The sequence below is a fragment of the Lagopus muta genome, chromosome 1, assembly GCF_023343835.1.
Source record: "Lagopus muta isolate bLagMut1 chromosome 1, bLagMut1 primary, whole genome shotgun sequence".
Lineage (NCBI taxonomy): Eukaryota > Metazoa > Chordata > Aves > Galliformes > Phasianidae > Lagopus > Lagopus muta.
The window spans coordinates 170,587,731-170,701,534 of NC_064433.1; the positions used below are offsets into that span (position 1 = coordinate 170,587,731).

The 113,804-nt window shown below is 42.1% G+C and overlaps 3 protein-coding genes across 10 annotated transcripts; 1 reads left to right on the plus strand and 2 right to left on the minus strand.

Moving 5' to 3' along the window:
* The first annotated feature begins 942 nt into the window (after positions 1-942).
* SMAD9 (SMAD family member 9) lies at positions 943-46,394 on the plus strand. 4 transcript variants are annotated; one of them, XM_048948638.1, is made up of 8 exons: positions 943-1,027; positions 10,645-10,740; positions 15,533-16,155; positions 22,326-22,583; positions 25,300-25,437; positions 26,785-27,006; positions 31,650-31,906; positions 36,418-46,394. In XM_048948638.1, exons 3-8 carry the CDS (start codon positions 15,744-15,746, stop codon positions 36,559-36,561), a joined length of 1,431 nt encoding a protein of 476 aa, XP_048804595.1. In that variant the 5' UTR covers positions 943-1,027; positions 10,645-10,740; positions 15,533-15,743; the 3' UTR covers positions 36,562-46,394. The 4 variants fall into 4 exon arrangements, with proteins under 4 accessions (XP_048804595.1, XP_048804622.1, XP_048804613.1 ...); XM_048948665.1 differs by having other exon boundaries at positions 25,300-25,410; XM_048948647.1 differs by lacking the exon at positions 943-1,027 and adding an exon at positions 9,433-9,487.
* Positions 46,395-46,514: 120 nt separating this feature from the next.
* LOC125694886 (regulatory factor X associated protein) lies at positions 46,515-52,494 on the minus strand. Its single transcript, XM_048948716.1, is given in 4 exon segments — positions 46,515-47,930; positions 49,566-49,673; positions 51,860-52,458; positions 52,461-52,494. Coding segments are annotated over 4 exon segments (852 nt in total). The 3' UTR covers positions 46,515-47,819.
* A 44,400-nt stretch (positions 52,495-96,894) lies between these two features.
* Positions 96,895-111,514, minus strand: SERTM1 (serine rich and transmembrane domain containing 1). 5 transcript variants are annotated; one of them, XM_048948798.1, is made up of 3 exons: positions 111,415-111,514; positions 105,299-105,399; positions 96,895-97,998 (listed from the first exon to the last, which is right to left on the minus strand). In XM_048948798.1, exon 3 carries the CDS (start codon positions 97,816-97,818, stop codon positions 97,495-97,497), a length of 324 nt encoding a protein of 107 aa, XP_048804755.1. In that variant the 5' UTR covers positions 97,819-97,998; positions 105,299-105,399; positions 111,415-111,514; the 3' UTR covers positions 96,895-97,494. The 5 variants fall into 5 exon arrangements, with proteins under 5 accessions (XP_048804755.1, XP_048804746.1, XP_048804763.1 ...); XM_048948789.1 differs by having other exon boundaries at positions 111,337-111,498; XM_048948806.1 differs by having other exon boundaries at positions 111,365-111,494.
* Between the last annotated feature and the right edge of the window lie 2,290 nt (positions 111,515-113,804).

Sequence of the window (113,804 nt, forward strand, 5' to 3'; positions counted from 1 at the left end):
GTTAGAAATGGTTTCTCATACGTAATTCGAGGGTTTAATAGGTAATATCTAAGGCAGAACACCTAACAACAGTTTGCTGTTCTCTGGGCAGTCCCACGAACCAATGGGACCATTCACAACCCTATGCCAGTATTACAACCCAGTTTATAACATAATTTATGTTACTGTTAGGAGGTAAATGGAAGTTCTACGAGACAGGCTCACAAAACCATCGGGCAGCAAATTCCAGGCACTGCCTGCTTGGCTGGTGAGACCCTAGCATCTGAATCCCACGACCACAAGCACTGGTGAGACAGTGGGACGAAGAGGACTGCTGTAGGACACCGTCCCTGGTGTGGTGTTCAGTCAGAGGAGCCTGAGAGAGCTGGTGGCCCCGTGCAGCACGGCCCGGGGAGGTGCAGCTGGACCCCAGCCCGCCGCTGGTGCCCAGCTCTCTCACAGGGCACTGTCCCAGCGTCCCCCCACAGCCACACTGCGATGCTCCGAGCCATTTGTGCGGGGCCTCTGGCTGCGGAGGCACAGCCCGGAGGGACAGGCGGGAAGGGAGGGCTCTGCGGTTCCCCTCGCCCTCTCGGGGAGCCCGGGCCCGGCCTCTGCCCCCAGAGCGGCGGGGCGGGAAATGGCGGCGCCCGGGGACCGGGATGGGTGCGAGCGGCGCGGGGCGACGGAGAGCGAGCGCGGGGCGAGCCGTGAGGAGCGGGGGTGCGGAGGGTGAACTCTGCGAGCGTGTCACTGTGTGTGCGAGCGCGTAACTGCGTGCGGTGTGTGTGTGTGTGTGTGTGTGTGTGAGTGTGCGCGGGGCGGGCGGCGGGGGGAGCGCAGGGGCGGGCCGGCGGCAGCGGCGCTGCTGGCCGCGCTCCAGCCCGGCGCACTAATACAGGCTGGCGGCTCCCGCCTGACTGACGCCGGCCGGGGCTGCTGCTGCCGCTGCCGCGCTGCGCCCTGGCCCCACCGCCGCCGCCGCCGCGCAGCTGCAGCCCCGCTCTCGCCCGCGGCGCGCCGAGACCCCAGCCCGTGCCGGTGGCAGGTAAGAGCCGGGCTCCCGGCCGCGTCCCGGGACGGAGCGCCGTGCGGCGGGGGGCGCGAGGAGGACGGTTCCGAAAGTTCGCGCCGGGGGCGGGCGGCGCACCTGGGGCAGGCGGTGCGGGCGGCATCCCGCGGGCGGGCGGCATCCCCCGGGACGGTGCCCCTCGGCGGGAGGGGGCCGAGGCGCGGGAGACGCGGCGACGCCAGGGCTGCGAGCGAAAAGGAGGAGCGCGGGGAAAAAGAGCGTTGTTGTGGATGGCTGGAGGCTGACATGCATTCCCGCTGAGAGGGCTGCTTTCCTTAAGGAAAACAAAACCCACATGACACGTTCGGAGATGGTTTTTCACTTGCAGAGGTTATTTTCTGTTCGAGAAATCCCGCCGCCGGACGCGCTCCCGAATAGAACGGAGCAGAAATTCGGGGATTTGGGTTTGTGCTCCAGCTGCAGCCGCGGGATCCTTCAGAACCAAACCCCGTAACGGCACAGCCCGAGCCGCGGGGGTCCACGGTTGGGCCCGTTTGTATCAATTCCGATATCGTGTGGTGGTAACTTTGTGTTTGCCCACTTGGATTTTATGGGTGAATTAATTTGAGCGTGGCCGGGGTCGCTCGCGGAGGCACGTCAGTGGGAATAAAAATAAATGACACACACATGCGTGAGCACAAACACACGCGCGCTGTTAATTGCTGGCATTTTACAGATTAGTGAAAAAAGAAAAGAAAAAGCGCAGCTCAGAATGGCCAACTCTTTGGTGAATGAGCTCTGCCTTGGCAGCAGTAGGAAGTGATGTGCACGTCTCTGGAACGGGTTCAAATTTGTGGCTGCTGGGGAAGGACACTGCAGAGAGCACGAGTTTTGGTGCTTTGCATCTCCCGTGTGCAGAGATGTGCGTCTGTATGGGTGGCAATGCCCTCCTCGGCTCCCAGAGCGTAAGCATAAGAAAACACCACAAAACTCTTCCCCTCGGCCATGGGAGGATGAATGTCATCGCTCACCCAAACGTCATCGAGCCAGACAGCTCCTGTTGTCCAGATTTGCTATGTGCCCACGTCTGCCTGGTTTGCGTTTGCTTCCTGCTGTACTTTAGAGCGGAGGCTTCGTGTGTAATTTTTATTTCATTTATTTTTCATGCTGAGTTACTTTGACATAGTAGCTAGAAGAAGTGTGCCACAAAGTATTCTTAAAATGACTCGTTTCAAGAAGCACACTGTTCTACATTCTGAGTTCTGCAGTGATTTCTATTCCTGTCTGCCCTTTGTGATGGAGTTACAGATGTTTTCTTCTTCACTCTGTTACAGGCATACAAGCGATAAGCAAAAACTGCAAAAACAAATAAGGGTCACTTGTATTTTATCATGCACCCCAACTTGATCAGGATTTCTGTTTTCATAGGAGTTGGGGATGGATGCTTTTATTTACATACAGAACTAAACTGAACACAGACAGAGGTTTACTCTAAGCTCTCAACTGTACAACTTTGAAGAGCTGTTAAGCATTAGTATTTTATCAATGCACTTGTCCCAGGTTGAGAGCACATACACGTATGCCGCATACCTACGGAAGGTGGAGGCGAGGCACTCAGAGCTTCTGCACACAAACTGGTGGTGGTTCCCCATCTGCCTTCACTGGGGACAAGGCAAGGCCCAGCCCACTAAAATAGGACCACAGAAATGTTGGCGTAGCGTATCACATAACATCTGGACAGTTAATCCTCCTTTTTCCCCTTTTATTCTTTTACTGACTTTGTGCATCTCGAGCTTGAATCCTCAGCTATCTCCTGTTATCGGCTCGGCAGATAGGGTGTCATGTAATCCTCTCTGCTGAATGCTCAAGTGCTGTAATTCTGATGGCCTGACTAATCTGTCTCGATAAAGTTTTATTTTTCCATTGTTAAATTCAAAGGACAATGACTACTAATTACAAGTGACCTCTAACCAAAACACCAGTTAGTGTTTATCGCTGGTGCTCACTTGCTAACAGTAATTCCAGCATCAGCTCTATGGGGCACCCTGCCTCAGAGAAACTTGACAGAATAAGGGGAGCCAAAAGGGAAGAAAATACATACACTCTGGGTCATTTGTGGTGAAAATATAGTGAAAGTGTACGTAGATTCCATTTGCTCTGCAGTATGCCTGTTGCAAATAATAATGACATGGATGAGGAAGAAATAATTAAAAATATCATAAATATTTTAACTGAAAACAGCACAGCAAAAACGTACAGAAGGTTGTTATGGTAGGCTGCCTGGTTTCCTGCTGCAGGCTGGTATAAGGAATCATTAGTGTTATTGAACATTAACAGCAAAAGATAGTAATAGCAGTGACAATTTGAGAGAATCATTGCTTTCCTATTACTGTCTTTGAGAACATTTGTTCTAAGAAACATTAGACTAAATACAGTGTAATAAAATTAATTTTTCAAAAATATCCCCAATTATTTCCCATCTTACATTCTTTTATAATATTTGAATGATAATAGCATGGGAATTTTACAGATGAAGAGTTGAATTAAAGAGTCTAGGGCTCTGCGTATTTATTATAGTAGCTGAAAACCACGCTGTGCTTTTGCAGATGAGTTAGATCTAATAGACTGTGGGATCAGAGCCCAGTCCAAGATCCTGACAAACAGATGTATGCATTTAAAACAAAACAGGTGCAACTTTCTCAGGTTTTAGTGAAGATACCTGTGATTTTTAGATGGGTTGTTCCACAGGACCAACAGCAGGTTTCTGAAAGAGCTATTGCAGCATCTTAAGCAAGTTGAGCAGTTTTTCTTTGAAGTTCAGCTCCTCTGGACACGGACACGACAAGGACACAGTGGAAATGGAGACAGTTTCCCAGTTGACATGGTTGCCTCTATGTAAATAGACAAAACAAAACAGAAAGAAAAACAAAATTATAATTTTTTTATTATTATTTTTTTTTAAATTGTGACAGCATGAGGATGCAGGTGAGTTTCTCACTGGGAAGAGAAATGCCTTATCTTTCTTGCATCCTGCTCTCTAGTACTTGTTTTCCTCCCTCTCTTCTTCATTGTCAGGAGCACCACCGTCCTCCCCTCTGACAAACTCAGCATCATCTTTTGACTTCTCTGTTTCCTTACAAGCCGGTACTCCCAGATGTCTTTTGACATTTTTTTCTTTGCATGGCTTCTTACATTCCTTCTTCCTTTTGTTTGCAGCTGCCAAAGCATTAGTCCACACTTTGGCAACCATCCAGCTTGATACTGCAACCTCCCGTTTCCCAACAAGCTCTCCTTCCACCTACGTTCACAGTCAGTGAAAAATCCTGCCAAAATCCTCTATCTTCTGCTTTCCATTCTGGAACGTCTCCATGCTGACCTATCTTACTGAGTCTTTATATACTCCTGGTCTTTGTTTAGACCATGAAAATTTTCCCTGCTTCCAGTGTTTTCCAGATCCATTGGCCTCAGTCTTGTGGTTCACTGAAAGACAGAGAGGAGAAGGGAAGAAAATTAGCAGACCCTTGGGTCATTCCAGTTTGTTCTGCTTCAGGCTTCCTTTCACCCTCATTACCTGGCTACAAAAGGAGTAAGATTTGTCACTGCTTGATAACTGTTTCTCTGTGTTTGTTCTGCCTTGTATTGTACTTGGTCAGGCAGCTGTGCTGTGAGAACACGAGGCAGCGAGCTGTTGGTGGTGGGACCTTTCCATAAAGTGGTGTTTGCTAACAGCAAAGCTCCGTGTAATTAAGAATACTTTATAATGCAAATAACTGTGTTACTGAGGTCAGTACATTTAAACAATGCTTAATCACTTAACGTTCTCTTGCTATGCCTTTCCGTAGTGAAAAATCATTTTTTAAGCATTCTTGTGTAGCGTTTCTCATCAGGAGATATGGAAGAGCTTTTACAAAGCAGTCATTGTCAGGATACCTATTTGATAGATGCAGAAACCTGAGGGAAAATCACTTACCCAGAGGCTTGTGGCAGGGCGTGATCCAACACAACTGCCCGGTAGGCTCAGAAGGGACCAAAGGCACAAGGATTTCACACAGATTTTAAGATTCCCTTGTGGTTGCTTGCTGGCCTGGCTTATCCAAACCTACTTGTCTTCATCCAATTGCTGTGGATGTGCCCAGTTGCCAGCATGCAGTTTCTTACCCTGCAGCATATCACCCATACTACTCAGGGTAGCTAATTTATCTCTTTAATCAAGAGATCTTGGATTACTTCATGGAGGGCACAAGGCTTCCACAGGGACATCTAGAGTAGAGAACTGAAATTCATTCTGGTGTGAGGCATGACCTGCAGCTCCTTTGGCTGCTTTGCTTTATGTCCTGCAAGATTTCTGCTGGGTCATTGGCTTCTTGGTGGGAACCTGCATGAGACTTAGGCAGAACTGAGCTGTAGGAGGGGAGAGGAAAGGGAGAAATGGAGCTGGAGAGATGAGATGTTCCCTGCATCTGCAGATGTGCAGGAGAGATGTGTTTCCTTTTAAAGACTCAGTGACCTCTTTCTGCCTTTTGTTTGGTATCCTGCATTTTCTGAAGATGGCTGTAACCATGGCTTGCCATCTTGAATGTTAAACAGAATTCAGCCCTCATTTTATGCTCCCGGGTTCAAATGTAGACATATGAAGGCTGTTTAATCTCATAAGCAAGTGTTCTGGTTTGCAGAGCTGCAGAGCACCCACATCTTCAGCTGAAGTCACTGGGAACAGCCAGCTGTCTCCTCCTTTACACCCCACAGGAGGGAACTAGATAGACAAGTTCTTGCTCCTTTTGCTCTTAGTCATATTGTTGTGAAATAGCTTCCGTAGAGTCCAAGTGTATCCAGATATTCTTCATGGAAATGCTTGGGACCATTGGCTGCTTGTCCAAGGCAGATCCCTCTGCTCAATCAGATCTCTACATAGATAAAACCCGTGATATCAGTCCTACCTGTCCTCCACAGTCCTTTTTTGCAGATTTCCAGAATGTAAACCCTGTGAATGCTCCCTTCCTTACTCCTCACAGGGTTTCACAAGCCACTGAGGGCTCGGTTAGCACAGACGGCTGAGGCTTTTGGTGCAGGAGAGCCTTTATGTCAATCTTATTTTACTAACAATTTCCCACAGCAATGTGCAATGAAAGCCTTTTAGGAAAAACAGTTTTGAATGCAATATGACTTGAACACAATGAAATGCTAATGAGATTCCACGGAAAACTGCTAACATGAGATATATAGAAAGTTTTGTGCGTGAAACTTATCCTCCTATAGGGATTTGCCCATAGGGAGGAAGGGTCTGTCTCTAGGCCTGCTGTCAGTCCAAGTGGGAAACACTTCTGGAAGTTTTCCCTTTTGAGTGTTTTATTGACAGTCTGTGTGACCTATTGATCTATATTTCACTCGCCAAGCTGTGTATTGCATTCAGTGATACTAAATCTGCCAAAGATGTCTGCTGCATTAACTCCGTAATGGAGTAAGCAGCCCTTCAGGCAGGCCTCCCTGATGTCTGTCTGGGGCCTTAGGTGTCAGGTGTGAAGCCTACGTGCTGAGCTGCAGCCAGGCCTGTGGCTGGAGCTACTCTGTCACATGGGGTTCTTGTTGGCCAGGCTAACTTGTTCTTGTACCCAGCTAACTCTCAGCATCACAGGTTGCCTTTGGTTCTATGACTTGAGATACACGATGCAACTATGCAGCAGATCTCAATGCACAAGATATGGATCCTGGTGTCAGGATTAAACCTTGCAGATCTGCCTAAGGGAGCCAACCTCCCTTCATTTCTGTGCATCCCAGCAGGGAATGAAGCTATCGGGGACTGTGCTGAGTGCCGCAGAGCTGGGCCCACATCTCCTGCTAGGCAGATGGGACATGCTACATGATTTGCCTTATGCATTTTGCATGTATGTGCTGTAAATGTACATCTTGAACTCAAAAAGCATATTCCTTTCCACCAACTTAAGTTATTTCCAGGGTAGCCTCCTCACCAGCCTTGAGCATCAGATCCTAGGTGGAGCAACTGTTCTTTAGAAGTATCCTTATTCAAAACATTCTTAATATCTAACTAAGCAAATCCTTTTCCTAAAATGGGTATTTGGGAATTGCTCCAAGAACACCAGTGATTGATAACAAGATTACAGTATCTGATTAGTGTGGATATAAACTTCAGGCCAGCAATGAAGCTGAAATTCTTTTCTAGTCCCCTTCTTCCTTTGTGAAGTGTTTGTTCTGGAGGCACTTGGCTGCATGCTTTGTATTAGAGACGAGTCAGCGTTTATTTTAAAAGCAGGAACTCTATTTTTTGCGTATTTCCAACTGTTCCATTTTTAGAAACACCGATGGGCTTTGCTACAGTTTCTCTGGGAATGGTGAGTATGTGAAGAATGCAGGACAGGCTGTCTATGAAATGGGGAGAACCAGAGCCACAAGAAGGCATGTTAGCTCTCCAAGGCAGGTTGATGCACCTCACCGTCATACCCCACTCTCTCCTGCCTTCTCCCCATGAATACCTCATCAAAACTTCCCCATGGCATGCATACTCCTTAGCCTCTTATCTCAGGAAGGTGGAAGGCAGTTGAGAGATGAGCACTTTGTCAGGGCTGCTGGTTGGAGGAAGCCAGGCCACGGGAAGGGATAAGGGGAATTGGTCTTCTTCCTGCCTTGGGGGAGCAGGGCGTGAGGTAGAGGAGAGGGTGTATCCTCTGGGGTTACATCTCAGAGACTTCACTGTGGCCCAGCCAGAGAATATACTTTGGTCAACTCTATATAAACATGGCAGTCGCTGGTTTCCTTTAAAATTTAATACTGAGGAAGGAAACCCGGTCAAAGAGAGATCGTAGTGATAAGTTGGTCCAGTTTCATATTTTTGCACAGATCTTGGTTATGGTAATTTCGTGTGGTGCTTTCAAATATTGTGGGAGGTTTTCAAAGGCACAAATTAGTGTGAATTTCTAGTCCTGTGTTTTTGGTGAGCATGTTTATCCTGAGCAGTGGGACGCAGGAGCACTACCTGAGTTTGCCCAGGGCTTGAAACAGTGCAACCATGTTAGCATAGTGCTGCACCTGAAAAGAGAAGCTCTTTGGCTTGATCACAACAGAGGGCCAGAAGGATTTTCAGGAGGCTTTCTAGTCAATTCTTCCTCCTTAAGGCCAGCACAGTTATTCTTCAAGAAAACTGTGTAAGTCTGGGAGGCTCTGGAGTCCCCTCCTTGCTTCAAAAGCCACCTGGACACGGTCCTGAGCACTGTGCTCTGGATGTCCCTCCTGGAGCTGGGTTTGGGCCAGGTGTCCTCCAGCGTTGCTTTCCTCTAATGTGCTCTGATACTGTAATTGCTCTCTCAGACCTCCAACAGCAGATCCCAACACTTAGTTCTTTACTGTTAGCTACTTTCCTTGTCTCTTCACATGAAAGATAGATTGCTGCTATCCTGCTTGCACATTTTGCACATTTGCATACTCCTGCCATGTCCGTGACCCTCCCTTCTTCCTGTCTCACACAGTTTTGCTGCTTCTGGTACTCAAAAGATGAAGTCATTCAGTATTCAGTCTGCAGATGTACTGTGTCTTGTAGATGTGCATGTTCAGAGTGGTCCCACTGCAGGAATTAGCTCATCCCTTCCCAGGGCATCACGGACATACCAGAAGTGAGCAGGGTATTCACTTTTCTGTTGTGACTGAATCTGTGCCTCTTAAACACAGCCTCAAGTGCTTGGCTTATGGAAATTTATGTAACTGTGTTAAGTCGCGTGGTTTACATGCCAGAATGTGTCCCTCCTTATAGCAAATGAATGTGTTATTCCTGACCAGAGAAGCTGGACTATGCCTAGTAGCTGAGGTAATATTTGAGAGGTTCCACAAGCTCAGTAAGATTATTTGGAAGTCACAGATGTTTAGACACTGGCATCATTTGTCATCATTTGTCTTCATTTTAACCTGGAAGCAGCAAATGCATTGAAGTCTCCACAGTGCAGAGGAGTGGCCAGAGAGGCACAAAGTGCTGTGGGATTTGCTCTTTAGTATCAATGGCTTCACTTAAAATTCAGTGTAGAAAAACCTTCAGAACAAATTGAAATAAACAAGAAAATAAGTTTCAGAAGTTTGCATTATTCATTTAAGCTTATAGGAATAAACAATGAGATATTGCCAGGGCTGTGTGAAACATGGACAAATTTGAGTCTCAAGTACTTTACCTCATATCATCACAGCTGTTTTCAGTGGAGCACTCCAGGGTCAAACCAGGAAGAAATTTAGTTTCTTAATTAAAAAAACAAAAAAAAAACCCACCTCCTTTACATCCCATTTAATTAAAACCCTGGGTGTCAGGTTCTGTGGTTGTGGAAGAGCTTGGTAACAATGTGATGAATAATTCATTCACTATTTTTTGTTGGGTGCAAAAGACAGTGGTTTTGGATGGGTTCATAACAACAACCTTGTCTTGCTGGTCCCTATCACAAGAAGAACCCTGGAGGATCCCAGACTGAACCACGGGTGTCACAAATGAACAGGAGTCTTCTGAAGGTGATTTGCATGCATGAAGAGTAACATGGGGCAGCTGTTACTGAGCTTACAGGAGCAGCAGAAAATGTGTGTGTGTGTGTGTGTGTAGCTCATATATGCATTCCCATGACACTCTTCAGAAGTAAACACATGGGTAAAAACCTCTCTGCCCTGCACTGAACATCTGTGCTTGCAAAAGCCTGTGCTGGTGCAGGATTTGTGCTTCAGGGTGTGGGAGCACACCCAGGGTAAGGTCAGGGAAGTTCTTCGCTCATTTGGGACCTGAAGAATTTGTAAACAATCTTTTATTTATTTATTTAAAAAACCCTTCCCCCTGCCGAGGTGTGGGAGTTCCATGCAGCAAACAACAATGATGATGTGACAAAGGAAGATCTTTGCCACCCTGAGCCCTCAGTGTATGCTGACTGCTATCAGATCTCTATTGCAGCACTATCAGCTCTGAGAAAACCCACAGGCTTTTCTCTTTTGTAGCAGGAAGCAATAACTAAATCAATGCTAGGTAAAAATAACTAATCATGTGTGTTTGTAACATTCCCTTTTAACATAGTTTGACTAAAATAATTTTCTCCCTTCCAATTCTGTTGTGGTTTAGTCACAGAGCTGTAGACTTCCAGCTATAATTGTCCCACTCTTCCATTTTCCAGCTGCGTGCAATCTCTAAGAACTGCACAGCTTATGTCTAGACGACCCTCTGAGAAATCTCTCTCTGTGGCCTTACTTAGCTGCTGCAATGACACCGAGACTGATGATGTCAGCCATTTTCGAGACTGATAGCCGTGCCTTTCATGGCTTAGTTAGCCGAGGCTGGGCAGACTCTTGGAGTTTTATGCTGAGACCAGATGCATACACACATCTGCATACATACCCATGCACAGCTAGTCTTCTGAGGATGATTAGGCACCGTGCTTTTATGTGGTAGTGTTATAAGCCTGTTTTCACCAGCATTTCAGCAGTTTTTCTTTTAGGCTTCTGCATGCAGCTTAGAGTTGGAATTTAATGAGGACTGATACAATTCCACTGAAATTGGATTAGCGGGAAACTTCAGCAACACAGTGGCCTGCACAGATGTTTTGCTGGGGGATGATGCAAAGCTTCTCCAACACAGCAAGTCCTTTACAGATTAAGCCAAACCTAAATTTCTCCAAATCTTTCCACAGTGTCAGCATATTGCCGTGTGAGATACAGAGGAGGACATGTTCAATTTCCATGAGCTCTGGAACCCTTCCTACTGACTTCAGCAGGCCTTCACTCAGGTCAGCTAACAGCAAGCACATGATAACAGTGTTTCTTCTGCTTTTCTCTGACTATGATATATCAGGCTTTTCAGCAGTACAGTGGAAGTTACTGTAGAGGAACATGTTTCTCCTATTGACCTGAGGGCCTAAAAGCAAGTTCTACTCTTGCAGGTGAAAAACAGGCTTAGGAATAGGAGGAAGAATTCCAGTCCCTTCTGCTCTCTGTCCATAGCAGTCATTCAAATCTGCAGTGAGACTCATCTCACTCAACACCCATTGTTTGAATTGCCTGATTTTGCTGATTATTTCTAAGGTGACAGTGAGGTGGAGTGCATCACGCCATGTACACACACCTTTTTCTGCTTCTTATTTAGGTATTTCGGGGTGAGTAGGTCAGATATGAGTGTCAACAATTTGGACATGTATATGTGGCCAAGTGAATTCTACCCCAGGGCTGCCTCCAAACTAGTAAATCAAACATGCCTAATACTGTTCTTGGCCTTGAGCCCAACTGGGATGGAGATGCTTGCTTCCGTGCAGTAGTTGAGTCACCCTCCTAAACCAGGTCACTCTCTGCAGACTTCATACTTGGAGTGATTACTGGACCCTTCTAACTCCTTAATCATGTACAAGAAACATTAGAGAGATTGGTATTGGCACAGATCAAAGCCGTTTCCGTTACTGTGGTAACAGTTTACACTATTCATAATCAATTTTTCATGCTTAGAAATGTTCCCCAGCACTGTTTAATCTATTAGCATAGACATGGTAAAGGTAGGCACCTGTGCAGGGAGAACAGAACACATGAACTAGGCTAAGATGTTTCCAATCCCATCTTTTCCTGTTCCTTTAGACCACAGAAACAGAAGGGTGGGTCCATGTTCACATGATGTATGTCTTCTGTCTCTTCCATAAAGCACAGTTTCATAACTTAAGTTATATAAGTTTCATAACTTAGGCTGAGCTTGATAATGGAATAAAGAAAGCATGGAAGATTGACCATGTTTGGTCTTCACTGTCACTTACCAGACAGATAGACAAAGCTTTCCATGTTGCCCCAGAAGAAGGAATTGTGTTAATGAGGTTCCCTAAAGGATGTGTAACTCATCCTCACAATCGTGCCTTGTTTAGTCACCAAAGGAAATACAAGCAACCATCATGGTATGGCCCAGGGCTTTATGTGAATGCTGGGGATATAGGTCAAAACTGTGAAGCTTTCCTCTGTTTTCAAGTCCAGAGCATCAAGAAACAAGACTGGTCATCAGTCCAGCAAATATGTCAAACAGTTTTAAAACATTTCAGCATTGGAAGTTTCCAGTCTGATGGGCAAGTTGCCTGGTACAAGAGGCATACAGTTTAAACAACCACTCTCCTAAGAGATCATTAAAATTAAATTGTGGATTAACATCTCTATCTTTACAGCCCTGGAGCAGAGTGGCTGCCTAGGTATTTCATAATGGAGTATCTAAACCTAGCAGTGCATGGCTTAGTCTGCTGAATAATATACAGTATTATGTAATGAAATAATATTAAACTAGGTTGTTCTGATAATGATGTTATTTTTGAAAATTTCAGTATCTTTAATGCCACTTATGTTTTGAATGTCAGTTCGATTCGGGGAGAAAAAAGATTTCAGAAGAAACTGGGGGGAGAACGATAGGAAATTGTGCAATATACTTATCTGAGACTACATCACATGGTCTGCAAAGCACTGCTTTTGCTTTTATACACATACCCTTGGCGACTCTCCCACTAGCAACAATAGTGCTTAGACTCATACTGATGTCACTGTTGAGTTATTTAATTTGACCGAAAGAGATTAATGTGTTTATTTAAAACCTTGGTCAAAATGGAAAAGAAAATCTTGGGACAATACTTTTACGTGGACGTGTATGTTTTCATATCTGATGATTGCAGTGTCGCATTAACTTATCAGGGGCAGCTGTTGACACACACTAACGCCCCGGAGACCCCCTCAGATAAGAGCTGGAAGCCATTTTCCCTGTCAGCCTGGAGCAGAGACTTCCACACCACTGCTGGTGCTGTGGGCTTTCATCCCAGGCTGTCTTCTCTTGCTGCTGCCTCCAGGGCCCATCCACAGCCATCCCAGCATTGTTTTATTTTCTCGCGTGAGGATGTGGTTTGGTGCAGCCAAGTAATGACAGCAGCGCAGTGGCATGTGGAAGCCAGCAGGTTGTGATGGGGCAGCAGGGGACAGACACTGCAACTGTACAGCCTACATAGAAGGTGCTGGGCTCTGTGGGCCGAGCCTCCTCCCTCTAAGGCATTAGACTTACTATGTTTTACATAGGTTGCTCCAAAAGTAATGCCTTTTATATATTTCCATGGAAATTACAGTAGATTCAAAGAGCACAATAACGCTATTTGATAGAGCAAATTCTCAATGACAAAACACTATTTTTCAACAGTCACCACCATTAGGTGTGTATTTTTGCCAGCCATGAACAAGAGCCAGCATGCCATGCTTGTAAAAATCAGCACCAGTAGAGGGACCCACTGTCACTGTAACCACTGCTGAAACGCACCACCCACTGCCTCATTGTGCTCACATCCGCTGTTTGGGCTCTATAAACCTTCTGCTAGTGTCAGTGGGTGCCATTTTTTCCACATCGAGGAATTCTGTGAGACGCCTTTGCTTCATACACACTCCCATATCAGACACCATTTTCTCACACTGCCCCTAAGTTGCCATCTGTCACACGTCAACAAAATGTAACGGGATACTGATGGGAAGGTTCAACCTCTACTGCCATACCACCAACATTTACCTCTGATATCCTGGGCCAACATCATAAAATAGGAAGCATTACTTTCAAGCAGCCCTAGTACTAGCAGATCAATGGTATCTCCCTGTAGTAAATAATTCTGAACTTTTTTATTTTTCACTTGTACCCTCTAAATGTTTGGAATAAACTTGATTAAGAGGCATAAGCAACTCTCCAGTTAAATACTCCAGGTCATTGTGTGTTTACAAACACAGAGGGGAAAAGAAATCCAGAATCTGAAGTTTCTCTTTGCTGGGTTGAGTTTGGGAGGTCTCATGGAATCGATTATTGATTATTCAGTGGTGCAAGCATGGTGATTGTTGCTGTGGGTGTCTCTTGACAGTTGAGGACAGCCAGACATGCACATAGAACAATAGTATAGAAATTGCATAAACCACATCCGTGATGTGGTGGCTGCATGAAGCAAGGTGGGCCTGCTTTTCCTGCAAGTTTGGTAGTCCCTCTGTCCATGTTTTCATGTTAGCTCATGTCCCCTGATGCATAGAGCATAAATCTCCAGATGGAATAGCAGCTGCTACTTGGGCTTGTGACATGTCAGAGAGTCACCTTTGTAGTCATTACTCTACAGCAAACATAACAGGTTGCCTGGGCAGCCCTGGTACCTCAGGCCGTGTGTGCATATCCTGCAGTACAGAATCTCAGAACATCCCAAGTTGGAAAGGATCCACAAAGATCTTTGAGTCCAACTCCTGGCTCCATATAGGACTACCTAAAAATTAAACCATATGTCTGAGAGCGTTGTCCAAGTGCTTCTTGAACTGTGGAGTGTGCTGCGGAGTTGTGCAGTGCTGAGGGTGTCAGACTCTGCCAAAGAACCAGGCTTTGGGATTGGCATCCTGTCTCAACATGTTCTGCCTGTGTTTGCACTCTGTGTCCCCATGTGCCCTTTGAACTTTTCCAATAGCTGTGCATTTAAAAAAAAACTTCAGGATAACATTGTGAAGCTCTGCTGCTCCCAGCACCAGCAATATCTGTCTATTCAGTGGCTGGGAAGGACTCAAGTCCTCCCACAAAGGCAGTTGTGGCGCTGCTTCTGTGGAGGCATCCAGTTTAGCTGCCCTCATCTCCTGCTTTAAGTGCTTTGTACAGCCCTTTGGACTTGATATGTGCAGGGGGTCCATGAAGTATATTTAAAGCAGTAAATAGCTTGACATACAGGGACGCTTTCCCTCAAAGTTCTAGTCAGTGGAAATATATCATTTTCATCTAAAATTAGACTGGCTCCAGCTACATTAAGGAAAAAAAGAATAGAAAAGAAAGAAAGAAAGAAAAAAGTAAAATAAAAACAAAGAAAAACCCTCAAGAATTAAACTCTTTCTGTTGGACTCTGTCAGATGTAGCAACTCCTAGCAGAAATAACCCAGGATCCATCCAGCACAAACTGTGTCCAAAAGCCTGTGATTTTCATCCAAAAAACTTCGAGTTGTTGGAGGCAGCCAAATGAACTGGCTGGGCAAACAAGATTTTCTCTTGCATGTGAGACAATGTAAATAAGCTTAGAGAATAGTGATAGATCTTTCAAAGGCACTAAATGGGAATTGTTGAATTGAAAAAGAATTTTGCAGTTAATATTGTACAACTCTTGACAAGTAAAATGAGATTGGAGGGGCAGAGGGAAAGTTGAATTCAGAAAAATATTCTACTCATTACTCCCATACAATTTGTTATTACAAATTAATTTTTTAGAAGATGCTTGAGCTGAAGCTTAAAGCTTTTGCGTTAAATGTAATCCCAACCCTGCAGTAATTTGCCTACTGCACTTAAGTCCAAGTGCAAATGAAAGTGACTGGATACTTAATGCTTGCTGAGGCTCAAGTCTAAAACAAGCATGGAGGCTAGTAAGGAGGAGAGACTTGGACCCAAAATTAACAGCAGAAGAAACAAACAGAAAAACATTGAAAACTGAATACACATTTTGAATCATTTATCTTTCAGCATATTTTACTGAAGCAACAATGAAAGGAGCGTGTGAAGTTTAACTATGCATTGTGTTGTTATTCCAGGCTTCAGCAGCTTCTTGATGTTTGGAGAGTTCTGAGACCAGCCTTTTGGACTACTTGTAACCAGCACCTAAGGCTACAGAAACTTATGTCTGGAAGAACCTCTTTCTGAAGGAAACATCCATCTCAATATTGCGAAAACGCTGTCCAGGCCTTACAAGGCAGGAGAGTGATTTGTGCTTCTGCTGACACTGGTGTGTAATCTCTGCTTCTTATGCACTCCAGCACCCCTATCAGTTCCTTGTTCTCCTTCACCAGCCCTGCAGTGAAAAGGCTGCTGGGCTGGAAACAAGGAGATGAAGAGGAAAAGTGGGCAGAAAAAGCTGTTGATTCCTTGGTGAAGAAATTAAAGAAGAAAAAAGGTGCCATGGAAGAACTGGAAAGGGCTCTAAGCTGCCCAGGTCAGCCCAGTAAATGTGTCACAATCCCACGTTCCTTGGATGGGCGGCTGCAGGTGTCTCACCGCAAGGGGCTCCCCCATGTCATATACTGCAGAGTGTGGCGCTGGCCTGATTTACAGTCTCACCATGAATTGAAGCCACTGGAATGTTGTGAGTTCCCATTTGGCTCAAAACAGAAAGAAGTGTGCATTAACCCCTACCACTACCGGCGGGTGGAAACTCCAGGTAATTATATCATCTCTGAATGATTCACATCTCTGTTAGCTCTTGTGCTGGCAGGTCTGTACCTAATGCATTCTAATGAGTTCTTTGAGACCTGAAGAAGTAGGCTCTGTTTGATGGTGAAGGACCTTGGCTTTTTCCCTGTCTAGCATCACAGATACCAGCTGTGAAGAGAAGGATCCTGGCTGGGGCCCTTGCTCCATTGCACCTCCAAGAATCTTGTCCAGGGTGCTGAAAGCAAGGCTCCTCTCTGTGGACATGGCTGTTGGCCACCCCCTAATCCTACCCCTGTAGGCTGCTGTCAAGGGTATGTCTGTGAGCTTGAAGGCTAGGCACTGGCTTAGTCTTATCACCTTGGCTGGATTTATGCCACAGTCTGAAAGCCAAAAATAACTCATTGATTCACAGGAAAACTGTATCTCTAGCTTTCTCTGTAAAGATCAGAGTTGCAATAAGATGGTTTCTGTTGCTATGGATGTGAAACCGGGTTAGCTGATTCTTGTTAAAATGCTTGATGGTCTGCATTCAGTGGGATTTAATTATCTCAGTGGGTGGTTTATATGAAATAAATCCCCCAACTTCTCATAAAACTTTGAATTTTTCAGTTGATGATTCTCTGTAGACTAGACTTGTTCAGCATTGAAAACTTATGACCTTACTGAAGGGTCATTTAGTTGGGCTTTTTGTCAATGAAACAGCTATTGGAGAATTGTAGTATTCAGTGTCGACTTCTATAGGACTGGCAGTGATCTCAAGTGGTCATCTTGTTCCTCTCTCCTCCTACTCTCAAAACAGAACAAATTGCCAGGTACATTCCTGACAGATGTTTTCCTAATTAGCACTAAAAATCCCATGTGATAGAGGCTCCACAACCTCCCCAGGCAAGTGAATCTATTGCTTTGCTATCTTTACAGTTCAAAGTGATTTCTAATGTCTAACCTTTCTCTCTTTGCTGCCAAAAATCATGGTAATTTAATTTACTAATGGATATGGTTGGTAAGTGTATACTTATTATTCTGTGATTACTCTTTGTCTGGCATGAACTTTACTATGAGGTGACATTAGCATCAGATAAGTGAACTGTGGGATGTTTCTTTTCACACAGATGAAATAAGGGAAAGACATTTGTTAACATTTGTTAAATGGGGCTGTTCCCCTTCCTGATAGTCCTTCCACAGCAGCAGAGCTGTCATTTTGAAGTTGCATCTGAACTGCTGTAAACATTGTCAGAGCTAAAAATTTTGCAGCTGCAGGGAGTGGTGCATGTTGTCAACAGTATTTAATGGAAAGAGCTGATCTTCTGACTTTCTAAAATAAACTCCAAGAATCTAAGAAAAGATGCTCATAAAATATCCCATTTTGTGTATCTTTCTCTGTTAAGGCTGTAGTCTCTGGTGCTTTCTCATTTCTTTTGTTGTACCTGTAGTGTAGCTAATGGAGTCTCCTCAGTGCTGACAGCTCTGCACAGGGCTGTTTTAAACTCTGGTCTTTTGATCTCTTCTACAAACGCTAGTACTGCATTAACCAGCAGCTGCTAAATGGCTTCCAGAACTTCCTCCAATCATGAAGCTCTGACTTCAGCTGTGAATATGGCCCTATCATATAGCCTGACCGGCTAAATGCAGGCTAGCTATGTCTGTACTAGTAAATGAAACATGGCTAGGCTACAGCCTGAAAATTGCTGAAATACTTGTTTGCTCCGTGGCACAGCGGTATTTTGTGCAGACTATCACATATTAGCAATTCCCAGGGTGCAGGGCTCAATCCACATAAGGCACTTTTGGGCAACTTGGACATGACCACCTTGTTTTGGAGGGCAAAGAGCACAGCTGCAAAGATGCATGCTGTGCTGTTCCAGTTTGCTACAGGATCGGGGAGCTGTTCTTGTATTCCACTCCTATCACGCTTTTCTCAGGGACAGATGAGACTCTGAGCCTCCCAAGAGATTTACTTCTCCGCTAAAGATGAGGAGCAGCAAGGAGCACAACCTACTCAAATGTGCTGGGGCAGCAGTAGGAGAAATAACTCGCAACACTGAAAGTGGCAATAGTGCAGCTCTGAGCTGCAGTCAGAAAGCAGTGCTGTGAAGAGATAGGGATGAAGGAAGAGAAGGTATGAGCTTGATGGGGAAATGGTAGCAGTGAGGTCACCACAAAGTAGGTTGGGAGCAATTGATCCAGCTGCCAGTCTGTTCAAATAAAAGTCTTCTTTTGGCTACAGGAAATCTTCTATATCTAGGCTGTCAGAAGTCTTAGGGTTATGTAGGATTCTCTGAACCTCATCCTCATGAGTTACAGAATCCACCTGTTAAGTGATTCAGCAGTGCATTTCTTTACTCTCCAGAAGCCAGTGTGCTTTTCATACATGTGTCCATCCTTTTGGGGCTAACTTTCGTTATTCTAATCTGTCTCACTGAATCAACCACTCTGTGGCCATATCCATTAACTTTTATTCAGCATGAGTGAGTTATGTCAAAGATGGAAGGGACTTGCCCTTTCTCCAGTGACTTGGCAGATTCCTAGGCCTCTGTTATCGGAGTGCAGCCTGTGTCTTCGTGCTTGCCAGGCACATCATAGTCTGTGCTAACCAGCACAGCCTGGATTGTGTGTAGCATTCCTTGTTACTACTACTACTGTCCCCAGTGGAGCTCCTCTTTGCAGGTCTGCTGAGCAACTAGTGCCATTTAGAAAAATAAAACAAAACAACAAACAAACAAAAAAAAAACAGTAAAACAACAAACCACAATTATTTCCTCTATTTGTGCAACTTCACAGCACAGCTAGGAGTTAGGTCATCTAGCATAAAGGAGATAGATAAAATGGATAGGCTCTGCTTCCCAATTAAAAAGCTTGTCAGAAGTCTAAATGTTTGATTTTCAGGGGAATCCGCAGTTCTAGAAAAAAACTGCCTAAACATTTATCTCATTACTTTATATGACTTCATTCACATATGGATGTTATAATATGCAGTGTTGCTGCGGGGAGCAGAAGCCTAAGTGAACATTAAATTTTGACTAATTGCTTTACAAGCCTGAGTAGGACTGTGATCTGGTATCTTCCCAACTGGAAGACCACCTGATTATCTTACTGTTGGCCACGTGTTTGACATCTGTGAATGGGCATGGAGAACAGGTGGATCTTACCAGAGGGTAGGCTTCTAAAGACAGGAGACTCTGCGAAGATGAGCTGATGTGTCACAAACAGCAATGGAGATGTTGCACCTGGAATTAAAGGATGAAGCAGGTAGTTTACTTGCTAGCATCTGAAGTCACAAGCTCGGTGACCATGGAAACAATGAAGTTTCTGGCAAGAATTACAGCTAAATAGAACAGGAGAGAACAGAGCAGGAAAGGCAGCGGCAGGATTTGGTACATCACTGACTATATTTGGCTTCAATTGAACAAAGATCAGCATTTAGGGTTACACAGAAAGGATCCCTCCTGGCCCTTAATGAGAATGGAAGGTAAAAGGAAAAGATCCCACAGAGCGGTGACAATGCAGGTCAATTGTGAAGACCTGGTGTACTCAGTCAGTCAGTTTCATGCCTCTGGTCATAGTTCCTTCAAGATTGTTGAGCCTTGGAGAACAGCATCTGCTACCAAAAGAAAAAGAACCAAGCCCTTAGGGGATTTTTTCAGCCACAAAGAAAGAAATCTCTGTATTCGTCACCACCACAGAGGCTTTAGCTCTCTAGGCAGCCAGTGGAAAGATTGACCAAGGTGGCAAAAACTGTGCAGCAGAGTAGAAATTAAAAGAATAGCCTGGTCAGAACTGGGAATGAGTTCAAGGCCTTGCAAGGCTAGAAAATTCCTCTTGCTGACTCATTCAGGGCAAGTCAGAGGCTCTCCCTGGCAAGTGCTGTTGACACATCTCAGTTCTCAGCTTTCATTTAGAAGAGGAGTCGTGCTGAGTTCTCACAGGGCTGGACTAAATTGCTTTCCCAGTAGTGGGGCCTGCAGTGAGGTACCTGTCCCCGGCCCTGCACAGCATTACTCAGCACCACTACTGGGTGCAAAGAGATCTCCAGAGTTATCCACAGCTACTGGTCAGAGCTGGCCAGGCAGCAGTGAACCTGGCAAGCATCACCCCAGTTCCATGGAGCAGCAAGGGGAAACTCCAGAAACAGCAGCTCACAGCCTGGAGCTGCTTTCAGGATCATGTGCTGGGAGGGATTTAGCTGACCAAAACCGCATCTGCAGTGGTGGTGGTGCCTTGTTCCTGTATAGAGCAAAAAAACCGAATGCTGAAGGAGTCTTTTTCTCTCCAATGTCTATGAAGGGGTAACAGGCTGAGATGCCAATGCCTTCTGAATGAGTCCTCCAAAACACTAGGGAGAAGTAAAGAAGCAGAAATAGCTTTCTCACCAAAGGGCATTACAGGGTGGCAAAAAAGCATCATCATGCAGATAGTGGCAGTTCATTGGTGACTGGCAGATTCCCAAATGGTGTGTGCCAGTGGTGGGGCAGGAGCATGGCTTAGCCCTGCAGCAGCATGGTGCCACAAGGAGCTGGACACGTGTTGGTGGTACTAGCATGGGTCTTTCTGTTTCCTCTGCCCCAGCTCAGCCAGTAGTGTGGTACACTGATCTCTAAGGAACACGTTCCTTCTCATGCACACGTTTTGCATTATTTCTGTATTATTTGCTTTGTAGCAATTATTCCACTCTTTCATTACACTGTATAAATGAGAGCTCACTGTAATTAAAAGGTGCTAGCTAACCTACCTAAAAAGAATTAGCCTTACCTTGACTGAGCTTTTGGGCCTAAACAATCTGTTAAAACACGTTCAAACAATATATTTGTGTCAGCATTTATAGCTAAAAGTGCACGTCGCTATTTGTTTCTGTAAGCTAGTAAGGAGAGACTGAAGGATTACTTGCTGCTAGGTTTTAGGCCAAGGAACTCTAGACACCAGGTCAATCAATACAAGCCCACTGTATTGTTCCAGTTGTTCGGAAAATTCATCCTTGTCACAATAAAGCAGATTGCCTCCTTATCTTCCTTTGTGGCTTAGCAATCCCCCGAATGAATCTTGGGGACTCATTTCCCATGCCTGCGTTTAAGGGCTTAGCAAAGACAATTAGGTGCTAAGTGAGCTAGTGACTAAGGGAACTCTTGGGGTACATGAATTGAACCTTGTAGGTGCTATTCCCCTTCATCAACTACAGGGGGACCCAGTCAAAGCCTAAAATTGAACTCCCATATGCAGAAATATTTAGCAAACCTCTTTGTGTTCCAGTCTCAGGGCAACAGCTTTATAGGTAACTCAGATAGTCCTGTTTGCTGAAGTTCCTTGACTCCACTTGTGCTCTTGTTCTTGGTAAGTCAGAATTCAAAATTCAAAACCACTTGGGTCAACTTTGGGTTTCTCAGAGCAGTCATACTGTTACAACACTGACAGTAAAAGAGGTAAGTGAAGAAGCTGGATGAGGAGAGATTATTTCTTCTATTAGACCAGTTTTTGCATGGATGAATTTGAATTTCAGTTTTCTTGCATTTTTCTTGTGTTAACTATCAACCATTTACATTTGTCTCTTCGTGCTAGATCTTTTCTAACAACTATATTGCAAGAACTAGATTAATATTGCTGCGATATTTCAATTGCCATTTATATTTCCTTTTAAAGATCCCACTGTCTGGCTGGCAGCATTTTCAAGTACCTGAAAACCTTTTAAATACAGTGTTTAGCTTCTGGTCTGTGCTTCTGTTTGCCAATCTGGTGGTAAAATAATGCATTGCATTGCTGAGCACTGTTAATTGTTATTAAACTTGGCTTTGATTTTGGAAAAATCTGATGATAATATTTAGCAAACCCTTGATACAGTAATTATTTCAGGAAGGAAGAGAGAGATAATTTTGAGAAGGAGAAATATGCCATTTGCATTTGTGTAAGGAGACTGTGCACATGCTGTACATGTGAATTTTATGGTACCTTGCTTACATTAGGAATGACACCTTATTTTGCACATGCAAATGTGGAAACTGCAAATCTTGGAAAATGGTCGAATATCAGGTTTTGATTCTTGTTTTTGGACAGATTTGTTGCTATTAAATGGCTTGTATATACAGAATGATACAGGTAGCAAGGAATATATCTCTTTTTTACTGACAAAGAGATACACTTTCAAGAGTGCAATTCTGAACAGATTTTTTCTGTTCTTGTTTTTATTTTCAGTCCTACCTCCTGTACTTGTTCCAAGACACAGCGAGTTTAACCCTCACCTCAGCCTTCTTGCCAAGTTTCGAAATACTTCTCTGCACAGTGAGCCACTGATGCCTCACAATGCCACCTATCCTGATTCTTTCCAGCATCCTCCATGTACCCCTTTTCCACCATCACCCAGCCACATGTTCTCCCAGTCACCTAACAGCATCAGCTACCCCAACTCACCAGGAAGCTCTTCTGGACCAGGAAGTCCGTATCAGCTCACGGGTAAGAATGAGCTTTCAGAAATTCTGAATGAGGCAGTCAAAGTTCTTGCTAGGGCCTGGGATCACGAGCCAATTTTCTGTGCTCCCCCCCAGGCTGTAGCTATAAATTGGAATGTTGGACAGGATGGATTTGGAATGGCATTTCTTGGGACTGTCTCTTAGTATTGTCTCTCAGTCCTTCTGATGGCAAATCAAGGAGCTAAGATGTGTAACCATTCCACTCCTAGAATGCGTGTATGAACTTTCATGATTACTACAATGGAAAAGTTCAGGAGAGAATTAGGTTTGCCAAGACACCTTCTGCCCAGGGCTGCCCACCTAAGTTAGGCAGCTTTAACAGAGGTGGTGAGGATGGGACCTTTATAAACTCCATGGGAGAGACAGAATATAATGGGGAAATTGGTACACAGAAATATTTTTTAATACACGATGATCCCATTGACTATAAACTTCAGGAAGTTAAGATGTTTAATAATTTGGTCCAAAACTTGGTTAAGCCAATAGGCAAATTCCCATGAATTTGGAACATGTTTCATCTGTTCCACAGTTCTAAACTCAGCAGGGTTAAGTCATTCAGATCATTTGTTTTGAACTCCTTACCTGGTACTGCTCTGATTACTGAAAATTTGAATGTACCAAAAAGGTATCATACAACACAGCTGAGAGCTAGCTTTAATATCAAAGCATGGTTCAGTTTCACTTCTGCACTTTGTTGTCATTCTGAAATAGTTTCAGTGAACTCAGCTTGTTCAGAAGGATGAATTCAGGTCAGAATCTTGTAGATTAATGTTTTAATATATCAATTACAAAGTATTTGAATTCATACATTTAATTATATGGTATTGTGATTTTAAGTACAAGAAAGATGTTTAGTTTTACAAGGTATTTGTAGTATTTGAACTTCCTTTTAAGCCGGATACTTTCAACACATTTTCCCTTCCTTGTACATTCAATTAATTGTTCATTTCTTCTCTAGATCTGTAGTTCAGATCATACTTAGCAACATCCAAATTCACAAGCAGTAGGACTTGTTTGTCTTCTCCCATTTCTTTATTTCACCTCTCTGTAACCAAGCTTGATTTAGTGGAGCTGGTCCTGACAGGTAAATCAGGACCATTGCAAAGTATGTAATGACTCTGACTCGTGTAACTTAACTGAACTTGGGACCTTGCAAAGCTACTTAAAATGTAAGTGGCTGAGCTGGAACTTCATTATATCACAGCACAGGGAATGCTGATAAACATAATTTGCCTGTGTAACAATCAGGGTTGAACAACTATCTAAAGCAAACTAGGATTGTATCAAGAACCTTGAGTGGGATTGATAAGACCAAACAGATGTCAGCAATGCAAATTTCTACATCTGATGCAATTGTTTATTTGTTCTCTGCTCTGTAGTCAGTAGAGAAAAATAAGCACTCCTAGAACAAGATTCATTTCATCTTAAAGTATTTGTCTAAAACTGCTAAGATGCATTGTGTATAAAGCAAGCATATGGAATGCTTATAATAGACAGCAGAAATACTTGTACAACCTCATTATTTCCTTCCTGTAACTTAATATTATCATCTTCCATTGTTTCTTTATTTTTTATTACTTTAACATGCTGCATTTCTGTGGGAGGGTTATGCCCTATATATGTTAGGGATATTGTGTAGTGTATGAGATTCCTATATCATGGATACTACTTAAATAGTAAATTAATAGTAAATTAAGTTAAATTAATAACATTCCTGTGCAATGTGTACTTGGAAGGCTCAGTGGTTATGTTATGAGACAGGCCACCTTTATCCACTCTGGGTGAATCTGTGTTGTCTCGAGGGTCAGCCAACAGCCCATACACAAATGGAAACTTCAGCCAGAAACTGGGATAAACTCTTTAAAGAGACCCATAGCTTTACAGGTTCAGTTACCACTGTAACTTACACATGAGTTTCTGGTCACTACATACTTTCAGTGTTTAACACTGAATGTTTAACACTGACATTTTCTAATGTAAAACCAAAGTCACTTTTTCTTTGGCTTTGTAAAGCCTCCTGTTCTTGAGAATCTTTGCTGCAGAGAACCACCTTCCATTTTCTATCTTACTATGCCATGAAGGAAAGAAACCAGGAGCTAGGCACGTTGTGGGTTGGTACTTCTTCATTCACTGCTATATGATAGGATGTCATATAGCTAGGACAGAAGTTAAAAGGACAAATCTGAAGGAAGTTTTGCCAAGTCTCACTTTAAAATAAAAGACTCTCCATACGCTTTCTTTATAGTCTGTGAAGAAAGAGAACTTTCTCCTTGAGGGGAAATTAAAGTTATTTGCTGCTGTTAAATCATCTTCTGCAAGGATTTTAACATTTTGGAGAGAAGCCTGGAATTGAAGGATCAAACAGCTTTGCTTTCTTAGTATAACAGCTCTTATTATCAGAAAACTTGGCATGATGGTGGTCTGAGCCTGAGGCCATCCTCTGTCTGTCCCTCCTTCCATCAAGTGTACAGAATCCAATGTGACTGCCCTTCCTTACCGTTCTTCCTGAACATGTGATGGTCTTACTCTGGAGGCTGGGAAGAGATGAGATTCAGATTTGTGCTTTGTTTCAAACCCTTCTGTAGCTAAACAACGCTGAAGAAGCGGTATGTATTCAGTAGGAAACATTGGCCAGAATTTACCAAGGTATTGATTTAGATGTCCTATCTTCTGTTTTTTTCTTTCCTTCTCTCTAATAGTGGAAACTCCACCCCCACCCTACCACGCAAGAGAAACTCCAGGAAGCCACAATGGGCGGTCAATGGATGCAATAGCTGAAAGCCAACTAGTACTGTCTTTGCCCAATGGAGGTAAATCTGCCGATGGAGAAACCGAAAGTAAATAACTTTATACTGTTTTTCAAAGAAAAATTGCTAAGTAGTAAAGTATTATTCAAACAACAATGTTCAGTGATCTGTTATAGTAGGTTTCAGACAGCTTTGAGGGTTAGGCTGTGTATTAAATCCATCCATTAGCTAGGAGAATAGGAAGATCTAAGAATTCAGTGACTTACATGTGAAGTGAGAGAGATTAGATTCTTCTTGAAACCATGAACTACTGCAGTTAGAAAGTTGTTACTGAAAGCAAACACTGTTACCTACTTTGAAAAGATAAAGATATAAAATCAAAGATGGGGAGTAATACAACACAAAAGAACACTATCTAAATCAAAACTGATTTCTTTATCACCATCAGTTCTAAGTTTCATGTACTTTAAAGTCTTATGTTTGGAAACTTTCTTATTACCTTCATTGTATTAATGTTACATTACCGGCTGGCTGGAATATAAAAAGACATTCTAGTGAAGTACAACTTTCTGAAACACTGAGGAACATAACAGACAAGTGCACAGAATGGCTAGGTAATTACTAGCCATCAGACACCGATATTTTTAAATAAATTGTTGAGACTTTAATCTCTTTAGCATAATTTACCTTCCCTGATCACAGCCGTTGTGAATCTTGGTTAGAAGTTTACTAGAGGTTATGGGCAAAGGTGCTGTGGGGCAGGAGGTCTCATATGCCTGTGGTAGGCAAGCAGAATAAAGTTTCCCAATAATTCCTGTAGAACAAGTGAGCGTTCAGAGATTCTTTCATGTTTTTAAGTCCTTTGCTGTCTCTGTGTTAGAAAACCTGGGTAGAGGTAGATCCGAAAGAAATGAGATGAGATTTCTACTTACAGACCCACATGGAAGTGGAAAGCCTCAAAGCGTGCAAAGAAAGAAAGGTGGAGGGGAGGAATAGATTGATTACTTCTGAACTCCAGCATTTGATACTAGACTTAAGTCTTGTCTCAGTTTTGATTTACTTTGAGCCCACCTGTCATCCCTAGCTCCTCTGGTGTGTAGAGCGGATGTATCCCCTACTACTTTCAGTGTAGAGATTGGGCCTCACTTCAGCAAGGAATGTTAGCATGTGCTTAATTTAATGTGTTAGGGTTACCACTTTTTGAGAACAAGTGGGACTTCTCAAAGACTCATAGTTAAACTGGTGTACCAGCTTTTGCACATTTTGGTCATAACATTAAGAAGCAGAAGCTGCTTTTGAGATTGTCTGACATTAACGACTGTTTAGATGAAGAGCTGGGGGTGTGGGAGGGACAGAAAGGAGGAAAAGAGACAGAGAATGATTGTCTGAAAGAATACTACTAAGAACCCAGCAGCTAATTAATTTTGTTTCCTACAGATTTTCGGCCTGTTTGCTATGAGGAACCACAACACTGGTGCTCAGTTGCCTACTATGAACTCAACAACAGGGTAGGAGAGACTTTCCAGGCTTCCTCTCGAAGTATCCTTATAGATGGATTTACAGATCCCTCAAATAACAAAAACAGGTTCTGCCTGGGACTGCTCTCAAATGTAAACCGCAATTCTACCATTGAAAACACCAGGAGACACATAGGAAAAGGTAAGAGCAAATTCCTTCTCCTTGGGAATATTCAGAGCTCAGGAGAACCGTAAAATGGTTAACAATTCTGGCTGATTTGTCTGATATACTTTTCTTAAAACCAAAGCTGAGATTATTTCTGAAGCAGAGGGAGTTGATTCTTTTCTGACTGAATAATAATCAGCAGAGTATCTACTTACAAAAGCTATTTACTTGGCCAGCAAAGAGAAAAATGTTGTTTATAGTTGTAAGTTCTAATTTAGCAGTATGTATTTTCATTTTATTTATTAGAGCTTCTGGCAACTGGGAATATTGCCATTGAAATGCCACTAAAAGGATAATTGCTGGTGCCTCAGGGCTGGTTCTTCTACCACCAAATAACAAAGGGAGATGGATGAAACACTTAGCAGTTGAGTTATTTAGTTGAAAAACTGTACAAGAGTTGCCTTTATAGATTTTTTTCCCATAGCAACGTAAGGAAATCAGTCCAATCTGATTCCCTGCCATGTCAACTTCTCACTGGTAACTCGAAGTCTTGGGTTCTGCCTCCAGCAGTTCTCCTTGTATGCTTCACTTCTGCTGTGTACATGTCCTGTGCACACAAGATCATCTGCTATTGGTGACAAGTAGGATGAGGCCATACCTGGATACACATGGACACACTCTCTCCATCCCAGCTTGCGAGAGTAGGATAGGGCTTGATATTCTCCCAGAATTTATTAGTGTTTGTGGCAGTGAGACAGAAGCCCTGCACTGGTCACTTCTCTGTGCAGTTGAAGCTTTGCCTCCTCTATTATATCCAGTCTAGACTCATTATCTTGCCAGACCAGCCTCTTACCACTAGCATCCTGGGAATGGATTCCCTACTGGGCTAATTAACTCTTAATTGTTTCACTCCTATTATCTTGTCAACCTCACCTCATTTCCTGGGCCTAGAGCAATACTTTAATTGACTCTTGATAGCTTAGTGTTAAATGACTGAGTACGAGGAAGGTCTGAGACAAATGTGACATAGTTTTTACAAACAACAGTGAATCTGAAGGCTGAGAGATGTACTCAGCTCTTACACTTTTCCCCAGAAGGAAAAAAAGTACCTGTGTTACAAAAGTGTGAAGGTGGTGTGATGCTACACCAGTAAATTGATGTGAGCAGTGGAAATGAGTTGTACATCTAGATTTAACTTACTCAGAAAACAAGGCAAAGCTTCTCAATCAGCATAATCAGCGTAAGCTGCCAAAGTGGTATAGATCAAAGCTGAGCCCGGCCCTAAAAGAAGAACAACAAAAAATCCCAGTCGAAGCTGTTATTTGAGGATCTTACATCCTGTGAATTTCTGCCCCAAAATACAAAGAGACAGAACAGGAAGAATATGAGGTAAATGCTAATAGTCTTCGTCCTTTCAAATCTGAAGATGCGTCTTCATTGATTAAAAGTTCTTTTAAGTCTTACACTAGGAATCTGCCCAAGGGAAGGGAGCAGGTTGCCTAGAGAGGAGCTTAGTATACCTGAGATCCTCAATGTTAATACTCTTCTCTGTTTATGCAAATCTTAAGAAAACATGTTTAAGTGGAATAGAAGTGGCACCAGTATGGGCCTGCAGAAGAGCACAGAGCAACTCCAAGAGTGTGTAGTTCAAAGGCACACTGGACAGATGAAAGCTGCTGAAATTGATACAATTGTCACATGTTAACAAGGGAGAAAAAGGAGTGAATAAACAAGATTAGCTCAGTAGGATAAGGATATGCGATTGAATTGTCATCTAGTGTATCAGCGTGAAACGGTTTCCTGGAAATACCACATCAAAGCTAAAAACAATCCAGAACACAATGCAACATCTACTAGCAATTGGATCTGTTTCAGCAGTAAGACTTCAAGGACAAAAAGGAGACTACTGATCAGAGAGTCAAAAAGCATTGGATGCTTGGAACCTGCTGAGTCTCCAGTTTCTGCAGAGGGCAATGAAATCCTGCTAAAACATATAGGCCTTGGATTTGGTCTTTTACAAATATGCATTCAGCTGGTTGGCTTCTTCAGGGTGCTTGTCTCCAGTGAGTGAATAGCAGAAGAATGGAAATATTCACTAACATTTCATTACTGCTGTATTTATTGCTTTTTAAAGAATCCACAACGAAAAAGAAAATCAGAGCCACTTTCAGAATGACTTCGGTGTTTTTGTTATTGTAGTATGCAGTTTTGGTAATGCCTTTGAAAGCATTGGGGTTTTTTTTTGTTTGTTTTTTGGTTTTTGGAAGTTAGTTATTCAGTGTGAAAATGTAGCCCTTAAAGCTTCGCACTTTAGCACCCAGAAGTGCAGTCACTCTAAATCAGTCATCACACCTGAAGATTCAGAAGGAGGTGAACACGTGTCCTTATTCTTCCCTTCCTTCCCTGTCTTCCTTCTCAGTCTATTTCAGGAATTCACCTGGTCTCCATCAGTGTTAGCCAAAACCTTTGTGATTTTACTATCAGTGTCCTTCCTTTTCATTCCCCTTCCACGGGATGGAAAGGAAACATTGGTCAAATCATAGCAGATGCATCTCTGTGTGCATCTGAAGCTGCTGACTGGTCGGTCTAATGGAGCTGTGGTCTCACCTGTGTTCTCAGTGAAGTACCAGCTTGTGCTGTGAGCCACACCCCCTCACATTTAATATGAGATCTCATGGGTACATAGTGGTAGAATTCAAGTGATGGCTTGAAGACAGACTGAGGTTCTTGTCTGAGTCACACTGGAAGTGTCTGGGAGAGCATACTTTTCCCAGATCCTTTTCCCACTCAACCTGCTTTTCCCCAACTCTTTCCCACTCCTGTTCAGAGGCTGTTTTTGTTTTAAGGATGTGCTGCTGTCCCTTGCTGTCATGACCACAGAATCAGGAACAGAGACTGGGAATATGTAACCAGTCATTTTTGTACAAAAGACAACAGGAATAAAACGAATTACAACTGAATTAATAAAGCATAGTTATCACTGGCTTTGCAGACATTACACTTAGACTCTGTGAACATGTGCATTTGTATGTAAAGGTGTGAATGCCATCTCTGGGAATAGAAAGGAGAATTTTATTTTTATTTAGTGGTGGTTTTTATGAGAAGAAAGAACAGGGTTCTTCCACCTCTCTTGCCCATGGGAGAGGTTAATCTTCCCTAATCTAGCCATGGGAAGGTTGAACGTCTAGGTATCTTCACAGGGTGACTCGGTCCCTTTCAGGGTGTGGTTTCTTGCTCACATTTAAGCAGTCTAGTTCCCTATTGCCATGCTGGCACTGAAGAAGATCTCATTGCAAATAGATCTTTGTTGTTGTTTTGTTCTGTTTGTTTTTAAGTTTATTAGTTTTCACTGGGTTCAGTTCCCTGACCTGGGTGACTGCCTGGTCCCCAGACACTGCTGCAGCTTGAAGGCAGGTGTGGGAAGAAATAGTAAGAGCAGGGGAAGAGTGAGCCTTTACTGCACCAGCTCAGACTTCCATCATTTTGAGTTGGCTGTGAGCCTGCAGTCTGCGGTGGACGGAGTGAATCGACTGGTCACACTGCCTCTCATCTACCAGATAAGAGAAAAATGCTTACACCAGTTCACATATATATTCACACAAGCAGACATCCTGGGTGGATAAGAGTCCTTGAATGGATGGAAGTGCTTCCATCTTCCTTTTTCCAAGATGTAGTAAAAGTTTGAAAGTTAATGTTGGTAAGTCACTTGGACACTGAAAAGTTCATCAGATCAATTGTTTTCCTGATAAAGTTTGCATTTAACAAGAAGGATTTGGTGAGTAAGTCAGGGTCGTGCAAATGTAAACACGTGGTTCTGTATGACTTGAAGTACACACCATGTGTGTTTGAACAGCATGTGGCAAGACCTTGTAGTAGAGCGTAGCATGCAATGAAATGGGTCTTGGTCAGCGTGCGTATGCTCAATGGTGATAGAGCACAATAGATTTGGATGTGTAATGTGTAACAGATTTGTCAGTTCTTTAACAGGTTTGATCCACACTTTAACATGGCTGGCATACGTTTGACATTTGTGTGTGTGTGTGTATGTGCATGTGTGTGTCATAAAGTACCATGCTACCGAATTAAAGAAGTAATCCAGTCCTAATAGGGAGATAAAGAATTTTATTCCTGTACTCATACCTTCACAGAATCACAGAATCACAGAATCACAGAATCACCCGGGTTGGAAGGGACCCCAAGGATCATGTAGTTCCAACCCCCCTGCCTAGCAGGGCCACCAAACATACACATTCAGATCAGGTTGCCCAGGACCCCGTCCAACCTGGCCTTAAACACGTCCAAGGACGGGGCATCCACAACCTCCCTGGGCAGCCCGTTCCAGGGCCTAACCACTCTCCTAGTAAAGAACTTCCCCCTAACATCCAACCTAAATCTTCCCTCCTTCAACTTAAAACCATTTCCCCTAGTCCTGCTGTTGTCAGCCCTGAGATATTGTTTTTGATAATTTCCTTTTAATGCTGATGGGTCCCTTGTACAGACATAGGGATGTAGACAAAGTTTTCTGTCTTTTAAATGGCACTAAGTTCCTGGAGTGATGTGGGTTTATATGCCCACACCAATTAAATAGTTAAAGAATTGAGAGAACCAAACCAAGTTACTGAAATAAAACGTGTTGTAAACAATGGAGAAATAATACCTGTCTTGTTTTCTTTTTCTAGGTGTTCATCTTTATTATGTTGGTGGAGAAGTGTATGCTGAATGTGTCAGTGACAGCAGTATTTTCGTGCAGAGCCGCAATTGTAACTATCAGCATGGTTTCCACCCAGCCACTGTCTGCAAGATCCCCAGTGGCTGCAGCCTCAAGATCTTCAACAACCAGCTCTTTGCCCAGTTGCTTGCCCAATCAGTCAATCATGGTTTTGAAGTAGTGTATGAGCTGACGAAGATGTGTACGATTCGAATGAGCTTTGTTAAAGTAAGGATTCTTTGTTTTCTCTTGCCTTTATGAAAAGGAGAATCCCAGTACTTGCTAGCTTTAGTGCAAAACTAGACCATATCAAATCCTTCCCAAGTAGAGATATGCACCCAAACTGCAAATTGCAATCCAGAATTCTTGTTCTCCAGTATTGCCTTAAACTTGTAGGTACTAAAAATCAGTAGATTCTGTGATCAACCTAAGAACTTCATGGACTCTAGAAATAAAGTATCTTACAGATTCATACAAAAACCAAGCAGAGACTGAAGCCCCCCTGACTGCATAAGGAGTTCAGCTTAGCAGTGAGCTTAGCAGTGTGTAAACAAAGCACTTAGGCAGTTGTGACCTCTCTTACTGTTACTGTTTTGCAATAGACTTTGATAGAGCCACACATCTGAAAAAAAAAAGGTCTTTATGTCTCTAGTCAAATTTACAGTCCCTATTACTATAAACTCGTATATACATGGTCAGTCAAGAAATACTAGGTCTTCCCACTGAGCTTGTTGGGAATAGTCATTGTTTGCCACCTGTCTGATCCCTGCCTCGAGATTATCTTAATTCCTGATGGCATTCACACTGGCAGTCACACAGACAGAAGATCTTCTTGTGAGCAGAATACAATGCCCAAAAGAACAACTGATCTTCCCCTGATTAGAAGAGATAGTAGGCAACCAAAGCCTTTGCAGTTTCCATGTCTTTGAAATCTGAACTTTGTAATGTGATTGCCCTGTGTGCAATATATTGGTCTTTGTGGGAGTTTCTTGAATCTTCCGAATGGCTTTCTTACTAGAATATTTATTGACCCTTTTTAGTATTCAGGATTTACTTTGGTGTCTGTTGTAGCACTTAAACTTCAGAGAATAGTGAATGCTTCAAGACTACAGACATACTAGACTGTGACTTCCTATAGTGCTGCTGGGAAGAGCTGGCAGCAATGTTCAGCCTGCAAACTAGGAAAGGTGCACCATTAGAAGCAAGTTGGTCCTATTAGACACCAAAAGAAATGGCTTGAGTGTGTCCATTCATCATGCAGATTTGGTTCCAAACAAATGAGTGAGTCAAGCCAATTGAATTCACATCTAAGATATAACAAAATTACTTGAGGCTCTATCCCAGTTCTGTTCTTCCATAGTTCAGTTCAGTTCTTCCATATTCTGAACAGCAGATGAGTTGAGTCCCACACAGCTTTCTGGTTCTGATTCTTTCCAGCCGTCCCTAGGGACCCATCTGCATAACTCTGAGAGCATTAAGAATGCCCTGTAACTTTTCCCAAGAGTCCAAACCATGATCTCCATACCTGTGACCATGGTGTTGCTTTGTTCTTGGGAAGGGACTGGTATCTTGTTCACACGCAAGCATTACGGGAAAAAAGAAAGCAAGAAACCCAACAAGCAGCCTTTTCTTTAATGGAAGACATGAATGGGCATGTTGTTTATTAAGGCAGTATAGCCAGTTATGCAATATTTTCATTATCTCAGCAACTCAGGGGCAGTCTCTTTGATGTGTTATCTGCCTCCAAGCCCAGCATGGCAGCAAAAAGTGGTGGCATTGATGCACTAAATAATATTGCTGCTATATTATCACCTTGCTTTGTTGAAACAACAGCAGCCACTATAGTGCCTCAGGCACCAGAAGACCAGTGTACAGAGTTATTTTGAACCTTTTCCCATGACCTTTGGAACACGACTATGCAAATGTCAACTAGACTCTTCCTGGCCCACAAAAACTCTTTCCTGTACTCATTCTTCTCAAATGATTTATATCCCAAGGTGTGAGTTTTGGTGTATTTAGTTCTGGGTCATAAATACTTTTGGGCATGGGGTATGCAGTGGGCAGAGGAGCACGTTGTCTGTCAGATCACTGGTCTCAAACTCCTACACAACCAATGCTTGAGCTGGGAGGGAGGGCTGGGTATGCACCAGATCATGAGAAGCTGGCAAGGACCGTGCCACTCTCTGGAGGCAGGACATGAGAAAAAGGGAAGTGAAGCTCCTCTCCTCTGTGATACCCCTAGCATGCCCATATAGCAGCTGAGAGAAGCTCGACTCTCAGGTACATGTGCAGGGACCACCAGGGAGAGCAGGTAATAATTGCCATCCACACAATGCTGCTGATAAACCCAACAAAACAAGGTCAGCTGTTGTCCCTTCTCCACTGATGAGACACCTGATGCACAAAACAGAAGATCAGAGTTCTCCACTAAACTGAGAACTGAACCCAGTGTCCTCCCTCCCACATTGCTCCAAGTTGTGGAGCTGAGGGTATTACCCAGCAGGCTTGGTCCTACTCCTCCACATAGGGCTGGAGCTGGAGCTGCCAGAGGGTAAAACCACAGAATCACAGAATAGAATGGAATCATTAAGGTTGGAAAAGAACACTAAGATCATCTATGCCAACCATCAACCCATCACCACCATAGCCACTAAACAACGTCCCTCAGTGCCACATCTACACAGTTCTTGAACACGTCCAGGGATGGTGACTCCACCACATCTGTGGGCAGCCTGTTCCAATACCTCACCACTCATTCTGAGGAGAAAATTTTCCTAATATCTTACCTAAACTGCTCTGGCACAATCTTAAAGGAATTACCTTTTGTCCTATCACTAGTTACCCAGGCTGGAGAGAGCTGTCACCTGCACAAGGTTGGGAAGGTGTAGCAGGAGCAGCAGGATTCCCCAGCTCATTTCCCACTGTGAAAAGCTCATTTCTAGACTCCTTATGTGAGCCCTGGGCTTCTCTTCCCATCCTCTGTGCAAGATAACACCACAGCTTTGCGAGTGGTTCTTATTTTATTCCATCCTTAGAAAAGCTCCACCTCTGAGTTCATTCTGGCCCTGGGGCTGTCCTACACTCCAGGAGGCTGTGTGATCTGTGGGATCACAGGGGAGTCCTTCCCCAGGGCATTTTACCCTCTGACAGCCCCAGTCCCAGTCCAGGAAGGCAGCACAGGCAGTAGGAAGGAGGCTGGAAGTGTTTGGGAGCTGCCAGCAGAGGGAGATGCCCAGTCACTTACACAGACTGCCGAACTCTCAAAATCAGACAGGCTGTGTTTGCAACCTGTAATTACTGTTTCTATATAGGTTTTCCATCCTGCTAATCAGGGGAGGTGCAACATCTCCTCTGACTCTTATCCTTAGGTCATGTATCTTCAATGCAGCTGAGTAATTAAGACTCTTAATCAAGTCAGAAGCATGACAGCACTTGAAGAGTAGCATTTTATACGAACATTTCCAGAATGCTTATCTGAGGTGCCTACGAACACAAGCTCCTTCTAGCCTGATAAATGTTCTGAAGGCCAGAAAAATGCTTCCTGATTAAAAGCATTCTTTGGGCTTCGTTAGGTTCACATCTTCATCTGTTCTCTGCCTCTTCTTCATTAAGTACAAATGGATTTTATCTAGGCCACTTGCAGCATCTAATTGGTGTTGGTCCTAGTTTTCTGGTTGGTTTTCTAGAGGACTGGCTTCTAGCAGCCCCAGTACTTTGAAGAATTCAGCATTTATTAATGATGCAGCCAGTTGGCTGTAGGACTTTGGGCTCTCCTTTGCAATGCTGTGAAACCACAGAGAATGGTACTGTGCATAAGCATCACAATGTTATGATTTCTTTTCTGTATTTCTATGCTCGTAAAAGCACCTGGTCAAGTCCAATGGCACATTGTTAACCCTGTCACACTGTTCTAGGAATTCACATCGGTGGCTAAAATCAATGTATCAAACCTTGGCAGACTGGCTGCCTGCTTAACAAGCAGACACTGTGCCCATTTGAATCGAGGCACTCCTGCTTCTGTTTTCTCCTTGCCTACACCACGTGCCCATCTTCTGACAGGAGCTCCATGTCCCTTATCTTCCAGAAAAATCTGGAGAAATTACTGCAGGATTTCCTGTGGCAGACAGGCAAGAATTCTGTTGGGAAAAGAGAAGGTGTTCAAGGATAGAAAACCTATGGAAAATGTTTATGCATTAATTAAGATAAAAGTAATGAGGATAAGGGAACCTTGCTGGAAGTTTCCAAAGACTTTGAGAAATACATACAACTTCTAGAGTCTCAGATGTGCAGGGTACGTCTCGGCCGATGAATGAAGCAGTGCCCAGGAACACTACCAGTCCTGCTGAAGTGTTATGACAGGGCCTGGCCTGCTTTTTGTCTGTGCAGACAACAGCCTGGCAGACTTTCCTGGGCACGTCTTCGGCATGCAAACAGCGGGGACCATTCCCTGTGGGCTGTTTGCAGGCAGCCAGACTCAGAAACAGCCCATTCCTCGCCAGCTGGAAGTGTGGAGAAGCATTTTTAATTCAATAGTACAGAGTTCCTGTTAACTATGATAGTAATACACTTTCAAAGGAGCTAATTTTTTAGAGAAAATTATCCCTGGGACAAAGCATTAAATCTTGGTGGGCTGGGTGGTGGACTACCTGTAGCTATCCTAGACCAGCGGCATTGAATTTATGATTTACTGATGTACTTTTTTTAAAGACTCACTTTTTGGTCCTCTGGTGTTTTTGTAGGGCTGGGGAGCAGAGTATCATCGCCAAGATGTTACAAGCACGCCCTGCTGGATTGAGATCCACCTGCATGGACCATTGCAATGGCTGGATAAGGTTCTGACACAGATGGGCTCACCTCATAACCCCATCTCTTCCGTCTCTTAAGAATCATCTCTAGAATTCCCTTAGGATGGATGCTATTGCAGGCAGTGGCTTATAGGATTTCCAGTGAACAGAAGCTTCTATATGTAGATGTATGCAGATGTAAATATATCTATACATAGTCTACTCTCCTATTTTTTTTTTCATGCTACGTTTTGTGGTTTCTAGTTATTCTGATGCCAGTACAATAAGTGTAGGAATTCAGGTATAGCATATCTGTTCTCAAAATAAGCCAAGTTCCTGCAAAAGTGTCAAGCAGTTCCTGTGAGCACCTTCATTCCCCAACCAAGCCAGTAAACGGTGCGAATTCTCAGCACTTTCACATGGATTCAGAAACCTGGCTGTTGCTGTTCCTAGTAGGTGAAATTCACCCTTCTGCAGGCAACAAAAGTCAGATATTGGCACCATTTGTATTCATTTTACATCCTAACTTCAGATCTGAGAGAGGACTTTAAGTGGTGCACAGGACTTAAGCATAGAGAAGACTTTTCTCCAGTGAACTGAAGGATTAAACAGCAATTCCAGTCTGTCTCCATACTGCAAAGCACTGTGGGACCACAGATCCTGTGAGGAGCTGAGACCCCTGGGTTTGGCAGGAGGAGAGAGCCCTTGGGATGCTTTTGGCTCTGGTGCCTTGTCAGAGCATTCTGGACACATCTGAGCAGCCCAATACACTTAACACAGTAGTTTATGGTACTGCTGCACTGAAAAGCAACAAGCTCTTAAGAAAAAAAAAGAAAATTTGAAGTATATGCCTAGAAGTTTAAAATCTAATTAACTTCCAGTGCTTTTTTTGCAAAGTACGTACATACTTACATATGTGTCTGGCATGTAGACTGAATCCTATCCATTATACAGTATTGATGTTGTTTGTTTTGAATTAGGACTATCTGTAGTTAGACTACTGTGCTGATACCAAGGGTACGTCTAAAAGGGACTTGAACTGTGATTCAGGAAAAGGAAATGAAGTGTGCATTGAAGAACTGAGAAATGATATCATCATTGAGCTCAGGACAGTCTGCATTGGGAACGGGAAGGCCCATGCTCACAAGATACAGTGAGGAGGAGGTGAGAGGCAGCCAGGCTGTGCCCTGCTCTGTGCCAGTCCTCGATCTGACTGCAGTGCCCCTGGTTTGGCAGAGGGGCTCCTGGCATTTTGTTAATACCATGGATGGTTTCTCATCTTGGATAGAGGCTTCAGCATTCATGGTGTTGTGGCCTTGCCTGCACAGGATGGTGAGGCAGCATAAGCCATAAGCAAGAGAAGAGTGTGTCTATGTGTAAAGCTTTAACAGTTCCTTGTCTGTGGACCCGTAAGCAGGAGGAATTATGGTCCATACTGACATCCCCAGAGCCAGCCTTTCCAAGTGCTGTTCTTATCTGGTGAGCCATGGGAAACAGTGCTGCATTTTGATGATCCCCTTTACCTTGCTGAAAGGGTAAAGGATTATTTCCCTGCCAGCATAACAGGCCCTTGAAAACTGCTTTGCGTTGAAGGTCAACAAGAATGGTAACTTCTCAAATCTCACACACTAGAATTACACTGAGAAAAATATGTTCTACATAATATTTCTTTCCTTCTCACACAGTATCTGGTGCTACACAATTTACTGCTTAATTACAAGAGAATGCGTGAAATCTTCAGGTACATTACATAGGCAAACCAAGTAATATTCACTGGAAATACTTTCTGTGTCTTTTAGATGCTATATAATGCCTGCTATGAGGTGGCAGTTCTGAACAGAGCAGAAGAATGCATAAAACAGAGGAGTTACTTCCTTTAAGCACACCATCAACTGCCTCCAGCATTGGCAGGGCACAGGAGGACAGATGGTTGTTAAGTTCAAGCAGAATTGCAGGTTTATAGGAAGTTCATACATATGAAGAACTGTATTCTGTCACCATTTGCCATTAACATCATTAGTGTGGAGTAGGAAAAGCATGACCTGTGGCAGTGATTCCAGTACAAAGGTCCCACCCAAATTCTGGACGTGCCATTTACTGCTTAGCAGACTGAAGAAAGATGGGTTTGGAAACAGACCTTCTCAGCTCCCTTGCTCTCCAGTGTCACTATATTTAGCTGTCGGTACCATTGTTTTCAGGGTGTCCATTGTGCCCTTTCCCCAGTTGTGCTTTCCATATTGCTAATCCCTTTATTTAGCAGCTAAGGACAGAGAAATCAGCTCCCCTGCCCAGGATCTAGCACTGCTCTTTGTCCTAAATTCTTCTTTGCCTCTTAAGCTGAAACCTGCTCCCTTTCTCACACAAAGAGAAGCCTAGGTGCTGCCGTTGGACATCGCCAGCATTGTCTTTTCTCTCCCAGAGAGCAAAGGTGGCTGTGCTAAAGGTGCACTGCTCTTGGGCAGCTCCAGAACCCAGTTTCCTGCTGATGCTGCAGAGGAAGAAATGCAGACAGTGAAGAGAAGCGTTCTTTCTGAGGCATCATTCATCTCATCATGAGGTCTTTCAGGTGGATCAGATACACTGCACCCTGAGCATTCTTCTGCCTGCCAGCTGTGTGTAAAGGGAACACATGGTCAGAGACGGACTGCTGCACTGGGTGCATCCAAAAGGAGGTGAGGTGAGCCCGTGGGGAGGTGGCCTTACAGCCTGGTAATGATGCCTCCTCAGTGAGTGTCTTTGCTTTTTAAATGCAAGTTGGTAAATTCAGAACAGCTTTTCCTTTCCTGTATTTCTGTTCTTGCAGCAGTCCTCACACAGGTAGCCCTTTGGCCTCTATGCAGTCCATGTGTGCATCTTATTAAAGGCTGTCACCTTCATGTGCCCTTCCTCCTAAAGGAAAGAAGCAGGCATTTCTGGAGTGCACTTCTTCTCACCTACTTAAATGCCTACAGTAAGATGAGACAAATCATTTAACTATTTGCTGAAAGACCCTCAGAGTCTTCTCTAGTATGCGAATTAAAAATTAAAAATTCAGGTTTCTGATAATTTACAGCAAGGTACCTTTGTATTTCACTGTAATGCCTCCCCATTTTGGAAGGAGATCTTTTGTGCTCCAAGATCCTCATGAACCCTTCACCCTGTGTATTCAATTTATAGCCTTTAAAGGCATTCATTAATACCCAAGCTTTTCACATGGACTTCCTGAGGGATTTAAAACCACTTACAGGGAGACTGCTTAGCTGAAGGCAGATTTTTTTAAATGTCTTTTGAGTCATCAACGTCAAACCCCATTGAAGGTTTCTGTGGAGAAGTACTATGCATCAGCAGGCAGCGATGGGAGTTTGGTCAGGCTGTGGCATAAAGAACATCCATCATGGTACTCAGACCTCTTGTTTTCTTATTAAGTAGTTGAGAAGAGACTGCCTAATTGCTGCCAGTTCATCTGCAGCACCAGTGTTAATGTGCCGTTCACATCCAGAGGGGACTGACGCAGGTCTTATGCTGCCTGAAGCCATTCCAATGGCACTGCTGCTCTCCTTGTGCCCAAGAGTTGCACTGCAACAGACAATCAATACGATGGCTGGAGCACTCAGAAGCGCAGCACGGGCTTTGCCTCCCCTCAGGTCCCTCCATACAGAGAACTCAGCCAGCAAGCACCGTGTTAAGCCTTCCCACAGCCTGAGCAGCCTCCTTGGAGAGGTCTCTGCCTTGAGCAGGGTGTCAGAGTGGGTGTCCCAGAGATCCCTTCTGGTTTACATCGTTCTGTGGCTCTGTGCAGACGTTCAGTGGTAACTGGTTGTCACAGGCAGGAGTTCTCTGTTAGTGGAGACAGTGTCAGGATGAAGCATGTTTATTTACCCTCAGCTATTTCTGCATGAGTTCAGTGCAGGACAGAGTTGTTAGATATTAATGTTTCATGAGTATAAAACCAGCACTGGATACATCTCTCATTGTAAACATCATCCCATCACATAGCTCTTAAAATGGAGCAAATCAGGCATTTGTGACTACAGCTTTGTCTAATCCTTCATCCTTGCTTCTGGCACGCATCCCTGGCTGATAAGTGCTGCAAGTCAAAGTCTCAGCAGTACTGCACAAACCACTGGATATGCAGAGGCTGCTCAGGCAGACATGTCAGCTCCTTGGTTGGATGCAAACTATCAAGGAACTTGATAGGCCTTAGTAGACTTTGAAGGGGTCTCAAGTACATGGCTCTTTATCGACTTCTCTGGTGCTGAAAGCCTGAGTGGGCATTTAGTCTTTGCTCAGTGGAGAGAAATTGCTCAGTGTCTCTCTAGTATTGCACATAATATGCACCAGCATAAGATGCAGCCTTTAGTTTGTGACCATCACCTACTCACGGGAGCTCCAAGAGCGGCCAGGAGTGACCAGAATCCTGTTGCCTGTTTCACCTCAGCTTGCTCAGGTATGCTTCATGCTGCATCACCATGCCGGTGCCACACTTACCTGCTAGGGAAGTAAGGCATAAGTCCAACCAAGAGCACACCTCCACTTGCACCAGAGCTGGTGCTTGTACAGTTTGGTCTCACAGTTGGTGACCTTGCCCATGGCAGACTGAAACCAGATGATCTTTGAGGTCCTTTTCAACCCAGGCCATTCTATGATTCTATGACAGGTAATGAGGCAGGTCATGTCTCTTCTGAAAGACAAACATAACCACTATGTCCTCCAGTCAACTACTCTTCCAGTATAGCCAATGTGAACATTTGCAGCTAATTGTGAACAGTTTTTAGATCTTCAGTTATAGTGTTTTTATTATCCATGAATGCTGCTATTTTATAGTCCGTGTTAATCTTCAAATAATATTGCATATGAATAGCATAGAAAGAAATAGACCAACCAGTTAGTCATTTTAAATACAGACCTCATCAGCAAAGAAAGGCTAGAAGAAAAATTGGTAGTCTGACCCATTGCACTTCCACTGTAGCAAGCACATCATCTGTTTCAAAGTGATCATTTGATGCTGAGGTGTGTTACATCTTACTGATTCACAGTTATGTCCAAGAGATGCTTTGCAAACAAGAGAGCAAGAGAACAAACATAATGGCAAGCAGAGAGAAGGCGCCTCTAGATATTTTTTTTTACTTATTCAAGCAATTGGAATTCAATTTTTGATTATTTATAATACTTTATAAGTACAAGCTAAGCGTATCACAGCATGTTTCTTCAGACAATTCAGTGTTAGCAGTTTAATCTGTCATTTCAGAATCACCTCTGTGATTTAAGTTGTGCTGAGAAGTTAGACAAGAAAGCGAAAAAACAGGCCTTGGTATGGATTGATGGAGCCATAATCCTGCAGGGATGTATGCAGCCAAGGGGTTGTAATGGTGGATTTGAGTGAAGTGTGGGGTTTTTTGTGTGAAGTACTAGCTATCACAGCCTGGTGCAGAAAAGAACTGTGAAATACATAAAGATTTAATGGTACCACTTCTATTCTGCCCTCTCTCTTTTCCATCACAGTCGAGGCAAAACTTCACCACCTAGAAGAAAGTAAGTAGCATTCACAGTTAGTGAGATTCTGTAAGAACACAGTGGATCACTGTGTAAATAAAGCTACTTGGACTCTTGCCTCTTGTGAACAAAATATCTCAGAGACGTGCTTAGTTTCAGGAGCCCAAGGCATTGGGGCAGCTCAGTGTCCTCTATCAGCCCCATGCCCTGACACACAAATACCACCACTGCTAATCAAGTGGATGTTTCCAGCATCCCTCCTGTTGCGTTTGATTTGAGGCATCCTGAAGTCAACGTATTTAGCCTGATGTTTGAACAGCACACTTCTCAACACACTCCATTTTCTTTGGCTGGAACTATTCTATTGTAAAAGGGATTATTCACGTCTTGTGTTTTACTGTTAATAAAGTTATTTCTGATTTAAGAACTCTGTCTTGTTCCTTCCTATTTTCTTATTTGAAAGCAATTGGCTCTGGAAACCTGTAGTCCCCACCTGACAACCAGTGACTTTGGAAACTGAAGCTTTTAGGAAGCCTTTATTCATACAAGACTTATGGATCTTGAGGAAAAGGATCAATGGGATGCCCCAGCAAAATGGGATGCTAATACATAAATGGACTGAAAATTTTAATGACATAAAATCTGCCTGGTATAAAGTACATGCATCCCTCATTAGCTCTGCTGTGGTAGATTTGAAGATTCAGGAGGGTGGTCCAGCTTATTTTGAGAAGAGGCGACCTGATCAGACAGATTTGCAGTTGTGCAGGTTGAAGGAAAAATGTAGGCAAATGTTCTTTGCTATACAAGTCAGGTTTTAATTTTCCTAAAATTCATTATTTATGTCCTACAATAGCAGAAACATGAACAGAAAATGGTCTCGAAATTGTGTTGACACTGCTGGGTCACACACCTCCTGAAAATCCCATCTGACACTGCCCAAAGGGGACAGCCCAGCTACCAGCACATTTGATGTCTACACCAGCTTGCAAGGCACTGGTATCACAGACCATTAGAAACACAGGATTGCTGAGATGCACATCTCTCTTCAGCAAGTTGCATTTATTTTGAGATAACTACCTTATTAAACACTGTCTGTTCTAACGCACACACAGAATGGCCAGGGTTGGAACGGACCTCAAAGATCATGAAGCTCCAACCTTCCTGCCACCTGCAGGGCCACCAACCTCCACGTTTAATGCTAGACCAGGCTGCACAAGGCCCCATCCAAGCTGGCCTTGAACACCTCCAGGGATAGGGCATCCACAACCTCTGTGGGCAGCCTGTTCCAGCACCTCACCACTCTCTCTGTAAAGAACTTCCCTCTGACATCCAACCTAAATCTTCCCTCCCTCAACTTAAAGCCATTTCCCTTTGTTCTGCCATTACCCACGCTTTCAAAGAGTTGAATATCATCCTGTGCCCCTTTTCTACCCTCTCCCACCATTTAAGCAAGCACACCAGCTTCAAGATAGCCATGCTCACACTTGGGTAAGTGCTATGTGAAAGCTGGTAAATGCATTATCTTTTCGAGTGTGTGTGTGTGTCCATCTGTCTGTTATGAGTGTTGTATCTCAGCTATGGGCTGAACATGAGGACAAAAACTATTACTAGGTTCTTACCTGCCAGGCTGCAGCAGGACAGGCCATGCCCCAAGGCATACTGAATTCAGCTACCATGTAGGTAATGTAAGCCTGCCATAAAACTAGGAACTGCAAATGTCCACGGCCCGCAGTGCCTCTGCCCCTGCCCGAACAAAATATTAAGGGGGAAAACAGAAGTGTAAGCACTTTGTTAGACCTCATTTGGCTTGAGAGGGGATGTGATAAACGTTTATTAATATCTAAAAGGAGGTGGGAGGCTAATTAATGATGCATGTTCTTCATGGTGTGTATCGATAGGCTAAGGAGTAACAGCCTAAGACTTGAACATTGGAAGATCTGCATTAACATGCAGAAGAACTTCTTTATGTTAAAGGTGACAGAGCACTGGAACAGGTTGTTCAGGGAGGTTGTGGACTCTCCTATGGAGAGAGTCAAGACCTGCCTGGGCAACCACCTGTGTGACCTATTGCAGGGTACCTGCTTTGGCAGGGGGTTGAACTCGATGATCTCTTAGGTCCCTTCCAATTCGGCTGCAATTCTGTGAGAAGAACAGATATAAGGTATCATTGCACTCAACAAAATGTGTTTAGTTGGTTTTCAGAAAGATACCAAAGTTGGGTGAAAGTGGAGAAGCCAACATTTGAACTGCTTGTTTCAGTGGTATATGATTAACAAAAGCTTGTCCAGACATGGCTGTTTCAACCAGATTTACTGCCACCTTCATTTATAACTTACCTTGGATCTGAAACCTACTAAAATCAAATTGAACAGTGCACATCTACGCTATACTAAATAACTGCACTACACCAGATAAAAGGTAGCTGGGCTCTACAAGCATTTGCAAAATAGGCCTACACAGCTTACTATTGTTAAGACATTCAGGCACTGCATTACGTTCTGATTTTCAGATGCATGTGCACTTCAAAGTTTAAGGAAGGCACGTGAAAATTTTTTCCATGAGAAACTGACATAAGTAATTGCTGTGAAATCAACATCAGATATCTCATCTACAGTTATCAAAACAAAACAATCATCTAAAAACAAATTTCATCCTAGAAAGCTACTTGTCCCTATAGTAGTATAGACTCAGCTTTCCTTTTGTGGTTGTTTTCCACTTCACACTTCTGTTCCCAGTGAAAACACAGGTCCACTGCTCAGTGGGCAGTACACCTACAGGCAAAGGATGTAGAAGAGGCTGAAATACTTACTTGGTTCTTCTTGTCTCTTGGTTTTTCCTGGTAAAGCTTGTCCTCTACACTCCTTGGTCTGCAAGCCCCACAGCAGTGTATGTGAAGCAGAATCCATAAGAGAAAACAGTCTAGGAATGCTTATACTATTCAAGACATGCACAAATCCATGAGACCAGATGAGATGCCACCAAGGATGCTGCAGGAGCTGGCCAGTATCACTGCATGGCCTCACTCTTATCATTTCAGAAAGGTCACAGTGATCGGGGGAGGTTTGTTACCGTAAGACAAAGGAAGATTACACTCATCTTCAAGAAGGGAAAGAAGAATCCAGGAAACTACAAGCTGCTGTCTCACATCATTTCCTGAAAAGGGCAGATTCTTCTCAAAGCTATTTCCAAGCCCATATGTGACAGGACTGTGAGTGAACAGCAATTATACACAGGTAAATGACAGCAGACCAGCTGTCTGCCATCCACAATGCAACACCTCACTCTGCAAGCAAGAGAGGGAACAAACAGTGTGCATCTTAACTTCTGCAAGGTCTTTGAAATGACACCCCATAATAATCTAGTCAAACTGCTTATATATGGACTGGATAAGTGGTGCTAAACTGAGTAGTGATATGAGTGACATGTCCACGTGTGGTTTTAAAAAGCTCTGAAGGTGCTTGAACACCATTGACAGAAGCTGCAAAAATTCCTGGAGGTGTTCAAAACCCAAGTGGGTGAGGAGGCCACTCCAGGTCCAACTTACCTAATTCTACTATAGGTTTTAAAGTGGCTTATACCTTTCATTCCCAAAGATCCCATGTTTGACAAACTTATAAATATGCAAAAATGAGAAAAAACCCACAACCTAAACTACATCTTAAATGGCCCTCCTTATTAGATTATTAATACTGGGTTGGTTTAGATGCAAGAAGAATGCTCCTTTCTTCAGAAAAAGGCTTCTACTGGTGGTACAGCACATCTTCCTATCTGCAGAGGCAAGCATATTACATAAAACAGAGGGTGTTTTTCTCATTCTGTTAGTGAAAAGGAAACTTGAGCACTTTTTTCCAAGTATTAGTTCCTAAGAAATGCAGAGAAAAGCGTAGAAGAAAGTAAAAAAATCCACGATTAAAAAGAATACAGATACAATTGCAATGAAAAAAAAAGTCACAAGTAAGGACTCCAACTACTACAAGACTATATGCAGCAATATTTTTAAAGTTGAAAGTGTGGTGCCTCCAAAAATATAATATATATGGTACAATGAATGTAACATAATGAAGAATTAATTGGTTTTGAATAGAGGCAGGGGGACACCACCAGCTAAAATTTCTGAAATCATTTCATTACAATCACTCTTGTTCATCCAGTAAAAGCAAATGCTCTTAGAGCACCTTTTACATCATATCTTTCTTGAGAAATAATTGAAACAAATTCCTTGAGAATTTAATAATGGCAAATAATGTGATAAAACCAGAAATGGGAGAGCAGCAGAGGAAAAATAACTATCAGTGAAACTGGCAGAGGCCAAGTTGGGTACCTGGGACTACTTCATTTTTCAGAAGCGTCCAGACAGAGCTGTTGGCCTAAAGGCTTTCCTAAGATGACCATCTAAAACAACACAACAAGTGCTTCCTTGTAATGGGCTGAAATTATACATTTTCACAAACATGCTAAAATAACCTTAGAGTGAGAACACAACAGTTTTCACATCACCTAGCCAGAGCTAGCCATTTTAATACAGAAAATAAACACAAAGCAACATACAAATGTAACCAAACAACAACAAACAGAAGAAATAAAATAAAACACACAGATTTACTCAAACACTTATTGGTCCAGAACTGCTGGTACAAAATTTTTGGATCTCTTTTTGTAGAGAACGACTTACACAATGCTGAATACAAAAATCCCTACTGAACAGTTTTTATACATACAAAAAGCACAGCTTATAAAAACCCATAAGACTGACAAACACTCCTGAACAGGTATCATTCAGCGGATCAAACTGCTGCAGTATCAAAGATGTACTTCAATAAGCACCTCCACCACTCAGATAGCTTCAACTAGGAAATAAGGGTTAATACAAAACTTGGGATTCACTACTTAAATAAGGTGTTTGGATTCTTAACCAAATCAACTGCAAGATTGGCTGAAAACCTGAGAAGTCCAGCACTTGAGCTGATTAGCTATCGGTTGTCTTACTACCATAATTTTAACTATACTTTTTTGGAAGAGAAAGGACAACAAATGCACAATCCCATCTGACATTCTGGAGGCATTTGCTGTTAAAAACCTTAAGCATTTGAGTTAAAAGCTTTAACTTGCTCACAAATGAGGATGTGTTACAAGTTGGTCCTCCAAAATAACTTCACAAAACAAGGTCCAACTCTCCACTGCATACACTGCATCTCTGACTCTTCTCCAAAGCACTTTTCTATTTCTCTTATTTGGAGATTTTGAACACACATTCCTTTACATGCTTTGCACAGACAGTGAAGATTTCAAACCTACTCAACTTGCATATAATGAATACAAAGCAGGAGGATCACCTGATTTACGCTTTTCTGAGCCACTGGTTGACTTCTTGATGGCATGTTGTCTTTAGCCTTTAGTGCAAGATTATACTGGATATAAGCTTCTCATATCCCTGAGGAATTGCTGTTAAGTCATGCCACAGGACTGGCTCAAATTGGACTTTATTTCACAACTTCCATAGAAAGTAACTGACTTCCTTCAATGATTGTCATCAAAGAGTGACTTGTTTAACAGTAAATCTTCATATAGAAAAATGTTAATTTAGTGGAAGACTTTGGTAGGAAAAGGGTGTACAGCTGAACATTACTGATACAAACAAGTTTCCATTAAAAAGAAAAATCAAACCAAGTTTTAAAAAGAATCAAAAAATACTCCTCCAAATTTGCTCACAAGTTTGCAGACACCCAAGCAGCTCAAAACGTCAAAGTGCAAACAAGAACCAAGTAAAATACATGACAGCAGCTTTACTTTTCCTTTAAACATTTACATTTTTTATATTTGAAGAAAATATACATCCTGTTTCTCCTTCAGTACCAGACTCATCTGCAGGTGATGATCTGTTCTCATTACCCAGGTGCTCCTTGAAACTGCTGCTGCCGTTGTTCCAAAGCCTGCTGACTTAACAGCTGCTGTTGTTTCTGTAGAAACTGCACTACTTCTGGACTTCTGAGCAGGGACTGCAAGGCAAGAAAGCAGACTTGACTTTAAAGGAATCAGAGAATTGAAATATCAACCTTTGTGATGAATTACAAAACACAAAAAAGTCAGAAGATGAGAGTATCTAAAACTGTTTGCATCTTACCCTCTAACCTAGAATGGGAAAGGCAAATAGGAGCTGGTTAAATAAATACAACTGAAGAAATTCCACTGCTAATCGTGATGCTGATTATCACTGGACATGAGATTTTAAGAATCAACTCCCTTTAAGCCAGCTTACAGTGAACGAACAGAAATTTGCAGAAACAAGTGGAAAGAGAGGAACAAGCCTAAAGCTGCAGATGGATACTTGCAAAGAGCACTGCTCAACCCTTTCCAAACAGATACAGCCTGCCTTCCAACCAATGAACATTGTTCATTCTCATTCCTGCAAGGCGGCAACACAAGTGTCTGTAAGGCCAAATGGCAAATCAAGTTTGGAAGTGATCCAAAATATAAAGCAGGAAAAAGGTTATTTTTCAGTCGAATTAATCCCCTAGGCTGGCTGTTCATTGAACATGATGGACATCTCACTGCATCAGGTACTGCAACCCTGCAACTCAGATTTACAGTTAAAGGGACCAGCGGTTTACAGGCAAGGGCAGAGAACTTTGTGCTATTACAAAGCAATTCTGCAGAGGCTACAGCTGAAAACAACAATTCTTCAGACAACTTAAACCTCCAAGTGCACCGAATAGGTAAGATTACTAACAACAACTGTCTCACCTAACAGATGTGCAGCCTGCTTCTGCATAGCTTATGTTAGTTTTTTCAAGTTACTTCACTGCACAGGGTAGTTCTGTTTTACAGCATTTCAATGAATTCTTCCCCATTCTACTATCCTTACTGCTGCAGCCTCTGATGCAAAACACCAGTAGTGCGTGACACAAAACACCCGCTACCGATGGAGAAAATTAGTCTGTATACTTAAGATTTCTCTGATGTTTCTTTAAAGTTTCTGAACAAGGGCTGCAGGTATTCTAAAACTGCTTTGCACTGCTAACAGGGAGCAGGCAGACAGTTCTACTAGCTTCTGGTGGAAGGAGAGTGTAAGAAAACCAATGAAGTAGGAAGAATTGCAATAACAAAGCCCAAACAATAGTTAAGTACTGAGTTATTCCCCTTCATTAGGGGCAATTCTTTAAGAAGACTTACAGAAGCAACACAAGTGTTTCAAAACATAACCTATGCCATGCGTGCAGTCTATGTGTAATACAGCAATACAGTATGCTCAGTTTGTTCTACCAACAAACAGTATGCAATTTTGAGAGTGATACACTAAGCCTACCAAACTCACAACAGCAGAGTTTGCACAACAGTGTAGGGACTCTTCAAGTTTATCTGAAACTTTACAGAAAAGGTGGGTTAACCAATTAAAACCTACTTAGTACAACAAAAAAAACCTCAACTTCAGTTACCAAAGCAACAATCAATAAATTCAGTAACCTTTGCATTCCATACAGCAGCACAGTCAGACACCTGAACTGCAACATATTTCAAATCTGAAAATATGCACATGCATCACTGAACTGACTTTATCCTTCACAAAGGGTGACAGCAAAACAGTGCTACACCACCTTTGTGTATCTGAGTTCCTCTAAGACAACACAACTTACCAGTCTCTTTTTATTCAGTACTTGTTCTAAAAGAGTCGGTCTTGCTGGGCGATCTCCAATGGAGCCTGTTCTCTGTTTTGAGGCAGAAACTGAACCTTCAACACAATCCTGAGCATTAAAGACAAAACAAAATAGAGAAGTGAGTCTGGTATCATACATTTACTTTTTACTGCTGAAGAATCTTAAGAGTAAAGAATCTGCTCATCTTATTGATCTGCAGAGGAAAACAGCAACAGAACGCAACTGTATTTATTCAACACCTGATCTCTTTTCCTTTCCACATTATCTTCACTGTTCCATCAGCCACAGAGAATGCTCCAGCAATACAGATGAGTTAGTCTTCTAAACTTCAAAACAAACCAAGTTAGGTACTTAAAAACATTTCATGTTGTACTGAGGGACATGGTTTAGAGGGAATACTGTTGATAGGCAGGCAGCTGGACTGGATGATCTTGAAGATCTACCTTCCAACCTTGGGGATTCTATGATCCTAAGTTACTATGGTTAGTTCATGTCCTGAATTTGACTGTGTTTCTTGTAAGTGAAGTTACACAAACAACTGAAGTGTTGTGAATAAGTGAATTACGTTTAGCATTTGCAGTTAGGTGGAAGTGACAGTTTTTTTAATAGCAAAACAAAACATACTTCAGTATACTAGCACGGACCTGTCAAAGCCACATGCAAGAAACAATAAAATTTACATACTCTTCATTTGCATTTTTATCCTGTTCCTTGTACAGCCACCACTTACAAATTAGAGCTACATTCTATGAAGACATTCTATGACGTTCTACAGAGAAAATATTCATGCTTTGGAAAATTTCAGTCATGTTAACCTTAAGCAGATCACATTCACAACTTAGGACATCTTTTTTGGCTTTCTATTACTTCTCTCCTCCTGCCCAACACCCTTCTCATCCTTACAAATCTCTGTCAATACTTCCTTTCTACCTGAAAAGTTTAAGTTCAGAACAAAACAATCATCTAACCCAACTGTCTTTCACTTCAATCCTATCCGCAAAGGTGAGAATTAAAACCTCTATTAAGAATCTGACTCCAGAGGTGCTTGTTAAGGCCAAAAAAATATACTACCAGTGCAACAAAACAGTGCACCAAGTTTAGCACTAACACAAAATCATAGAATGGTTTGAGTTGGAAGGGACCTTTAAGATCATCTAGTTCCAACCCCATAGCATGGACACCTCCCCCTAGACCAGATTGCTCAAAGCCCCACCCAGCCTGGCCTTGAATGCTTCCAGGGAGGGGGCATCCACAGCCTCACTGGGCAACCTGTTCCACTGTCTTAACATCCTCACAGTAAAGAATTTCTTCCTAATATCTAGTCTAAATCTACCCTCTCCCAATTTAAAGCCATTTCCCCTTGTCTCGTCACCACATGTCCTTATAAGAAGTTCTGCTATCCTGCTATCTTCTACAGGTTCAGGCCTTGAAATTGTTACATTCCAAACAACTTGGGAGAAACAAGCCCTCTGTTTCCCAACCTACAGCAATCACTACTGTATACCACAGACCAAAAAAACCTTAACCCACTGTTACATGTGGGTTAAGCTCAAATTGTATACTTCTCCCACATTGCCTCCTGAGTTACGGGAAGCATTTGTATTGCCACTTTGTGGCCTGATCATGCCGAATCATTAGGAAAGGAGTAATAAAGTTGTACCAGTATGAAAAACCAGAATTCACCTGCATCCTGGTTACTGCATGCAACAGTTGTTTTTTCCTCTCAACTGAGAAAGAAGTAGAATCACAGAATGGCTTGGGTTGGAAGCGAACTCAAAGATCATCACGTTCCAACCCCTGTGCTGCAGGCAGGGTTGCCAGCTAATAAATTGAGCACTAGATCAGGCTGCCCAATGTGCAACCCAACCCAGCAGTGATCACCTCCAGGGATGGGGCACCCACAGCCTGTCTGGGCAGCTGTGCCAGCACTTTACCACCCTATCAGTGAAGGGCTGATATCTAACTTAACTCTCCCACTCTTTAGCTTAAAGTTGTCTCCCCGTGTCTTATCGCTAAGTACCCACGTAAAAACTTAATTTCCCCTCCCGCTCATTAGGTCTCCTTAAGGCTGCAAAGATGCCTCCCTGGAACCTCCTGCCTCGCAGGCTGAGTAGCAACTTGGGAGCTGGAGACGCTTCACAGAACGGCAAAGGGGAAGCAGACAGAAGCACACGAGTTCCCGCTACAAAACAAATGCTGCGGACGAGGCACAAAGCAGGCAGCGCTGGCTGTGCCGCTTTTCCACCCCGCAGCCCAGCGGCCCCCCGCCTCACCTCAGCCCTGGGGCCGCCCCCCGCGTTGGCCGCCGCGGCCCCGCCGCCGCCCAAGGCCTGGTCGCTCTTCTTGCGCTTGTACTTGTCCTTGTACATCTTGTTGCGGTGCCGCTTGCACATCCACGGCTTGCGCTGCTTCGCCACCTGCGTGGTGGTCTCGCTGCAGCCCTGGTAGGTGCAGCTCTTGCAGCCGCCGCCCGCCGCCGCCGCCTCGCCGCTGGAGGCCGCCGCCTGCTCCTCCTCCTCCAGCTCCTCGGGGCTGGCCGTGCTCTCGCCGCCCGCCGCTGCCGCCGCCGTTTCCTCCTCCCCAGCTTCGGCCTCGCCGTCGCCGGGGCCCAGCTCGTAGAACAGCATCAGGCCGCCCGCGGCGGACGGCGGCAGCGGCGCATCGGCGCCCGGCAGCACTCCGCCTCCCGCCGCCGCCGCCTCCTCCTCGCCGCCGCACGGCTGCATCACGAGCAGCGCCAGCTGCGGCGGCGAGGAGGAGGAGGAGGCGGACGAGGAGGCGGAGGACGGGGGAGCGGCGGCGGGGCTGGCCCGCAGGACGCCGGTCAGCGAGCCCGCCGCGCCCGACGGCGCCTCAGCCCGCAGCTGCCCTAGCGCGCAGGCGCCGCCGCCCCGCGCTTTCCGCGCATGCACGCCGGGGCCGCCTGCCTGGCGCCATCTTGTTCGCCAGTGGAAAGGCTCCTTGCTGGCTGAGCTTCTGGGTAGCGTCCTGGAGTATTATCTTGCTGCTCTCGGGTGAAGAACCGCCTCTCAGCGCTATCGCAGCAGTTGGTGTGCTCTGGGCTTATCAGTTCCTTGTCTTGTTGCAGGCCTCGCTAGCATGCGTGTGGAAATGGGTGTCCTGATGAGGATCTGCATGTGCACCGTCCCTTGACTGCTTGTAGCCCTGCTTGCTGGCCACTGCCAGCGGGAGAGGGGTACTGAAAGATGTTGCTGTGTTGCCACTTTGCCTCCTTATGAATCACAGAATCATGGAGTGGCTTGGGTTGGAAGGGACCCCAATGATTGTGAAGCTCCAACCCCCCTGCCACAGGCAGGGCCAACAACTTCCAAATTTAATACTACGCCAGGCTGTCCAGGGCCCCATCCAACTTGGCCTTGAACACCTCCAGGGATGGGGCATCCACAACCTCTTTGGGCAACCCGTTCCAGCACCTCACCACTCTCTCTGTGAAAAACTTCTCCTCGACGTCCAATCTAAACCTTCCCTCCTTGAGCTTAAAACCATTCCCCTGTGTCCTATCACCCAAGTGAAAGATTGATTCCCCTCCTTTTTACAATCCCTACTGGGAGGCTGCAGTGTGGTGTCCTCACAGCCTTCTCCAGGCTGAACAAGCCCAGCTCCCTCAGCCTGTCTTCTTAGGGGAGGTGCTCCAGCCCTCTGATCATCTTTGCGGCTCTCCTCTGGACCCTCTCCAACAGCTTCACATCTTTTCTGTGTTTTGGGCCCCAGACCTGGATGCCAGATACTCCAGATGGGGCTTATATAGGTTGCTTTGTTTGGCAATAGGGATTAGTATGTTAGTTTAAGAACCAGTACATTAGCAAAACGAATCCATAAGTGATAGTCTAAAACTTTCCATTTCACCTTTAGGGGATGAACAGTCTTGTTTTTCCTCAATAATTTTGCACAAGGGACATAATAGAATACTTTTATCTTCTGCCTCAATGATTTTGCCTCATGAGAAGCACTGGAGTCACAATAGTGTATTTCTATCTTTTTCCTTAAAACGTGCAAGGACACTTCAGTTCCGCATACAGTGTTTAAAAAGTAGCTCACCATGGCCTAATAAGCAATGGGAATCTTCCAAACTGGGGAAAAGTGGATGGAAGTGGGTCAAAGGCTTCAGTGATGAAGCTGATGGTGAAAAGGAGGAAGAAGTAGGTGGGCACTTGATCACCCTAGATATCACTGAGCATGCCCAAAGGAACATTAGCATGTATCTATGAGACCACGAAAAAGAATGAATATGTATGCCAGTGTACTGCATCTGTACGTCTTAACGGTTTAAATATAAAACCTGAACTCTGGAAAGGCATGCTTGCTTGTCAGGTCACCTGGTACATATCATGAGGAATAGAGGAATGCTGTTTTCTAACACCACATTGGAGTTAGAGAGTCTTCTTCCCAGATTTCAGATGACAGGGCATCATGAAAACAGGGTAGAATGGCCACCATTCTACTACTTGCAACTGCCAGCTTTCTTATCCTTTCTGTCATTGGTTTGGGCATGGATTATCACTTTAGCTCACTTCAGCATTACTTGTGGACGCTTTTAGCTATTACAAGACTCATCTGAGCAGCTGAGACCATGTTCACCCAATTTGTACCTTTACAAATATTTTCTAAGTAAACTACTTTAGTATGATTGGACAGCTGGAGCACCTCTCCTGTGAAGAAGGGCTGAGAATTGGATTTGTTTAGCTTGGAGAAGGTGCCTGGGAGACCTCATTGCAGCCCTGCAGTTCTTGGAGCTTCCAGGCAGTCAGGGTACTGACTCTTACATGATCTGATAGTGACAGGACAAAGAGGAACGGCTTTAAACTAAAAGAGGGAGAAATTAATTTAGATGTTAGTAAGAAATTCTTTACTCAGAGGGCCAGGAGGCACAACTGCCCAGAGAAGCTATGGGTGCCCCATCCCTGGAGGCATTCAAAGCCAGGTTGGATGGGGCCCTGGGCACTCTGAGCTGCTGGGTGGCACTGCCCATGGCAGGGGGTTGGAGCTCAATGATTTTTAAGGTCTTTTCCAACTTAAGCCTATTCTATGGAATTTACATTACTTATGGAATGTAAATAAACCCTGTATCATTTATTTCAGCCACCTTTTAACTCCTCAGTCCTGTCTTCTTTTTTTCTTTTTTTCCTGGAGTGAAATTGAATTAAACCTATCCAAAAAAAAAAAAAAAAAAGTAATTATTTTGTCAACCTTTCATTTTCCTTCTCTGCCATCTTTCTGTGCTACAGGTGCTGAATTTTCCTAACTTTCCAGACAAGTCCCGCTGACTTTCATCTCACTGATCATCTGCTATTTACTCCCCCTTCTTTTTTCTTTTCTTTTCTTTTCTCTCCATGAGTTCTAGCCTTACTCATTATACACAGAACTTCATCTCATATTAAAGAAACCATGCTGATCCCATGAACCCATTTGTTCTTTGGTAATTGCCACAGCTGTCATTAAGACAAATGATTATGCCATTTACAGTTGTAGCCATTCACTTTCAACCTTGACCATGCCTAAGACACCTCTCCCTCATCTGTCAAAACAGCTAATGACTCAGACAAATTACAATGAACTGAGTACTCTCTCCTCATCTCCTTTGACCTGCCAATCATCTTTACAATTAGCAAGATGACTCCTTGCTCTACTGTTTAAACTAATATTGGTGACTATTTCTTTTTGTCAATGGAGACACTTCCCCCACACCTGCTTCACAGTGCCTTTCGTTTCTGCCACAGCCACTCCTCACAACACCTTCTTTGTGACTCTCAGCCTTATATCTGCACTAGTAGTTAAGCATGTAACTATAACATACAGCTTTAACATTCTGCCTTTTATCTCTTTAGATGGTGAGCTCAGAATAGAGGGTATCAGTAAATATTTTGAGGGTTTGTTTGTTTCTTTTTTTTGCATTGTAGCTCAATTGAAGTCATTTTTGTTTATTCTTTTGAGTTTGAATACAGCTTGAAAGAATGCCTACTTAAAATTCTAAGTATCCCTGACATGAATTAAAATAAATTCAAAAGTAATAATGAATCCAAAATAAAAGCATTTTTCTCCACCCACACTCACTTCACACATCCACACAATAATTAAAATGCAAATGAGAAGTCGGAGGCTGATACCGATGATATTCAAGAAAAACGTGCCACTGCTTTTTTCAAACCCCACTGAGACAGCTAGATTTTGGCTCAGGCCAGTAAGACCAGTAGATTTAAACAGGCTAAAGGAGAAAACCATTTCCAGTGCAAAGGTTTCCATGCAAATGCTCTTCTAGAAAAGCCCTGTCTTTTTGAATGAGTTGGATTCTGCCTCAGACACTCCAGTAACACCTGGGGATCTCATTGGAGAGTGTTTCTAGAAGCACGTTTCCATTCCCAAGTTCTCATTTTCCTCATCTGAGGGAAAAAATAAATCAGAAAACTAACAGTGCCTTACAAAAATACCGAGGGGGTTAATTAATTAGCAAATTGATTTGATATGTAGGAAGCGTGTTATTGAACTGCTATATAAGGTATTAACCAATTCTCATTACTACAGGACCTTGCCCTTTGCTTGCTTGAGGGCATAGAAACATAAACAGAAAATAAATTTGGAACCACTAACAAATTAAGCCCTTCTTAAAAAACTGCAGTGGTGTGGGTTGTTTTTTGTTTTTTTTTGTCCTTTTTTTCCCTGCCTGGTTTTCTGAGTAAGAGAAACATTGTGATGGAAAACAAATGAAGCAAAGTATTCTTTAGCTCTTGAGGAAGGAAGGTCATGTTTTACAAATTTTGTAACTGTTTTATACATCACTGCTGGCCAACCAGGAGCAGCTGCATCATGTTTTGCCTTCACACGTACGGTTAAGAGGAGATGCCAAATTTTTGCTGTCTCTGTTTCATCTGTGTAATAGTTCATTTTAATGTTGTAGCTCCCTCTGCCAGTTCTAAATACACAATCTTTAATTGTCTCAGGAAACTACATGTATTAAAAAAAATTAAAATAAATTAAAAAAAAAAACATAAAATTTAGGAGAATAATCAACAAATCTAGTTTTTGAGGTAGCCAGTGCTGCCTGAAACCAATGACAATCGGACTGGCAAGAAGTAAGATTTATTGCAGCAATTAACCAACTATTTAAAAAATACAAGGTGTCAACATACCAAGTTTTCAGTGACTGGAGAGTCTGAGCTGTCCCGTTTACAGGCCAAAATAGTACTAAGGAGTTTAGCTGCAGTAAAACTTTCAAATTTGGGAAGTCATGTCTCCATTTTCATGTGAGTGGTGGTATGAATACTGTTCACTCAATTGCTGCATATTTTGCACTGAAGTGCATTTGCCTTTATCTTGAAGAGCACAGGCTACATTAAGAACTTCAGTGAGAAGAGGGACTATGAAATTCATGCATCCAGTGGTGTGATGGCCCTACAAATAAAATATAATCTAAATGCAAATTATCTTGTAACCTTATTGCTCGGTTATAAAATGAAAAGGTCAAGTCAAGGGGAGCACTTGGATTTTTAAAACAGCTTTGAAAGGTACTTGAAACATACAGGGGAACGAGGACTGGTGGAGAAATCTGAGAAGTAATTATTTTTAAAGCACATCTCTTTAGAAGCACTTCATTTGATCATCAAAATGCAAGAATATAGGTAGCAGAGATTTTCTTTCTTTATTGTACCTCTTAGTGCTTAGCAATCCCCCCATTTATTCCTCCCACCTGCTCTTGGATTCCAGTTATACTGCACAGTGGTACAGTCATGGAAAGACACAAAAGCCTCAGCAACTTCAAAACAGATATTCCCTCAAAGGAAGGCAAGGTGCAGAGCGATCAGTATGTTCACTGATACTAATTCTGAGGCAGCGATGACTTCTAAATCTTTCTATCAGTAGCAAAATAAATGTTGCTTCGATTGTCAGTTTGTTAAAACTTGGTTTTCAATTAAGTCTACAAAAGTTTAATTTCAATTTTATCAAATGCTGTAAATATTGCTTTTGACACTATTCAAGTGTTTGTTTCCCAACAATAGTAGAAAGCCAGAAGCATATCCGTCTTTCTGAATTATACATTAATTTATCTTCACAAATGATTGAAATAAATAAATAACCCCAACTATGTGAACAGAAATTTGGTTTGAATTATATAGTGGTTGTAATGCGTGTATGGCTGATATAAAATGGCCATCAGAAATGGATTTCTTTCCCCACACCCTTCTCATTTTCTGTCTTTACCTTTCTCTCATGACAGCAGATAAATAAGTCTGCTGAAATCAAGTCTCCCCTTTCATTTATTTACTTTTAATTAAATGTAAATTAACCAGCTTATCTATCACAGAATCACAAGACAGTTGGCATTGTCAGGGACTTCTGGAGAATATGTGGCTAGACCCCTGCTCCAGCAGGGACATCCAGAGCCCAGAGCCACGTCCAGTTGGCTTTGGAAGGTCCCCAAGAAGGAGCTCCCACAGCCTTTGGGCAGCCTGTGCCAGAGCTCCATCACAGCACAGAAGTGCTCCTGGTATTCAGAGAGACCATCCTGTTCTCCATTTTGTACCCATGGCCTCTGGTCTTGCTACTGGGCATCACTAACAGAGCCTGGCTCCATCCTCTTGGCACCCTCCATTTGGCCATTTATGGACACTGATGAGATCCTCCTGGGCCTTCTCCAGGTGAACAGTCCCAGCTCTCTCAGCCTTTCTTCACAGGAGAGGCTCTCCAGGACCTGATTGTGGTAGCTGTCCACTGGGCTCTCTCCAGCGTGTCCAAGTCTCTCTTATACATGGGAACCTAGAACTGGACACAGCACTCCAGGTGTGGCCTCACCAGTGCTGAGCAGAGGGGAAAGATCGCTTGTCTCAATCTGCTGGCAAGGGCACAGTGCAGTGCTAACTCAAGGTATAGCAAATAGTTTTATGTGTTTTGAGCATTGGCTCTCATCCTCTTCACAATCATACCTTATCCGTGACATCATTTTTGGCAGTACATACATTTGTGAACAAATATTTTCAAGGTTGAAGTAGATGAAGAGCAGAATTTCATCCAAAAAAATCTCTGATAACCACCTTGAGAACTTGCTAAGAATTGCAACCATTTCCATCAAACCAGGCACTCGTACATTAGATTCACAAAAAATTTCCCACTGGTTTTATGTTGTTGTTGCTTTCTTTTTTACTGCTGTAATAAAAAATGTTTATTAACAAATAAGTTTTGTTGTTTCTATACATCAACTATGTTATGTATTTTATATGCAGCCCAAGGCAATTCCTCTATGCTCAATGAGGCCCAGGCAAGCCAAAAGCTTGAACACCCATGATTTAGGGTATGCCTTGAATCTCTTACAGGAATCTATTAGACCCTATGAGCTCAACAGCTTTAATTACTGCAACATTTCTAAATTGCAGAGCAGTATTTCGCTGATAATGTTTTCAGTTGCTGAGGCCGACCTGATTTAGAGGCCATTTTATTAGTCTAGATGAGTTCCGCTTGCTGTGAATGGATGGGAGATTATTGCTTTTAGCACACAAGCAAATCAGTTTCATTCTGCATACTTTCCTGCCCTTCAGAATCAGCATCCCTGAATGTTTTCATATCCATGGGATTTAAAGCAGGTATTATTTTGGTAGAAGTCAGTATCTGCTAATTCTATTTAGAATCATAGAATCACAGAATCACCAAGGTTGGAAAAGACCTCCGAGATCATTCAGTCCAATCATCCAGCTACCAATACTTCCCCACCAAACCATGGCCCTCAGTACAACATCTGAATGGCTCTTGAACACCTCCCTCTCAATCTAAATCGTTTAATGACATGCAGGAAAATCTCTGTGTAGCCAAGAAAGAGTCGATAACTGAGAAGAAAATTACAGTAGTAAATGTATGCATAGTCACTCTGCTTAATGAAGCAGTAAACAAAAATAATGGGATACTTGAACAAAAATAAGAACAAATAAATACAATATGCTCAATTTTTACAGCGTGAAACATTATCTTCCACTACAAACAGGGAGAGCCTCACTTATTAAGAAAGTTAAAACTAGAGGGAAGCAAAGCTCTAGATAAGGGAAGCAATCCTCTACTGGCAGAAGATACATCTGATCAGCTGCACTGTCCATTGCTAACATCTGCAACTGACAAGTGTAAGAAACACATATCTGTATCTGAATTTCAGCATCTTTTCTTTCTATAATGTTTGGTAATGTTAATAACATTGTTTTTTACATTCATACTGAAATAGTTTTATGATCTAAAAGAGTCACATCTTGGAGTCATTCTCACCTTAGAGTTACTCGCTCAAGTTTTGTTCTGAGGAATCTTTTCACACTTTAATCAAGCCATGGAATATTTCCTGAATAGTTCTCTTAATAAGATTTTACATGATATTCTGCATAGTTGGAAGATGCATTTCTTCTGGCAAAGTTATCTTTGCAGCAAAATTTATAATTTCTAATTTTGGCTTAATGCCACACATTTCTCACATACAAGTTCTTGCTTTCTGAAAGATTTATTTCACACTTCAGAGTCCCCTTCATGGATGGTTCTAACCCATTCACAGAAAGTTCTTCACTTGAACAAGAGTTATTTTTATACAGCTTTTTGTCACTTTGTTGAAGCTGTGAAATAGCAACTTTGCAAATTCTTCTACACAGTCACAGAAGTTCTGCTGCTTTGTTTTTCAATAAGAACTTGAATTTTTTTTTTGCTTGGATTTACTCTGTTTAAGTCACTATTCTCAAAAAGCAAGAGCATAACAATTCTTGTTTTTTGGTTTTTTGTTTGCTTGTTTGTTTGTTTTACTGCAGTGTAGGAGAAAGTACCCGCTTTTGAAGACAGAGAATGACAAAAGTGTAGAGTGTTCTGGATACAGGAAAGACAAAATGCCCTGATTTATAAAATTACATGCTAATAACAATCAGTTCATAAGGTTTGTATGTTCCTGATATACATGCTTTGCTAGCCCACTCTTCTGATTTGCAGACAATGATAAGAAAAACAGCCACACTCTTGACTTTCTAACAGTTTCATGTTGCACAAGAACTTACTCCCATTCTCTTTGAAATGCTTGTGAAATACATGTACAAAAGAAATTCATAGATAGGGACTTTAAAATGATAAAATTCAAACTAAAAGATTTCATTTTTTGCAGGGGAGAAAGAAAGAATTAGCACTCTACAGAACTGAAGCATGGCTTCAGAACATAAGTAATCTGTGCCTAAGAAATTATTTCTTCTGAACAGGTCGCCCAGGAGGTTGTGGATGCCCCATCCCTGGAGGCATTCAAAGCCAGGCTGGATGTGGCTCTGGGCAGCCTGGTCTGGTGGTTGGTGACCCTGCACATAACAGGGGGTTGAAACTAGATGATCATTGTGGTCCTTTTCAACCCAGGCCATTCTAGGATTCTATGACTTACATATTCAGGAACAGGAATAACATTTTCTTATCAAATTTGCTCTCTTTGTGCATACAGCTATTTTCTGACTTTTATCCTGACAAAAACATTTCTAATTTGGATCTGAATGCTTGCCTACAAACCTCCAGAATTAACAGACTATTGGAAAGTCCATTTGAGTCTACCTGTTTTTAAATCAGGGCCCAGACTTCCAGCTGGATCAAGTTGGCTCAAAATCCAAGATCAGCTCTTGGACAGCTCAAAATTGAGCTGCTAATGAGCGATCAGAGCACTGCATGATTGATTGCTTTACTCTCTTAATTCTAATTACCTTAATCCACCTTGTCTTTGAGACATCTAGGACTGCTCCTTGGTTAGATACTAGATGCTTTGAGACTGGTGCTTGGAACACTTTCAAACACTGAGGTCCTGTCATGCAACTGCACCTCAAGCATTTGTATTTATAGTCTTTATAACACATTGGCATTTACAGCTACATACACCTGATGCAAGTATTTCTGGAGGCATATGACAAGCTTTTTTGCACTTGAGCATAAACAGCTATTTCCAGGCAAAAGAATTTCATGTATTATTTCAGGACCTTTTAGCAAACTCCCTTGTAGCCTGCCAACGCATTTGGCTGAAACACATCTATTTCTGCATAATTCCTAGCCATTACAGACAGAGGGATACAGGCTGTGATTCACTGGATGAACTTCTCCCAGCTGTGATCAATGATTTCTACTGCTGACTAGATATTGAGTCTCTGTCCAGATCCTGGTTATTATTTTAGAAGCAGCTATTGGCATATAGAAAGCTAAAAGTTAATTTGGTCACTGAAAACTGAATGGCTGTGCTGAATCACACTCCTGGATTCCTGTGCTGGTACAGGAAAATTCGAGAAGATTATGCAGCTTTGTATGTACAAGATGGTCATCTGCAGATCCGTAATTTTCCTGAGAAGTGGCAGTTATTCATGGAGCTTTGGTGAGGAAGCTGCCTTGTTACTTCAAGTGATAGCACTTGGTCAGACAAGATCACCTTGAAGATGTTCCCTTTTGAGAAATGGTATCCTGGCTCTTGTGGATTTTCAGTAGCTGTTCAGTTAAGGAACTGAGGACAAGTATTTCCTAAGGACTTTGTATATGTAATTATGAACTTCATTTCTTTATTAAATTGATGGCTTCTTATAGGCTTAATGAATTGTTGGTATTGATCGCCCTTTTTTTTATACTGCTTGCAAGCAGTCTTGTAATAGTCTTTATCACACAGTCAGAATCTCCTGATCATTCGTGGGATTATGTTTGGAGAAAAAGGAAGCAATGTGCAATCTAGATTTTTCTGCCCTGTCAGTTTTTGATACCATAATGTCCATCCGATTCGGAGTTTCTATTTCTAAATGTGCCTTCTCATAATGCAGATGTTGTGCAATGGCATGAAATAATGGTATTGTTTAATTATTGTAAATTATCCTTGACATGAGGGTTTTGGTAAAGACAGCTTTGTTCCAAGTAACATCCAGAAGCTGACTGAGGACCGAGCTGACTAAGTAACATACACAAGTCTGAAAACTGGACATTTAGCCATCTCTACTTTTCTTTGGCACTGCCAGACCACTGAGAGGTTCCTTTGCTCTTCTTTACTCTGAAGGGAGGGGAGTTGGTAACTTCAAGCCAGTGCTTGGAGAAAAAGGCTGATTTACGGTCTGAAGTGTAAGGAGTGCACAGATGCAGATTATGGACTTTGTTAGGGGTGATGAAAATTGCAAATGCTTTGCCTTGGCTAATAAACACTGTGCTCCTCTGAAACTGCCTGTATTTTAAAAAAATGTTTAGATGGAGAGAATATAGACGTAATAGTTTGCCTTTTCATCTATTTTAATAGGTTAGTTTTTAAAACTATTAAAAGAATTAATAATGTGAGCCTATGTTTACATATATTTGTTTATTATCTATTATGAGCGATTACCAACTGCCAAATTCAGCTGTGATTTAAAGCCTGAGCAACCATAACGGAATTGGTAAGAACGAAGTCAACCCTGCCAATTTCCACATATCTATGCAAATAGCACTTCAGACAGAATTTGGACCTACAAGCTATTTATTTGTTGACAGTGTCTTCTGCATCTCCAGCCTTCATTCCAAAGAAAGTTGCAATGCTTTTCTTTTTATTCAGATGAGATTGTAAGACATTCACTTGCAGAAAATAATGAAGAAGAGCATTAGCATGAAAATCATTCACTGGTACTGACTGCACTGATATTTGTGAAAGCTAGTGATTTCTTTCATTGAGTCTAGTCTTTCTAGTTAGCCCGTGACCTGGATCTGTTGTTTCAAAGGCTAGTATGTCACATGCTAGCAGTAACATGATGAGTTGCAGATGTATTTGACCTATTTCCACTGGCATTAAATGTGAACTTAGAGATAATATCCTTAGTTTCTCAGTAGCTTGCTGACAGGCAAGACAGCCAGCACTACTAAGTGCATTAATGTAATCCATGAGAGCTGCTCTTTAACCTATCACTAGCATTATTAGTCTTATCTGCTTCTTTATTCCCATGTAACTTAGAGTAATGGTCTTTCAAGCATGTCCTTGTCAGGCAGATCAGCAGTCAACGCTATAACAAATGCATCATCCTTTTAGATTGAAAGTATAGAACACCTATGAATGTTTCAGGCCACCAATACTGTTAAACTTTCTGAAAACATAAGGCAGTAATTTTCTTACATGAGAGATGCTACAGTAAACAAAGGGTGACTGTTTCATGCTAGATTGTGTTAAAGAACAAATAATTACTGGCTGGAAAATTTGTGGTTACATGTAGACCAGTATCCAAGACTAACTGCAGTCACTGTGGAAAAATATTTTCCATTAAAGAGTAATTTAAAAAATGTACTGCACATAAACATGCGCAGAATGTGTATTAGATTTAGGATTTAGAAAACAAATAAATAAAATAAAATTATAAATTAAAAAAAAAAAAAGAATGAAAACAGTTGTTTTAAGGGCAGAATGGATTGTATAGTTCCAGTAGTTCCAATCTATCGAAAGGGACAGCTTTGGCTTAGAGCCAGTCTTGTCACAATAATGAAGACAGAATAGGATTTATCATTAAAATCATGTAATGAAAAATATGGCAGGAGCTATCTCTAGCAATTAATGTATAGTCATGAAATGTAGAAAAATTGCTAAAGAATGCTTCCATCACATAGAATGAAACAAGAAGATAAAGAATACTAGAAAATAAATCCTGCTTGGGCTCACTACTAAATGGAGATGATAGTTAATAAGGAAGAAATAATGAAGTTAATAAGGAAGAAAACAACAATTTAATAAATATTTATGTTAACTGATTGTAAAATGTATGATGCTTTTCTTCTAACAGAAGAGGAAATGAAAAGTATTTTATAGTTTAATAGCAACTAAGGATGATATTAAACATCTGCTGAAGAAAAATTTTCTCAGGTTTACAGACCTATATAATTTGTACCCAGAGACCTAAGGAGTTGACCAGATAGACCACTTGCCTGCTGAAATTTAGTTTTAATAAATCTTGGAACATCACCAACTATTCCATGAGACAGGAAGGCTGTTAAGTGCTGTGGTGATACTCCAAAGATAGGGAGGATGGCTCAAAGCAGTATTTACAGGATAGACTGGTAAAAGTCACAGATAGATAAATCTTAATAGTGAATACTGGATGTGAGTAATAGCTGTTAAGGAATTGGATATCAAACAGAATAAGGAGGAGGTCATCAATAGGAAGTAGGCTTTTGAAGCGAGTCTGAATTTCAAATTTTATTTTCAGGATAGTATATGTTTATTTGATTAAAAATACAAAACTTACTTAGGTTTTGGTAAAAATTTGGCAGTATACTAGAACATTCTGGTAGAGATCTGCATTGCATATGAATTAGAAAGGAATAGCAAAGAAAATAGTCTGGAAACTGATTCTTTAATCAGATGTGAGTGATGAATTGTTCTCATGGAATCCATAGCTGAACATGACCGTCTGTGGTGGGGTTGTACTAATCCTTATGTTTTTCAACATTTGAATTAATGATCTGGAAGTAAGTACAAACTCACAGCTGATGAAATTTACAGACCTTTTCCAGATGCATGGTATGGTAAATCGTAGCGAGGCTTTGGCTGTGTCCCTAGCACCCTCAAACAAGATAGTCATTATCACAGCCAAATGCAAAGCTGAAAACATGAAATTCAAGCCAAGCTCACAAAGTGCTGAACATTTACTAGAACAATGTGGTTCTGAAAATGATTTAAAGGTACAGTGTGCAATTATCTCACCAAAAACTCACAGCAATGCTCGGGTAAAAAAATGTCACTTTTAATACTTGTAGTTAAGGAGACAAGGTTACTTTCCTGTAGAACACCAGTGAAACTCAAATGCAAGTAACAATTCTAGCTTCTCTATTAAAATAGATATGTATATATGAAAAACCTAGACAAAAGGGCTTGAGACCTAGAGGGACACGCAGGGATAGCTGTAGAATGAGCCACAAAATGTGTTCTCTGAAAAGTAAGACTTGAGACATTGTGTCATTATAAGTACCTTTGTGAAGAGAGAATAATAGTAAGGAACTTGAATTGAAGAAAGAAAACGTAAGCAAAAAAAAAGGATACTTTGGATACTTTACTCATACAGATTCAGATGGAACATTTGGCACAATTTTTTAAGTGAAGCTGATTAATCACTGGATTAATCTAATAAAGTAGTGGTGGATTCTCAAGCTTTCTATTTCTTGGATTCAGGCCTCACTAAACTGCTGGAAAATGTGTTTAGCCAGACACAAGGGAACTAGGTGATGCATCTGTGAAATAGTCTGTGGGACACTCGAGATCCAATCAGAGAATCTAATACCCCTTCTCATTTTAAACTCTGTAAAGCAACTTCATCTCAACTGCAGGTACCATTAATATTACTTTTGATGGTACGCAGGTTATTAATATGAAGAATCATACAGAACATTCATACTAGCTAGAATAGTTTGCAAATCTTTTTAATGTTTAAATATAACAAGTGAGCCAAATTTAGTGGAAATGTTCCACAGACATTTCTGCCCCCCCTCCACTGTGTTATGGGGAAGGCTCATTTCTTCATTATATGGGGTTATGAGTTCCTGGTTGTGGCAAGACAAGTTCTCTTCTTCTCTACCTTTTCCCTTATACCTCAGAATTGTTCTCTATAGTCATTCAAGTGAGTTTCCTTAGGCTGATAAAATCTCCTACCTGTGGTATCTTTCTCTCTAAAGCATTCAGAGAGGCAGAGGTGGGATATGATCAAATGTGCATCTCCTCCTTTGTGAATACAAGCTGAATATCACTGTAGCTGTAATGCACTTCTTTGCAACTAATGGGCTTTTCCACAGGGTTTTCAGATGTATTTATTTATTTATTGTGTTCTACTAGCCAGATTGTGTTCTATCTGCTACTTACTTACCCAGAATGTTTTTGTGGCACATGTACTGTCTCTGTCATTTGTCATACTGCACCTACCGAGTGTCCCAGAATCAAGTGGCGTTGCCAAGAATCAACATAAGAAGAGATCTGATAAAATTAAATAAATAAGCTAAAAGCTGTTTAACAGGCTAAAGAAGCTTTTTAAAGCCAAAGATATACAGTTGAAGAAGTTTTTATTAAATACCCAAAGACAAACAAAAAAAAAGTAAACAAGCTTCTCTCATTCTTCTCAAAACACAGTAAGTGATGAAAGACAAACTTAACTCTTGTGAAATTTGGAGTGCTGCCACTGAAATAAGAAGTTCTTGTCTTGCTATGCAAGTTAGATTTGTCCTCACACAATTCCTTGTGATTCTCCAGTACTTAACGCAGAAATGCTTCCATTCTGAAGACGGCCTAAAATAGTGAGTATTGTAGGATCCTGGTGGGGATGGGATAAATTAGAACTTTAGTGAGTTTAAATGTAGAACTGCATGTGAATATGTGAATGTACTGTCAAATCTTTTCATTTTTTCAATTTTCTCTTCAACAGCTCTGTTCTGTGGATGAGGCCTAACAGTTGAAAGTCTTTCTACATTTCATGACCTCTGAATTACTAGGATATCTGTCACTTCTTTAGCAGCTTTACTACTTCTGCACTTGGTATGTCAAGGTCAGTTCATAACTGATTGGTGGTTAACTGATGACCTAGGATATTTCATTGTTATTTTTTATATTTTTAAATTGTTCTGTTTTTAACATTACATCATTGGAGTAATTTGCTCTCCAGATGCATTAAGCTTGCAAATGTCCAGCATGATCAGAAGGAAGAAAACCAATGATAGTTTATGAACCTTGAAAGGCTTAGTGAAGTCTTTTGAAACTGTTGTTTTTGTTACTAATGGAAATGCTTTTAAAACCCTTAATAGTCACCTAGTTCATCCTCTGATCCAAATCGTAATTTGCTATATAGTAGACATCAATATGGATAGCCTAACTTGTTCTAAAATAACTCTTAAGAGGCAGATCTGAACCTTATCTGAACAGTCTGCATCCATGATTTACTTACCACTGGAAACTGAGTCAGTGCTTTAACCTGAATCTTCTTTGCTGGAAATGTCATCCCTTACCTTTTCTCACGAGGGATCAGTTAAAATTCAATGAAGATAAAAGAAAAGGAGTGCAGCTGAAAAAAACAATCCAAACATTAAAAATTAAGCTCAACTGCAGGAACAAAGTCCCAAAGAATGATCTTGGGGAATGCCAGCTCAGAATTCACAGTGCAAAAGGCAACTAGTATGTTAAAAATTGTAAGAAAGCAAGACCAAACTAAACAGAAAACGATAAGCACAGTGTACTTCTAGGTAGTGTTCAGTACAGTTCTGGTTATTCTATCTCAGGCCAGACAGCAAAACTGGAAATGATAGAGACAAGTGATAAGGATGATCAAAACTGTGGAACTGCTAAATAATAAATAGAAAAGTGAATAGATTGACAGAGATACCTGAGAAGGTAGAAAAGTCTGTGAAAATGAGTGGTGAGAAAAAAACAATTGAAATAGTTATTAGCTCCTCTCCCAACACAAGAGCAAGAGAAATTGAACAAAACTAGCAAGTGGCTAGATGAAAGCAAACAAAGGATGTGAATTTTCATACAGTATTTCAGCTAAGACATGGAAGTTTTCACTGCAGAAATGTATGAATTCAATGTTTATGTAGTTCAAAAGGTGAACTGGAAAAACTAACGAAAGAAAACTACATCCAAAGTAAGACATGAATGCACTGTGTTATATGCAGTGGTGCTGCATGGAACTGTTTATGGTGTACCACAAAATAATATAATGTAATTTTAATAAACATAATAATATCTCTGATTGAGAAAGTTCTCTCATCATTACTGGCTGAAGTACTACTGTAAGCATACTCTTATTACCTGTATCAAACATACTGACATCTGCTTTTCTTGAGATTTTTGTTTTCCTATTTTCCTTTCTTTTTTTTCCTCCCCCCCTCAATAAAAGTAGTTCTAACTGTGCTGGGTGTTGGAAACTGCTCTCTGAAGTGTTTCACCAAATATCCCTTGACTAGAGGGGCCTCATCATCCTCTCCTACTGCCTTTGAAGTTCTGCTGGTGCCATGGGTGGCTGGATGGCTGGTGCCATCGACTGAAGTCTTGCATTACTCCACTGAATGGTGCTTTTTATTTTTTCAGTGAGTGGGAGAAAAGGAATTAAAAAGTGAAATGTGCTTGGATTTTATAGGGTTTCTGCATCTACACCAGTTGGAAAAGAACAAGAGGCGGCCTTAGTACACGTAGATGATGCAGTGAAAGATATTGATGTCTGTGGTGTAGCAGAGGGACCACGTGAAGCCTCCTGTGTGTGATGAGGCTTGAAGAACACGTGTGCAAAACTGCTCAAACTGAGGCAGTTCCTTGGCCATGAGATCCGGCTCACATCCATTTGCATCTCATCCAGGAGAGCTTTTCTAAAAAAGGCTGTTCTGCATCACTGAACAAGTATTATCAGTTACAGCAAATATTAGCAGTGTCTGAAGCGTAGTTGAGCCCTGAGTTTAAGAGCCATTAATGAGAAAGAACAGAACATATGAAAACTTCCACTTTCAAATACTGGAATTAGGTCTACAAGTGTTTACTATAAGCTGCAGATTTCTATTTGGCTCCTAGCACCAGATCTTCCTGCACAAGAGTGCACACACTTGTGTATGGCCTACACTGAGCCTGCACTGAGAAAAAGTGCCAACTGACTGTATCAATTTATTACTCAATCAGGAAGAATGAAACCCATCCCAGGAAACCTAATTGCTTATAAGTCACTGTAACTCTTAGCAGGATTAATGTGTCTTTAAAACTGTAAATAGGCAGCTAATTGTGTGCAGCATTTGGCTTGTTATGACTCAAGATTGACTTATAATTCTCTTGGAGGTGCAGATAGCCTCAGCCCCAGAAGAGGTGATGGGGATGAGAAATTAAGAATTCTGGCATCATGTAATAGGGTTAGTAATTAATTTAAAATCTAGGCAACAGAATTTTTGATGGACCTATGGTTTAGGTCCAAGCAGCAGTTAAATATCTGTCTTGTATTGACATTTACAGAAATTAGAACAATTTTGGCTGGGAATCTGGGCTGAAGTTGATTGATCTCATCACTAAAGTGAGTTAGTAGCCAAGGGACAGTGAAGAGAAGTAATAACGCAGTGCTTGTCATGAAGCAGTGCAGGGGTGTAAACTAGCACCATCTTTAGAGTGAGGTGGGACCACAGTCCAGCATCATTCTCTGCCTGTACCGTGTATTGTCTGGAAGTGTTCCTCGTCAATCACTGCTAAATCCTAGTGTGGTAGCTTTCACTTTATGGAGATGTATATAAAAGCATCTAGGGAGGAGGGCTCAGAGAAGAAAAAAGTTCCTAAGTATGGGATACTGGATAATGTTGTCATTGGAGCAGGGGTTTTGGGATGACCCTTTGATGTACTGTTCAATCCAATTCAGCTTTAGATTCAAATGTAAAAAAGTGTATGTTCCAAGACATTCTTAAAAATGAGCATTCTCAGTCATCTGAGGACACTGTCAGTGGACAATTTGAGGTTCTTTTGTGGTCTTTGGGGAGAGAGAGTTGTTACACTCTTCGACCTCTCGTCTTGCTGTGTGCTAGCTAGTTCAACACAGAAAAAAAGTGGATTTATAGGGAAGGTGTAGTTCCTCTTGCAAATATAGATAATTATTCCAAATTAGGAAGGAAGTAGCTAAAGAAAAAAAAAAAAAAGAAGTCTGAGGAAATTTCAATAATTTTACTGTACTATTAATGCCTGTTAATGTAGCTGCTTACGTAAGACCACATTTCCTTATTAAGAGGCAGCAGTGATCACTTGGGGAGTGAATAACAGCAAGGCAGTTAGAGTCTATTTTCAAATGAAGATGAGGAGGAGGAAGAACCAATAGTTTTTGAACTCACTGTTCTTCAACAAATGTAAGGATGCTGAAGGTTGACATTGAACTGTGCTAATTTGCCAGTGCCACCCCTCTGTGTTCTACCATACATCACCCTGTGCTGTTCTGAGTATGGGGGCCCTCGGAACTGGGTCTGTAACAGAGCTGATGGCATGTTCCTTGTCACGTCACGTGTTCATACAGCAGCTCATAGATGGTGTGGATTGTGATAATGGTGTCAGACAGCAGTGGGGAGAGAGCAAAATGTCCTTCAACTTCAGAAAGTTCCTTCTCAGCTGAATGCAGCCTTCAAAGCTTCAATCCATGCCAGAGGTTCTGTACATGCGGTAGTTTTTTGTGCTGCTTAATAGTGCATGTCAGAGGCATTTTGTTGGAGCCCTCTTAGAGTATGGCAGTTTAGTGCTCAGAGAAGTTCAGTGGTTATACCACTGCAGGCTTTCAAGGAACCCAGCCATCAGAACCAAGCCAACTCTCTCTCTTTGCTGCCAAGTTTTGCCTCTGATGAGGTCCAGAATCCCTGAGGACCTAGTCTTATACCATGTTAGAAGATAAAGCTTTGAAAAACTGGTACTTTTAAAAGTCTGTTTAACTGATGACGCTGCTCAGTCACCTTCCAAGCTTCCTTGACTGTTCCACATCTCTCATTCTGATTTAAAATGGATTTTGTTCTTTGGGAGTACACAGTAATTCCCAGCGGTGATTGTTACTGATAGCTTATAATGAAGCTCAGCTGTGTTGTTCCTGGATTTCTAATCAGCTTAGCAATGATAGAACTTCTGTCAGAGAATTGCACTGAGCCTATTTTATATTCAAAACCAGACAAGCAAAAAAGCATTCCACAAAATACATTGACATAGCTTATCACAATAAGTATGTTAAAAGAAAAAGAGCTGGCCACTATTCACCTTTGGGGCACATCTGGTAATTCTTGAAGTCAGCAAAAGTGACCGCATGAACAAGTTACCAAAAAGAACATTTACACTGCAGCAGCTATTCTGATGGGAGAGCCTATGGGAACATTTTCATTCTTACAGCAAGCATGAGTTAGAATCATAGAGTGGTTTGGGTTGGAAGGGATCCTTAAGATGACCTAGTTACAACCCTGCACTATAGTCAGTGACACCTCCCTCTAGGCCAGGTCGCTTAGTGCCACATCCAGTCTGGCCTTGAATGCTTCCAAGGAGGGGTATCCACAGCCTCTCTAGGCAAGCTGTTGCAGTGTCTCACCACCTCAAAGTAAAGAATTTCTTCCTAATATCTAGTCTAAATCTATCCTCTCCCAGTTCAAAACTATTTGCCCTCATCCTGTCGCTTAGTTAGCGTAGCTTGTTTTTGTCAAAGTCAAGCCAGCTGACACTTAACCACTGCATACAGAATAGTCAGTGCAGAGTGTATTTTGCAAAATACTTTGCAAAACTACAACTTCTTTTGCCCATTAGTAAGATGCTTGCATATCTGCAAAGAAGCAGCAAGGTTCCCTTCAAAGCAGTCTCCTCAGGGTTCTTAAGTAACTCCACGTGGAAGTCAGAAACAGTGTTTGGTTCTTGATTTGGATTCATATTCACCTGAATCAAGTTCCTGTTCTGAAATGGTCGCAGGCCTGGTGACCTTTAGCAAATCACTGGCTCTAATCTTCATAGATAATTAGTCTCACGCTTGCAGTGCATTTGTGATTAATCAAGCTTGAGGATCTAGGATTAGTCCTTCATTTCCTCAACTGAAGGACAAAAGCAGGAGGCATTAATAGTCCACTTTACCCTTTTTGCATGTATAGTTTGGAGATTTTTTTGAGTATAACCTGTAATTATTACTGTGACTACAATGCAGTATAGCTACATTACATTGCTTCAAAAGACTGTTTGGTTTTTTCTTCCTTAAGTGATATCTCCATATTGAGAGAGCATGCCACCAGGTTTTGTAGAGATGCAAAGTGTTTTTCCTCTCTGTTGGCTGTCAATTTGAAATGTAACCAACTCATTTTGAGTTGGTAAAAAATGCCAGCTATTGATTATCACATTCACGTGTATATTCAGCTGTTCAATCCAGACAGCTTGTCTACCACTTTTGGTCAGCTTTCAGTAAAGAAGCTCTCTGTCATGCTGATTTTGGATGACCATGAATAAAATAATGAACTTACATCTGCTGAATGGAATGTGTGGCTACTCTGAAAGAATCCAACCTTATTTTCATTCTGGGCACAGTATCAATACCTCAAACCATTTAACATTTGTAAATCAGTGCGAAGATTCATTTAAAGCCTGAACTGGATGCAGTTTTTCTGCCTGTAATTTCTATAATGAGACACCAAATTGCATTTCAGCATGACAGATTGGTTTCATTTGAGACAATTATCTATATAGGGCTGAAACAGCTTCTGGGTTTTTGTTTTTGTTTTTGGTTCTCTCTGAAAAAGGCACTAACCTTTTCTAAAATGAAAGTTCTGAATGTTATGTAAAAATCTTCACAAAGAGGGAGCTAGCTGCTTTCTTTATGTTTCCTTTCAACACTTCTGTACTCTCAGTGAACCTCATTCTCTCTTTTTTCTTCTTTTTTATAAATTTTAGCACTTTTTGCAGTGAGAAGTATCCTGCATTGAGACTGGAGGTGTTTGAAGAGTACCTGTGAAGATGCAATAGGTAGTGCTGAGGATATTTATATCTGTCATATTAGGCTTTCAGTCAACAAAGCAAATAAGTGAATTCAGTGTGAAGTAGGCAGCTAAAAGCTTCTGACCATTGTGCCTGCTGTAGGTGTGCCTGTGTTTCATCACTGGTAGGAAAGGCAGCCTGAGATGCTCTGAAGTAGGTACTTTGTGTCCAAGGTAAATGAGAAATGACCAACTTCATGAGTTTGGGTGACAGGGATGAGTATTTTCTAATAATCCAGAACTAGTTTTGGTATTTCTAAGCCCTCTTGCAGTCTCAGGCATTGCATCTTTAGTAACAACACAACTATTTGCCTCTCCTGATAACGTTCATGCTGTTCTCAACATCACCCCTTCCTGGAGGTGTTCCAGTCATCACTCAGGCTGATGAAGGGAAGAGTGTGTTATGAGGAGTTGCTGCTTTGTTTTAGCCTATTTGTTGGGAAGATAGGTTTGCTTCTCTGCTTCCCATCTCTTTCATTTCAAAGCTAAGAAAGCAATATGACTAACCACAGAAAACAACAAATCTTTTTTTTCCCCCTTCTCTTATGAAGGTTCTTGCTGCAGGTGCATTCACTTCACTGTGCTAATTTCCTGGCATGGGATATTTTGGAAAAGGTTAATTTTTAGGGGCATGTTGCTTCCTCATTAAGCAGAAGGAATAAACAGTTTAATTGGTGTAAAGATGAATGTATTTTGCATGTAAAAGCATATAATAAAGGCCTCCTAGCTTTTTTATATCCCAGTTACCAAAAGAAGAGCTTAAGATGTTATCAAGGTGACAAATAATATAACTAATCTCAAGCACTTACAAGAGTGCAGAACAAAAATGTATGTTATGACCCACTGTGGCATAGCTGTGCTATCTTTCTGGATATTAGCAGACCTGACATACTCTAATTGATCTTCTTTTCAGACAGCCTGCTGGTGTTGCTGGGCTGTTTGCTTGGCTGCATCCTTCCTAAAAAGGCCATCCTTCTGAGAACGAGCACTCACTACCCATCTAAATGCCATCACAGATATCATTCTATGTCTTGCACTGTTGGAGGAAAGCCTCATCATGGGCACAGGTTAAGGTGTATGTCGTTGTTGCACAATATGTTGTAGCAGTAATAACTTGTAACAACAGTTCTCAGCAGAGAATTGACTGGACAAAAAAGTGATTTGCTTTCTGCTAGAGTAGTGAGCACAATGAGACAGCCATGGAGCAGGGCAGTCTGCCAGGAACCAGGGGTGATGACAGAGCAGGTAGGGCAAAGATCCCGCTACCCCTGAGGGAAAGTGAGCAGAACAGGCCTTGTCGTGGTAATTGGCTGCACCCAGAAGCCCAGAACATCATCCAAGTGAATAATGCTGAGGCACAGCAGTTCAAGTCCATGGACCATGGCCTTGTGGGTGAGAAGCCTTGCCAGACTCAGGCTTGGCTGCAATACAGCGCTAGCAAGGACCAAGGCCAGCAGCCTGACTTAAAATCCTCTCCTGAGTGATAAGTGAGTAATCCCAAAGAGTCATCTTGCAACTCTTCCTCACACAGCTCTTGAAGGCCAGGCAGCTGGCCACAAACACAGGCAGCCGTGGAATCACAGAATCACAGAATGGCCAGAGTTGGAAGGGACCTCAAGGATCATGAATCTTCAACCCCCTGCCATGTGCAGGGCCACCAACCTCCCCATTTACTACTAGACCAGGCTGCCCAGGGCCCCATCCAACCTGGTCTTGAATACCTCCAGGGATGGGGCATCCACAACTTCTTTGGGCAGCCCATTCCAGCACCTCACCACTCTCATAGTAAAGCCATGGAAGTGGGGTGAAGATGGTGAGGCATATGGGTGCCTTTGTGTGGGTGCTGCACTTGTAAGAGGGAGAAACCAGAACTCTCCCTTTCAGCAGCAAAAGGTTGGGTGTTTGGTATTTGATTTCACTTCCAAATTTTGATGCTGACATCAGTGTGATTCTGATTCTTTTCTCCAAGTATTGCAGGTAATCCTACCTACCAAAATTAAATGGAATTGTTAAGTCTTGATTCTCTTCATTGTGCAAATTTAAAGATGGTTTATTCAATACCAAAATATTCCTTGGACCGAGAAGCCTGTCTTTTTCAGAGGTGCAGTGAATAAAAGCTTATTTTCTGCTGTCAAGTGAAGTTGGCAGACTGAAGAATACATATGGTAGTTTATAAACAGCTTTTAGTCTTCAACCAGCTTAGTCTTATATCACCTGGCAAAAGATTCATACCACTGTAAAACATAGAAGCAGAGATGCTTTCAGGAAATGGATTTCCATGATGGGTTTGTATTACTTTGATTACTTGGCCTGGACAGCCTCCTTTCTAACACTTTTCAATGCCAAATCATTCTGATCTAAGAAGATAGACTGATTTTGGACTTCATTTTTGTTGATGATATCCTAAGAGTATTTGAGTGACAAACAAAGAATTTCAGTACCCTACTCTGTAACTTGAGGGATGAGTAAATAATAAGCTACCTGTTTTGAATGGTCTTTTTAAATGAAAATAAGAGGCTGCCACAAATATTTGTGAAAATTATGTGCTAATTTTTTTTACTCAGCTTTTTTTTTTTTCTGTTTTTTTCCCCCTGAAATCGTTTTAACAAAATAGGACTTATCAGCCCTTCTACGATAGGTTGCATTACTTAAGGACATGGTGTTCTTTGTCAGGGTTTGGTGTTTTTTTTTTGTGGCAAGTCAGCACGAAATCAGTGATGGGCAGATAATTTAGACCAAATAATTCATACATACATATATTCACATTTTTGACGTTTCTCATTTTGTTGCCCAAAGATAAATTACAAGGCAGTGAAAATTGAAAGGAGAAGGGTTTTAAGTGCCTGCCTGACAAATGACAATCCCAGAGTAGCTTCGAACTTGGTATATTGTACCAAATTGTACTTATAATGTACCAAATTGGCATTTTGTTAAATTCAGCATGACTATATCCCCCTCAAAGATACTGGCACAGATTCAGAAAACTCTCCTTGATGCAAATCTGTTTAGGACCCCTCTGTGTTATCCTATTAAAAATATACCATGTCAGTCTTTTACATACTCCCTTCTCCTTACATATCTGAGCAAAAAGAGGCTGTGTTTCATGCCCTGGAGATAGAAAATTCTTTTCAAAAACCATCACGAATATCTGAGACCTCAGCTTCAAAGATCTGTCCTGATTTCCATTAGCTGTGTGTCTGGATATTATATCATCCTAACACTGACAACATCACAAGATTTCAGAGGCAGGCTGTGAATTTGAAGTTTGGCTCACACTGAACCGCCTCTCATGCAGTTTTAGCAGGAAGCTAAGAACTGGGTAGCAAAGAGTTATTGAGAATGTGCCTGGGATCACACTTTCAGTAGTTGTGGTACTGTAACTTCATCACGCTTTCAGTAGTTGTGGTACTGTAACTTCCTTAACAGAAGCTGGCAACTTTCCACCCAAGGGGAAGCGTTGACAACCTTCATCAGCTGATGATCCATTGCTTCCTCGCTAGCCCATTACTAACTCCACTTCTCTTTAGTGACAGGTTTCTCATCTCTATTAGTATGATAAAAGTGGTTATACTGAATTCTAAGATGTTCTACAGTTCTGCAAGGTAGAGGAACCTTATTTTTTTCTCCCCTACCATTATAGAAGTCAAAAAGAAACGTAGAAGAAATCAGTTGATGTGCCATTGATCTTTTATCACTGCATTTCTCTGATTTCAAAATTTCTCATTCTTGTTGCCAGCAGGTAAAAAATAACAAGATATTGGTATTGTCATCTTGCCAAAGTTTTCTCATCTTCTCAGATGGAAGAATTGTTAAATGATAAAACTAAAGTGAACTTATTAATATATTCTTACATTGTGTGAACATGACTAACTGTTTTTTCCAACTCACCAGCTGTTTCTCTTACCCCTAAAAAGCCCTTATAAAAATACAGCTTAGAGTGCCAAAGTGTTTGAAAGTATTAGTTTGAGTAAACATCTTTAAAAGTGTTGGATTTTTGTCTCCACTTACTCTGATTTCCCTACCATGGCTTATCAACTTAAATGCAAGGATTTTTCTTACTTAGCAGTGATCTGTATGGCCATCCCTCTCCTTCATTCTCTTGTAGAGAGCTCTACACAAGGCTACTAGTATATGTTGTTAGCATTCCTGCTTCAGTCAGTATGATAATGGTGTTAGAGAATACCTGGAAGCATATTCAGTCTTGGCAAAGTCAATAGGCACATCTGAAGCTGAGTATCTATGTAGGACTGACTCAAAATTACTGCAAAAAGGTGCAGAATTATGCAGGGTTATGTTTAAGAGCACTCTATAAGAAAAACAGTCTGGCTTCTATGCCTTTTCTGAAGATATTGGAGTGATTTATCTTCTCTTAGGTTCAAATATTAAACCCAAGGTGACTGTAATTCTTCCTAATAGAATGCATTGATGATGTGTCAACATTTTCTTTCTATTTGGTGTCTTTTGGTAGGAACTGACACAAGATTTAAAAACTTCTGAAGGTAAACTGACAGAATGAACAAGCTTAGAGTTTCAACTACCCCATGCTCCAGAGAGATCTCAGTTCTGGTTCTCAGTGAGCCTATATAGGATTTACCTTCTCTGCTCATGTAGTTTCAGAAATAATTAACCCATAATCAGCCCTCTGGGGACTTAGAAGGCAAAATGTGACAATTCCCCATTTAGAAAGGAATTTATTGATTCAGGAAGGTAAAATCAACATTGTTTCTTGGATTTAAGGCATCCAACAAAAACTGAATATGTACTTCAGTTTATTCACAATGAGAGCAAGACATTCTTCTCAGCAGACAATTCTTGAGTTCAAAAAACAGGTGCAATGTATATGCACTTAAGTCTCCATGCAAGAGGTAAAGTGACTTCATCCTTTGTGAATGCCAAGGTAGCTGGCATTTAAAGAAGCAGGTCACAGCAAACAGCTCGGTTTTGCAGGTGTATACGGTGATTCCTTGAACAGAATAATTTGGTCTCTTTCTATAAACGATTTGCCATCTTTTATTACTTTCCTTACAAGTTTATTGCATTATTTTTATTAATTTCATTAATTTCATTAACTTATAGATCACTTTTCTCCAAAGGCCTTGAAACTCTACTTCTGCTACCAGGAGAATGGACAAACTCGTGCTTTGAAGAGCGGATTCTATAATTAATCATTCACTGAGGACTGAACAGCCAAGTGCTGCTCCTCTACCTACCATTACTGTGTCTTCATCAATTCTACAGAATACATTACAGTGCATTATTCTAATGTATTGTCAAAAATAATTATACTGTAGTCATACTCTGAAAACAGATATGTGAAAATACCATCTTCTTCCTCAGCAAACCAAGTCCTAGATCTTTGTATTCAGACCTGCCTGTTTTATGGAAGAAATGGTTTTTGTATTGCAGTTCAACAAGCATCCTGTATGCATAATATCATTAAAATTGAATGTATAGGATCCCTCAAGGGGCATACTCAACGTGGTAATCATCAAATCTGGGGTCATGGAGCTGTGTACATTTTCTTTTTTTAAAAAAAGAACAGTTGAAAGATCTTAGGGTTGATGAATCTAAAATGAACTCAGAGCTTGATTTTATAGGCATTGAAAAGAGAAGGGAAGCTACTCTGGGTTTTAGAAAGCAGCGGTCAGGCTTTCCAAGGCTGGCAAAGCACATCTGTTATTGATAAAGGGAATGTGTTCAATCTGTAAGCAATCAAAATGCAAAAAACATGGAACCCCAGAATGCTGGTTTGTATTGCTTTTCGTTTTGAAAATGCACTGTGAAATTAAGTCAAAGATGTTTATTTTATTGAGCAAGAGCCTTGTTTTTGGCAATGCTACTTTCTTAATTATATTACTTTGTTTCTTTATTAATTCGTACAACCTTATAATTTTCAATATGTAATCTGGTTAACTACTGATATAATTCAGTTATCCTTATTAGGTTTACAGGCCAACTGCAACTTCAACAAATGTGAAAAGATATGAAAGTTCAGTTTTATCATGAAAAATTATTATGCAATAATTTATTAATCAGTTTCCCCCTTCTAAAAAATCACGTGCTGGACAATTTCTAAGAAGCGAATAAACATCATCACCTCAGGTGACATTTCTACTTAGCATATAGCATATACTTAGCATACTTCAGACACAGAGATATGACAGAAAGAAATCACAGTCTCCATATATCTGTTAACTGTAGAAATCTTACACAGGAGAGAAAGCAAAATCTGTTTGCACTTGTATCTTTCAAGATGGATATTTTGCAGTGGCAGGGTGACACTATTGTGTCCAATGTACTATCAAGAACTGAGACAGATGAAGACCTGTTCACTATGTGAAGATCTGTGCCATGTGATTTTTGCTTGTCCTGGTCTTAAGCTTACCTATAGCTGTTGCTAAGGTCCAGTTTGAATTCGGTTCTTACTCAGTATCGACTTGAGCATCTCTGCTTTGTAGTGCGCTTGGTTTTCCATACACCAGTCTCAATATACCTAAAGTAATCTTTCTTTGCAACCCCAAAACCACTTCAGTTTTGAGGTGCTTATTTACTAGATGCCTAACTGACCGCTAAACTCAATTGGGAACTGCTGTAAGCAAAGATAAGGTTCACAACCACCTGAGGAACCTGAGTATCTGTAAGTCTATGGATCTCTATGAGATGCATCCCAGAGTCCTGAGGGAACTGGCTGACATAGCCACCAAGCTACTCTTGATGATATTTGAAAAGTCATGGCAGTAAGGTGAAGTCCTTATGACTGGAGAAAAGGCAATATAGCATCTATCTTAAAGAAGGACAGAAAGGACAACCTGGGGAATTACCAATCTTTCAGTATTACCCCAGCATCACAGAAGATCGTGGAGCAGATCTTCCTGGAAGCTATGCTAAGGCATATGTAAGAGAGGGAGATGGTATGGGGTAACCAGCACGGCTTCATCAAGGGCAGGTTCTGCCTGACAGAACCTGTTGATTTTATGATGGTGTAGCTACATCAGTGGACAAGGGAAGAGCCAGTGATGTAATCTCCTTGGACTTCAGTAAGGCCTTTGGCACAGTCCCCCACAACATCCTTCTCTCAAAATTGTAAAGATATGGATTTGATGAGTGGACTGTTCAATGGACAAGGAACTGGTTGCAATACTTTACTCAGAGAGTGGTGGTCAATGGGTCAGTGTCCAAATGGAGATTGGTGACAAGTGGTGTCCCTCAGGGATCAGTGGTGGGACTGATACTCTTAAATATCATCAACAGTAGGATCAAGTGCACCTTTGGTAAGTTTGCAGATAACGCCAAGCTGTGTGCTGAAGTCAACATGCCGGAGAGATGGGATGCCATCCAAATGGACCTAAAAAGGCTTGAGCAGTGGGTCCAGGTGAGCCTCACTTGATTCAGAAGAGTGCCACAAAAAAGATCCAAGGAATGGAACACCTCTCCTACAAGGACAGCATGAGTGAGCTGGGGCTGTTCATCTTGCAGAAGAGAAGGCTCCAAGGTGACCTGAGAGTGGCCTTTCAGCATCTAAAAGAAGGCTGCAAGAAAGAATGGGACAGACTCTTTAGCAGGGTATGTTGTGATAGAAAGGGAAGTAATGGTTTCAAACTAAAAGAGGGGAGATTTAGATGGGATGTGAAGAGAAAGATTTTTACACTGAGCATGGTGAGGTGCTGGAACAGGTTGCCCAGAGAACTGGTGGATGCCCCATCCCAGGACATTCCGGGTCAGGCTGGACAGGGCTCTGAACACCTGATCTAGTTATAGGTGTCCCTGTTCACTGCAGAAGAGTTGGAATGATCAACTTTAAGGCCATTGCAGTTGGTAGTTTTAAATGGTCCCTTCCCTCTCAAATGGTTTGCATTGCAAAATAGAAGTTGATCCCTTTCCATTCTTTCCGTACAAAAATAATTTTATATACTTCTATCATATTACCTCCCAGCTCTCTTTTTTTCAGCTTGGGGAATCTTAGCTACTTTGTATAAATGCCATTCCATACCTTTGAATATCATACTGTCTTCTTCCTGTCTACTACAGTCTTTTGGAGAATAGGGAATAGAACTGCACAGAGTTTTCATTATATATGTAAACTGTGGATTTCTACATTACTTGAGGATGTCCACCGTTTCTTCCTGATTTCCTTGCTTACTTGACCACAAATGAGAACTAAGCCACCATTTTCTATTATAATCCCACAAGGTCACACTTTGAGTAAGGATGATCATCTCAGAACTCATTAATTCAAATGTCAAGTTAGAATTTGTTTGTCTCTTTGATTGTTTGTTTGAACTGCATCCCCTTATGTTTTCCTGCAGTGAATTTCATCTGCTGTTTTATTGCCCATCTTGTGGGAAGTCCATCTTCATTATTGACTTCATCTCTATAACACCTGAGTACCTTAGCTTCAACAGTAAATGTTCCAATAGCCTGCTACCAAACCCTTCTTCCATCTTTCAGAAATCACGTTGAATAGCTAGAAGATCCTACCTGAATATGAACATTTGTTTCTCAGTTTTGCTTCCAATCTTTTTACCATTTACCTAGCTACAAAAGCACTGCATAACTTATTCCATGGCTGCTTAGTTTCCTAAATGACCTTTGGCAGCAGACTTAGTCAAAAGCTATATGGAAATCTGAGTGGATAGGATGGTCTTGATCATCTCTGCCCACATTCTTGTTTGCCCCCTCAAAGAGCTTGTTTGGTGTTCAGTGGCTCAATGTCTGGATAGAGGTCATTGATGAGTGGTGCCAGTGATGGGTCTGATACTCTTTAATATCTTTATCTTGACAGTAAGGTCGAGTGCACCCTCAACAAGTTTGTAGATGACATCAAGCTGTGGGGTGTGGTCAACACACTAGAGGGAAGGGAAAATATCCATAGGGACCTAGACTGCTTGAGCAGTGGGCCCAAGAAAACCTCATGAGGTTCAACAAATCAAGGTCTTGCACCTGAGTGTTGGCAACCCCCACTATCAGTACAAGCTGAGGACTATGAAGGTAGAGCATTGCCAAAAAGGACCTTGGGGTACTGGTGGATGGGAAGCTGGACACAAACCAGCAATATGTCCTGACAGCCAGAAAGCCAACTATCCTGGAGTGCATCAAAAGATGCATGGCCAACAGAGTGAGGGAGGTTATCCTGCAAATCTCGTCTGCACTGGTGAGGTCTCACCTGGAGTACTGTGTCCAGATGTGGAGTCCTCAGGACAGGAGAGACATAGACCTGTTGGAACACATCCAGAGGAGGGCCACAAAAATGATCCAAGAAATGGAAACCTCTCCTATGAGGACAGGCTGTCTCATCTCCAGGGTCAGGGCATTCACCACAGCTCTGGGCAATCTGTTCCAGTGCATCATCAGCCTTACTGTAAAAAACTTCTTCCTTATACCCAATCTAAATCTCTGCTCTTTTAGTTTGAAACCACTTCTCCTTGACTTATCACAACAAACCACTCTAGAGAGTCTGTCTTATTCTTTCTTGTAGCCACCTTTAGATACTGAAAGGCCACTCTCAGAGCCTTCTCTTCTGCAGGCTGAACAGCCCAATCCCTCTCAGCCTGTTCTCATCGGAGAGGTGTTCCATTCCATGGATCATTTTTGTGGCCCTTCTCTGGACACACTCCAACAGGTCCGTGTCTCTCCTGTCCTGAGGACTCCACAACTGGCACTCACCAGCCTGTAGTTGCTTACACTCTTTCCAGATCCCAAACCATATGTTATATGTCATATGTTGTATATTTTGTGTTATATCTTCTATATTACTAATAGTTTAGTGACTGGGCATGATAACAGTTGTTTTTCCCTGCATAATTATCAGAAGCTATAATGTGCAACCTTTAATTAACTGGCAGTGCTGCTGGTTGCATTTTAATGAGTGACGGGTTTACAGATGAATACGCATTTTCAGACATCTGCAAAAATATCAAACTAAACCACAAACTACATGAAACAATCAAAAATAACCAGAAAGGGATGAATATTCACAACACTTTTAAAATAACTATGTGAGGGTACTCACACAGCCACCCTTGGCAAGTGGCCTGCATAAAAATGTGTGGTAAGATAAAGATTGTGAGTGTAAATGGTGCGTGTGTGTACTGAATGCACAAAACTGCCTGAAAGATATTTTCCCAAAATTGATCATATCAAAGAGGAAGAAAACCATCAGCTCCCCAAGTGGTGGTGTTAAAGGAGAAGAAAGACCATCGGTGGTTTAAACCCTGCTCTCTGAGCCCGGCCTTCCAGCCAGTTCCTTATCCAACCAAGAGTGTACCTGTCCAATCCACAGACTGCCAGCTTCTGCAGGAGAATACTGTGGGAGACAGTGTCAAAGGCTTTGCTGAAGTCTAGGTAGACTAACTACATCAACAGCCTTTCCCTCGTCTACCAGAAAGATCACTAGATCATAGAAGGAGTTCAGGTTGGTCAAGCAGGTCCTGCCCTTTGTGAACCCATGCTGGCTAGGCCTGATTATGAGATTATTATGAGAACTAATCACTTTTCCCCTGCTGTGTACCTCGGAAAGCAACACAGGAGGAATCTTTCCATTGGAAATTGCTGCTTTGCTGATGAGGCATGTTATTTTCAACAAATTTCCAGTTTATATGAAAATAAAGAAACTTGTCCAGCAAACAGCCATTGATAAAGGAGCTGTAGAATGAGTGTTTTTTTTTTTTTTTTTTTTTTTAAATAAAACCTATAGCTTTGTCTGCACTGTTTTTTTTAACTATTGTGCAAGAAAGTCATTGGTCCTTGTTGCGAGGGTCTCCAGGAAAAGGAGATGAAAAAGCAGTGATTTCAGGGTAGTCGATGATAGTTCAGCAAGCAGGGCATTCAGAAAGCAGGTGTGTGTGCAAATCATCTCTCCCAGTTAAACCTCTACAGTAGCAACACCTGGACTGCTCAATCTAATCTGTAGATTGTCAACGATGCATCATCAGATTATGAAACAGGTCCGACGCTTTGGATCTTGGAAGGCTTTGTTCTTGTTGACTGTTTTTCTCCATTCATTGCTGTGGGAATCTGGAGTAGGTACTTCAGGAGTGGATGTCTGCATTGTAGATAACTAAGGTGGGATTCTGCTTTCAGGAAAGGGATCATCTACAGATAGGCATTTACAGACAACTTCAGAGTCTTGACGCCCATTCAAGCAAGCCAAAATCTGTTCACTGCTGTTGATGAAGCCTGGAAAATTACTCAACCTTATGCAGAACTATTTGTCTTTAGATGGATAGATCTGCTGTCAGTATTTGCATGTATATCTTTTTTTCGGTATGTGATGCTTATTCTGTCTGGATTAACTAGCAGTTAGTAACAAAAAACAACATAATGAAAAGATAACAAAAAGTAAAACATTTCAATGTCATTATGACAATGGAAGTCTCTAGTGTGAGCCTCTTTTTGTATTGTAATTTTTTGTCACATTTTCCCAGCTGATAAGTAAAAGAGATGAGCACTTAGTATGTGCCTAACATATGTATGCCTAACGCAGTTTTTGTTTGCTGTGTTAGAGAGAAATTTGAGAGACACAAAGCATATCTACCCTCTAATTGAATACTCAAAGATCCTTCCACGTGGGACCCTGGCCAAGTATTTGAGTTGTTGAGGTCCAATTCACATTATTTGTTGTTTGCCTTTGTCAAAAGCAGTTAACTTCCTGCGTTAAAGACCTATTCAGTCCATCTGTAAAAGCGAAAAGTAACTCTGGTTTTCTTGTTTCTTTCTGTGTTTGGTCAGGGCATTCTTTGGGGCAAAGATTGCCCAGTACACCTGAATTTCAATTTCTTATCAGGCTGCAAGTACAATAAAACAAATAAACAGCAAAACAAAAAGAATGTTTCAGGGATAGGACTGGTAAACAAGAAACAGGCAAGGAGGTCTCTGTTGAAATGCATTGCAAAGATATCCTGGTCTGGCACATCTTAAAGTCTGACCATTTCTCCTGAAAACCGATGACTTCCATTGCTGAATGTGGTGGCTCAGGAAAGTGTGTGATGATTGCATGGCCTGATTGCAGTAAAAGGATCTTGAATTCTATGTAAACGTCATAGAATCAATGAATCACAGCATCCTTAGAGTTGAAAGGAACCATTAACGGTCATCTAGTCCATCTAGTTCCCCTGAAATGAACAGGGACATCCACAGTTAGATCAGGTGCCCAGAGACCCAAACTATGTTGTAAAATATTCCAAAAATACTTTCAAGGAGATTTTACTTTTCTTAGTATTTCATGCCCTATAAGCTTCTTTAGAAATACTCAAACATTCCATATATTACATAGAATTCTGTTAAAACCTTTGTCCTTATAACTAAGAGCAAAAGACATTAATACTGTGTTCACCTATCTTACCGAGCATAGTATCTCGTCATAAGATAAATCTCTCTGAGTTGACAAAATGCTTCAACATGTTTATTTTTCTTTGGCTGAGCAGAAATTTCTCCATTCAAACCTTCACTTCAATGTAGGCAGGACTAGAATTTACTGTGGCAAATTAATCTAGCACCAGATGAAGTAATAGGATGAAAAGTTGATTTTGTTTGACTTTTCAAGTTTTCAATCACTTAATAGCAGTTTCAGCAAATATTCCCTTTGAATAAAGGCTGAGGTGTGCGCTGTGCTCCAGTAGTGCCATGGTTGGAGGCTGAGTGCTGCTGACTGGGATTCTGAGTGTTTTCAGAGGCCAGGGATGATCATACCTATAGGACTATTAAGAGTTCACAGAAGAAAGCTATTTTTAATTTCTTGCTCAAGAGTGAGATCCCAGGAATGCTTTTTATTTGTCATCCAACTCACCATTCTCGTCTTCAAATTTAGACTAATGAGCTGCACAGAAAAACTGAGATTAAAAACATTTGCAATAACAAAAGAAAAACAAAAATAGAATTGGCTAAGACTCTTAACTAAAAGGCATAAGTAGAAAAGCTGATAAAAATGCATTTGGAAATGATCAAAGAGCAAATGAAAAATAGAGAAAAGGCCGCTTCCTGTCTGAAAAAGTCTGCCTTAAAGAAAGCTGGTCAGGAGACTGAATCCACACCAGAAGAATTTGATGTTTGATTCTTAAAAGGTCATGTCTATAATGAGAAAAAGAACTGCACTAAGAAAATAAAAGAGATCTAATAAGAGACCTGTTAAATGCAAACCAGACACGGACTCCTGGAAAATATAAAATAATCAGTGATTTCAGGTCATATGAACTGATATCAACTGTGATATTTACGCAGCAAACAGGGTTCAATAGGGAGTGAACATATTCAGAACCCAAGAGGGGTAAGATGATGTCTGGGAGAAGCTATCAATACATGGTAGCTTCAGTGATGCTCCCAGAGCTGGAGGAAGACCTAACTGAGTTTCCCAGATCATGAGACAGATGTGCAGAAAAGGCAGTTTGCTAGAGACTTCCAACGGGTGACTATGGTTTAAACCAGGAAGAAGTAGATGGATGTAGAGTGATGAAGGAAACCCTGTAAATCCATGCATCGTGTGTGAAGAGGAAGGTCTCTTAGCAGACTGTCAGTTAATTGATGGAGTTGGATAGCAAGGCAGTTCATACTCTAAGACATACAGGAATAAGAAGAGAAAATCAAATGTAGTTTGGTTTCACTGGAAGGGAAATGACTCCAGCAGTTGCATTTGGATGAGAATGAGCTGTCCTTCATCATATAATGGACCCACAGGTCTCTGAAAGGTAAACAGAATCATAGAATCATAGAATCATAGAATCGCAAGGTTGGAAACGACCTGCAAGATCATCCAGTCCAACCACCCTCCCATTCCCAGTACCACAAGCTACTAAACCATATCTTGTAGCTCCTCATCCAGGCGCCTCTTGAACACTGCCAGGGACGGCGACTCCACCACCTCCCTGGGCAGCCATTCCAGCGCCTGACCACCCTCTGAGAGAAAAAGTTTCTCCTAATGTTCAACCTAAACCTCCTCTGGTACAACTTCTTGCTATTTCCTCGGGTCCTACTATTTGCCTGGGAGAAGAGGCCAGACCCTTTTTCATCACAACCTCCTTTCAGGAAGTTGTAAACGAAGAAACGACAGAGGACAGTACTACAGAGTATGCCCATACAGAACAAAAGTTTGTATCTCTCCCACCAGTGTTTTCTCCACAGTATTGCATGGCTCAATGCACTGCACAGGCTCTTCTATTGTTCTTAGGCCTTGGTGCTGCCTCACATAGGCAAATTAGGAAGTTAAGCAGAGGTCTTCTGCAAGTATAACATACCTAGATCTGTTGACAGTTCTGATAATTTGCACCAATACAGTTATGTTTTAGCATGTACTTGGTAGAGTTATTTAAGAAATATTACTCTCATAATTGTCTTGATGGCTACTTTGGTTCGGATGAAAACTCCCTGAATTGTAAAAAAAAAGGTAATAATAAATATTAATGTACCAACTTGGTGCTTGATTGCTTACTGCTCAGACTAGTATTACATTCAGACATATTTAATATCTTAGTTACTGATGTGGAGGAAAGAGTAAATAGAGTATTAAAAGAAATCTCAGGTAGTCAATCTGGGACAGGTTGAGCACAGGAGGGGCAAGGAACTGGTGAAGCATTGCTAAGGTAAGATGGCTTTGGGATTAATGGAATGGACTGGAGTTTTCTGATTAGGCTATGCAAATCTTTCCTCTGCCCAGGCTTTCATAGGTTCTAATTGGATTCAGACTCTCTCATATACTTTGGAGGATATGGGTAATTGTTTCTCTATATCTTGTGTATCTGCATGTTAAACCACTGGTAACTGTGCTTACTTCCTCCAGTGATACTTAGATTTGACTTAAATATTGAATCTAACACAGAGAAGTCCCCCAGCAATCTATTTTGTGTTCGAACAACACCACTGGTATGTAGACAACAATGATTTATGAAAGACTTAAGAAGAAAAAAAAATAATTTCAAACTGGAAAAAGATGAGTCGCTGTTTGTGGGTAAACTCAGCTGAGGTAGAAATTCCCAGTAGCGGCACAAAACCAGGACAACCGCATAACAAGGTTTAGTAAGTTGAGGAACAAAAAATGATTAAATGTAAGGTTGCTTCAGGTCCAATGGCCAATTTGGGGTTGTTTATTCAAAGGCATCTTTGCCTTTGCAAAGCTGGAATCCAGCATAGGTTCTTCATGCCCATGGGATGAACAGAGCTGCAGCCTTTTCTGGGTTGCTGAGCATCTTCCCAGAATCTATCGACAAATTCAGTGAATTACAACTAAGGTAATTTGGAGAATGATGTAATCTTGTGACACAAACATGCAAATGTGTAAATTTGTGCATGAAAATGAAATTTAAAACCAACTCCTTTGGCATTATTAACAAACGTTGCCAGGATGTCAGGTAAATCTGTATTTCACACACGTATTCTTCAGACAGTCTGTATTTTCCTCGCATTTGTGTTGATGGTGATTCAGGAGGTTGGTGGTAAATTTGAATATATCCCTACATGGGAGATTAGGGAATGATATGAACTTTCCATCTCTCGTGTTACATGTCTTACCTTGATGTGTCTGTAAACAAACAGGTGTGTCTACCCCCACACTCCTCCCAGGGCCATGTTTCCTTTGCATGATGTGAAAGACAAAGCTGTCTCAAGGCAGAACAAGGTCACTTTCTCTTTTTTTCCACTTTGACCATACACAAAGCAAGGGAGGAGTGACACCCTGGAGGGTGTTCAAGGCCAGGCTGGCTGGAGCTTTGAGCAACCAGGTTTGGTGGGAGGCATCCCTGCCCATGGCTCTAGGGCTGGAATTATCTTGTCTTTAAGGTCTCTCCCAACCCACACTTCTACAATTCTGTGCTGACTTATGGAAATCTAGCTCCTTTCTCTGATTCTGCTGTCTGCCATTTTCTTGTGTTTCTTTCCCTTACTCAAGAGAGATCCGAGTGCTGCCATCTCTTAGGTTCTCCCATACTCTCTGATGTTGTGTAGCCTGTGCTATCTGAAGGGAAGGCAAGGAAAGTTCTCACTGATGTTCTGAAAACATTGTTGGAAGGCTTCTTTTGGCGCACAGCCTTGTGAAATCGCAGCCTTGAAACATCCAAAACCTGTGGTGGAAGCATTTATTGAATATTTTTCTAATGGAACACTTTTGCATCTGGATTTTGCAGGAGAGCAAAATAAGACCTAATTAGTCAGGGTGAATTATTAATTAGAGCTTAGGATTTAGGATTCAGCTCTGCAAAACTCCAGATCTTTGGGGGCACACGGAAAACCAAGATGTAGTGGAACAGAGGTTTAACTGTTCAAATGAGGAGTTAGGAAAGCAAAATAGAAACTGTCTTAAATAAGAAAACGATGTTTTCAGAATGCTTATTAGAGAAAAATACTAAGTGCTGTTGTAAAAGCAAAAAAAAAAAAAAAAAAAAAAAAATCATCCCAAAGGTGATCCTACTGAATAAACTGTGGCTTCTAAGAACTCATTTACATCACCAAATGTATTAATATATATCTGAGAACATTTGCCAAAACCATACCATGAAACAAAATCTTTGCTACTTTGTGTACTCATAATCCATTAAAATTCATGGACATCCTTCTGCATGGAATGATTTTGCCTTTGATGTGATTACTTGACAATTCCTTTACTGGGCATTAGCCCAGAGATGCAAATAATTCAGAATTGGGCTATCAGATTATGGATGCAGAAATTTCATAGGCATCACTGATATGTTTCTTCAGCTCTTGTATTACATCTGTGGACAGTAGAAGAGTCAACAAGCTTAATGCCCTTAAGGGTCCAGGACTACTGCTTTCACAAGAGTTAACTTATGGTAAGCATACCCCAAAAGTTTGACTGTTAGTCATTTTATGATATTATATTTTATTAGGATGATGTTGTAAAACTTTGAAAATGCCTCTGATATAGCACCCCATTGTCATTAATGTAAATATCCATATTTTCTATTCTCATATCCAGTTTATGCTTATTTCTGGATTGCTGGATTGTATTCCTTTGGGCGAAATTTCCCTACCAGTTGTCTGACTAAGGAAACATTATTTTTAGTGTTTTGAAGAAAAAAAAAAAATCATTTCTAGAGATGGGAACAGGAAAACCACCTCCAGGTGTAAGTTCTGAACAATTAAACGTAGGAGAACGTAGTGTCTTCTCTGCATGCTAGCACAGGTTGCCCAGCATTTAGGGAAGGAGAAAAAGGGATTATATGCCACACTCTCCATCCCCACATCTCCCAATCTGAGCAGTCATCTGCCCCCCTCTGTGTAATCATATGTCATTCCTTGTGCCTGCATATAGAAGAAGAGACACCTAATTCAAAGCTGAGGTTTTTTTCTGCATAGGCGCCATCATAAGAAAGTTGTCTTTTCTAACGGTTAATGCGGAACTGAAGAAATTAAGAGGTTTCAGTGAAGGCCAATAGGCCATGCAGTGTTGAGAGCATTTTCATAAAGAAAATTGTGAAGGATTGCTGCAACACTACTTTTGAGCACCAAAACTATTTTATTTCTTGTCTTGCGTAAGAAGCATATTGTCCCAGATTGTATTTGTGGCTCATCCTACAGAAGGGACTTTTCACTCTGCATACTCATCAGGTAGGCATAGTGAATTTACTAGGACTCAGAAGATACTTGGAGATGCAAGGATTTCATTACTGTTACAAATCCAAAACCCAAACAAATGCTGCGTGTTGATGTCAAGGTGAGAAGTGTGTGGCTAAAAATACATCTTGTCAGCTCTGATTTTTATGTGCCCATTCCACTTGAAATTGTCTACAAGCACCCAGGATGAGCAGAGTCTGCAGAGTACTTCTCTGCCCTTTTGCTCTCATGCAGATGTTAACTGTTATCAGCAGAAGGCTGATGTTGGATGCTAAATAGAGTTGGTAGTGGTAAAGATATGCTTTTAAAGTCACTGTTTGCGTGGTTTCATCTGGAAAAAAAACAAACAACAGCATAATTCCAGTATGTCATTGCTGACTATTGAGTCATTTCCTCCCCACCCCCAGGCTGAACTAATGAATAATGTAATTAGATCCACCCTGTGGTCAACTCACAATCACTGTCCTCAGTCGAGGTAGTGTCGTTTTCTTCTTCACAGCTCCAGAGGTCTCCGTATGATGACTGCATGTATCTGCATTGACACCCAGTTTCTCAAAGTAGATGTTTTACACATTTCCAGGGATGTGGTTTCCTGAATACAAATTAGTTGAAGTGACAACGGAAATGGAAATTAGTGGTATTTGTAACTCAGATGAAAACATTCACATTTACCAATTGCTCTGTTTCTGGAACTCTAATATTATTATCTATTTTTCCTATCTGATTATATTCTCATTCCAGCATACGTTTCTTTTTCCCATTAAAAGTCAGTAACTTGGGCTCTAAACAGCGGAAAAATTGAACACCAATTAAAGCAATTAGAAAAATGCTAATTCTGTCTGCTGAGTCTGGTTCTGCTTTCCCTTTAGACGCATAACTTCCATGGAGGTCAACAGGAGGTCTGTGTTCAAACATGCATTAGGTCTAAGACATGAACAAAAATTAAATTAAGGCTTTATGAAAAACTGACTTCTTGTTTTTCCGGATGAATGAAATGATTGAAAAAAAATTCATCACAGGTCAATCTGTGACCACAAGTGTGCTTTTGAACAAAAAAAATCTACTACAGGGGGGTTGAAACAAGATAATCGCTATGATCCTTTTCAACCAAGATCATTCTGTGATTCCATGATTTAGATTTAAAAAGTTATTTCATTTCATATGCATAGACATGCTTTTAGTAACTCCTTTTAATTCAGAAGTATTTAAATATAATCAGAATAGTGCTTGTTTCAGAAATATCATAATCATAGAACCATAGAATCACCAAGGTTGGAAAAGATCCCCAAGATCATCTAATCCAACCATACATGTGCCACCAATATTTCCCCTCTAAACCACGTCCCTTAGTACAACATCTAAATGTTTCTTGAACATCTCCAGGGATGGTGACTCCATCACTCAAAGACCCTCCCAGAGCTCTGCCTTTTTTTTATATGAAATTTGAACAAAACAAATGCTGAAAGCTAGACAGACCCAATCTCAGCAAAGACATTTATTGGCAAGTACATCTGACTGCCGTAGTTACTGTTTTTCCACTTTTTCTCTGTAACCACGCATGTATCATGAAATTGCAATCAATTTTTGTAATGCAAAATCTTGCATTCTTACTAGCTCACTTCCACTTTGAAGGAAGTACTCTGATTCTAGTACCTAGCTAATTGCTTTTGATGTTGCTGAAGTTCACGTTGCTGTATCTGGTATCCTTCATCACAGCAGCCTACGTTTCCACTTAATGAATACTGATGAGATAGATGCTAGAAAGTGCCTTTGGTCAAAGAGCTTGTCTTGTTCAGAATTCTCAGTAGATCTGAGCAATTATAAATCTGTCAGCCCAATCTTCTTTAGCTTCAGCATGAGATACAGTGTTTTCTAATTCAATAGAGCGTTTACTGCTATTTTGTTCTGAAGGGTCTTCTGGGGAGTGGGACTGGTTATATAACAAACAACTGCCAGCTCCCATGTCAACACATACTTGCGGTTTGAGATACAGAGACTAGCTGCAGTGTGCATCAGTGAATAACATTTTTATTTACTTTTAATAGACTTTATGATATGGGAAACAAAGTTCTGCTTCTTAGATGAAAAAAAAACCACACAGAAAACAACAGAGATACAAGAGGATACAAGATACAGATGGCAGCATCCTCTAGTCTGTACCACTTGACCCTACATACCAGCAGTCACAGCAAAACACTATTGGTTGGGCTGACAGATGTGTACTGCAGGTGTAGATATGACAGGAGGATGTGACATTTCTCTTGTCACTTGTTGTGTGTCTCCAGAAACTGTGGCTGCCTGTGTGTAGCATATCTAACCCAACCTTTAGCCTTTGTCTGGGGTCACATTCTGGTCTTACCCTTTTTTCCTGCAGGGCTGAAATTGCACATCTGGCCATTTCTTTGTGAATACAACTGAGGGGTATAATTGGGAATTTGTGAATTCCTTAAATATAGAATCATCATAGAATCATGGAATGGCCTGGGTTGAAAAGGACCACAATGATCATCCAGTTTCAACCCCCTGCTATGTGCAGGGTCGCCAACCAGCAGACCAGGCTGCCCAGAGCCACATCCAGCCTGGCCTTGAATGCCTCCAGGGATGGGGCATCCACAGCCTCCTTGGGCAACCTGTTCCAGTGCGTCACCACCCTCTGAGTGAAAAACTTCCTCCTAATATCTAACCTAAACCTCCCCTGTCTCAGTTTAAAACCATTTCCCCTTGTCCTATAACTATCAACTCATGTAAACAGTCTTATAGAGAAGTTAAGGAAGGAAAATAATCCCTGCAGAAATACAATAGATGTTTACTTAGGGGTTATTTTCCGAACAAAACCTCTTAAAGCATATTAGTAATTACACATAATATAAGAGTAAATGCCCAGTATAAGAGTAGGATATATTGAATGTAAAGCAGTTTATATGCAGCTTAGATGCTTTTCTGTCCCTGCTGCCCACATCTCTCCCACACCTGGAGTGCTCCTTTTCTATTTTGTTTCTGCCTCAGACATTACTCTGCATGTTTTTCAGGCTCCATCTCATTTTGCTTCCAGCCACGCTTCTGTTGGCATTATTCCTCTGCCCTGCTTGGTGTTTGCAGCTCAGCCTGGCTTAGTATCATCTGTAAGTCTCAGTGTTTGCTTCCACTTTCTGAATCCTGATGAAGCTGTTAGGTTGAAGGGGGCCAGCAAGGATTTAATCCATTTTATCAGATTGGCATAGAAAGGACATTTCTGAAAGAACCAACTAAAGCTCTACAAGACATGATAAATGCTTATTTCTCGCTCACAAGAAATTGCTGGGCCCAAGCTCAAGACAGAGCCTAGCGGATGGGTTGGTGGTGAGGTCTCCTGGAGGTTCCTTTTAACCACTACGATTCTGTGATTCTGTGACCCTAGATGTGCTGATGATCACTTGCTGGGACTTTCAGACTTCAGTGCTCAGCTCCCTCCGATCTAAAACAAAGAAGTAACTCAAAGAAGTGAAAAATAGCTCATCACACCCAGTCCTGCCTGCCTGGCAATTCCCAGAGTGATAAAAATTGATTACCTGGCCCCAAAAACAAAAACACAGCAAGGTGATGTGCTTTTTTGCTCCAAAACATAGTGCTGGGAGCCACCCACCCTGAAAGCATCTTCATGTGGCATCTGCAAGGTGTCCCTGACCTGGTCCCAGCCTGGGGCAGCATCTTGGGCCTGTTTGATTTCCCTGTTGATTTCAGGTTGGACTAGATGATCTTTAAGGGTCCCTTCCAACTCAAACAATTCTATGATTCTGTGATGATTCTGTGAGTGCAGACTGGCTGCATCCCATAATACATTTAGGATACAGGAGCTTAAAGCCTGCTCTACCATATGCCAAGGACATAGGCAAGGTCAAGCCCATGTTTCATAGAGTGTCCAAGCATGCAAGCATGAGAAGGGCATTCAGCTCTGGGCACAGCTGGGCTGTGCTTCTGTGTTTCCTTAGGCAGCTGTGACAGATGCAGCCAAAATAGTCCCACCACAGAGAATGAGAGGTGCATGGGCTCTGTAAATATCCTTCCCACACAGATGTCTTTCCCAGTGGTATCACTGAAAACAAGAGTCTGAAGGGATGAAAATCAATTGCAGAGCACCATGATAGTCCATGGGCATCATCCTTATCAGAGTACCACAGGATCAGAAGGCAAAAGAAGAGGGCTAATACCATATTGTGTGGAAGGAGGACGAGAATCGTTTACATGGTAAAAGATATTTGTAGGAAAACTAGGCATTAGTTTAAGCTTACAGAGGAAAATCAGGAAAATCTTTCAGAGCACTACTGAGATGTGCCTGGCTTCCCATCCTTCCTTCCCTGAGCCTTCTGTTCTCCAGGTGAACAGTCCCAGCTCTCTCAGCCTCTCCTCATAGAAGGTGCTTCAGTCCTTTAATTAGCCTAATGGCTCTTTGCTGGGCTTGCTCCAGGAAACCCACATTTTTCTTGTACTGAGGAGCCCAAAACTGGAGCCAGCACTGCAGGTATTTTTTGCCATTGTCTTCCTTGAACAGCTAACAGCATTCCTACTAATGCAGCCCAGGGTGCTCTTGGCCTTCTCTGCAGCAACTGTGCATTGCTAGCCCAGGTGCCAGTTGGGTGTCCACAAGGATCAACGGGCAACTCTCTGCAGGGCTGAAAAATAATTTTTGCTCTCATGCAGTTTGACTATAGCTCACTGAACAAAGCCAGTGGTGTTCAACAGTCTGCATTTAATAGTAAGTATCTGTGCATCCGTAAGCTGATAAAAAGAACATTACCACTGGGAATAAATACCCAACTCAGATTGCGTTCTCATCTCTGGTTTTGATTCAGTTCCTGCATTTGCAGTAAAGGAAGCAACAGTTTTATAGAGGATAGCTGAATGACTGCCTGTCTGGGTTTAAAGTTCATTTATTTTTATCTCCAAGTTAACACACAAATGCATTCTGTTACAGATTTGGGATTTTGAACAGTTTTCAGAATGGCAATAATTTTGCTGATCAGTTTTCAATACTACAGTCTTTTTCCCAGGCCTACCATCAATTACACTGAAAAGTAACCTACAAGGAATTTTTGTCCAGACGAATAAAATATTTGAGAGCCAAAATTTATAAAAACAGTTTGTCTCAGAGCTCCTGTGGCCTTAATTTATCTCTTGGTCAGTAAGTCCATTGTCCTTTGTAAGGAGCTAATCAACGCCATGATCAATTAACAATTACCCACATACTGCAGGTTCACTTTGAAAAACTGAAAGCAGCAACTCTAACATCATTTGCACGTTGTTTGGCATTGAACAGCTGTGTTTTTAATGACTGTATTTACACTGAAGTTTCCAAATTTCTCTTTTAAAGACTGCGTGGTTAATGTGTCTTGTTGGTGACCCAGAGCTGTACACACTCTTACCCCAGGAACAGATACAGCAGTGGCATTTCCACAGCCTTCCTCTGATCTCTCCAGTGACTGTCACGGTGCCATCAGAGGAGCATTTGCATGATCTGAGTGGCAGGACTAGGCTATCCTCACACACAGCAATCAGGCCAGCAAGGAATAACACAGCACAGCATGGGGCTGCAATCCTGGTAGATCACATTTGGCATGTTAGTAATTTTTCTGATAATTTGATTTAATTCACAGCTGGTTCCAGGCTCTTGTTCACAATAATGTTCGTTATCTGACTGCAAAAACTGAGTGCTAACTTATATTGCAGGCAAAGGGGATCATAACCCAGACTACAGCATAGCAAAAAGGAGCAGGGTTGGGAAAGGTCATCCATCTCTGGCCTTTCCTTAAGCTCATGGAGAAAAGGAGCAGAGCCACTGCCTTTCTTCTTCCTAACTCTTCCAACCCTCTGCAAGGACATGATGCACCTCTTTACTGTCAAAGCTCAGATCTGCCTATGAATGGAACATCTCGTGTCCCCCCTCCACCCCAGTGTGCATGTGTGAAATATAAGGCAAAGTCCACTCCAGTAAACCCTCACCAGACCTAATAATTTCCATTCCTGCTGGCTTTTCAAACATCTTGTGCCTAAAGAAAGGGTAGTTCCAGGAGCTATTTAGCTACTAGCTACAGTCACAGTATATGGATCTCCTAAAAGAAGCCATTGGTTTGTACTGGTACCCAGTACCAATAGGATGCACAATCAGCACAGGAGTTTTGTGAGATGTGTGATTCCGAAGCAAAAGCTGCCCCCCAGAGGAATAAATCGTTAGGCAAATTATTTGCAGTGTAGTCCAAAAATACCTCTACACATTCAGCAATGACCATAGTTATTGTAGTTGCTTTACTAATTTAACCAAAGATTTCAGAGATTTAAAAACTGAAATACAGACAACTTTATCCAGAATGATTTGGAAGTACAAATAAATAAATGTAACATTCTTCAGGAGATGGATTTTAGTTGCATTCAATAAACACCAATAAATACTGAAAAAGACAAGAAAAACAAAAAAGGAAACAATGTCAACAACTTTAAGTTGTCCCACAAACTATATTGATAATTTAAGCTCATTTTTGTTACTTTTGCAATAGAGATTTTATCCTTTTCTAATTAAAAAAGGAAAAACAGCGTATTATTAATACAAAACCAGGAAAGGGGCCACAACTAGAGCAGAAAAAAATGACATATCTACTTAGAACCATATTACAGTTTGGCAGGAATACTCCTAATGAACACCACATATGTGTGAGAAAAAGCATCGCAATTACAGGCATGAAACAATGATTAAGAGTCATTATCCAAAATGCAAATCAACATTAGTAAAAGGGAAAATGAAGACTAGAAAAGGAAAGAAAAAACTAAGTAAACTTTAAATGCCACCTTTTCATCATCGTCTCCTAAGGCAAATGTTGCATGCACTACCTCCCCTAGAAACTAGACAAAGCTTCTCCATGCCCTATATATTCCCTTTCATTTAGTTTCATGAAGAAAGGTTTGAAAGAGCAGACCGCTGGGAAGAAATACTACAGACTTCTAAATTAGTGAAAGAACTTCCAGCATCACTGTTATATTCTGGGTATGAGGAACTGGAAGAAATTATGTTTTTCAGCCTCTGAAGTGCAATGATCAATAGCAAAAGGAGGAAAGCTAAGAGACTGAGGAATATAGAAACATAGACGTAGACGTTGGATAAACGGCCAGCTGATGAATCCACAGATGTTGAAAGCGACGTGGGATACAGCTCCAGAAAAGTCCCATTTTCCATGTTTCCTACAAAACCAGATGAGGGGTCGGGTTCCGACATTTTGGGGTTTGTGTTTTAACAATCACCACAGATCTTGTATTCAGAGGCAGTTTTAGCAGCATAACAAGGGACTTGTTTTAGATGAGCGCTTTTCCATCACAGCAAAGAGGTAACAGTTCAACCAGCAGTCAGATCTTTACTGCTCAAGCCCAGGGCAAAGGAATAGTGTGTTCTTCAGAACTGCAAGGAAAAAAAAAAAAAAGGTAAGATTAATTTACTAGCTAATGTTATTTAATGTGTACCTGAAACAATCCAGTTCTTAAGAGTTGCAATTCTGGAGGCATTACTTAACTACTGTTTCTATTTGCCAAAATACAGGAATAAAGATAAATCCTATAAAATTGACTCTTTCCCAGGATTTCTTTGACTGTAGAACAGACCAATAAGAGTAGCTTTGCACTTTACATGGGACAGGCATACTAGAGTTCAAATTTGTCTTGTGGATAAAAGCTAATCAAGGAATGAAAAACCCCTCTCAAGACAACAGTTTGTCAGCCTACAAGGCGGCTCTACAACACCACTGTGGGTGATAATTCATCACCTTCAGCCACTTATTCCATATTGTCTTACCTGAGCTGACCGGAATGGGAAAATCTGCCAGACCTGACTTCTTATTTATGAAATGGATCCGATGGTTTCAAAGATCAAAATGCACCTCACATTCATAGTGTGAAGCTCATGTCTCAATGGCACACACATTTCAGTGAAGTGTTGCAGCTTTTGACACCTACAAGCAAAACCCTGAGGAAACAAGCAGCCCCAGCAGCTAAGGATAAAAAGAAGGGATTACCCAGGAGCAGCAGAGCTTTGCCTTCAGCCACTTTGTGTTTAAACCTGGAAACTCTGGTGCTCAAGTTCAGAGTAGAACAAGAGGAGTGGACTGAGGTATGCTGAGCTGCTTTTTATTTTAAAACCAATGTGGTCAATTCCCACATGCAGCCTGGAAAAGCATGAGAAGGCTTGCTGGTAGAGAATTGCTTGTAAAAAGCTGACATGCCCTATCTGATTTAAACACAGTAAGCTATTGCCTTTGTTTTGATACAGAATAAATCATGTAAGGTGTAAGCGTGGAGGAAATGAAGCTCATTTTCTCTATGTAGTTATCCACATACAATTTTTCTACCCATCTGTCACAGAATCACAGAATTATAGAATTGGAAAGAACCCTTAAAGGTCACCTGGTCCAAATCCCCTGCAATGAACAGGGACACCTAAAGCTCCATCAAGTGCTCAGAGTCTGTCCGGCCTCACCTTGGGTGTCTCCAGGGATGGGGCATCCACCACTTCTCTGGGCAACATGTGCAAGTGCCTCATCACCCTTACTGTGAAAAACTTCTTCCTTGTATCTAATCCATATCTCCCCTCTTTTAGTTTAGTCAATTAGTCAACCTCTCATTGCAGATGTTTGGGCACAGCAAGGAAAGGAACTATTTCCTCCCCACTAGGAAGGCAATATCCCTACACATCTAAGTTCCTAGTATGGTCCCTCTCATCTTGACTTCACTTTAGGCCTTGTTCTGTGGTCTCAGCTTAATAAAATTATCTCTTACTTACAGTTAGAGGCTTTGAGGAAAATCCTACTGGTTTTCATATCAATGAAGAGAGCAAACTGTCATCAACAGTCAGAAAGACAGAATGAGGACCTTAAAGTAATGATTCAGTAGTCTGTGGTCTCCTTCTGTGTGTCACATAACAGATGAAGTATCTCCCAGTGTTTCCACTAAGTGTCCCAGCACTATTCTAAGCCATGTTCTGCCTTCCATTTTTTTCCTTTAACCTTATTACTTCTGCTAACTTAGAAAAGTTCCTCTGTCTTCAAGAGGGTGACACTTCCACACTTGCTTTGACCACAAAAGTCCCAATCTAAACTAAAGCTCCTTAGGAAATACAAGATACTTTTCTGCTGGTGCTGCTGCTTCTCACGAAGCCTTGAAGACACCTACTGAAAAATGTTTTGCATCTACCAAAGTTATTTGTGCGGTTACTCGCGGTATTTCTGCACTGTAAATTACATTTAGGAGGTCATGCCCCATGCCTCGGCGAACAAAGACAATATTAAGCAGAACGTATACTCTAACCCTACTTTTTTTTAATCCTAATTTATTTTATATACCTCACAATTGCATCTATACAGCTCAATAGAACAAGTCAGGTCTGTTCCTTGGTGCTGAGAACAACTTGCATGGCACACTGCACAAAGATGGCTGATGGATGGACAAGATGGCCAACTTGCAGCTGCCTTTGGGAGTGAATGATGGTCATTGCTAACCTCACATATGTCCAGGCATGGCTTGCAGAGGGCTAGCTGGCTGAAACCATGCCAGGAAGTGTGCTACTAATTCAACACAAGAGCTACTGACAGGCCTACGGCCTGGCCTGGATTAAATTACTAATATATTCACATCCATAATGTTTTGATGGACAAAAGGTTACATTCCAGCTGTTGTTTCATTGCAGAGCTTCTGGTAACCTTCCCAAGTATCCCAAAAGCCTACAAGATACACAGGCGTACAAAACTTGCATCTGCAAATACCAAATAAAAATATTCCTACCCTTGTGGTATAGAACTCACACAGACGTCTAAAATATATTTAAAATAAACAATTTTATATCACTAATAGCATTTATCCCAATGAGAAGCATTATTTATTACAAGCACCTTATGAAATGAATCACAACAGACTGAACAGAGAGATCCTTATGAGATTATAGTCCTTTTGAACTAGCTCTAATTTAGTGATCCAAAATTAACTAACAGAACAACAATGTTCATTTCGTGTTCTGGAAGTAGTTAAGCATCTTACAGCTAATTTATCCTTTTTAAAAGATAAGCTTTGATACAGAAGATGTTTATCCTTGATTATTCGTCATAATGAAAAGCAGATCCATTAATAATTGAATTTTCCTATAATAACTTCAGGAATTAATTCACATAAATTCTTTAATATGGCAGAAGTTAAAAGCCTTTAAATTCTTCACAAGTTTGAAATGTGTGTTCTACTTTTACCATTAATGGTTTTGGCCCTGATACAAGGAAGAACTTTGGCTTAAGACTTCCTTTGAAGCAAGTAAAAATTTATAGTCTTATAGAGGACTAATCAGAAGCTTACAGTTAAGCAGAGATCTGAATGCTTTGCTAGATCAGAGCCCTTATAGGTCTTGCAATACCAGCTGGGCTATTTTTAACTGAGTATTTTGTGGTGAGATCAGAGGCACCATCAACTCTGATTCCAAATGACGATGGCCCACATTCCAGCTGCATCACTCACACTGCAAAGGGATGTAACATGTGACCGGATCTCATCATACATCTTCAGCTAAGGTGACTCTTTAGGTAATGTTTTTGGAAGAGAAAAAAAGCAAACTGTGTTGTTTTAATCACATGTTTAAAAATATACACCTGAAACACTGGGTTTTGCTGAGCCTAAAAGCTTTACAAACCATCTGTACCCAACTGAAGTAAGTTACCAGCAGTGCCCCATGGGAGCGTGACCATATCGTGTCCTAACATCTGAACAGCATTCATAGGAAAGGCATAACGAATATACAGAAATAAAACAGATCCAACACTGAACCCTGATGAAGTTCCCTGACGTGATCCCCGCACTGCAGAAAGAGCTAGAAATCAGACAGAGCAGCTCAGCTGGTGACTGTCAGGTGGAAGTGCAGTTCTGGACTGAATGCAGCTACACAAACCTCTGCCATGAAGCAAACCAGGCCTTCTAGCTTCGAAGAGCAGCTCTATCCTGTGCACTACAGCCACCACCTTGGATCAGGTTCCTGCTCCTTCTGAAATGAGGAAGTAAGTAGTGCAGCCATTTGGCTCTCTTCTGAGATCTAGTCCTCCCAAAGGAATAGCCCTCAGTAAAGCCAGTTGTTGGCTTCACCTTCTCACTTTGTAAACGGGTTTGTGTATTTCTGAAAACTACACAAAACAATGTCAAGGCCAAACCTGGTCCCAGCAAAATGATTATGAAGTTTGTCTCCGACTTCAAAGTATAATGAGAAAATTGGAAGTGGCTAACTTCAGTAAACCCGTTGCTTTCTGAGACCTGTAAACCAATCAAGGGATTCAACTTCTGTAGCGGTCCATACTTTTCCCCTGTCTACAGCTAGAAAGCTGTGTTGTCCTTAAGCTAAAAACTAAATTTAAAGATCTACTGCTGAATGACTGGAAATGAACTCTTACTCTAAAAGCAGAAAACTGTGTTCCTCTTGTTTTTCGTGGTGCTTCTTGAATGATTTCTGGCCACAAGAGAACTAGGACCTATCTGCAGGAAGACTCAGTATTTGTGGTGTAGCTGGATTCAGATGACCTTCTCAGAGGCACCTCTGTAATCCTCGGACACGGATGTGCAACTTGAGGAGCCTTCATGAATCACTGAATCCAATCCCACTGCTGCCCCAGGCCATACATACTCCGTCTTTCCAATCTGGCTGAGTTTCCACCCTGCTATTACTCCACTGTTACACCACTTTGCTGCTCTGATGGATAAACTACTGACACAGATGCACTACAGAAAAAGAAAAGAAAAAAAAAAAAAAAGGCACAGACTCCCAGACTTCAGCTCCGCTCTCTGCTGGCTTTAGATATAAAAGACAGAAAAATCTTATTCTACTACTTCAATCCCCAAATATGAGGGCCAGCACACAAGGCTTTGTCAGATACACGTTGTCCTTTATACACACTTTTCAAACAGACCATCATGCAAATGTTATCCTCCATTTGTGCACTGTTACTCCATTCATGTCTTCTGTATAAATCACTTTTCAAAGGTGGTGATACTCTTATTCTGAGAGCAGGGCTACCTGACAGATACTTCAAGCAGCCCCAGTTGGTTTGTCATCTTTTATTTTATCCTATGGTAAGTGGGAGACAGACAAATTGACCTCCTCAGAAAGCAAGATAAAGTGGAGAAGTGAAGATTAAGAAACTGCTACTGTGTTAGAGCTAAATCCCAGTTGCCATGCAGTAGCATGTCTGTGAAGGTGTGCCAAAGCTATCAACTGCTTACATCTCTGATGGCACCTATCATAAAAACTACTTCTGAAAACTGCAGTGTGGTCAGGGGTGGAGGTCTCATCAGTCAGCATATATCCAGGGTGCTATACATAACACATGCAATTTAATCTTGAACACTGCTGAGACATCAATCATCTCCCTGTTCAACCTAAGGTGAATTTTAAATGAGACTGTAGTGCTATCCAAGAAGTCATGAAGTAAACAGAGAGCTTTTACATTTCCCAGCGTCATAAATCCTTTACTATGCAGTTGCCTGTGCCGTATGTCTCTGAATACCTTGATGCAACAACTCTATTTCTCCAGACAAAGTGAAATATAAGTTAATGGGACATACTCTCACACTGAGTGCCTAACAGTGGGGAACAGGAAGGAAAGGTAAGTCCAGTAGATTCATTTTCTTCAGAGTTTATCAGCCACAGATAAACACTTTGTTTTCTTGGCTCTTCCTGGCTTTTTGTGACTACAGACTGACAAATACATTGGTTATTTCATAGGCTTCAAAGTCTTTAAGCAGACAGACAAACATCTAGGGAAATCAGCGTTTTTAATTTTGGGTAAATAATACTTTTGTCACGATCTTCCATCAGCTTCTTTACAGGTAAGAAGGTATCCTAAAAAGTCATTTTCTTATTGTAAACAACTCCTAGCAGTGGAGAACTTAATTTGCTTTTGCAATTGTTCCAACAGTGAGCTGCCTTTTCCCTTCAGACATCAATAGGGGATTCATCTGCCTTCCTTCCCTAAAAACTTCAAACCATTTTGAGTGATTTCAGCCCAGAGACAGAGGATAAATCATGGAATGGCTTGGGTTGCAAGGGACCTTAAAGATCAGGCAGCTCCAACCTTACTGCAATGGGCAGTGCTGCAATGAAAAAATTAGGTTTCTGCAATCTTCTTCAAAACAAATGGCTCTGGGGAGGATAGGGAGTCTTTCAATGAGCCAGGGAAGGACTGGTGAAGCTCACCCATGGGCATCTGTCCACAGAGCCTCAGTGCACAGGCTTCGTTCCCTCCATGCACACTGTCATTCCAGAGATCCAGCTCCCCTGCTGGCAGATACGTGTGTTCTGAAGGACACAGAGGTGCAGATGGAAGAAGCACGCTTGCAGTGATCATGTGTGTGAAACAGAGGAAAGCACAGAGGGAGTCAGGGATGGGGCTGCTCCCTGCATTGCTCACAGATGTGTTCTCTGCTTTCTTTTGTCCTTCTGGTAAGTCAGAACCAAGAGTGAGTAGATAATGATATCATCCCCTCATGACCTGGGAAAAAACTCCCTCTCCTTCGTTCAGCATCAGAGCAGACCTGACAGGAGAGTAATTGTGCAGCCTCCCAGAGGACAGCACAGGTGATGCCTGTTCTAGTATGAAATCTCCTGATGCTTAAAGATGCCTCCATCCTCAGCCCTATTATTATGGTGCCAAAAGCTGGCAGCAAGTTTTCACTGGATCTGTGAGAGATTAAGACTTCTCACAACCCTTGTCAATTTGATATAGATATGAAGGCCAGGCAGCTTCTTGTTTAATTGTCTATCTTCCGTCCCATCACCTTTGTTTTATGCATTCATTTCCTTTGCCATATAGGATTATTTCACCACAAATGAACAACTTGCAACACAAAGCATTTAATGTCATTAAAATACCTTTACGTGCTCATACCAAAGTACTGATTGGACTTTACATACAGGGAACTCTCTGGCCTTGAAAAGTAGATTGCTCTATGCTGGAAAAATGTGTAATTTTAACATTTTGTAACCAAACCAGACAACAGTGCTAGACAGAAGAGAAATTAACAATAATTTACTTGGTTGAAAATGTAGAAAGTGTAGGTAGGGAAGCCAAAGTATGACATCTCGCTTGGAGTTTAGCAAGAATATAATCCTTAATTCTTCCTTTTCTTTAATAAATGCCTTTAGCAACTGAAAAACCACAAGTACACAGGATCTTGTATCTTCATGTCTCTGGACTCTCCAGGAGCACAGAATCCCTTTACCACTCTGCCTGAGAAACAGGATCAGTCATCTACTTACTCAGTATAAAAGTGCACACAAGGAAAAGGAAAATCTATTTCCTGCCACAAGCAAAGTCTTTCTTTTAATTTATGATTTAATTGCATCTTTTATTACAATGTGATTTAAATTTATGATTTTAAAAATCTATGAGGACAACAGTCCAGATGGCTTGGTTGCAGGTCAAAATCAAGTTATATTTTGTTTGGGGTTTTGTGTGGGGACTGGGAAAAGGAACCCCTCAGAGCTATACGGATACTCAATTAATTCAGATGGGCTCAAAATGCCTTTATCATTTACATTTCCCATGCATCTGCACACTACAGTTATTTATATCAATGCAAAGCAAAGCCATTGTGACCTGAGATCAGACCTAAAGCTTCCACCCTTTCAGTCACTGTCAGTTGAGTACGCTCCTTAAAATATATAGGCAAAGAGAAGGAATACTTACAAGCAGGATGACAGAAGAATGCAAGCTAGAAGTCCAACGTACCAGATGTGCTTGGTTATCACACCCAAATCTAAAGGGACTGCATGCTGAGAAAAGCCTCTCTAAAAAAAGCAAATAAATAAAAGATGAAGAGTTTAGTAATAAATACATTAATTAAAGAAATAAACAAACAAACAAAAAAAAGAAAAAACATGGAGGAAAAGTACTGAATGTTGATTCTTTCCAGTGCCAGAAATTTCAGAGGAAAACAAAGCGAATGGAGTCTAGGCATGTTTTTCATTTCTGCTAGCCACATTTCTGCTAGCTGTCCACCTACAGCACTGCACATATAATATAAAAATCACACTTATCTCCTGATCTGTGCTTTGCAGACATGTCTCAGTAATACCCTTCCCCTCTTCTTCTGCAAGGTGCTCCTGGACCAAGACACCCTGCTGTCCCTTGGCACTGCTATAAGCACAGGAGCTGTGTATCTCTGTTCATTTCACATCATCATCTGAAGAATCCTGCCAGGAATCAGGTCCTTCTATGTTACACACCATCATTTCTTTTTCTCTTTATTTCAGACAATTTGCAGTTTAAATTCACTTACCTGAAATCCCCAAACTGAATATTGTATGTACACATGGAGAGCTAGTAGATTTTTGCATTCTAAATTCATTTGATACTTCAAATGAAAACCTGGCCCCTGAACTGCCTTTAATAAAGCAAACTAAATTGATTTTATATTTGAAAAACAATCCCAGACAGCACAGATTAAAACAAAGCATGGTCACTTTCAAGAAGATATTCCTCTCCAGGAGAGAAGAGACAGTCACAGTCATTACACATCTCAAAGCACTACCCTTTCAGCACATTTGGTTTGAACTGCATTAGAGAAGCAGATCTCTGGGGATGAATGTTAATGCATTGTTATGTTGCTTTCATCCCTTCCATCACTGAATCACTTATGGTTTAAGCCTGTCCAAGTTCAATAAAGAAAATTATCTAGTGCAGCTGTTAAAAGTCAGCACCATTGAAATGCAAATGTTTTGATAACCCCGTATTTGATAACAGTGACTATATCACGATGTTCCACCTAGAGAGAGGCAGACAGCTTACTGACCATCTACACATCAAGGAGGAGAGGTGTGAGGCTGCAGTTAAAGCCTCAGGTTGGCATCCCCAGGGCTGGACCCAGCTCCTGCTTGGGCGCGAGGGCAGTGAATGCACCTCTGAGTGGTGGAGCACACAGGCTGAGGCAGGTGCTGCTGGTAGGATGGAGAGGGGAATGCAACAATCCCTGCTAAGCTCCTCTCTTGCAAATCTGCCTCTTGTAACAGAGTTCCATCCTATGCCTTGTAATTTAATCTCCTCACAGTAGAGAATCTTTCTCTTCCCTTTGTTTCTTTCAGAATGGCTGCCATGGGGAAACTGGCACAAATCTCTGCAGCAGTGATTTTAAACACAACAAATATAAATGGTTTTGTTTCTTTTCCAGCTCTCCTTTGTCTCTGCAGGAGACATCTCCCCTGACATGCACTGAGCTCTGCTCTTGCCCATCCAGCCCTTCACGTGATACAAAACCCGTCTCCAACGAAGCGAAAGGAACAGAGCCTACAAAACCTTGAGCTGATAAAACACACCAGAGATGCAGTATGAAGCTTAACACCGCTCCCTCGGGCCGTGCCGCTATCACAGAGAGCAGAGCTCAACGCTGCCCCTCTGCTCCCTGTGTGGAGCTGCAGCTGCCATCAGCTCCTTTGCTCTGGGCTGAGCAAACCAGCGGCTTCAGCTGCTCCTCGTATGCCTTGCTCTCTAGATTCTCCACCATCTTTATAGCCTGTCTTCGGGTGTTCTCCAACCATTTTATGTCTTTCTTATACTACTTTTGCTCCCGTTGGTCACCTGCCAAATTCAACCAAATATTAAAGACATTCGAGCTCTGAAAGCTTAGTGACAACACAAGAAGAGGAGACACCGAGGTTCAAACAGCCATTTGGTTCCCCCTAATGGCTTTAGATCTCACTACTTGTCTTCTGCAGTTAAATGCAGACCCAGATGCCACAGCCAAAGCAACAGACCCCTCAGTGGGTGCTCCTGGAGGCTGCAGGTTGGCAAGGAGATCCAGTGCAAGGGGAGAGGAACCCAAAGGGACCGGGATTCTTTCATTTCTGCATTTACAGAACAACTTTTTGTCTGATCTTTGGCAACCTCAAATTTGAAAGTTTTGTCTGAGTAGAAAATCTAGTGTCTGGTGGAACATTTTCACAAGGCAAAAATAAAGGAAGGCCAGAAAGGCTGTTTCCCTCAGTGGAAATATAGAAAAATATCTGAAAATATTTCAGCTGTTTCTTCTCAGCTCTCCTCTAACAGCTGTCATCCCATTCCTGCTGTCCCTCTCTGCAGAGGCTGCAAATAGCTCTGCAGAGGATCCCATCCAGAGCATGAAGTCACCCAGTACGAGTGCAAGCGAGGAGCGATACAATTAATCTCAGAGCAAACAGAAGTTAATTAAACTTTGTTAGCTGGTGCCTAGTTCTTAGCAGCAGCTCCCAATCACCAACTTTTGTACTTGCAGCAAGGGGACTGATGTGGGGCTCCATGCTTGTGGCCAAAGACTCAGAGCAGTGGAGGACAAGCAGCTCCCCCTGAAGCTGCATGGATTCCCAGTGGGACAAATCCTCAGCACCATTTACTCAGAGAAAAACCTATCAGATAAAACACCCAGCCCCAGGCAAGCAGTCCTGATTATCCAGGCTGGCTTTCATTCTCCATTGCACTCACCTGTGAAGCTAACACCTTGCAGGGTTTCTGGTTTGCATCACTGCTGGGAAAGGGGAAAAAAACCTTTAGAAATACCAGACCCCATCCCTGTCACTACCAGAAACTACTATTTAGCCTAAGAGCTAAATATGGATAATCTGAAAGTGAATGGATTTCAGGTCTCTGTTAACCCTAGCAGTGCTGCAGCATTATATCATGCTGAACAGTACGTGGCCCTGAACCAAGTCAAGAGGGTTATCAGCCCCTAATTAGTGACACAGTTATGCAGGATGTGGTGTCCAGAGAAAAAAGAGAACACTTTCCTATTGTAATAGGTAACACACTGCTTGCAATATATATTATAAGAACAATCTGAGTATACAGCCTGCATGAAGCCCTCGAATATCAATCAGACTTCGCGTAAACCTTAGAAATCCTGGCACAACATAAAGCTAGGACAAAAACTGCATGATGTATTAAACAGAACTCTTTATTAATGCACCATCTTGATTCAAAATCTCTTCTCCCCAGAAAAGCAGATTCAGTACCGACAATGTTCTGCAGTTCACAACTCAAATGCTCATGGATTTGGGCACAGATGTACAATCACAGTAACTGTGCTCTCCATAACTCTGTTTCTGGACTCAACATTCCTGCTTTGATTCTCTGTGTCCTCTCAGCTGTATAATGGAAAAGATCTCCATCCTTATCCTACCAACACAGGCAGCATGCCCTGCCCTGACAGAGAGGCTGTGACATTACCATCTGTATGGGTGTGTGCATAACATTTACATATTTTCATTGCTTGCAAAGCAGTGTGCAGTAACTGACACAGTGATAAAACTCTGTTGCAAGAGTCACTGCAGCGAACCAAGCTGTGATGTGTAAGCATAAGGGGGCAGGGTTGCACCTGAAATGTCAAAAGGAGCAAGTGCAGAGAGCTAATGCTAATCACAGAGCATGGAAGGACACTGCTGCTGGTGCCTGATAGAGTTATCTGTGCGACACTGCCTCTCAGGTGTCCCAGTCCTAGAGGACACCATTGTGCTCAAATCCAGCCCCAGAATAATTCCAGTGACAGGGATGTGTTGCAGCGCAGTGAGGGCTTCTTTCCACATCAGACAGCCAAAGAAAGCATCAAAAGTGGACGTGCTGGGACGTATCAAAGAAATTAATGATGTGATAGAGAAGGCACCTATATGACAAGGAAGCACAAGGCAAAGCTCAGGGAAATACAAAGGTGATAGGAAGGATGATGGATGCTGGGAGCACAGGGTGATCAAAACCCAGGGTCTACATCTTGGAAAAGCAGGAGAGCTGGGATGTCACATATGGGACCCACGCCAGGACGCTGAATGCTGAATGCGAAGCTGATGTGTCTGATGCAGCAGGGAAAGGGCAACAGACACCAGGATGACAGAGAGGGGAGATGCAGCCAAGGCTCAGAGGTGGCTTTTTGCAACAGTGCTGCAGACAGGCTGTGCCGTAACAGGATTTCCTCTGTGCAAACCAGGAAAAGGAGGCAACTACAGTCATGAAGACACAGGGGCAGGAGTGCTTGCAGGAGGATGTTACAGAGAGAGACGCAAATGTCACAACTTCTCAATATTTAAATTCCAAGCCTCAAACCCTGGTGGAACATCAGTAACTTCTAGACGTGCTCTGTAGCTGAGCTAATTCCTCTTATGCTCCTGCGTCGATGGGGCGCCAGGAGGAGAACTGCATTGCTTCCTGCCTCTGATGGGGAATTCACAGAACACCATTTATAATTTGCAGTGCACCACTAAGACCCAATTATGAACCAAGACATTTGGCAGACACCAGCTACCCCGGTCAGCCTTTTACGTCTGAAAAGGTTAACGAAATGCAAATAGCAATAACTTGTTATGCCAAATATTTCCATACACGTGCACCCACCAAATGGGTGATGATATCAGAGTATGCTTGTATGCTGAAGCAGCCCAGGACCCCTTCCTCGTCAGCTCCAGGTGCAGCAGCATTTCTCCTGCTGACAGCAGTGCAAGCATCCTGGACATGGCAGGCAGCAGCTTGCAGGCAGGCATGCCTGCACGCCAGAGCAGACACACAGCGATAGCCAGCAGCACCATCCCTAATAGGGACAGGCCCTTGTAGACAACACAGCAGAAAGCAGGAGACCGATTTTAGGCTGTTCATCATTTCAGACTGTTCAGGCTCAGAAAACTCAGCACAGGGTCAAAGTGACTGCAGAAAAGCAAAATAGTACAGAAACAGACATCCATCCTCTAGTTGGATCCTTTATTGGAATAAAGCTGCCAGAACCATGTACCTGCTCTGGACTCTGGATTTCACACAGTTCTTTTATTCATCTTTGTCCCGTTCTGCTATAAATATCTACAAATTACATTTAATAATACTCACTATGCCTTCCTAATTTTCTTTACTTACGTACATGCTAAGAAGTCTGGCACATGCCCAGGCTTTTAGTAATATTTTCATCATCTCCCTATCACTACCACTTAACATCTGCAAGGATGGGAAGAGTTTGCTTTGCTTCTTCTGTCCCAAACTTTGTTACCCCACTGAGATGATATTGCAACAGCCCAGAGCTCATAGCTGGGCACAAAGTCTTTGGAAAGGGCGCATTTCTGTGCATCCCTCCAGGTTTATTATTCCAGACTGTGTAATCTAAGCTCTGTTCATCTCCCAGCCCACAGGATAGGTGTCTTAGGATTCATTTGCAGAGGGAGCAGTTCCTTTGCTGTCGTCTTCCCACAAACTGCAAACGAGCACACGTGTGGCAACCACCCCTTGTGCCCAAAGAGCCACCGAGGGGATGCACAGTGCCCACCCAACGCTCTGCACCATCCGAGCCCCAGCTGCAGCGTCTCTGCGAAGGAGAAAGCAACCTGTGCATCCCTGCTGCCTGCCTCCAGCCAAAGCCATTCCTCCGAAACGAGAAAGTGCTCCATCCAAGCACTCTGACAACGCGCGGGCTCGGGAAGGACAAAACCGGGATCTTGCCACAGCACCCTTGGGACCAACCAAACGCGGGCCCGGTGCACACCGAGGTCAAACTCTCGTGAAAGGCGCTCTGGGTTCTGGCAGGAGGGCACCAGGTGACCCGGAGCGGCAAAAGCGGGGCAGCCCCCGCAGCTCCGAGCATCAACACCAGCGGCACGGCCCCGCCAGCGAGCGGAACAACAGAAAAAAAAAACAAACCCAAAAACAAAACACCAAAAAAACCCACAACCAATAAAACAAAACCCAAGCCAAGTGCTGACCTCCCTTAAAAGAAAAAAACAAAAACAAACCACAAAGCCTTCAGGGAGAGAACCAGACCCGCAGCAACGCCGGGCTCCGAGGATCCCCCTCCCTCCGGCTCCGCTCACCGCGCCCGGCTCCGCTCCGCTTCCGTCGCGGCCGCCCCAGCCCGGCTCCGGCTCCGCTGCCGCCGCCGTCCCGTGCGGCCCCGCAGGCAGCGCCGCCCCCGGCCCGCCCCTCGCCCGTCCCTTGCTCGCGGGCGGCCCCCGGCCCCGGGGCGGTGCGGTGCGGTGCGGCCGGAGGAGGGGAGCAGCCGCCTCGGGCCCGACACCATCGGGAGGCGGGTGCGGTGAGCTGCGGGGTCCCCTTGCAGATTGCCCGAAATCTTTCTGTTCCGCTGGTTTTTGGATGTAAGTCATCACTAATGCCATCGTACGTGCCCGTCCTAACGGCTGGCGCAGCGTCCCACGGCAGCCCTCTAACACGCAGCTGACACGCACCGCTCTCCAGCACCCGAGGCTGGTCTTTGCCCAAAGCAAGCGGGCAGGCAGCCCATGGGAAGTGCAGGGTCTCCGTGGAGGAGTTGTCAGCACAGGGGCAGAGCAAAGCACTGCGGCCAGGAGCTGGGCCCCCACTGAAAGCAGTTTTCCTGGAAGGTGAAAACAAACTTGTAAGTGTCCTTCTGAACACTGCTCTGAGTTTTCGAAACAGCTGCTGAGCCCCTCAGGGATGCTTTGCCATCGTTGACACAAGAGTAAAGGGATAGTTGTGCCCAGAGCAACTGAGACAATGCCTAAAAAGTGTCATAAATGAGAACAAAATCTGGCTTTACTGGTTTATTTGGAGAGTGGCATAGCTGCAGTTATCACGTACTCTGGAATCATAAATATTGGGCAATTTTTCCTGGCTAGGACATGTTCTCTGCCTGGGGACATTGGGAGAAAAGGCTCAGCTGGTTTCTTGTGCACTCATCTGAGCCACGACGATTTGTTTTGGACCAAATGACTTTACTGTGGGTTATAAATCAGTGGTGAGCGGCATGAAGAGCAGATGGGGAGTTTAATGCAACCTCTGCAGCTCAGCCTTGTGTCTGGCTGATGTCCATGCGGAGTTCTGAAAAGGTTGTTGGGAAAGGTTGTTCTTCATTTTGAATTGCTTTTTGTGAGCTGCACAGCTTAGGATGTGCTGCAGAGGTACTGCCATGTGATGGGCTTTTGTTCATACAGGCTGCAAGAGAGGAGCAGATTGGGATGCCATGACATCGAGCTGGTTTTGGATGGAATAACATGCTTGAATAAGTAAATGCAAGAAAAAATTTAAAGGGAAAATCATTCACAAAGAATTAACCAAATTTCTCCTTGATGTTAGTGGCATACAAAGAAGATAGGTTTGACTTTCAAGTGGCAAACATGCTCTTTCCATATTACACCAAGAGAAAGGAAGTCAGAGGTTTTGGTTGGTTGATTGGGTTGTGTTTAGGGTTGGCTGCTGGAGGGGAAGAGTCATGTCTATGGCGTAGGAACACAAAAAGAGCAGAGAATCAGATTGTGTTGGATGCCTCATTCCTAGAGACATTTAATGTTGATCTGGATAGGCTCTGAACACCCTGATCAAGCTGTAGGTGTCCCTGTTCATTGCAAGGGGTTGGGCTCAATTCAGTGATTCTATGATTCTATGCTATGGTATCACCAGCCTGAAAGCAGACCTCTGGTTCAGCTCAGCGTGCAGCAGCTGCCAAAAAGGGCACATTTCACAGTGAGCTGATTGACTGCATGAGCTACTGAGGCAATAACACACTAAACCTGTTGAAACTGTAAGGAAAGAAACATTGAGGACACCAACTGCATTACTAGCAATGATTGGATTATAGAGGTGAAGAATCCTGCCATAACCATTTTAACAGAAACACTGAGAACTTGCAATATCCTTTCTTGTTTGCATACTCTGACTCCTTCAAGCAATCCTCTGTTCTAGATGCCACTAGCTGTAAACAGATACAGATGATGATTGAAATTCTCATATTGATTTGTCATATAGACCATGCTCTGAGGCATGGGAGAAGCAAAAGCAGTAAAGCAAAATGTTTGCTACTCAAAAAGAGAAAAAGACAAGGATTACACATTTTTGAGTTAAAAGGGACCTTTAAAGGTCATCTAGTTTAACTCCCCTGCAGTGAACAGGGACACCTACAGCTCTATCAGGTGCTCAGAGCCCCATCCAGACTGACTCTGAATGTCCCCAGGGATGGGGCGCCCACCACATTTCTGGGCAGCCTGTTCCAGTGCCTCTCTACCTTTATTGTAAAAAGCCTCTTCCTTATATCCAATCTAGATCTTCTGTCTTTTAGTTAGAAATCATTTTCCCTTGACTTATCACATCAAACCCTGCTGTGCCTTTCCTTCTTATAGCCTCTCTTCAGATACTGAAGGCCATTGTCAGGTCACCTCAGAGCCTTCTCTTCTCCAGGCTGAACAGCCCAGCTCTCAGCCTGTCGTTGTAGGAGAGGTATTCCATCCTT

Coding starts and splice junctions, on each gene's coding strand:
- SMAD9 (XM_048948638.1), top strand. CDS start 15,744: ATGCACTCCAGCACCCCTATCAGTTCCTTGTTCTCCTTCACCAGCCCT. Junction 27,007..31,649: donor CAGGAGACACATAGGAAAAG/GTAAGAGCAAAT, acceptor TTCTTTTTCTAG/GTGTTCATCTTTATTATGTT. Junction 31,907..36,417: donor TTCGAATGAGCTTTGTTAAA/GTAAGGATTCTT, acceptor GTGTTTTTGTAG/GGCTGGGGAGCAGAGTATCA.
- SERTM1 (XM_048948798.1), bottom strand. CDS start 97,818: ATGTCGGAACCCGACCCCTCATCTGGTTTTGTAGGAAACATGGAAAAT.